This window comes from Plectropomus leopardus, chromosome 14, assembly GCF_008729295.1.
Source record: "Plectropomus leopardus isolate mb chromosome 14, YSFRI_Pleo_2.0, whole genome shotgun sequence".
NCBI lineage: Eukaryota > Metazoa > Chordata > Actinopteri > Perciformes > Serranidae > Plectropomus > Plectropomus leopardus.
The window spans coordinates 32658178-32802356 of NC_056476.1; the positions used below are offsets into that span (position 1 = coordinate 32658178).

Here is a 144179-nt window from a genome sequence, read left to right on the forward strand (position 1 = left end):
AAAGAAAATTATAGGGTAACAGAAACTATTTCTTAACATCTACAGCATGACAAAAGTGTTAGCTGGTATGACAAAACTCTCAATCAATCAATTTAAACCTTAATCAGGCAGTTGTGTGGATGACCACAAGATATCTGCCATATTGAACTTCAACTTCAAGGTAAATGTACGCATAAAATCCAAATTATATATTTTTTTTCAGCATTATCCCAAATGACACAGGATTTTATCTTCCAGTGTACCAGTGAGTGAAAACGGTAAACACACCAAGAGAAACTTTTTTACCTGTCACCATTGTCTGGTTATCTTTCAGGGTCTTCCTGATTGTGTAACATCCTGACAGATAACATACATTTGGCCATTGGCCAACTGACAGTTTTGGAACAAAATGCTCCTGCGAATAACAATTAAGTGCATGTCATTTTTTTGTAAAATTTAAATATATCATTGGAAACACTCATACAATAGTATTTGTGGCAGAGATTTGGGGTTTTATTTGATTTTTAAAACTTTGTATAGCTTTTTTGCAATACCATAAGGCGCTGACATAAGGTTGCTCTGTGTCACAGCACAGCTGATGGAGGATGCTAGAGGATGAAAAATATATCCAATAACACAAGAGCAAGGTAAAGTCCAAAACTCAAAATTGATGAAAAAAGACGCAGGTATCATCATTTCCAAAATTCATAAAATAAATATTCTGCTTCTTGATGCCGTTAAGCCTTTCATGTTTCACTGTGGTCCCAATTACTTAGCCTGTATTTCCCATGATGCCTCGATCTGGACTGAGTGGTTTTTAGTTTGCAGATATGTTTGCTGTTTTCTGGTCATACACACAAATGTCACTTTTTTTCAGTGTTTGTACATATTTGTGCAGAACACGGTAGTTTATGCTGATTAATGTCGTCTTTGTGTTAGTTTATAGTTTACACCATTAGTGAGGTGGCTGTTAGTTTTAGCTGGGTCAGCTGGATTTACAAACACACTGTTTTAGTTATTAATATAGTGGTAATGATATTATACATGCTGCTGCCCCCTACTTGTATTATTTGTGGTAATAATTTACCACATTTTGTGTCCGAGAGCTCTGATTCAGAAATGGCAGAGTAATCTTCTTAGTGTTGAGGCAGGTATGCCGATGTTATGCTATGCTATGTAATGCATATTTGAGCATGTTCTAAAAGTCTTGTGGACCAATCAGATTGCTTGGTTGGAACTACTTGTTGTAATGTAAAACTAAACAAGCTCACTACAATAACATAACGTCAATACTTAAGCATCTCAACAGAGAGTAGTCCATGGAGTGACCCAAAGCAAGGTTACATGAATGTTAGCCTCCCTCCAGGTTGCCTGCAACTGGAGCTCCCCGCTCATCAGCTGGCAAAAGTCCACCATTGAAAAACTCAAGGACCCCAACCTGCAATGGGCAGGCAGCTCCTTGCGACACGGAGGGAAGCCAAACATGGTTAATCTGCATAAACTGCCCACAAAGTGATGACACAAAGCTGTTTAAAAATTGGCAAAATTTCCCTTTTAGGAACATCAATCAATATGGTGACTGCTTAGAACTTTGCAAACTGACTGCAGCATTTTATACTCTGTTTTTATTTTCTTGAGCAAGACTTAATATTAGCCTATTTAGGGACATCACCACAGAAGATAAAATGATGCAGTCAATTTATGAAAGCCTAAAAAGCCTCATTTAAGAGCACACATATACACATACAGTTCTCAGTGATGCACCAAAGAAAAATCAGGTGGTGTAAAAAAGAGTAGTAGCCTATAATTAGGCTCTTGAAACTGAAGGAATTATTATTAGGGCCTGAGCACCAAATGGTGCGCGGACCCTCATGAACTGAAGGAATTATTATTATTATTATTATTATTATTCTCTCAAATGAATTGCCTTTTTGAGGGCTTTAACATATTCAAAGAGTCATGAAACTTTGCAGATATATCAGGTCTGGTGAAAAATTTGATATTTTAATGGTCTTGTGCGTGGGTGAAGGAAATTTATCAGTTGCGCCTCCTACTGATTTTCAACGAAGCAGCCCACGCAGCATGTTTGACCATGGGGCTGTGAAACATTGGAGGCCTGTGCAACACCCCAGTACCTACAAAAAACTCTCTTGGGGCCATACTGTAAAACCAACAGGAAGTCAGCCATTTTGATTTGAAGTTGTAATGTTGGTGTATTTTTGGCCATTTTCAGGGATCGTAATCTTGAGAACTTGTCCTAGAGCTTTCATCAGATTGACTGTTAAATGACTGTCAAATGTTATGACTACCTTCATAAGACCTTTGACAGCAACGGTTATTCAAATCATAAGTTTTCATCACACCATGTGATCTGTATCTAATTTGCATGTTCTGCCATGAACCAGGAAGTAAACAGGAAGTGGTATGTAACTTTGCTGTAAAGGGTCCAATATGACCCAAACTTCACATGTTTGATTGGAGTCCCGCCCTGAACACATCTATATGACAATTTTAAGCAATAATGAGAGTTCCACCTAATGGCACAAGAAAGGCAAAGTTTTACAGTAAAATGTCCAGCTCCTAGCAGGTTGACTCGATTGATCTCAAAATGGTCTCAAAAAATCTTTAAGACATCGATGCTTGAAAATGAATATTGAGAGTTTTCATTAAAAGGCGTTACTGAAGTTGGGTGGACAATTTCGATGTTTCGACATGACATAAAAAACTGTTGTAACTTCGCCCCACATGGTCAGATCTGTTTGACTCGATTCTGTAAGTTTTTTTAAGAAATCTTTAAGATGTTGATGATGCTTAAAAATGAATATTGTGAGTTTTCGTCGAAAGGCATGACCAAAATGGCTGTGTAGTGCCCCCTAGAAATTTTCAACGAAGCAGCCCCCGCTGACCATTTCAACTATGGCTACAAAACTTGGGTGACATGTGTAACATACCAAGACCTTTAAAAAAAGCCTCTTGGAGCCATGCCCTTAACCCAACAGGAAGCCGATCATTTTTTATTTTATTGAAATTTTTGGGAAAATTTTTGCCAATTCTAGTTGAGCCCTCCTGATTTTTTAATTCACTGATATTATCAGCAGATATGATTCTTTTACAGACCTCATGGAGCATTTTGGCAACAGCATTTTTTTTCCACTATTGCTGATAAAACTTTGTTCAATGGCCATATAATGCAGAAAATGATGGCTGGTGGTTTAGAAATTGTGTCTACAGTTTGTCCAGCAGAGTGCGCTCTTACTCCATTTTTAAACTACTCTCAGCACTCACGCATCTTGTGACAGAGAGCGTTGCAGAAAAGTGGACGGTGGTGCAGTCAGTCAGTGTTCTCACGGTAAGCAACATTAAAATACATACTGTGAAGTTAATAAACAATGGCCTCATTATTCTGCAAACGTACAAGACGATCTAAGGTCCCAGGGTGACAGGAGGAGAGGACTTTTAACGTGCCGACTTTATCCCTAATTAGCGATTTTTCTGACCCTCTCATCGGCGTTGTATTTAAAAAGCAATAAGAGACACATTTAGACTTATTTAGATCATCAGGGGACAAAGAGGAAATATATTGTCATTTACTTACTCCATTGTTAAACTACTCTCATCACAGAGTGCACAGCAGAGCGAAGGGGAGCAGCATGTTTTCACGGTAAGCCACATTAAAATACCAGTGGTAACTGCGGTGACATTCCACAAGGGTTAGTAATACCTTTCAAATTTTAATCATCATGATAACTGCGTGATCGCAGTGCTTTGAAATAATGGTAAAAACTGACGGCGGGGTCCCAAATAAACACCCGCCAAGCACCAAATGTGATCTTATCTCTGAAGGTTATTCGCCACACTGGCAGATATATATTTATGCCAAAATAGTCATGTATTAAATTCTGCTGAGAATCTCCGATGCGTTTTTACGGGCACATGGCATTGCTGCTCTGTGCCGCCGCTCCTGTGCCTGTCTCTGTGTCACCTGCGCGGTGTGCCAAGCCGTCTCGAGCACTACTCGGGTCTGCGGCTCTGTTTACAGCACGAGACATCAGCTGATCACTAAACTATCGCCAGCAGCCTGTCTGCTGGCAGCTAACGTTGCGTGCATACTGATGGAGGTTATGAGATATTAAGACAGAGACCCCGTAATATGAACCATCACAGCAAACTCTTTTTGGCTCTCACATTGACAGCGTCAGTGCAGTAGCTGCACTTCTTCCCTAGACAAATACACAGTATCACAGCTTTCCAGATGGAATTCATTTATTACACAGATGTTGTGGTAATGAGATGTTCATAATATTTAATACTTTTACTTCAGATTTTGCTCTGACCTCTTCTTTCAGTTTGCATATTATCTCAGTTATATTTACTGATGACTCAAAAAGTTAATTGTGGACACTGACTGTCAGCTGTAGCAGGCAGGAAATTTCAATATTCCATAATAACACAGGGAGCTGCTGTCATTTGACTTTGCATGGTCCAATCTGTCTCAAACTTCACATCCTGCTTAAGTGTCACAGCCTGACGACATCTACATGCCAATATTTGGTTATAGCTCCATCATTCTACAACAAAAAAACAGGCATCTCCAGCCTCAACACGACATGGAGAAAACACTAATTCACTGCTGCGTGGAGTGTTCCCCATTCTCTGATAGACACGGTAGCATTAGTCAGCATCCTGCCAGAAACCTCGACGTGCACGGAGGTGCGAGGGCCCGTTCATCGCTACTTGCAGCTTTAATTATTGTTTGCAATTTAAGCAATAAAAATGTTGATCTTTCTATAAAGAAAACCAATTAGCTATTGAAGAGACCTACCTTATTTCTCTTTTGTATATTTACTATTGTTCTTTAATAAAGTAGAATTATTTCATAACCAATTACTTACTTTATTGATGGATTAATCAATAGAATACTTGATTACCTGAACAGTCGATTGTTGCAATCCCACAAGGATTTTGGAACTGTCAAACCTCAAACATCCTGTATTTATCAGGCTCAATAATCTTCATTTACACAAATGAAGCACCACACAATTTCACAGTGTTTCAGTGAATCATTAGTGTAATAGGCCAATAGACTTTATGGGAAAAAAGGAGAAGGTGGCTTAATTGTAGTTTATTGACAGTCTGAAACCCATGACATCAAAGAAAGCATCCTGACGGGGGCAACTTTAATCTTTCAACCACCTTACATACCCTTGTAGGACAAGATGACAGCTGAAATTGCATTCTTAATCTCAATGTGTGTGATTTTATCAAAATTATGCATATACACCACCAATACTGTTCATCATGAGGCCTCACGGAAAGTTTAAAGATAAATAATAATAATAGTAATAACACAAATGCAAAAGTTTGTGGTTCCTCAAGTATGTGACCATGTCTGTCAACATATTGCTGAATTTGCAAATCGTCTTTCAATATCCCTGAGTGATAAAGATAAAACATCAAAGCTAACATGAAGATAAAGCAACTATTTCTCATGCCTTCAGTGCCAATAGTGAGCACTATTACAGTTGACAGTTGCTAAATAGAGGCCATCAGACGTGGAGTAAAGGATTAGAAAAGAGGTGTCAGAATCAATGTAGTTCTGGGGCCACTATTTGATGCATTCTACTGGACAGACAGACAGATCGATCGATAGATCGATAGATAGATCAATAGATAGTAAAAGTGCTTGATGTGAGATATGGGTGTAGTGTGAGATATCCTGCTCTCAAATATTTCAGTTATTGTCAGCAATATTTTTTATAGCACCTCAAGTTTAAGATTTGAAGTCATTTTAAGGTAAGGTAGTTTTAGTTTGGAATATTTCTATATTTATTCACAATTTTTTTGTGTCCCTGAGTAGACAGAGATGTCCTCAAATGACATGTATCAATCAAGGTCAGGAAATATCCATTTCATTTTTATTTCCAGCATGTCAAAAAGTAAAGAAAGCATTTCCCTTATAATTTATTGGCATTTAGTGGCAGTTGTCAAGATAGCAGATGGCTGCACTGGCTCTCGATAGCATCGGACATTCTGTGGCAAATAAGCCTTTTGGACTGATGAGTTCTGGTGTTAACGTTCAGGGTAGCAAGATTAAACTAGTATACTATCATCAATCAGTACTAAAATTATGTACATTCAGCAGTTTAGAATCCGCTGACACAACCACTCTGAAAGTCTACGTAGCCTCAGACTGCTGCGCCTGCCAAACCCCACAGGCCACGAAGCAACGGAGTCTCCTACCAGCACTGGGCGCCCTAAGAGGAAACGATGCGACTGGAAGCACAAGCGTGGTACTCAAGGAGGTCTAAGAGCCAAGCTAAAAGTTAACCAATGCAGAATGCCGCTTCCATCCATTTTGCTCACCAAGGTTCACTCCTTGGAAAATAAACTGGACTACTTGATGCTGGAAGTAACGACCAAACGGGAGATGAGACACTGCTGGGCCTTAATTCTGACTGAGACATGTCTTAATCTATCTATTCCTGAGAGCGCAGCTCCTGTCCGACTGGAATGGAGCTGCGCTCTCAGTGGTAAGTCCCAGGGTGGTGGTTTATGCATTTACACTAATAACCACTAGTTTAATAATGCTTAAGTTATCTCAAGTCATTGCTCTGTGGACAGAGTTTCTGACAACAAAATGTAGACCTTTATATCTGCCCTGGGAATTTACTACTATCACCATCACCACAGTGTACACCCCCCACCCACAAGAAGGTCCTGGATGTTCTTTTTAGTTCCGTTAGTGACTTGCAAACTACACATCAGCAGGGAGTTTTCATTGTTGTAGGAGATCTTAATCAGGCCAACATGAAAACAGTTCTCCCTCATTTCCATCAGTAAGTGGACTTGCAACTAGGGGTGCAAACACACTGGACCTGGTCTATTCAAACCTAAAAATGGCATTTAAGGCAGTCCCCTGCCCCCACCTTGTCTCCTCAGACCATCTCTGTTATGCCAATTCCTGCATATAGGCCCCTGCTCAGAGAAAAACCCACTGCAAGCAGGTGAGGGTCTGGCCTGAGAGAGCTATGTCAGCATTACAGGACTATTTTGAGTGCACTTCCTGGGACATATTCAAGGTAGCTGCAACTGACAATGGACAGATCAATGTGGAGGAGTATGCTGTAGCTTTGTTTACATACATCCAGAAGTATGTGGAGGATGTCTGCGTCACAAAGAACACCACACACCACACAGGCCAACCAGAAACACTGGCTTACAGATGAGGTGCATGCAATGCTCAAGGTATGATGATAAACAGATGTTTAATTTCCAGTTTCTGCTCAAGGAGTAAAGTGCTAAATCGCACAGTAGTTAAATAGTCAACATGATTTATTATTACATAAATACATATCTGTCCCTGCTTTGCTTAAGTAAGCTAGCAGGAAGTGCATGGTTCCTTACCCTGTGCACCTGGTAAATAAACCAATGGATCTGGGGCCCTAGCCATCAGCCAATATATATACATTGTAAATAAAAGTATCTTTTTTGTGTTTGGGAAATGTTCAGATGTGCCATCTCTGGTTGATTTTTTGTTTTTGTTGTTGCAGTATTTTGATTTTACACAGAATCTGAGTATTACTCTGAGTTACTGTTATTTGCTTACTAAAGAACTGAGAGATAAGTTTTGCTTAATTTTAACTGAACATGTGAAGGGAAACTGTGTTGTATAACAATTTGTTGAAATTGCCTGTTCTTGAAATTAATGCAGATATTTTTTAAGCATTTGCAATATCTTCAGGAGTATCATTATCAAAAAAAATACTCTTAGTATAATTTAGTATAATTGTTCTGACCATGGATAATGCTGCACAGAATTTGCCACATATCATTAACAACAGTAACGTTAGCTGTATGGTGGACTCATCAAATGTTTATGGTAAGTTAGCAAGATAACATGAACGAATAACTAGCTATTTCATATAATGGTATGACATAACGTGACTAAAGGTAACATAAATTAAACTTTTATACATTTCCTCATCTGTAAGCATGACTTCTGCCTCAGTCACATCAGACCTTCATCGCTACTTTATGACATCATCAAAGTCTTGCTTTGATTGAGAAACGGCAGAAATTATATTCTGTGCATGTAAAACTTGTTCAGAAATACTGAGAGAGTTGAGATTGTATTTTGTCTATTTATGCTGTTTACATTGTCAACTAAAACACTTACTAAATGTTTGAAACCATCCGTCCAAAAAGTTTGACGAGCAACAATCAACATTTCATTGTCTATTTATTGTTTTATTTATTGAAATTTTTGCATTACAATTGTTTTGAATCTAATTCAGATTTTGTGTAAAGTTCAGCATTTTGTGGAAAAAAAATTAATAGTTAAAACCACAATTAACCGTCTGGTTTCTTAAATTTTCACTTAGGAGCAAAAATCAGCCTTAAAACTTTAAAGAAATCTGGATCCACAGTTTCCTCAGTGATCGACCCCAGGCTGTCAGGGTGGGAACCACCAAATTCCTCACCATCACTGTTAACACTGGTGCCCCCAAGGATGTGTTCTGAGTCCCTTTCTGTACACACTTTACACCAATGACTGTCTTAGCCCCTCTTTCACTACAAAATATTTAAAATACTCTGACAACACAGCCATACTCGCCCTCCTCACAGATAGGGACTCACAAACTACCAACAATCCGTTGCTCACTTCACACAGTGTTGCACAAACAACTATCTCCTCCTCAATATCTCCAAGAAGAAGGAGCTCATATTCAACATCTGCAATACACTCTCCGCCCCTCACTGCCCCACTTTCATTACCAGCCAACCAGTAAAGATGGTTGAGAGTTTAAGGTATCTCTGCCTCATCCTGGACAATAAATTGGGCTTTGATCACCACACCACAGGCATCCATAAATGCTGCCAACAAAGCCTATCTGCCATCTGCAAAATCAGGTCTCTCTAAGTCAGACCCCACCTACTGCTCCTACTGTCCATCCTCCTGTACTGTATCCCCTGTTATTTCACAATGCTCACCCTTAGCAATAGAAACAAGCTACTGAAAATCACCAACATTTCCGGCCGGACACTGAAACAAATGGCAGAAACCCATTGGTAGATAGGCAAGGAGTTTAACAACCCAAGATTTATCTTTTACTTATCTATTTTCTTATCTACTGGAGGTGTTCCGGGCACGTTCTACTGGTAGGAGGACCTGGGGCAGACCCAGAACACACTGGAGGGATTACCCTCGTCTGGCCTGGGAACGCCTTGGGGTCCCCCAGAACAAGCTGGAAAGCGTTGCTGGAGAGAGGGACGTCTGGAATGTTCTGCTCCACATGTTGCCCCCGCGACCTGGCCCCGGGTAAGCGGAAGAAAATTCTTTCTATCTTGTTTCACTTTATTTTATGAATCATTATGTGTTTTTCGATTTCAAGCTTCAGGTTTTTTTCTTCATGTCGGTCTTTTTTCAGTGACAGTTTTTTTTCACTATTTTTTTCAGTCTTGTGGTTTTGAGATTCAACTTACTGTCAATGTTATGGTATGGAGGAGGGATTTCAGGGGGAGGACACTGCATTATTTGCATATAATCAGCATAGCACTCAATGTTAGCAGTTACTATTGAATTAGCTGCTAGCTAGCTAGCTGCTACCCCGCGGTTCATCTATCTCTCCTGGTCCAAGAGACAGACCTGCTGCAGTAACCTGAACCCAGTGCTGTGTGTCACAGCGGGCTGATGGGGCTGCTGTCTGCTGTACCCCCTGCTAAGGTGTCTCACCAGCAGGTGGGAGGTGGAAGGACCACTGAGTGTAGTGCGGTCCTTCTCTGTGAAACTTGAGCTACAGTAGCTTGGAAATAGCGGACAACTATTATGAACATTTTCCATATCAAAAAGAAACCTGAACCAAAATGTATAATTCTTAGTATAACACCAACTGAACTCCTAATTTTTCCCCATGAGTTACAAGAGAAAGTATGCGCTACAAACTCTTAACAGCTTTTTCTGAGCGTCTCATCCTGATTTTGCATGAAAAGAATACTCTGATTAATAAATCTATAAATATTGCTCTGTTTGTGAAGACAGTGTTGTTAAGGTTTTAGTTATAATACACTGTGGATTTTTTGATGCGTTCGGTGACACAGCCCCCCCGCTGGTCGCCAGAACATCCCCCTCTCTATGTCCCAGGACCTCCCTCTTTACAAATTAAGCACTGTCGCTGCTCCAGCTTCTGCTGTCCGTATCCAGCAAAACTAGACTTGTGCATATTTAACGCAGAGCAGAGCACCAAGCCACATCTGGGACGCTGCTGAGATGTACCGAGGTGCCCCCAGGGTAATCACTAGCATTGTCTTGAACATCCGTGATCTGCTTTGGAGGCCATGCGGTGACCGGAACATGCCATTGACGGACCTGGTGGACTTCAGGGGTTAGACTAGAGCCCTGTGGGGCAATAGATGTACTCCATCCGCTTTTTTTTTTGGCTTTGATCTGAAATTGTACAGTTTGGGATAAATGTTCATTCTGGGTTATGATATACCAAAGTCATGTTTAATACTGCACTTTGGCAATATGATGAAAGATTGTCTTAAAAGAAGACGTATCTCCTGAAAATGTTGTTGGTAGCTTGTAAATCGACCATTACAAAGATATGGTACAAGGCAGAACCACCAGCACAAGATGGATGGCTGAACATTGTAAATGAAATATATGATATTGAACAGTTTAGATAAGAGTTCCAGAGGAGCAATGTCCAGAGAAATGGGAGAAATTGACAATGTTTACATTGTTACCGAAATTAAAAGGCTGTGAGACAGTGTAATAGAAGGAACAAGAAAGAGCAAGATGGGGGTTTTTTTGTTGTTGATGTTGTTGATGTGGTTTCATTTTCCCTTTTATATGTATATGTTTTTTTTTAAGTGTTTGAAACAACATATAGACATTCTGCGCTATTTGATAAACAGGGAGAATGGAATAAGAATAAACAGTCACAGGCAGCTGTTAGAACTGCTGTTTGTGCACTCCATGCACCCGTATGGAAAAAGGTAAACCTACCTTGGACTTGAGGGCCCAGTACTCCTCTGTGCCGTATTCCACATGTCTGAAAGCAGTCAGATAGTCAAAGCTGATGACCGCAGTCTGCAGACAAACAAAGTAGTGACATGTAAAGAGCTGGGGATTCAGCAGGTACACTTTGCTTTGAAAACCACTATACAAAATCACATATAACTTTGGAGCATCACTAAAGAATAATACTGACATTATTAGCTATAAAGTGGAGCAACATATATGAATGGGTATGACTGAAAGACTGAAATGGCTTAGCAACAGGATGGGGGATTAGCTAAACTAAACACTAATAAAAAGCAGACCAACTCACAGCAGGGAAGATGTATAGTCACCAGGGCGTTCAAATGATAATTTTTTTGAATTGTGATTAATTGCAGAATTTCAATAGTTGATCACCATAAATTAAATTAATAAATAAAGTGTTCATGTCTGTAAAGGGGAGACTCATGGGTACCCAGAATCCATTTTTATTCAGATATCTTGAGGTCAAGGAACCCCTATGAAATGGCCATGCCAATTTTCCATTCCCAAACTTTAGCCTAACTTTGGAGTATCATTCAGCCCTCTTGAGAAGCATTCCTCAGGTCCTCTAGTTTCACATGATACCACTAAAATCACTCTAGCTTTAAAACTCAGCCTGATACAGCCTCTTAAAGACAGGTATGTCTGCCAGCGATTAACGCCATTTTAAAAAAAACGCATTAGGTACTGAGCTTAACCCATTTACATCCTTATACTTTATTTAGTATGTTAAGTAAAAGCCCTATAGATATCTTTCTGTTAGAGATAGAAATATGAAATTTTCTGTGTTAAGTGTCAAGACATGTGGCTACACATGTCAAAATCAAAATTTTCAAAATCTGAAATTTGTCATGCCTTTATTGATAGACAAATGTGAAAGATGAAAAAAATCACAAAAATAATTTTAGCAACAAATTATTGTTCTGAGTCCAATGGTACCAAAAATGTGATATAGGTCCTTATAGTTTTTGAGATACAGCCATCTCTGGAACATACTATTTTTAGTAGTTAGTCACATTTTATCACTTTTCTGATAAACCCTGGTGGAAATAAAGGTTCACATGATAGCATGTTCAAAAGAAATCATGCACTTAATAACCAGATAGACTGAAGTAAGAATAAATTATGTTTTTAGGGAGAAATTATAAGAAATATGGTTCTATGACCATGGATTCCTATGGATTTCTATGGGGTATACTACCCCGTTAGAATACATGGGAACTACTGACCTTTGTTTTAAAACACATCCAAAACAATAGGTTAGGAGTATCAGATCTTAATACTTTTTCACATTGTCCAGACTCTTATAATGCAGATTTAAAAAGAAAAATGATAATTCATTAATGATAATTCAGTGTGACATTGTGCACGGTATAGAGGCATTTTATATTGTATTTCTATAACAACTAAAACAAGTCATGATGGACACTGGATTCTGTGTGTTATATCTAGAAGAAACATTACTAATTCTTGGAAACATGTATGGCTATTGCAACCAAACACAAAAAACTCCTTATAGATATTAAAGATAACATAATACATCTTAAAGAAAGATATGCTACTATAAATATATTACTTGGTGGTGATTGGAACATGGTTCTGGATGAATGGATTGACAGATCCCCTTCCAACTTCACAGAACCACATCCTAATGCCATGCTAGTCAACTTTTGTAGTGTTTTAAGTCCCCATGACCCCTGGAGAGAAAAGCATCCAAATCATAAACAGTACTCCTGGTTCAAGTCTGATGCCTCAGTTAAATGCAGAATAGACTTCTGGTTAGTGACAGATACAATACTTAATCAAGTATCTAACTATGAGATATCCCCTGTACCACTTACTGATCATTGTAGCATTTTTCTACAAATATCACCTACGATACATTCTGCCAGAAAAAAGGGATAGTGGATATTTAACGCCAGTCTTCTGAAGCATGATGAGTTTTGTAATATTATCGAAAACCTTATTAATTAAATCCTGCAGGATAACTCCATAATTTCATACACCCAAAAATGGAAGTTTTTCAAATACAAAATCCATCTGGATTCCATCTCTTTTGGTAAACACATTAAACAACTTGGAATGAGAAGACATAGCAAAAGAAATTACCATCAGCCCAATATTAACAGAGGATGAAAAAATTAAACTTAGCTCCCTGCAACCCAGACTTGATACAATTTATGAAAGGAAAGCCAGAGGTGCATATTAGGTGCAGATCCAAGTGGATTGAGGAGGGAGAGAAAAATTCAGCTTATTTTTGCAGACTAGATAAAAACGTCAGGAAAGAAATTCAATAGGATCTCTTAAGATTAATGGTATCGAATGCACTGACCCAACACTAATTGCTAAAGAAGTGCATTTTATCAAAATCTGTACAGCTCATAATTCCTTTGTTGACCACATCAAAGAATTTATTCCTCAGATTAACAGTGATTTCAAAAAAGAATGTGATGCAGACTTCACTATATAGGAACTAGATAGAGCTGTCACTTGTCTAAAACTAGATAAATCTCTTGGCCCAGATGGGCTGACAGCCAACTTTTATAAGCACTTTTGGGATTTGCTCAGAAATCTTCTCTTTCAAGTCTTAAGAGAGGCTACAACTAATGTATCACCACCAAATAGCATGAAACAAGGTATGATTACACTGATACCAAAACAAGGGAAAGATGATAAGCTTTTAGGTAACTATCGTCCAATTTCACTTTAACAATGACTATAAATTATATACTAACCAATTAAAAAGAGGACTTAATCAATTAGTCAGTGAAACACAAACAGGATTTGTAAGCAATAGGTCCACACATAACAATATAAGACTAGTACAAGACCTTCTACATTACAGCTATCTAATATAAAATACAGGATTTATTTTATTCCATTACTTTTATAAGGCTTTCAATTAGGGCTGGGTATTGTCAAGAACTTCACAATTCAATTCAATTTCGATCGATTTGATATTGATCCCATTGCTTCAGTATCGATTCAGTAATGTATGTCGATGTCAGAAATACCCAGATAATTTATTAAAATACCTTCTGTGAATTGTTAAATAAAATGTGCATTATTTGTATTGGTTTAGAGCAAATTGACTAAAGCATGTTTTACTATGACATTATTCTTTATTTAACAAAGAATAAAATAGCTGAAGTACAGTAAAGTTCACAGTTTTGCCTGAGCTGAACCTGCAGCACTAAAGTAACAAACAACTGTGCTGTAATTAAATGGAAAAAAAATTAAGTGTACACTTAAAATACAAATCTCTAAACAGAGGCAGGAGGCACGCACTGTGCTTATTTTCTGGAAAAAAAAGTGCAACTATAGTTAGGCATATAAAGTGCCTTAGTTTTGGTCAACACAGTAACTCACATAGGACTGCTGGACATAATAACGGACCAGTGAGACCTTTAACATATCACCAACACAAATACAGACCTTGTATTGTTATCACTCATGAGGCACTGAACATTAAATGAACATCTGAACTGAGCCCTCCATTTGTAGTTGGATACTAGACATGCACATGTAGATTTTGTGTATGAAAAGCACCTGGTCTGCGTGTTCTGGCTTTAGTGTACTTCTCTGAGCAGTGTCAATATCACCAGCTGTTGAGAAGACCCTTTCTCAGCAGGAACACTAGTTCCTGGGATACAGAGGTACTGTTGAGCTGGGCGAGACAACAGGGGGTATTCTCCCTCATGCTCTTTCCACCAGCTGAGTGGATTGGTGGAGAGTAGCACTGGTTTTACCTCTTTGTACCTTGTCACCTCATCTAATGCCTTGTCATTTGTGTTTCTGGGCACTGCAACTTGAGTATATGTTTTGCCAAGAAGATCAGTCTCTTGGTTTCTTTGATGGAGGGACAGGATCATCCTCTTGTTCTTCCTGCTGCTCCTCAACCAAAATATTCTGTGTGTGTACACTCAGTCAGTATCTTTATTCTCTATGTATTTGGACTTGCATAATTTCCATCAGTTCTGGATACCGCGGTGAGTAGACGAGTGGAGGTCATTGCGTACAGCAGACTTCATCTCCCTCACCATCATAGAGTCATTGGAGGCAGTTTGCATCTCCTGCATGAGTCTTGCTTGAAGGGGCGATATGACAGATAGAGTTGGGGTGGCTTCCTGAGACATTAGGGTAGCTGTGTTCATTGGCCTCAGAGCCTGCACAACATCTTCTGCTGCTGTGGTGTCTGTCTCTGTGAGAGTGCACAGTTCCTTCTCAGTTTTCCATACTTCGGGTGCGAGTAGCGCAGCTGAAACAGCTGGCTGCCGCTCCAGGAATCGTTCCACCATGTCCAGTGCACTGTTCCAAGGTGTCACTTCATCAGTCAATAGTCTGTGCTGTGGGAGGTCCAGTAGCTTTTGTTTCTTCTTCAGCACAGAATCGATATTGAATTGGGAAAAAAATAATTGCAATGCATTGATGAATGGATTTGTTTACCCAGCCCTACTTTCAATATGCTTGAACACCAATTTTTGTTTACAGTCTTGAAAATGTATGGATCTGGACCTTACTTGTATAATATAATAGAGTCTTTTTACAATGGCACAACCAGTTCAGTAGCACTCCCCGAGGGTACCCCTCCTCATTTCACCATCATTAGAGGGGTCAAACAAGGTTGTAACATTTCCCCATTCTTATTCATTCTGGCAGCAGAAATGTTAACAGTGCTAATCAAAAATTCAAACAGAGAAATTGAACATGTGTGGAAAACAGGTAGTAATAAGCCAACTAGCTGATGACACCACAATCTTTATGAAAAATTTAGAACAAATCCCTAAAGTGTGTGAGTTAGTTGATAAGTTCTCTAAAGCATCAGGCTTGAAACTCAGTGAAATACCTTGGAATCCATGTAACTAAATAAAATGGAATCTTTAGAAGGATGCATTTATCCTGCATACTCAATAGCCATACCTAATAAGTTCATAAAAATAATAAATCAATTAAACTTTAATTTCATCTGGAAAAACAAAGTCCACTACATCAAAAATTCAGAACTTGTAAATTATAAAGATGGTGGTTACAAGCAATTGATTTTGAATGCTTAAATTATGTATTAAAATTGAAATGGTTAAAAACCTTCTTGATGAACACAAACTCCATGTGGTACTGTCTCCCCAGAGGTTTGTTTAAAAAGATAGGAGGTATAGAGTTTATTCAAAAAATGTGATTGTTAGATTGAAAAACTACCAGTCAAACTGTCCTCATTTCACAAGCTGGTACTGTTGTGCTGGAAACGCATGTACTGTATACACACAACTTTACTCCTCACCAAACTCCTATTTGGAATAACAGATACATGTTATGTAATGGAAAATCTCTGTTCTTACAGCACTGGATGGATAGAAATATCTGGTCAATAACCCATCTAATGGATGACCAGGGAGTCTGGTTATCTTATGAACACTTTTGCTTGAAATATAATTAACATGCACACAAAATCAGTTTGATAAAGTTCTCAAACCAATTCCCAATCCAGTGAGATTGTTAGCACAAAACATAGATAAACACACATGTTTTAAATGTACCCACACTTCAATTTAATGGTCATGACTTCTGGACTGAAGGAAAAACAGTCACTTGAATCATATACTGGTCCCAACAGGTCCAAATAGAAATTCCATCATGCAGTTGTTTTCAGTTACAAACATTAAAAAATGGAGAACAGGCTATATTAAATATCCCGTAAGCCCCGAAACAAAAGACATTCATTTAAAAATTATGAACAATATTTACCCATCCATTGAACTGTTAAGGAAATGATTTAATATCAACCATAACAACTGCAGCTTTTGTGAAATTGAAATCGAAACAACAGATTGATCTGTTTTTCCACTGTATGTGCTCTATGACTTTTTGGGAGGATTTCAAGGACTGGTTATCAACATAAATCTCTCAACAGGACGCTCTCACAAGAAATAACATTGTATTTGCTTTAAACATAAAGGACAGTAAAAGTGACTTGATAATGAACAATCTGACACTACTGGCAAACTCTTTCATTCAAACATGTAAATGGAGGAAAATGAAACCCCTCTTCACCGTCTCCAGAAGAAATGTTGTGGACAACCACCTCAGTGCCTTAAACATAATGAAAGGAAAAAATGCAAAGTCTCTTCTCAGAGCATACTATGAACAGAAAATATATGATGATCTCTAGTGGACTGTTGTTATCCTTTTTATTGCATTTTTTTGGGCCCGAGCACCCAACGGGTGCAAGGACCCTATTGAAATCCAAAGAATTATTAGGGCTGAAGCAACGAACGGTGCAAGGACCCTCTTGAAATCCTCTGAATTATTATTATAACTATTAGGGCCTGAGCACCGAACGGTGTGAGGACTCTCTTGAAATCCTCTATTCATCCTCTATTTATCCTATTGTAATTGCTTCGTTTATTATTTTCGTCGAATGAATCGCTTTTTTGAGGGCTTTATCATACTCGAAAACTCATGAAACTTGGCATGCTTATGGGGACTGGTGACAATTTTTGTATTTTATAGGTCTCGTGTATAGGTGTCAAAAAATGAGGTCAGTAGTGCCCCCTAAATGTCAGGTATGAAAATTTGGAGGTACAAAAAACATTCTAAGACAAACAAAAAATCCTCTTAGAGCCATACTCGTAACCCAACAGGAATTCTGCCATTTTGATTTGAAATGTCATTTTTTGCAATTTCATAGTGTTTGTCCTACAGAATTCAATGGATTGACTTCAAAATTTGGAAATCCCACCTTCAGATGTGAGCCTAAATGCGACCAGTTTTCATTTTTGTGAAACGGTGTGGAAGTTATGGGGCCAAGAAGTAACATGTTTCGCCACAAAACAGGAAGTAGTTTTTAAATATTTGCACATGATCTAAAATGCCCCAAACTTCACATGCTTGATGACAGTCCTGCCCTGAACACATCTATGACAATTGTCATCGATACTGAGAGCGGCACCTATTGACACAGGACAGACAAAGTTCTACACTAAGAGGTCCAGCCCCTAGCAGGTTGACTTGATTGATCTCAAAATTGTGTCAAAAAATCATTAAGATGTTGGAGATGATGGAAAATGAATATTGTCCGTTTAAAGTTTGTGATGTTGTATTGCAAGTCGTTTTTGATTTCATCAAACGCTGTTGCCGTTCTTTGCTATTAGACAGGAAGTTGTGTTTGAGGGGCTAAGGATGCATAAAAGCTCACGAAACTTGGCAGACACATCAATAGTCCTATGATGTTTTATTTGATATGATTTTTTTTGCTGTGATCTCCCAAAATGTGCTCTGGAGTGCCACCTAGAAAACTTCTACGAAGCAGTCGTGCAGGCTGTTTGACCTAGAGCTACAAAACTTGGGAAACGTGTAAAAGCCCAAGACCTACAAAAAAGCCTCTTGTAGCCATGCCCTATTACCAACAGAAAGTCCACCAAATTTAATTTTATTTAAATTTTTAGGTAAATTTTTGCAATTTCTGCTAAAGCCCAACTGATTTTTCAATATACCTATATCACCTGGTATAAGCCTTATAGAGATAAAATGGAGCAAATCAGCCTTGGTTCATATTTTTTCTCATATGCTTCACATGCTTGATGAGAGTCCCGCCCTGAACACATCTATATGACAATTTTCATTCATACTGAGAGCGCCACCTATTGACACAAGAAAGACAAGGTTTTACACTAAGAGGTGCAGCTCCTAGCAGGTTGACTTGATTGATCTCAAATTTATGTCAAAAAATCATTAAAATGTTAGTGATGATGGAAAATGGATATTGTCCGTTTTTGTTGACCCGTGTTCCTGTGACGCCATGGCGAATTTTGATGTTGTGACATGACATCAAAAACTGTCATAACTTGACCCCAGATGGTCAGATTACAAACAAAATTTCACACATTTGATGACAGTCCAGGCCTGAAGACATCTGCAGCACAATTTTGAATCACAGTCATAGCGCCACCTAGTGGTAACAGGAAGTTAGTTTTTTTTTTACACTTTAATGTGTCTCCTGTAGCAGATACACCCAAACAACCTCAAATGCTCTCATAATACTGCAAAGACTTTCATGATGCACAGAAAAAATACTTTTGAGTTTTCATCAAACACTGTCACCATGGTAATGCACTATTCACCATAAAACAGAGAGCACTTTTTTTAGGGACAAGGTATGCACAAAAACGCACCAAATGTGGCTAAATCCATCAGAAATCCTAAATTGTGATATCTGATATGATTTTTTTTGCTTTGATGTGCCAAAATATGCTCTTTAGCGCCACCTACAAAATTAAAGTAGGCAGCCCCCCAAACCGTTTAACCTAGAGCTGTGAAAGTTTTGAGGCATGTGTAACACCCCAAAACCTACAAAAAAACCTCTTGGTGCCATGTCCTAAACCCAACAGGAAGCCCACAATTTTTTTTGTTATTTTAATTTTCAGGCAAATTTATAGCAAGTTTGTCCAGCAGGGCGCCCCTACTCCATTGTTTACATTCTCTACATGCAGAGGGCAGGAGAATATACCGGATGCTGATGCTGTCAGTCAAGGATTGTTTTCACGGTAAGCCACATTGAAATCCATACTGTTAAGTTGTTAAACAATGGCTCCATCATTTATGCACGGACAAGACGATCTATGGTGCCAGGGTGATTCAGTGATTATTCGGACCCTCTCGGCGGCATTATGTTTAAAACGCACCAAGACACACATTTAGCAACGTATTTATATAAGCAGGGAATAAGGAGGAAATATACTATCGTTTATTCCCGTGCCTGCTTCGCTCACTGACCGCGGAGCTGCTCTGTAAGAGGCAGATCATAACAGAGCCATTGTGCTTACTAAGGGACTGTTCTGTATTTATGGCGCAACTGACATTTTAGGTAAGGTCTGTAGTTACCCTATAAATAAAACAGAATACTCCTCCACCCTTCTCTGCTCCCACTGAGAGGGTTAGTAACACATACCAATTTTTTTCTCATGATAAATGTGCGTGATCACTGTGTGTTGAAATCACCGTGAAAACTGACAGCGGGGTCTAAGAAAAACACCCGCTGCGCACCAAATGTGATAAAATCTCTGGACGTTATTCACCACACTGGCGAGTAAATATTTGTGCCAATATCACCAGGGAATAAGGAGGAAATACACTCGTTTATGTCCGTGCGTGCCGCGCTCACTAAACGCGGAACATCTCTGCATGAAGTAGATCATAACAAAGCCATTCGGCTTATTAAAGGACTGTTCTGTAGCTGTCGCTCTACGGACATTTTGGGTAACGTTCCAGTCTGTAGTTACACTATAAATCAAACAGAATCCCCCTCCACCCTTATCTGTCCCCACTGAGAGGGTTAGTAACCCATACCGATTTTATTTTTTATGATAAGTGTGCGTGATCACCCTGCGTTGAAACCACGGTAAAAACTGATGGCGGGGTCTGAAGAAAAAAAGGCACACCCGGCGCGTATCAAATGTGATAAAATCTCTGGAAGTTATTCACCACACTGGCGAATATTTTTTTGTGCCACAATAGTCACGCATTAAACTCTGCTGAGAGTCGACAGTGCGTTTTTAGGGGCGCGTGGCATCCTTGCTCTGTACCGGTGTCCTGCTCTCTCTCTGTCACCTGCGCTTGTGCGGCGAAGCCGTCTCGAGCGCTAATCGCTCTGCGCCTCTGTTTCCAGCACGAGACATTAGCTGATCTGTAAACTATCACCATCAGCTGTCTACTGGGAGCTAACGCTGCGTGCATACTGATAAAAGTTATGAGATATTAACACAGGCGCCGTAGTTTCAGCTAACACTGCAAACTCTGCCTGCCTCTCACATTGACAGTCAGTGCAGGAGCTGCACTTCTTCCGTTCCTATTTTACACAATAAAAGCCCTGGACGGATACACAGTGTCACAGCAAAAAAAAGCTATTTATTATTATATAGATGGCTGGTCGATTTTTTTTCTACCAGCCAAATTGGATGGTTAATCAAAAAGTAAATTGTGGACTCTGTCAGCTGTAGCGGGCAGCAATTTATAATATTCCAAAATAACACAGGAAGCTTATGTCATTTGACTTTGCATGGTCCAATCAGTCTCAAAGTTCACATGCTGCATAAGTGTCACAGCCTGAAGACATCTACAAGTCAATACTTTGTTATAGCTCCACCTACATACAACAGGAAAAAGGCATCTCCAGTCTCAGCCCTACAGTGACAAAACACTAATTCACTGCTGCCTGCAGTGTTGCCCTTTCTCAGAGAAACGTGGTCACGTCAGTCAGCATCCAGCGAATAGCCCTGATGCGAGGTGCGAGGGCCCGTTCATCGCTACTTGCAGCTTTAATTATTATTATTATTATTATTATTATCATTATTATCATTATTTCGTCAAATGAATCGCTTTTTTCAGGGCTTTATCATATTCCAAAACTCATGAAACTTGGCATGATTATGCGGACTGGTGAAAATTTTTGTATTTTGGAGGTGTCGTTTATAGGTGTCAAAAAATGAGCTCAGTAGTGCCCCTAAATGCCTGCCCCAGCAAACCATTTCATGTAAAGGTTTGAAAATTTGGAGGTACACAGAACATGTCAGGACGGACAAAAAATCCTCTTGGCTTGGAGGTTTGGGGGGCCTCTGGCAACAGGAAGTATACCTTGTAACACATTTATCCTTTGATTTACATGGAATTAACATGCTTTAGTCTACAAATGATGTAGACCAGAATGACTTAGATTTTGTGTTCTCCAGCGCCACCTAGTGGTCATAGGATAATACTACAATGTGAAATATCTCACTCAATTGTCCAAACTCTCTGCATGCATTTTCTGACTTTCACTAAAAATTAAAGTTCGGGACAGTCTGAGTCACAACAGTAACCCCGACTTGCATATGGGTGCAAGGGCCTTTCATTGCTGCTTGCAGCTTTAATGTACTTTAAATCTCATGTCATTCCCCTTATTTATTTTATTTGTTTGTTTTTTTATTTTTTACTTTGACTTCGAATTTTATGATTTATTGCATTTGTGTGCCTTGTTAAAAAGTTGTTCACTTTTTGTTTCTATGCCATAACATTTGTAAATGAAATATTTTCAATTAAAAAAAAAAAACTGTATAGAGAAAAGGGGGTGTGGCAGTATGCTAACTACAGACAGCGGGCACGAGCCTGCCAGTTTAGAATAATTCTGATTCAGCAACATACGCACAGAGATAAGAATAAAATCAGCTGGTACGCACGTGTCATGAATCCGACGGTAATTTTGTGGGCGTACTTATTTTATGCGCAGAGTAAGAATGTTTCTACGCACATTTTTAGTGAATGAGGCCCACTGAGTATAAATTGTCAGGTAATTTTAATAAGGCACCAGCATTTCAGTTCTCTCGCTCTCTGCCTCTCTAACACACACAGACACACACACACCCAAAGTAGTGCTTTCGCATAGCTTCAGGTCATGACTATTTAGTCACATTTTGCCACCATGGAGCACTTCTATGATTTGCAGACACTATTAATATATGAACTGAGGAGCTGTTATATATCATGTATCGTGACATAGCCTAAAAATATCACCATAATATTTTAAAGCCATATTGCCCAGCCCTAAGACAAGGTCATTAGAAACATTTAAAACATTAAGTCAGTTCATGTCACTGTCTGTGATTTAAAACTCATCAGTCTGTTGAGTAGAGAGGAAGAGAGATGGCAGTTCGGATGAAGAACTTCTTGAATACATTTTTAGTTCTGCAGCGCCTCCCGGGGCTAAGGAGCTCAAATTGGCTGAAGTAAGGATGGGACCTGTCTGCCAAGATATGCCTCGCTTTTGGCCTTTTGTGGGTTGCCAGCTATTTTACTTGCCATCGACACAATCCTAGAAAGTTTACTCTTACGTGTACAGTTCAGGTGAGCATACCAAGGAGGAGGGTAAAAAGTTAAAAAGCTCTCAAACATAGTTTTATACAGTAATTCTAAAATCTGCTGACTAACACCCAAGCCACTTAGTTTCCTGAGAAAACAAACTCTGTATTTCCAGAGAAGCTCACCTGGGAGTCAGGAACTGTACTGAGATATTAGTCACAATTTCAACATGTGAAACTGGCTCAGTTTTCAGATCTTGTTTTGTGCAGATAATCAGGTTTGTTTTTTGTTTTTGTTTTTATTTCTGTCCCTGCCGGGATCCTCTAGGAATGATAACTTTTCTTCCCAGTGATTTGATTGGTCAGCAGTCAGGCTGCTGAATGGTTTTTATGCTCTGAAATTAACCTTTTCTGGAGCAGGTGAGTTTTGCAGCACAGATTTCCACGATGATCCATCCCAGTTAAAGCTGAAAATCTAAATTAAGGCCAGAGAAAGCTGGTTTAACCCACTAAGCTTGCTAATGCATGAAACTGACAAAATGTCAGCTATGAGAGCATCAAGACAAAAACATAAAACATCTTGACTTTGGAGGTGCATCAAATCCACAACCTCCAAATAAAGAGTGTTGGGGCAGAGGTGTGCAGTAACTCACTGTGGCAGCTGCTCGGCCAAAGCGGAAGACACTTAGGTCATTGAGGTCCAGCTGTCTGCTGTAGAGGTAAAACCCAGATGAGGCAAACACTGCTGTGGCCAGAGAGGAGACTTTAAGAAGGTGACCAGCCATCAGAGGCACTATGGGAGGAAGAATGAACATGAGGAATGAGTCCTCATAAACTGCCAGTTCACACAGTGCAGAGATAATATGAAAACCTAATGTGCAGAAAACATGTAAAAGCAAGTGAGAAAAGATAAAAATGTTTGACAAATTAGTTTCAGAACACAGTCATGGGTTCAGCCTTTGGTTATCACCATTCATAGAGACATAGCACTGCACCTGTGATTTTACACATCATACATAAATCAGCATTCCACAGCTCGGACAGATATATGCCCTATAAGAGGAGCAAGATTTTTGTCTGGTGAAAGCATCATAACTACAGTACTCACCAGACTGTCACACAGACTCCTGGAGCTCAGATCACAGATTCTTAATAAGTAAAGTTTTAAATGCAGGACTTGTTGGGGAATATTTTCACATTGAGGTGTTAGTACTTTCAATGAAGTAAAAGACCAAAATACTCCTTTCACCACTTGTGCTTCTACAAAGATGGGAGATTTGCAAGATATAAAGTGAAAGAAGAATGGTGAAAGTCGAAGCCGCAGTGGCAATAGGCTCATTGGAGGTGAACTTCACCGAACCTGCAAAGCAGACGAGATCAGACGGTTGCAGCAGGAGGCGCTGACAAAAAGCTGCAATCAAGTCAGTTTTCTGACCTTTCCAGCCTTCAGTCTGTACAGGAAGTCAAAAAAACACTCACATCCTGTTAGATTTTATTCTGATTCATTAAAATCTTATCACATCAGATATATCACTTTGTCCACAGTCTCCAGTTGTTTTAATTATGACACAGTAACAAGCTTTTAAAATATTATGCAGGCAATCTGTGATTTCTGTTCATGGTTCAACCTGCATTTACATGAATTCTCGTGTAAATCAGCATCATGTCAGTTTGCTGCTGGATATAAATCAGCTGAGTGCATCTGTCACTACGTAGCCTATCCCAAAAACAACAGCCACAGAAGAGCTTTCAGTGCAGATCAGTCAGACTGCCTACAGTCAGGGCTTCACATCTGTACAGATGCTTTTTCAAGAATCTTCACATACAGTACCGCTCAAGCTATTTCCCACAAGTCTTTGTTGTTTAAGAGTCCTACATGAAATAATTGAAGCAGTCCAATATTAATATACAAAAGACTCTGTATAGTTTATGATGAATGTATTTAGTCTCTTAACAGAATAAACCTTCAAATCAGACAAATAAATTCCAAATCTATGAAATCATGTGAAAAGCTACACTGTTGAGTCAAAATCTAAACCAATCAGCTTTTGCATGATGTCAGAGCGAGTTGTAATAAGGTCTGACACAAACCTAACCTAAAAGCATGCGTGTTGATTGCCATTGATCAATTCTGTGCAGGACTGGCTCAGCTTGAATAAGCCTAATGACATTCCAAAACCGGATCCTTCCCAATCCCACTCCATCTCAGAGTATCCCTCTGTTTGTAGTCAACCATAACAGCTGAATGAAACTCCTCCATCAGGATGTAGGGTCTAAACACAGCAGCAAGCTTTGGGACAAACTTCCCACTCTGCGGCAGAAGAAGAAGCTGTCATATTTCCTAACCATGGAGAAAAATAAAGGTTACTACTATTTAATAGTCTCCATGTGGATTTGTATCACTTTTATTTGATCTGTGCTGCTGTTTACCATAATTTTGGTAGCCTATATTATCCTTTTGCCATTAAAAGTAATAAATTCAATAAATAAATAATACATAAAAGGGAACGAAACTTATTCCTGAGATTTACTGATGACATTTTTTTCTCTCTTTTGTAAACATCTTTTTTTCACTCAGATGTGTATAAGTTGCTTGTTTTTTGCAACATTCCCTGTAAATATACAACACTTTTCAAGGAAGTAATCACGGCTCCAATTTTATAGAGAGTAGAGAAGGTTATATTCTATCCTAAATGCAGTGTAGCATTTAAGATGTTAACGTCTGTATAACAATATTAAATGTCTCTTAGTCTGAGCAGCTTACAGTCGCACAGAACTATATTTATACCAAGCATCTTTCTGACAAACACAATAAGGCTTTGCACGTGGTGAATAAGTCGGCATTGATTCAGGGTTGCTTATGAAGGGTTTAATTACTCACTTTCACTCCCTGCTAGTTGGTTTGAGATGGCACTTAATCTGATGGACCATCCACATGAACGTGGAAACAGAGTGTAAGTGGGTAGGTGGTTTGGGAAAGGCCCAAAGTCTGTAGCTGAAACAAACATACTGATTGCTACACTTCTTTAGATCCTCCCTCCCTATCTTCCTAACGCCATGCTTTCTGGGATAAATCCTGATGAAATCAGGTCCGTTTGAGCTGAGCCAGTCCTGTGCAGAATCATGGATTTATTATGAGACCTGGGGGTCCCAATTCATTCGTCTTTTACACTTTCCAAATGTTATCAGACTGAATGGATTAAACTTGACAGTGAAAAAGTCATTCGCAAGGTTGTGACACTCAATAAAATTTAATCCCTGATTTACAGACGTCGCTTTCCCAGCATAAGGCAATGGGAAGAAGTCTTTCTGCATCACGTGAAGGACCCCCAGAAATTGCAGTACCTCTATTTGGTCACTATGTAAAATTTCCATCATGCCTGGGGCACTTCCTGGAGGCCTGGCAAAATCGATCACCAGCGATCTACACACAGTGTATGCCGGTTAGGTCTGATTTGGAAGTTTTTTTTTTCTGTTAACAGAGTAGCCTACATGTTGTAATTGATGGTGAAGTTTTGCAGTCATAGAGACTAAAGACTTTCATCAAAGTATACGTAGTCTATTGCATATTATTTGTTTTGGTCTCATCTGTCTCTCATTGTGCTGTATTCTATACTGTGATGTATTGAAACTTAACTAATTAATTAATTGACTAATTTATTTCAAGTGTGTGTACATGTGTTTGTGAGGCACTTTGTAAATGCATGTTTTAAAAGTTCAGCCCTGCGATAGTCTGGCGACCTGTCCAGGGTGTACCCCACCTCTCACCCAATGACAGTTGGGATAGGCTCAGGACCCCCCGCGAGCCTTACGAGGACAAGCAGTTATGGACAATGAATGAATAAATGAATGTTTTTAAAAGTACTATATAAATAACGCTTTACTTACTTATTTACTGTTGTAGGACTGTTAAAACTGAAAGCTGTTGTGTGTTTGACTGTTGATTTTGACTGCTGATGTTTTTTAAATAGGTTACATAGTTTTTTTAGGGTCACAGGTTCTCTCAGCTGATATATATCCAGCAGTAAACTGATATGATGCTGAATTACATGAGAATTCATGTTACATGAAGGTTAAGCCATGGACAGAAATCCCAGATTGGACATACGGTATTTTAATAGGTTACTCATAATTACAATAGTTGAGACTGTGAACACACAACGTGAGTTTCCATTACAGATTTGCGCAACGAATTTGCAAAACGAATGCAATATTTTTGAAATTCCAATAAAAACAATTGCAAGATGACTGCGTTTCCACTGAGTGATGTTATGTGACTTCTCCTGCGATAACAATCCAAGAAGCACTGGATGTCCAAAACACTGGTAGGTTTATTACTATTGCAAGAGTTAAGAAGATCTCGGTCTGTTCCTCTGTCTATACATACCAAGCCACGTTTTGTAAAACATCATGTGACTTTGTTTTACTTTTTCCTTCTTCTTTGGGTTCAACAGTGGTTTGCATCCATTAAGTCGCATTACCGCCACCCAGTGCTGCAAATCATATGAGCTATAAAAGCAGAAAAAAAAAGTGTTTCCATTGCAGATTTGTGACACAAGGCTTTTTTGGAATCGCCTGAACTACAACCTCATGCAAGCGGAAACACTTTTTTGCAATAAATGGGAGTTTTTCAAAACTGACTTGTTTCCATTAGGCATATTTTGTATTCACAATTTCAATTTGCGCAATGTGAGGATTAATGGAAACCTGCCTACTGACATAAGGATCTGATCGCTTCTGTGACTTTCTGTACAGACTGAAGGCTACTGGAAAAGTCAGGCTACATCCAAATTTCCACCCTCCGGACTTGCGGACTGAGCCCTCTGTGGCAAAAGAAAGAAGAGTATTACTTATATTGGAAGACCTTCTTTTGTTTTTTCTCAGCCATGTTTTAGCCTTCACTTGGCATGTATATCACACAGCTGTTAAACAGGCTACCATCAATTAAAACTAAGATAATACAATGCAGTTTTATTGCCTCTATAGCTTATCTTTCTACATATTTCTGTATCACGATGTGGCTGTACATGATTGAAGAAAACTTTGATAAAATTAATTAGACTGCTTTGTAGAGTACAATATTTTTATGGCCAGTAATTCAAGAAACTACAACATGGGGTCCGAATTGCAAGGAATTGTGGGTAATTATATCACGGAAGTCTGTTGAAGTCTGCAGCTCAAGCAGACTCTGTTGGAGTCTACAGAATATCCGCTTGAGCGCCCTTGTGGACTTTATTAATTGTGAGTTTGAACAGCCCTCGAACTCGCGGACTTCCGCGAACGCGCCTGCAAAGTCGAGTCTGCAAGTGTGGTGAATTCCGGACATTTGGACGCAGCCTCAGAAAACTGTCCGACTTGATCGCAGCTTTTTGTCACCGCCTCCCACTGCGGCCACCTGCTATCGTTCAGCTCCAATGAGCCAAATGTTAGTGTTTGTTTCTTATGTTGTATGTAGTAGCCTTAGCAGTACTGACCCTGACAAGTCTGAGAAACAAGTTTTTACACTGCGACCCTGACAATCTGTAGAAATTGGTGGAATTTCCTTTTAAACAAGGTAGTCTATTGCATTCATAAATATGACAATTAACGTGATCAAGTGAGCATTCATCTCAAACACCTGACGTTAATGACAGGAGCCAGGAGACGGACAGGCTTTGGTAGTGTCACTTAAGCTTCCTTTCTGAAGGTGTCTCACGTTGGCTCATTTGTAAAAGAGTATGTAAGTGCACGGTCACTTCATATGAGGGCTCTTACCTAACCACCACAGCCTAGCTGGCTGCGTCTCACAACACGTTTGTAGTAGTATTTGACAAAGCTACCAAAGACTGTTACAGAACAGCCAAATGGAACCGTCAACTATCAAAAAGAAGACTGTGTGGGCTGCAAATCACTAACGTTACCTCACCACGCGCGTTCTGTTAAACGCCTATCCTTGCATTTTGACCTCTTCGCTAGTTTTCGACGTGAGCGCGAAGAATTCTGGTTAACGTAGTACTACAAAAGATGATGGTTGATACATTACGAGTCGTTACTGAACTCAGACAGAGAAAGTGATTACCTGCCTTTCTGTTGCCGATCAGTACGATCCGGGTGTATCCGTCAGAGTAACAAGACAGAATGCCTTTGCTGCTGCTGTTTATAAAAATCCACACTTCGGTCGACCACGGTGACGTGTTTCACACGCGTCACACTCGGTAGTCAGCTGGTCCAAGCTTTTCTCTCTCTCTCTCTCTCTCTCTCTCTCTCTCTCTCTCTCTCTCTTTAAGCAAAGTAAGAGTACATATTGTCGGAGAGAAGTGAGAAAATGACAACAGGTATAACGAAACAGATGCCAGGGGATGAGAGATATGCAGTTACAAAGCCAAAAAGGGAATATCAATTTAAATAAAAATGCCAAAGGATGTACACATAATTACTGTTTTAGTTGCCTTTCCCTTCTGGGAGGAGAGAATTGATGTAATTTAGCCTTTGTTTAGTTTCATGTTCAAATAATGAAAAAGGGGCCTAGTAAACTACTACTACTACTACTACTACTAAACATTTTAATAATATAATATTCGTGTGATTTACCTTTATGACAATCAAACAAAATATTTTCTATATGTATATTGAAATCAGGGTCAATATTATCAATAGCATACCTGCTCAAGTCCTCCCATTGCATTCTGGTATGATCACAGTACTAAAATAAGTGAAAGAGAGTCTCCAGGTAAACTTCACAGAATGAACAATGTTTATTTATTTTTATTTTTTAAATTTAATAATATTACAATTCTTTTTTTTCTGCATGGTTGTTCCAATAATTGACAACATAAGTCGTGCAAACAATTTCATTCTGAAATAAGCAGTGTATACCTTTGTTATTGTTTTTGATAGACAGAAAACATATTTTACCCACAGGGATGTCCACTGGAGCATCCGCACAGAAAGTCACAGAAGCACCCACATCCTATGAGAACCCCTGAAAACACGCCCACTACAGGAACTGAGCAGCAGCAGCCTTTTCCCCCCTCAAACTTTATTTAAAACGTTTAACACTCATACATTCGATAATTTCATTATTTATCTTGTATTAAAAAAAAATACTTCACAGGCCTAACTAGAAAAATATTTAATTTCACTATCAAATTCACATCTAAAAGTTTAGATAAAATAGCAAAGAATAAATGTAACAAAAATTAAACCTCTAGGGTCTAAAAGATGAAATAAAACTGAAATGTTTGAAAAAGAGTTTCATTTCATTTCGTTAGTTTTACATTTTCAGTAGTTGTGAAGTATGTGTTAAAATCAGTGTTTTAAATAATATAAAAGGAGGGTAGCCTTTACAGCCTAATCATTTTATATCTGTAATTTTTTTTTAAATCGTAGTTTTAGTGGGAATTTTAAAAATGAGCAATATATCTATCTTTGTTGGTGTGACTTTTTTGTCATAATATTTTGAAAAGTATTTGTAAATCAAACCAATAAACAAATGTTAAAACAAATAACAGCTAATAACATCTTAACAACACATCTTAATTTGGGTAATACCTGTGTACAATCTTTATAAACATATGAGGTTACAGAAAGATATAGTTGTTTTCCATGAAAGTATAACCATCTTTATTTACATTCAGAAGTAGTAATCTGCTAAATGACTTTGAATAAAAGCCTCAGTGCACTTTCTATTAGATTAAGAGATCCCATTCATTGTTAATAATTTTACACTTCAAAATATTTATGTCCTCCATGTAAACCAGTTGTAAGTCAGATGAGTTTTTCTAGATAAACACATTAAAAAAGGACACTATGGATTTTGTCAGCCAGTTTTGGATGTTGGAGCTTGAATTAAAAAGCTTTTTTTAAATTTATTTTAATTCTTCTAACTTCAAGGCTCTTCTGAGTTTGTCCTTATTGCTCAAGCTTTGGTTGTTGTTATTCACGGAGATTCTTCACCATGTAGTGCTTCAATAGTTGCCTCTCGTCAGTCACCTGTGGCATCAATAAACAGTCCATTATTGTGACAGTATGGGGGCAGTTGTAATGGTCTGTAAGAGAATAACATATTATTTACATTTTAGTGAAATTTGATAGGCCTATTCAAAATTCATAATTCCTCAAAAAAGTGGTGATGGTTAAGGTATCAATGTTTAAATGTACACATCACTTAGATCAACTCCTAAATCACATGACACTGTCAGTAATTCAAAAGAAATTTCAACTATTTATACTTAAACTTTCTATATTACTTAAAATTAATAGTATTCAGTTTATTATCTGTATGTTACTTGTTATGTTAATGTTAGATAAAGCACATCATATGTGGAATTGGTAAGGTGGTTGCTCGAAATGGCATAGGACTACCACTACACAAGCCTAAGTTTGGGATTAAAATACGCAAAAAAGAACACCATTTCCACTGTGCAAACACCAAAGTCCTGAAAATGTTCAAAAAGCTAAATACATTGCTAAATAGTCATATACCCTGCGTTCCATGCTACCATATTATTCAGTATGCCAGAAAAAGATTTAGTTTGTCCCAATACAAAGTATGTGAAATGCTGTATGTCAAAAATACCAGGATGTCCTACTACACCCAGCCGCATTTTGCAGTATGCAAGCCAGCATGCTTTTCTGGCTATTCTGACCCCCAATCCTCTGCGCAGTGATATGTTACATACGTCACAGTGTGTCGCATGAATATAAACAAAGTTGAGAGAGCACAAACATTTGACAGCACACTGACAAATGACAGTTGGTTTGTCGGAATGACAGACACAGAAATGACAGATGAACGTGCATTCAAGTGTCAGTACTAATCATTTTTTGCAACTTGTGTGTACAATTAATATCTTAATATACTCTTGCTGCACAAAGCTAAATAGACAAATGAGTGAAAAAAGTCAACCAATATTTGAACAAATGTTACCTTAGAATGGCTTAGTATGTCCCAATTGTATGCATACTGCATTAAACAGTATGTACTTTGTAAGGGCAGCTGCAGTACGTACTAAAAGTAAAAAGAAAAGTATGCAATTCAGAATGCAGCAATAATGTTCGGCATTCTTAACACAGTATTTCCGGGGACGTGTTTCCAGCAAACCCCCAGGAAGTGCGCCACCCTCTGAAGCAAAGTTTACATAGTGGCCAAAAGTGGAACTACAGCATCACGTGATGCACACTGGCCCAGAAAGACTTTTCCCTGTTTGTTAACATTGGGAAAGAGACCTCCTTAAATCACTGGATAAAATTTTTTGAGACATGTTGACTTTTCAGAATGCATTTTTTTATAGCCATTATTAAAAACATTAAGTCCTAAAGATGTAAAATGCGCTATTTTCCGAGTCAAGATTTGGAATTCAGTCTTTCTCCAGACATAAAATGAACACGCATCAGACCCGCGGGACACATGAATGCTGTAATTCATCATTTTTTAATCACAATTCATAATTTTAACAATTTTACAACACATCCATACACTGCTGGCTGTAAAGCTGTAATATGGACGTCTACCGTGTCTGTATCAGAGACCGTATATACAGTCTACGGTCTGTATTCAAACTACCGGTTACAAGCACCACCTTTTAGTGAAGCTTTATAGCAGAGTTTCAGGAGCAGGACCACACCTCTACCGCACCTCAACCGCGCCTCTTCCGGCTTAAATATGTTCCTAACCCGATCTCCCCCTTTCGTTCTCGTTATTCTGCACGAGCGCGTACCGACACACCACATAGCGTTTCGCTCTCAGTCGGCTGCGGTTCGCTCACTCACCCCTATTATGGATTCTGTCTCTCTGTCCCCATCGGATGACAATCTTCGGTCGAAGCCGTGACGATGGCCCTCGCCGTCTCCATCTGGCCATGCAGGCGTCCTCAGGGTCCGACGCCGACAACTTCTCTGTCGCATCCGTGCCGGAGACGACGACTTCGGCAGTGCAACCGGCCGCCGGCCCCTCGGTTGCCTCCATGGTCCATGTTCCACCCGGCTCCTCTCTGCTCACCATCCAGATGTATGGCTCGGCCGATGGTTCCTCTGCATCTCCTGGTCCGCCACCCTCATCGGAAAGAAGAGGACGCGGTCACCCCCGTGCAGCCCTGCGCCGCTGCGGTTCTCCTACTCCATCGCAGCAGAGGATGGTGACGGCCTCCCGCCATTGTCTCGACTCTGCCGGCTCGGCGGCCCGATGTCAAGCGACGAGCGCTGGAGCACCGTGTGGAGCGCGGCGTCACCACGCTCCAGCGAGGTCTCCCGATTGCCGGCCGCCTTTGCAGACCGGGGAATACCGTTTCGCAGAACTGACAACAAGCTTTTTGATATCCTGACATCTGAGTGCTGCTCTGTCAACATCGGCGCTCTTCCGGGTGACGTCATCGCGGCAGCTCCCGTCGTGCGCCATGATGTCAGCACCTCGGTTAAAGGGCCGGTTCGTCTTCAACCACTTCCGGCAGCCCGTGCCAAATAGGAAGCGGGGACATGCTGCCTCGGGCAAGTCAAGTCAAGTCTAGTCAAGTAAATTTATTCGTTGAGCCCATTATCACAAAACATGGTTCACCTCAGTGGGCTGTACAGTTTACGACATCCCTCTGCCCTTAGACCCTCCCATCACCCGAAAACAAACAAAAAAAAAAAAAAGAAAAAGTCGCTTTACCTCGGTCCCACCGGCCGCGGAGGTCAGGTTTGCCTGGGGCGTCTGATGTGTCGTGGCGCCCTCCCACTCCCACCAGCTCACCTGACCTGGGATTCTCGACGCTGTGTTGCCTTGACTGTTCTCCCTCCTCAATTTGAGCAGCCCGCTCATGTTGGACCGCCTGGCACTGGGATGTCAGCGCCATTTCCTGCTCTTCCTGGCCATCCACAGCAGCTCTGTCCCCTTGGGGCACCTGGCACCGGGCTGCCGGTGCCCTCTACTGCTCAACCTCAGCAATTGCAGCATTTGTTTCTTGATGGAATTTCTGGCACCGGGGTATCGGTGCCCTCGGCCACGTATGCTCGACAATCGCACCACTTCGCTCTTGCTGGGGCACCCTGCACCGGGATGCAGTTGTCCCCAGTTGTACACCCACAGCTTCCTGGTCTGTTGGGTTGTCGGCGCCCCCAGCCGTGCAATCCCAGCCACTGCACCAGTTCGCTCTTGCTGGGGCATCTGGCACCGGGTTGTCAGTGCCCCTCACCGTGCCTCCGCACGACCTGCAGCAGCCGGCCTTGGTTGAGACTCCCGCCTACGCCTCCCAACCCGTCTGGGCCGGGGTTGTTGGCACCGGGCTGCCACTGAATTTTCCCTCTCATCCTGTGCACCATGTCGTTTCGTCCACGGTTCTGGTCTCCTTTCCAATCGTTTTCCGTTGTGGCGGCCTTTGCCTACTTTCACCCTGGCCACAGCCGATCCTCCCTTCCGCCCTCCTGGCGCTTTCATCTCTTGTCCATCTCCGGTTCCCTCCGATCTTCGTACCCATATTCTTGACTGCACCGGGCCGCCAGTGCCTTCTACTGCTTAACATCGATGCCTGCAGCGGATTGCTTTGCTGGGGAGTCCGGCATTGGGATGCCATTGCCCCCGGCTGTACACGCTTGGCAGCCACACCACTTCGCTCTCGCTGGGGCATCTGGCACCGGGTTGCCTCTGCCCCCAGTCGTACATCCACAGTGACTTCGACAGTTCGCTCTTGTTGGAGCTCCTGGCACCGAGAGGCCGTACCCCTGGCCGTCCAACCTCGCCTACTGCACCTTTTCTCTCTTCTTGAGGCATCTGGCACCAGGCTGCCGGTGCAGCGGTTCGCTTTTGCTGGGGAGTCTGGCATTGGGATACCATTGCCCCCAGCTGTGCATGCTCGGCAACCAAACCACTTCGCTCTCGCTGGGGCATCTGGCACCAGGGTGCCGCTGCCCCCAGTTGACGTTCACAGTGACTTCGACAGTTCGCGAAGCGGTTCGCTTTTGCTGGGGAGTCTGGCATTGGGATACTATTGCCCCCGGCTGTGCACGCTCGGCAACCAAACCACTTCGCTCTCGCTGGGGAGTCTGGCATTGGGATACTATTGCCCCCGGCCGTGCACGCTCGGCAACCAAACCACTTTGCTCTCGCTGGGGCATCTGGCACCGGGGTGCCGCTGCCCCCAGTCGTACGTTCACAGTGACTTCGACAGTTCACTCTCGTTGGAGCTTCTGGCACCGAGATGCTGTGCCCCCGGCCGTATGACCTCTCCTACTGCACCGTTTCACTCTTCTTAAGGCATCTGGCACCGGGCTGCCGGTGCCCTCTACTGCTTAACATCGATGCCTGCAGCGGTTCGCTTTTGCTGGCGAGTCTGGCATTGGGATGCCATTGCCCCCGGCCGTGCACGCTCGGCAACCAAACCACTTCGCTCTCGCCGGGGCATCTGGCACCGGGGTGCTGCTGCCCCCGGTTGTACATTCACAGTGACTTTGACAGTTCGCTCTCGTTGGAGCCTCTGGCACCAAGATGCCGTGCCCCCGGCCATACGACCTCGCCTACTGCGCCGTTTCACTCTTCTTGAGGCATCTGGCACCGGGCTGCCGGTGCCCTCTACTGCTTAACATCGACGCCTGCAGCGGTTCGCTTTTGCTGGGGAGTCTGGCATTGGGATGCCATTGCCCCCGGCCGTGCACGCCCGGCAACCGTACCACTTAACTCTCGCTGGGGCATCTGGCACCGGGGTGCTGCTGCCCCCAGTTCTACGTCCAGTGACTTTGACAGTTCGCTCTCCTTGGGGCATCTGGCACCGAGATGTCGGGGGCCCCCAGACGTACGACATCGGCTACTGCAACAGTTCACTCTCCTTGGGGCTTTTGGCACCGGGCTGCCAGTGCCCTCTACTACTTACCCTCGAAGCCTGCATCCGCATTGTTCCCCGGGGGGGGCTTCCTTTCTCATCCGTTGCCTGTCGCTTCTTCCGTCCCTTCGCTCATGGCCTCCGTCTCTCTCGTTGCGCCCAGCCGCGCCGAGCTCTGGTTCTGGCTCCGTCTGCTCGGCGATTGGAACGATTCTCCTTCTTTATGACGATCACATCATCCTCACATCATCCATCATCCTCAGGACGTCAACTTTTTCGATGACGCGGCTCTGTCTGCCGGTTTTGGGGTTTTTTTCCGATGAAAGTTGGTTCATAGGCAAATGGCCCCAAGAGTTGGAAGGAGACTGCCAGGTCACTTTATCTGCTCTCTTTGAGATCTACCCCATCATCGTCGCCACCACGTTATGGGGCCGTGAATGGAGTCGCCTATCTGTTCTCATCTACTCAGACAATCTTGCAGTAGTTTGACATCATAAATAAAGAAGTTCAGAAGCTTGGCTCCTCATGTAGACGCACACCCGACTCCGGTTCCTCCATATTCGACCTTGTCTTTCAACATCTAAACCCAGCTTTCATGCCCCTGATCTGGAATCTCAGAACACCATCATCAATAGCCCGTCCCCTACAACTCTCTCTCCATATCGGTTGGCTTGGAATTGTTTCCACAACTTTCACGACATGCATAACATCACTTTTCCTTCATTTGATCTCATCACCTTAACCTGCTTCATCACCCACGCCCATTCTGTCTTGGGAAATTAAAACCCAGACAATCAAAGTCTACCTCAGCGGCGTTTCGTTCATCTCTAAACTCCTAACCGGTAGTCATGGCCAGCTCATGGTCATCCCCAGATCACCTCACTGCTCAGAGGCCTCTCACGCTAAGAACCAGTCCAAAATCCTCGTAGACTCCCATTAACCACGGATCTGCTGTCACGCTGTATCCACACCATCCGCTCCAGATATAGCATACCTCACGTCAACCAAACTCAAGAGGCAATGTTCATTCTCACCTTCTTCCGTTTCCTCAGGTGCTCAGAATTCACTGCTTCGACCCTTCGATATGATCCACGTCGGCACGCCTGCCTCTCGGACCTTTTTTCTCTAACGACACCATAGTTATTTTTAAAAAGAACCAAAACCAACTAATCTAGCCAACCCACTCCCGTCTTCTACTTTAACATTCAATCAGTTCTAAACGCCTTCCTTATTCTCTCCAATTACTTACATTTCCGGACGTCACAAAGCAAATCCCAAGATGCCCCTCTGTTTGCATCTGAATCCGGCCAGGTGGTTACCGGCTTCTGGTTCCACCAACACTTCCGTCAGGTCCCGTCATTGTCAGGCATCTCTCCCATGAATTACTCCAGACATTCTTTCAGAATCGGAGCTGCCACCTCGGCTTCCCGCAGCGGTATACCGGAACACTTTATTCAGATCATGGGCAGATGGTCCTCCCAAGCTTATTACCGTTACGTCCATTCTGACGTAAGAGATCTCAAATCGGCTTTTTCCTCTCTCATATAATGCACGCTTTTGGGGATCTGTCGTGCCCGGGAGCCACGGCGGATTCCCACCGAAGTTTCCCCACACCACACTCAACCATCCATTCCAATAATCCAACATCAATGTTTATACCAAATCTACATTCACGTCAATAAATTGTTAAAATTAATTCCGATTGAGGTGTGGTCCTTGCTAGTGAAGTGAAGCTTTATAGCAGAGTTTCAGGAGCAGGACCACACCTCTACCGCACCTCAACCGCGCCTCTTCCGGCTTAAATATCCTCCTAACCCGATCTCCCCCTTTCGTTCTCATTACTCTGCACCCCTCCCTCCCTCCCTCAATCTCTTTCCTTTTCCTCCTTCTGTCCGTAGGGTCCTAGGGGATCTGTCGTGCCCGGGAGCCACGGCGGATTCCCACTGAAGCTTCCCCACACCGCACTCAACCATCCATTCCAATAATCCAACATCAATGTTTATACCAAATCTACATTCACGTCAATAAATTGTTAAAATTAATTCCGATTGAGGTGTGGTCCTTGCTAGTGAATTACCTTTTTATGGGCACAACACGTTCCGATTCTGTTAATTTGATTTCTCCGGTCGAGATTACGATATGATTCCCTGATGAGTTGTATGTATATGTGTGTGTATGAGTGTGTGTAGAGAGAGAGAGATAAATATACCATTATCTGATAATCACGTAAATATTAAAACCGACAGCGCTGTCATTATACCGCCGATTAGCTGCTGTTGCTAATAAGCTAAGCTACTATGAGAGGAATGCTCGTGCACCAGCGCTGTTCGCTTCGAGCACTCGGGTCATCTGTGTGAGCGAGCCAGTGAGTCGGAGTCAATGCTCGGGTACAATCGGCCGCATTCAGCTGTTGTTAATCACTTCCACGCATGCTCTATGGGCCAGTAGATCCGGGTATTTTACACTTTTCTAAACCTGGAAAAAGAGTTTTCTCTGCTTCATGCATGGATGTTTTTTTTTGTTTGTTTTTTTTTTTATTCAACATGAACAGTGATATAGTCAATGTATACAACAGTACAAGGAATTGAGAAAACAGTCACAGCTCCAGTTCACATAAAATTACATATAGGAGGAAAAAAAAAAAAGATGAAATAAATAAATCAATGAAAAATTAAAATAAAAAATATAAAATGAAGGAGATAACATTGACAAACACAAAGGGTTTAGGATACATTAACTGATGTAATCACAGTGTACAATTTGCTTGCATGAGGATTATTTATTTGTTTAAGACACCGCTGAAATAAGGAAATTTCATTTTTAAGAGCAGGCCATGAAGGGGGGGATTTAGCGTAACGACACGTGAATATAGTACTTTGTAAAAATGATCAAATTATTCACCAAAAATTCTTTTTTTTTATCCTCCAGGAAAACACCAACTTGAATATCTTGAAAAGACCAGAAATCCATGTTAACAGAACTGGACGACAAAGAGTTATGGAGAGATTTCCACATATTTTGAACAATCTCACATTCAAAGAACAGGTGCTCTGTCGTTTCTACATTCGTTTTGCAAATATAACAATTATCTACAGCTAATTTAAATCTTTTGTTAATGAATTCATTCGAGGGATAAATGTTGTTTTTGGTCTTAAAATGTATTTCTTTGCATTTGGGAGGAATTGGAAATTTAAGGTATTTAGTGCGAATAGCTGATAATTTAGATTTATTATAAACTTTAAGAGTGAGTGTGCTTTTTGCTATACTTGGAAAGAAGGTGTTTACTAAGTACTGCCATAAAAATTTATTGTTACATTTTTCATTAACAAGGTCCATATCCTCTATTTTAATTTTGTGTAGATTAGGAGTTGGTGTGTTTAATATGTTGTTCTTTATTGAAAGAAAAAGTACTTTTGGGATATTTTGTGTGACTTTCTTGTAGATCTCCAATGAGCAATTAGTGTTATATTTAGTATTAAAATCATCCAATAAAAGTATTTCTCCATTCTCATCCATTAAATGTGTAATAGACCAAATTTGTTTTGCCATCCAGTCTTCCATGAACATAGATCTCCTCCTGCTCAGTATTGCTCTATTGTTCCACAGTGGGACATTATGGGGGCTGAAGTTGTGTTTGAATATCATTTTCCAATATAACAGAACCTGCTGGTGAAATTTAGAAAGTTTGATGGGTAGTTTGAATATTTCAGAATCACATACTAACAGAAAACCAATACCTCCGATTTTATTGAAAATAAGACGAGGTAAGGAGAACCATATTTCATCCCCATTTCTTAAAAAGGAACGGAGCCAATTAATTTTTAATATTCCATCCATAATCTCAAAATCAATTTCTTTTAAGCCACCATCCTCATAGTTCTTCACCAAGTCTCCATTTTTAATATAGTGATGTTTATTCTTCCAAATGAAATTAAAGTTTATTCTATTGATTTCTTTTATAATTCTTGGTGGGATTGCTAGAGAGTAAACTGGATAGATTAACCTGGATAATGATTCAATTTTGATTAACATTGTTCTACCAAACAACGTTAAGTCTCTCTGTAACCAATTATTTAAAGTTTTTTTTACATTTATCAATAGTATTATGGATATTCTCTTTTTCACTAGTGTCAGAGCATTTGGTTACCAAAATTCCTAAATATTTTATTTTTAACAGGTATATCATACAGTGATGAGTCAGAACAGTTATGTATATTCATGAGTTCACATTTGTCCAAATTCAGAAGCAGACCTGAGGCTTTGGAAAACAGTTTAATTGTTTCTAAGGCCAATGGAATTTGTTCTTTATTTTTAAGGAAGATTGTTGTGTCATCAGCAAGGTGACTTATAATTAATTTGTGGTTGTTTATGTCTAATCCTTTAATGTTTGAATTTACAACAGATATAGCCAGTAATTCTGTGGCGACAATAAACAAAAGAGGTGAAATGCTGCATCCTTGCGTAATGCCTCTTTCTACCCTGAATCTGGGACATGTGCCTTCGGAAAGGGAAACACAGCTGTTGATATCAGTATATAACATAGCAATCATGTCAAGAAATGTGTCACCAAACCCAATGTTTAAATGTATTAATGATAAAAGCATGTTCAATTGAGTCAAATGCTTTGTGGAAGTCCAGAAACAACATGAAACCATCATCTTCAATTAAGTAATTATAGTCAATAAGATCCAGAACCAGGCAGATATTATTATGAACTGATCTTCTTTTAAGAAATCCTGATTGTGATGAACTAATTATCTTAGAGATGCCAATTTTTAATCTTGTTGCCATCACTGATGGCGCATGCGTCAGCGTTTTGCGTGTTTTGAGCGTACGGCCAGTTACTCTGTCATGAACTAACGTTTTTATCTACTTTTAAAGCGACTTCTTATACTTCTTACTTTTAGACTGTGGTTGTTTTACCTTCATCTTTTAACGAGGTCGAAGATTTTAACCATCGCACGTTTGGGTCTTTAGTTTATCCGGCCTACCGGACTCTATGGACTAGCTTAGCAGGTTTGTTTTTAGCCTGGTGGCTAGGCTAATCGCTCGCTCCTGTGTAAACTTTTAAGCTTTTAAACTCACACAACTTCTGCGGACAAACTAACTGCCCTGGTGGCACAAACGCAGACGAACACAGACGACAAACTAAACAGAAGTGACCTGGAAAAATCCGGTTTTGTCCCTCTGTTTATCGCGACCTTCTTAGCTAACCTAAGCTATGCTACATGGCTACCGCCATGTCCCCTGAAGACCATCATCTCCAACTAAGGAAAGCGAAAAAAAAGATCGCTGACCTGTTGAATGATGTCCGCCGGCTCTCCGAGGAACTGAGGAGTAAGGAAGCCCAGCTGGACCAGTGTATGACCATCGCCCACGAGCAATGTCTCCGGATCGCCTCGTATTCAGCGGCCCTCCAGGACACGGTGCCCTGGGATCCCACCGGTCCGCGGCCATCCTTCTGCTCCACCCCCCGCCTCCAGCGCTCATGGGCTGAGGTGGTTACCCGTGGCCGATCTAGGACCTTGGCTGGAACCACCTCGCCTCCACTCCTACTCTCCAACCGCTTTGAGGCTCTGTCGCAGTATGCTGGTGCTCCAGGCGATGGTCAGGGTCTGAGCTCCCCTCCAGAGGCTGCTGCACCGTCCCCGCCTCGGACCGACGCGGTGACCGCAGCTCACCACCCAGGAGACACTCCTCCCACCGGTCCCACAGGTCCCTCCTTATCGGCGGGCACCAAGGCAGCGGCGCCCCGCTGCCGCACCGGTCTGTCATCTCCGCTGCAGCCTCCGGGTGGGCCCCACCGCTGCGCCGCTGGAGTCCGGGACCGACAGCTGCCATCCCGGGCCACGTCTTCGGCCACGCGTCTGAGGCTGCTGAAGAACGCTGTCCGAAGACATCCCGCGACCACCCATAGCAGCCGGGTTCCGGATACCCTCAACGGGGCAGTGGCTGCCCCCGGCTCCCGCGACCGACACCACCCGGGTCCTAACGGGTCTGATTTGACCAGTGTTCGTGCTGCCGCACAACAACAGCGCTCCTCCGCTGGGGCTCACCTGGGGAATTCCTCCGTGAGGCACGGAGCCACACGGCCCCGCTCTCCACCATCCATGGCCCAGTCACAAGTACGCACTCGGGAGAGGCGCACCTGCCCCTCTGTGCTGGTGGTTGGGACCTCCATGGTCAGGCACGTGGCAGTGCATGGCGGCCGGACCTTCTGCCACCCTGGCGCACGGGTCAAGGACGTTGCATCCTCCGCTCTGCAGCTGAGTGCTCAGCATAGCTCAGCCTCTACGCTGGTCCTGGAGGCCGGCATCAACGACCTAAAATACCAGCAGTCGGAGCTTCTTAAACGGGACTTCGCCACCCTAATTGACCACCTGCTGGACACGGGGAAGCAGTTAATTATCTCAGGCCCGCTCCCCCCCCCCCGTTACGGTGACGTCACCACCTCCCGCCTTCGTCAGCTGCACGTGTGGTTGAAGGGATACTGCCTGGGAAAAGGTATCCCATTTGTTGACAACTTTGCAGCTTTTTTAAACAGGCCCCACCTTTTCAAACACGACGGCCTCCACCCAAACAAGAATGGTTCACATCTTTTATCTGTGAACATTGACTTGACTATCCGTTCATGCTCCACACCCTCCTCCTGACTCACTAATGACACACGCACTTACAGACCCCCTGCCTCCCAATTACCTTCACCTCCACCGTCACCCTCCACTATACAGGCGCAGGATAATATTCAGACAATCAAAACCAGAATTACAAACAACAGACAGGTAAGACCAGGGTCTGTTCATAGAAATAACTGTATTTTAAAAATCCCCCGAGTTGGAGGTGACAAGCACACGTCCAGTGCAGACACTAAAATAGCTGTCCTGAACGTGCGCTCCCTTTTAAACAAATCATTTATTATAAATGACATTATTGTAGACAACGACTTAGACATCATTCTACTGACAGAGACATGGCTTGGCACTGATGCACCTGTCGTTCTCACTGAGGCTTCCCCACCAAATTTTAACTTTTTATTTTCAACTCGAGAGGGCAAAAAAGGAGGCGGAACTGCTTCAATTACAAAGATTACCATGTGCTCAAATGAAGTATTTTTTAACAACTTCGTATCATTTGAGTATCATGCCTTTGTTTTTAGCAACCCCCCCATTCTTTGCTTAACCGTCTACAGACCACCCAGGTACTCATCATCTTTTATCAGAGTTTTCCGAACTTTTATCAATTATCTATAGTAAATACAATAGAATTTTAATAACTGGTGATTTTAACTTGCACATGGACAACTCCTCAGACACAGTGTCCAGAGAATTTTTAAACCTTTTACACTGCCTAGATTTTAGACAGCATGTCACACAGCCAACTCACAGCAGGGGGCGCACCCTGGACCTGGTCATAACTTATGGCCTGTCCATTGGTGTGCCATCTGTTGTGGATCTGGCTGTGTCTGACCACTTTTGTGTGTTTTTTACAGTCACCAGTTTTAATCAACGGGAGGCCCCGGTGAGATCAGTGAGGAAACGCTACCTAACTTCTGAAGTGGCTGCAAAGTTTATCCGGATTTTACAGAGCACTCCAGCAGATATTTTACCAGCACCATGTGATTTCATTGTTGACAGTTTTAACAATAAATTAAAGACAACACTGGACTCAGTGGCCCCACTTCAATTGAAGACTGTTAAAACAAAACCTACACCGCCCTGGAGAAATATGAACATCAAAAAGCTGAAGAGAAACTGCAGGAGTGCTGAGAGGAGATGGCGAAAGTCAAAGTTAACAGTTCACTACGAAATATTCCGTGAACACCTCAAAACCTACAATAACACTGTCAAACAGGCAAGAATTTCTCACTTTCAAAAATTAATCAACGACCATAAAACCAACCCAAAATTCCTCTTCTCCACAATCGACCTTTTAACAAACGCAAATTTTAATAGACCCTCCAAGATACCAAGTGACGCCCTTTGTGAGGATTTTGCAGACCACTTCAGAAGTAAAATCAATGACATCAGATCGAGTCTTTTACCGCATCAGATTTTAAGTGTTTACTCACCCGAATCATTGATTTTACCGGAGGAAACACTGGAGAGTTTTGCCCTGGTAGATGCGAGGACACTTGGTCGAGTTTTCTCCCAAGTAAAGCCCACAACCTGCCTCTTAGACCCAATTCCCACTCCATTTTTTAAAACGTTTCATGCATTCTTTGAGGAACAATTGTTATACATGGTGAATTGCTCTCTTCAGACGGGTGTCTTCCCCACCTCCTTTAAAACGGCGGTGGTGAAACCCCTTCTGAAGAAGAGCAATTTAGATCCCAACATTTTTAATAATTATCGGCCTGTATCGAACTTACCATTCTTAAGTAAAATCTTGGAAAAACTTGTGTTTAACCAAGTAAATGACTTTTTAACCACAAATAACATTTTAGAGAGGTGTCAGTCTGGTTTTAGGATGAATCACAGTACCGAGACGGCCCTTGTAAAGATTTTAAATGACATCAGGCTCAACTTAGATAACCATAAACTCACTGTCTTGGTACTACTGGATCTAACCGCCGCCTTCGATACAGTAGACCATCACATTTTATTAAATAGACTGAGGAACCTGGTCGGCCTCTCTGGTACTGTTCTGAACTGGTTTGACTCCTACCTCACAGACCGACACTTCTTTGTAAGTATGGATACATGTTCCTCAGGAATCCATGACATAAAGTGTGGGGTTCCCCAAGGGTCAATTTTAGGCCCAACTCTTTTTAATCTGTACATGCTTCCCCTTGGGGAAGTCATCAGGAGTCACGGCATCAGCTTTCATAGTTATGCTGACGATACTCAACTGTACATCGCTGTGTCTCCTGATGACACAGGGCCTATTGATGCCCTTTTTAACTGCATTTCAGACATAAATTCATGGATGGCAGCAAATTTCCTACAGCTCAACCAGGACAAAACAGAGGTTTTAGTCATCGGTCCTGAAGGCCAGAAAGAGAGACTTTTACCAAAGTTACAGGCTTTTAGAACATCACAATCTGTAACAAATCTGGGTGTGATTTTTGACTCTGAGCTTACTTTTATCCCACACATCAAAAACACAACAAAAATTGGTTTTTATCATCTAAAGAACATAGCCAGAGTCCGCCCGTTTCTCTCTCAGGCCAGCACGGAGGTACTGATGCATGCTTTTATCTCTTGTCGTCTAGATTATTGTAATGCCCTGCTCTCTGGTCTTCCCAAAAAGAGCATTTCCAATTTACAACTATTGCAGAACTCGGCCGCACGAGTGCTGACGAGGACCAGAGGGCGGGAGCATATTACACCGGTTTTAAAATCGCCTCATTGGCTCCCGGTGCGTTTCAGGATTGATTTTAAGGTTCTTTTACTTGTTTTTAAGTGTCTCAAAGGTCTTGGGCCTTCTTACCTAACTGAGCTGCTTTTACCTTATCAACCCTCGCGGACCCTGAGGTCCTCCGGCACTGGCCTTTTAACCATACCACAAGTTAGCTCTAAAAGAAATGGGGAGGCGGCTTTCAGTTACTATGGCCCCCGTCTGTGGAACAGCCTCCCGGAGAACCTCAGGATCACAGACAGTGTTGAGGTTTTTAAAAAGAGGCTCAAGACCCATCTTTTCAATCAGGCTTTTAACTAACTAACTATTTATTTATTTATTCTACTTTTTTATTTTATCTTATCCCACTGTTTTAGTCTCCCATTTATTTATTTATCTAATTATTAGCGGTTATAACCTTTAAACTATTTTACTGTGCACTTGTATTCTTTGTCTTATTTTACTGTTTCAGTCCCTTACGTTCTTAGCTTTTATGTTCTTTACCTTATTTTATTGTGTTAGTTTTTAGCTCCAGTGTTTCCTCATCGGGGCCTCCCGGACTGGGAGTGGTCTCTGGTCCACCACTGGGGGTGCTGTACCGTGGACTGTTTCGGCCCGGGTGGCTAGAGGGCTCGGCATCTTGGTGCGGGCACTCCTGTCCGCCCGGGTTGGGATGGTCTCTGTGGCGGCGCCCCAGCGGTGCTGGACCGTGACCTCTCTCAGTGAGGTTGGCCCCCAAAGGTAGCTTCTCCCTCGCCTCAGGTCTCAGTGCCTAGCCATGTCTCTTTAGTAACAATTGGTGTGTGTTGGTGTATGTGTGTGTGTGTGTGGGTGGTAAGGGTGGATGTTCGGGTGCCTTTGCGAATATGTGTGGGACTATCTACATGATTGTGTGTGTGTTGTTGCGTACGTTTATGTGGGGGTGGGAGGGTCAGGCTGTCTGTATTTTTCTTGATTTTCATTGATGTTTTTCATTTCTGTTATTGTTTTTAATCTCTGTGAGGCACTTTGTGTTACTCTTTGTATGAAAAGTGCCATACAAATAAAGATTTGATTGATTGATTTGATTGAGGACTTTTGTAAAGATCTTGTAGTCTGTGTTTAAAAGAGTTATAGGTCTAAGGTTGCTGAGAATTTTCTTATCTTTTCCAGGTTTTGGTGTCAATTTTATTACACCTTGTTTCATTGTTTCCGTTAGTTCTTTTTGATTAATACATTCGATTAAAGCTTGGAACAACAGGAGTTTTATATCTTCCCAAAAATGTTTGTAGAAATTTGCTGTTAAACCATCAGGCCCTGGTGAGCGATCAGATGCCATGTTTTTAACTGCACAATCAAATTCTGCAATTATTAACTCTTCGTCACAAGCATCTTTAAAATCATCATCAATTATCGGAATCAAGTTACTGATTTTGTCAAAGAAGGCTGTGACATTTTGTTCTGAATATGAAGATTTATATAGGTTACTGTAGAAGTCAAAGACTTCTTTTTTTTTATACGCTTGGGATCTGTGCATTCTTCACCATTAATTGAGAGACTACATATTGAGTTAAATTCTAGTCTACGTTTTTCCAAGTTGCCAATCCACCTGGCTCTGGACCTCACATATGCACCCTTGGCTTTATTCAAATACATCACATCCAGTCTAGATTGCAGGTTATTAATTCTTTCTCTTTCTTCCTCAGACCAATTCAACTTCCTATAAAGATCCATGAGTTCTTCAACTACATTTGTTTCTTCTGCTCTTCTTTCCTTTACCATCTTTTTACCAAATGCTATTGCGTATTTTCAAACACTAAATTTGAGAAATTCCCATTTTAATATCAGTGTACTTATTGTGTTGTCCTTTTTAATATCCAAAATTAATTATTTTATAGAGTTACAGTATTCCACATTCTTTAATAATTGAGAGTTAAATTTCCAATAATCTTTAAAATTAGTGTTTTTATCCCCTTTTTTAGTTTTAAATTAATGGTACAATGATCACTCAAGGGAGAATTAGAGATTGTTGTTTCCGCAACGTGTTCTGAGATTGATCTTGATAACCAATAATCAATACGTGATCTGATTTGGCCATTAGGTTTGTACCAAGTAAATTGTTTAACATCTTTGTTCAAAGATCTCCAGATATCAAGTAATTTGTCGTTGTTAATAAAATTTTCCATTAGTGGGTTTCTGTATTCCCTTGAGAGTCTTGAAGGCCATCGATCCATCCACTCATCAGGAGTTAAGTTGAAATCACCACCTATCACCATATAATCGGTGGGAAATTTTACCTGTAGTTCTTTTATAACCAAAGAAATTTGATGTAACATGCTCCTATTTTTTTGATCATTGTTATAACCATAAACATTGATCAAAATAATAACAATGTTATCCATATCCAAAGCACAAGCAACCCAGTGTCCATCTTTATCTGCCTTATTACATAAAATCTTACCAGGACATCTATTGAAACAGATGGCAACTCCAGCCGAACGATTTGTCCCATGACTGAAAAGAACTTTGTCCCCCCATTGCTGTGACCAAAACTTAACATCAGATTCATCAGAATGGGTTTCTTGAAGAAAGGTGCAATGTGCTTGTTGTCCCTTGCAAAACAGAAAAACAGCTTTGCGCTTAACTGAGTCTTTAAGTCCCCTTGTGTTAAAAGAAAGAAAAGAAAGGTCAGTTTTTAACTGGAACATAGAACACATAGAATACAGTTAAATCAGTCAGAACTTCCACTAAGTGAAGAGAAGTGGAAAATAAGAAAAGCCCACAAAGACAACTTTAGGCCATGTCCCTTCAATATCAAAATATTATCGATCGATGTAACCAGCCCCTCCCCTGTAGTAAGCACGTTTACCAGCTGCCCGTGCTTGTTGTATCTTCGGCCACAGTGCCATCCGAGCCTCCCTGTCAGCCTTGCAGAGATCTTCACTAAAGCCGATCCCAAGATCTTTGCAGGTGGAGGATTCCTCCACCTGCAAAGATCTTGGGTCATCTTCCAGATCGCATCCCGGTGTATTCTCTGTGTAAACTGGACGATGACCTGCCTGGTCTCATCCTCACGTCTGCCGGGCCGATGAGCGGAGTCCACAATGTAGTTAATGTTGGGAGCCCAGGTGGGGGAAATCTTTATCAGCAGGTCAGCCACCACTTCTCGTGTGTTTTCTCCTTCTTTCTCCTTTATCCCTCGAATTCTCAGATTCCACCGGCGCTCGTATCGTTCCATCTCCAAGACCCTGTCCATTAACTCAGCGTTGTCTTTTTTAATCGCTAACACCTCCCGCTCTGTGTCTTGTAACTGGGATTTACAGTCCTTTATTTCCTCCGCGTTAAACTCAACAGCTTTAGCCATGCTGGCTAGCATAACTGAATTCTGTTGTATTTGGGCACTGAGACTATCCACTTTGTCAGTGAGTTGTTTTATTGCTTCCAGGACGACTTTCATACCTTCATCAGTGGACGAATCTTTCATTTTGGCGGGCGGTCGGTTTTTTGTTGGAGAGAATGGGTCTTTTCTTTTTAGGCTCTCGGTCACTATTTCCATCTTAGCCGCGTAGTTATGATGAGTAGCAGCCGTATTCCCACAGGCTGGAATGGTAGGTTTCATGACTCAATTCTTGGCAATATTGAATGACGAGACAAAATAAAAATGTTCAAGAGTCAGGAAAAGGTAGTTAGACGGTGAAGTTATTAAAATTTGGGACAAACAGACAGCTCTCAAAAGTTATGCTGCATCCGGTCTGCCATCTTGCCGGACTCCGCCCCGTATATACAGTCTAGGGTCTGTATTCAAACTACCGGTTATCAGTGAGCAGCGAAGCACTAGAGACAGTTACTGAAAGGTACTGAACGTAGTATTTTTAAAAGTTGAGCTGTGTGATAAAACATGGGGCAATATTACAAGCAGCACCTTTTATTACCTTTTTATGAGCAGAACACATTCCGATTCTGTTAATTTGATTTCTCCGGTCGAGATTACAATATGATTCCCTGATGAGTTGTATGTATATGTGTGTTTGTAGAGAGAGAGAGATATATAAATATACCATTATCTGATAATCACGTAAATATTAAAACCGACAGCACTGTCGTTATACCGCCAATTTGCTGCTGTTGCTAATAAGCTAAGTTACTACGAGAGGAATGCTTGTGCACCGGTGCTGTTCGCTCCGAGCACTCGGGTCATCTGTGTGAGCGAGCCAGTCAATGTTCGGGTTTTCTCTGCTTCATGCGCCACTGAGCAGCTCTCATAGAAATGAATGAGGCCCTGCCCCCACGGCTGTATCCAGACTTCCTTATAATACATCCATGGTGTCCATGTGCTCGAAACCCTCCCCTCATTCACTCACTCACTATTGACGATGTAGTGTGTATCAAATAATGCACTAGATAGGGAATAACGAACAAGATTTCGGAACACTCCATTAAAATGTTTTTCCCCTGGAAATACATGGCTGCATTGCATTGTGATATACGGGAGTCAGCTGTAGGGTACATCATATGTACATTCAAATTTGCTGTGCATTGTGGTTATTTTATAGTGCACTATATAGTGGATGAAATTACCCACTGAGAAGTCGAACACCACTACAAAATGGCAAGCACACTATATAGTGGACTATATCTATGAAGCTATAAATGTTTTTTCCTAACTAACGCACATCTTTACAGAAACATGGTTGACTCCTGGCATCTTGGATCAGGCTGCAGTACTTGATGAACGGACCTTGTTGGGAGCCATGAGGACACAAGACTCTGATGCAAATTCAAAAAATGCACCGCAGGAATTGAATGATTCCACCAGCAGCAACATGCCCGAGCAACCAGATGGTGGTGATTTTAATCAACTCATTCTTTAATTTCAAATATGTGGCAGGATCAAGGACCTAAGTAATTTAGTTTTGTTTTTTTTTTAACTTTGTTTTAAAAAATGGCAAATAAATCTGTCTTCTACCTTCTTTTACCTTATAATAGATGAGTACAGTTGCTTAGCGGCTGTGGAGATGGTCCATCAGTTAGTGGCAGTAGCAGCTAGAATTCAGCCAGGACAGACCTTATTCCCCCAGGTTAATCCCAGCACTACAGCCCTCGCTGCAGCGAGTCTGTTTCCTCTCCGCAGGTGCGGGCCACTCTCCTAACGGCAAAAGTTTCTCACATAAGCCAGAAGTGAAGCACAGTTGAATCGCAGTGTATAAACTTGTTTCCCAATTTAAAATTTCTCTTTTCAAATCAAAAATATGTTGGTTGGTCACCATGTTCACGGAACATCAATAGCCTGCATCGAGCTCTTATTTTGGTACATCTTCCGCCAAGCAGAAGTGTGAATTTGCATATTAGCTAAATATTTAGAATCATGACATTAAGATTTAACATTTAGATTTAACATTTAAGATTTGGATTTAACATTTAACATTTAGATTTAACATAGCCTATAGCCTAACAGTTAGATATAACATATAGGCCTAACATTTAGATTCAAGATTTAGATGTAGCTAACAACCATAATTTAGATATTACATTTAGATTGAATATTTAATATTTAACATGTAGATTTAACATATAACATTTAAATTTAATATTTAATATTTAGATTTAACATATGATGCTGTGGTTAGCACTGATGCCTCACAGCAAGAGGATCCCCGGTTCAAACTCGGATTGGAGACTTTGGGCAGGGGAAGGGGCTTCTGTGTGGAGTTTGCATGTTCTCCCAGTGTCTGCGTAGGTTCTCTCCGGGTTTTCCGGCTTCCTCCCACAGTCCAAAGACATGCATGTCAGGTTAGTTGGTTGACTCTTAAGTGCCCCTAGGTGTGAATGTGAGTTGGCCTCTCACCAAATGACAGCTGGGATAGGCTCCAAATGTTGCTCTAAATGTGCTTAAAAAGTGACTTTGAAAAAAAACCTGCCTCTTTTAATCATGTTTATGAGCTTAATGTGGAGAAATGTTGCTGTTTCTTTTAGAGTGCACAACTTTACAATCAGCGCCCCATAGATATGTGTAAAATATAACAGTAACATAGGAGATATAATGTGATGTGATATTATCTTAACCAAAGTAAATACAAAAGCCATCACATTTTACTCCAGCATCTATTCTGTTTCTAAGCATTTTCATTACCATAAAATAAAATCAGCTGGTTTCGCAAATCAGTGGTCCTAGCCTCCCAGTTACAACACAGTTAAAACACATAAGGACAAGTTCAGACAGGTGCTCTCAAAGTAGCAGTTATGTTTGAATTGCCAGGCAAGTTCAGGCTGCATGTCAGATTAGATGTTTCATGCTTGCAACTTCATTCTACTCAATGTTTAGAGTGAGTTCATGATAGGAACAGAAGGTGGCGTCCCGCTGCAGGGAAGGCGAGTAATAATTCAAGGAGATGATGATGTAAGACAGCTAACTGAACAGTGACTGCTCCACTGCAGTGTGTCCTTAAAGTTATGAAGAAGACCTCATTTTTCTTCAAGTGTAACACACGCTCCATGTTTAAGGTGGTGTAGGCCTACATGTTAAGAAGAAATAAACTTCATAATCCTCAGAATTCTTGCTGCCTGCTTTATTTCCAGCCTTTACCTGTACTTTTACTTTCAATACTTACTTAATTTTAATTTGATAAATTTCATTTGATTCTCAAGTACAGTAAATATCAGATACTTAAAGATTTTAACTCAAGTAGACTAATATGCTAATAGGTAATGGAATGTTATGCAATGTTATTTAGACAGGAACAGTGCATAATAAAACATTAATCTTATATTAATCAAGAAGAGATGCACTGTACCAGGTTTTAGCAAAATTGTTATTTTTCACCCGTTGTCCCTGGGCAAGGTTGAACAAAAAAAATAATAAAAGAACTGGATATAAATTGAGTACATAAAAATGTTTATCCCCATATCCTATCCACCTAACCAGGTGGCTTGAACTTGTAGCAGAGTCATTATCTGGTAAAACAGCTGTACTTTCACTCAAGTGTGGCTCTCAGGTACTTCTTCCACCACTGTTAAAATCAGATTAAATTTGACATGGGCATAGTCAAAGTCAAACTGAAAAGGAAGAAGAAAAAAACATATGAACTATTAAGGTTTTTTTTGTTTGTTTGTTCTGTTTTCATGAAAGTGAAAGGTGATTATATGATGATTTTTTAAATCTGTGACCTACCACCTACACATTTTAAAGAGCTTATTCCCCAAACAAAAGACACAAAATAGGCTGGAAAGATCAACTATGTCCTCATGTGTGCTGGCACAGCATGAATAACATTAAAATAAGAAAAGTTTATTTGCAGGAGATACAACTATTTGGAAGCAAATTAGAATGCATAGGAGCCCCATTACATCATATTTTACTGGTCTATTTTTATATTTCGAAATGAATCATCGCCTGAAATGTGTGTTTTCCTTAGAATAGAGTGACAGTGTCAAAGTAAATCCAGCAGGAGGCAGTAATGCAACTTAAAGGATGGCAGCTGCCGTACCCCAAAGAAGAAGACGGAAGAAAGAAGAAGAAGAAGAGGAGGAAGGAAGTGGGGAAAAAAAGAGACGTTTCAAGGCGAAGCATGTCTGTCCCGTCCAGGAAACTTTTCGAGGTCTTTGTCTCCAAAATACCATGGACTATAGCTGGCAGTAAGTGTATTAAATGATACATCACCTTTGATATTTAGTGGCAGCGAGATACAAGACTATGGCCTCTCACTTTATATTTCACGTCGTTCTCGGTGGTTTGTAGCAATGCCACTTATGTTAGGTAACCTTAATAGCACTGCATGTGAGGAGCAAGGGTATGTCTCGGGTTTGGGGACAACCAGGATTCTACAAACAAACGAAGCATGTTTAACAAATACCCTGCGATGAACTAACATACATAATGTACTTAACAAATGAAACTCATGATTAACAAACGAGTGCATTTTGTTTTGTAATATAAAACGTGCCCAATGAACAAATACACAACACGTCTAATACATCATGCTTCCGAAATAAACAAAACGTGTCCTACAAGTACAAAAATAGATTCAATAGAAGTCAAAAAAATACCTTGACTTTGGCAAAACTTTTCCACGTGGATGATTCTGGGTTTTTCTCAAAAATATGCCGAGTAATTCTACCTCCGTAACAGCAGGTGGCGCTGAGAGTCAATTTAAAGGCTGCTGTTTTTCTGGTTAAAAAGCACTGTTTCTATTCTCTCAACTGATGGCAATGAGTTGTTTTATATCCTTTGGTATAAACCAAAGGTTGGTTTGGTTGGTTTTTGATTTACATGCAGTAGAAAAAAAAAAGTTCAGTATAGGCTATAATCACTGCTCGATGCTCGGTAGAGGTGTGTGTGGCTGACGTTGACTGATGGGGTGAAAAATAATTAATTATCATGAAGAATTGGAAAATCTCATGTCTATCAAGTGTGGATGAACCTATGCTTGACAGATGTCAGATGTTCTAATTCCTCATTATGAATTATTTTTCACATCAGTAATTCAGTCCATGTCAGCCGAACACACACTCTGATGAGTGTTCAGCAGTAATTATAGCCCAAAATGTGAACTTCTAACTAAGCAGAGACAAACATTTTTTTGCTGCATGTAGATCAAACCTATGGATATAATAATAACAACTTATTGCAATAGGTTAAGAAATGGAAACATTACCCAGTTATTTCTAGGCCCCCATGATGCCTTGCGTGAATAATGTGCGTGACTTCTGGTGCTGAGTTGGAAGTTGGTGTTTTCCAACAATCACGGTACTGAAGGGTGTGCCAGTCATCTTTCCCAGAGCTACTGTAAAATAAAACATGTAACACACAGTCTGTACACTTCAGATGGTTTAACAATGTCATACCTCCACTGTCTCTGACTGCCGTCTCAAAGCATCAGCTGTTAACCTTTTAACCAAGAGCATTGGCTTGCCTTGCTATGCTAACATAATGGTGCCCATGCCAGCTAATGGTAAAAATCTTTCTGCTTCTGAACAATGATTTATGATTTTGTCAGGATACCTTTGGGGTCTTAAAAAGACTTGAATTTATTATTCTCAGAGTTTATTCTCAGGCCTTAAAAAGTGTTACATTTGTTAACAAAGACTTCAATTTTATTTGAAAATTCTCCTTTTTCACAGTTATGTTGCTAAGTACATGTCCTGTTGTGCTTTGGATGTTATCATCATACTGTCCATGATAGTCAGTGTTTACTCTGGTGCTCTGCACCGTTGTGACACCTGTCTGCCAGCTGTCATCCCCGGCTCTCTGCTCTGTGGGTTGAGGTGGCAGTCATTGGCAGCTCAGCATGGATTTCCCAACAACTGAAGACAAAAACCTTGTATTTGAAGATTCCTACTTTGTACCTGTATTCATGTATATGTAGGATATTACTGCAGATATTACTGATGGTGCTCTACTGTCCAGGGAATGCGCCAAACATTTCCCCATGTAATGCAACAATTCAACAATTTCAATAATATGATTGTGCCACTGATCAAGAGCTCATTCATTCATCTCAATGATGTTTTACTGTCCAGCAGATGCACCGTGTGTTGTGAAACATTAAGCAGCTGTAGCAGCTATTTTCTTGCCATAAAAATCCTATGTATTGCGCAAGACAACAAGACCCATTTTGTTCATAGTCTCAGTAAGTGAAAGGAAAACATAAAAGCTCTGCTCAGAAAGAAAGACAATTTATCTCTTGAAATGTTGAACTATTAAATGTATTCAGTAACTCAATTATTTCTCCAGATATGACATTTTTATGTTTGGTACATAGACTGTAAATTAAAGCACATATATTCTAGAGCAGAGCTACAAAAAATAATATCTTGTATCTACTGACACCTACTAAAACACACTCATTTAACAGCAAGAGTGAATTGCTGCTCTTTCTGATCCTAATCTGCTTTATGCTATGTCTTTTAGATTTAATTGAGGCAGCTTTAGCTCAAATAGAAGCGTTTGTGCTCATGTGAAGTGTTGGGACTCCTAATTCAACAAATTAATATCTTTTTAATGGTATTAGAGTACAGACACATGCCTCACGTAGCTTCATAAATCACACATGAATATGAAAATTAATAACATTTTTTTTTTTTTAGAATTCAGTGATTTGGAAGATAAGTATTTCTAGGGCAAAAAAAGTGACATCAATTTCACAACATATCCTTTACACTTTTTCTAATGTGGCCTTGAAGATGGCATTAAATTTAATTCTAGATGGTATTAAAAAGGTCTTAAAGTCTTAAAGAAGGAAGGTAGAACGTAGCTTTATTAGTCATTCTTAAAACAAAGTTTAAAAAACGAAATTACTTTTGTCCTTGATTCTGGATCTTTGGAGTTGAAGGATGAGTAGTTCAAAATCAGCAGCTAGTATGAAGATTCCATCTCGTTGTTTGGGCATCTTGCTGCTGATGGCATCATTCGCTCAACTTTGAGAACCGTGTGGGTACCCTTTTTTCACGTTACCAACAACCAGACTAAGCAAAATGTTTAGCTACAGCAACAGTAACCTTAAACAAATGCTAACCTATTTGGTGAACATTTTAAATAATTCTGTATTGATTCTAGCTCCATGTATAATGAACGAATGTAATGTTTTCACAGCTTATGCTCCATTTGTTTGCCTTAATGTGAGTTTACATATTTTTAGTATCTGTGAATTATTAAGTCTTAGTTTCATTGAATGAAACATAATGCCAAATTTTGCAGCAGAGTTCAGTGATATCAGTAATATAACACAGTTTAAAAAAGAACTTTAGATATTCATATGATGTGAGAGATGTCTGGTAAATCGTTAGCCTAATAATGTTAGCCTACATTCTCAGCCTACATGACTAAAATCATAATTTAAGGTCTGCTGTGAGTTTATTTTACAACTGGATGTTTTCTAAAATAGGCAGAGAATTTAGTCAGACATAATTTATTTGTCGTTACGGGACAAACTGGCATCAACATTTACAGTACAGAGTCTATATACACAGACTGGATATAGTCTATGGTGATAACCTATTCTATCTGTAGATAAACTGTACTGTTGGTTAGAACATGATAAATTAACTTTACTTAAATATCTGTTGAAGACAAAGCTGTATTTGCTGAATTTGAGGCGAATTACTTTATTAAAGAACCACTGTTGGCAGCTAGCCACTGAGATTAGCATCAGTACAAAGTAATTTGTGAGAAAATCCCAGAATCATTCACATGGAAAAATTGTGCCAAAAGTCACATGATAATTTTTGTCTTTGTAAAATCTATTTTTTGAAGCATGATGTTGCAGAAATATGTTGTGTATTTGTTCTTTGGGTACGTTTTGTACTGCAAAATGAAATGCATCAATCACAAGTTTCATTTGCAAACTACACTGTGTTTGTTTTATAAATCGTAGGGCATTGTAAAACATGCTAAGTTTTGGCAGGATATTAGCTTCATATTGCGGTGTTCAGGTGGAACCTGAGAACATGAAGTTGTGAACTTTGAAATCTCCAAAGTTTCACTCCTTTGATGTTGTGAATATCACACCAGAGCAGCCTTCATATGGTTACCTCTCATTAAGATGGTAAACACGACCCGATTTGAATACATTAGCATTTTAATTAGCGTGGAGCTTTGTGGTTTTTTGCTAAGTATCTGAGACTGGGCCACAGGCTAATGGGCTCTGTCTTACAACATCTCTGCAGCCGCCGGACTGCTCTCGGTTTGTCTCCCTTTATTGAGGATACAAACTTAAAACTAGGGCTTGATTGAAATAATCATTTAATCACATTCAAATAGACTTTTAGTTGTGTGATCCAATATTGATTCATAAAATCAGAGATCAGTCTTATAATATGCATTTTCCATTGGCCTTGTCTCCACAGAGGTCAGGAGAATAACTGATGTATATGTTCTTGATTGTGTCTAAAATTTCACTCAGTATTGTGATGTCAGGAATATGATTTATTTGAGCATTTTAGATGTGTTTCCAATGAGATACTGAGTTTATATAGCAGCATTGTTGTCTTAAATGTTACTGTTGCTGCCCTAGAAACAACATTTAAATTTTCAATTTTAATCCTGTGCTGTATTTATTTTTATTCTTCATTCACAATTAACTGGGGGTAAATAAAAATTCCTTGGGGCTTAAGTCCCTAATGCCCAACTCTGCTCAACTTTTCAAATCTATATGCATCCTTACACAAACATACATAGCAACATACACTTAGCTGCCAGTTTAGTAGGTAATTACGCTGAAAGCTAATACAGTCTAACCCAGCAGTCCTGCAAGTTGGAGAGAAACTCAACGTTTGTGCTTTTTGTGCTTAACATGAAATGTTCCTGTTTGTTTTTCAGAGGAGATGAGGGAGTACTTTGGACAGTTTGGGCCAGTAAAGAAGTGTCTTCTTCCATTTGTAAGTTGTCACAGCATTTGACTGACCTACTGAAACACCCTACTATTCATATACCATTTATTGGTTATGTTCATATATTTTTTTTGTTCATATCACAGTTACTCTCTCTCTTACTATACTCCCTTATGCTCTACATTAATTCACTTGTATGTATCTATTAGGGGTGTAACAATTTGTATTTGTATTCAATTACTCGGTTTAGGGCTTTTGGTTCGGTACTCATTACAAATCGAACAATGCACTGAACCATCCTATTATGTTTATTATAATGTTGTCAGTGCCACTGCTCTCAGTAAGGCAGCCTGAAGGCAGCACACATAGTGCAACAGGCAACATGCTGTCTACCCCTCCCATCCCCAAACCAAAACTTTCTGCTTCAGTGAGACATACTGAGAGGCACGCTAAGCTAAGCTAGCTCTTTGCAGTGTGTGGTAAGTAATGTTATTACCAGACCAGAAGTAGAAGATCCTCCTGCAGGTCTGGCTTTTGGTGGCAGAATGATGGCTATGGGACATGGACAAAAAAAAAGGCATCTCCACAGCATTTAGGCTTTTATCCCTAACTGAATTTGACAAGGTGAAATAAAACAGTGGTGGTAAGTACATTTATAGTCTGTACTAGTAGTACAAACATGCTCATGTATTCCATTATAATATACATTCACAAACCCATCTCAGACTGTAATACTTGCGCAGCACAAAAATGACAAATGTCCAAATGTATCAAGAGTTACCGTCCAAGTTATGATGTTAAATATGCATGTTGCTACTGTTTGTTGTAATGTGGCTTTTTGTTTACCGTTATTTAGTGTGCACAATGACAATAAAGAGTAATCTAATCTAAATGTCTTTAAAATGACCTTCTACAACCAACAGCCACTAATAATACTATTAATGAAGAATACTTTTGGTTACTGGTGACGCTTTTCCTATTCATTCCTATTCATATCAGGTGTTTTACATTTTTGAGTCTTTTTTAAATCCAGGCAGCCAGTCAACATATATAGACTTAAAACTTACTGAGCGATCCATGTCAGTGATCAACAAGTTTGGTTTTATTCTTGCCCAACCTGCTTGACTTGCTTGTATTTTTGTGCTTGACTATTTGACTGTGTGTTGCACCAGGACAAAGAAACAGGCTTTCACAGAGGCTTCTGCTGGGTTGGATTCAGCACAGAGGAGGGACTGAACAATGCACTTCAAAAAGACCCACACATGCTGGAGGGAGCAAAGGTAAATCGTGGGGTCTTGTGGATATTGGACTTTTGCTTAACACAATGCCATATAAGGTCAGATTGCTGTAGTTTCATTAAACATAATACAATAAAAAAATGGGCCTGACCAAAGGGCTGTACTGCTAAGTGAGATTAGTGGAAATGGCAAGGTATGTTGAGCCAGTCAGTTTTCAGTGTTACAAAAGTGGCTCTCTTAAAACCTTTCTAGATTTTTTTTTTAGCATCAGATGTTGCGGACCTAAACCTGGTCAGAACCAATTTTTTTTCCAGAGCTTTAAATTGAAGTCTGCTAAAAAGACAAGTCTTAAATCAGCAAGCATATTAACCCTCATTCCTATTACAAAAAAAAACACGCTAACACCTGCCAATGTCTGGCTTTTTAATGCAATGGAAAAGTGTCCAAAAGGCAATCACACCTGGCTCAAATGACTCTACAGTTGTCACAGGCATTTATTGCCTTTGGCTACAATCGGCATTGATGGAAACACAACACCCGGGCTTACAGGCTTATATTAGCTCCTTAACTCGCAAGATGCAATGACATGTCACTTCTAATTACTGTTTGTCTACTAAGCAGCGCCATATCATCGATCAAAATTAGTCTGAATCAAGTTCATAAGAGAGAATGAATCAGTAAGAGATAAAGATACGTAACCGTCATAAAGTTTGCACAGACCTTTGTCCATGCTTCTGCTGTTTACCTGTTCCCTGGTCTCTCCATGATGTCAAATGGACATACCAGAATAATGCATGCGCGCACACACACACACGCACGCACGCACGCACACACACACACACACACACACACACACACACACACACACACACACACACAGACAGACACACACAGACACACACAGAGGCAGAAAGGCATACTCATCTGTTGCAGTGCAGTGAACACACCTGTGCACTCCTGGCAACTGGAAAGCAGTCTATCGCCTATTAGCAGGTTTACCTGTGACCTTACTGAAAATGCACAAAAATAGTTGGGCGATTTTTTTGTTTTTACCTAATGTGCCTGAATACAGACTGTACACCAGGTGTGTGCACATTTGGATATTAAAGTGCAGCTTGGGCCGCGCATTCCTGTTCAAACCAAAGTAACTGAACCCAAGAGAATAATTTTACCATTTTCAACAACTGACAAAAAAGAAGGCCTAACAAAAATAAAAAACACACCTGGCTGATCACACAGCTAATAAATAAGTTCATCAGAACAGACTGAGAGCAGCGCAGTGACAAACCTCTCATCCAGCTGCTTACTGTTGCTTCCATTGTCAACAGGGTCTGATTTAGTGATTTCGAGGCCTGGTGCCCCAGCCTACCATTTACCCATTCTCTGACATTGACATTTCCCCAGGCTGTAAGACTCCTCAACTCTTCTGTGAAGCCAAAAGATGTAGCAGGACTTAGTGACTTATTTTAATTTCATTTTTTTCTTAAGCTACATTTAAGATAAAATGACAAATAAATCTACTGTCAACCTTCTAACTAGGAATGGTAGTGGGCAGTTGGCAGCTGTAAATAAGTAAGCTGTAGTGTAAGTTTACATACCCTGGCAGAATTTGTGATTTTTTTGGCCATTTTTCAGAGATTATGAATGATAATACAAAAACCTTTTTTTCACTCATGGTTAGTGGTTGCCACTTATTATCAAACTATTGTGTTTGCTCTTTTTAAATCATAATGACAACAGAAACTACCCAAACCCAACTACCCCAATCAAAAGTTTACATACCCTAGTTCTTAATACCGTATATTGCCCCCTTTAACATCAATGACAGCTTGAAGCCTTTTATGGTAGTTGTGGATGAGGCACTTTGTTTTCAAAAAGCCTCCACTTCCTGTAAATTCTTGGGCTGTCTTGCATGAACTGCACGTTTGAGATCTCCCCAAAGTGACTCAATGATATTGAGGTCAGGAGACTGAGATGGCCACTCTAGAACCGTAACTTTTTTCTGCTGTAGCCAATGACAGGTCAACTTGGCCTTGTGTTTTTTATCATAGGCCTTGTTGACTTCTCTCCAAATGTAACGTTTATGGTTGTGGCCACAAAGTTCCATTTTAGTCTCATCACTCACTTCACTTTGTTCCAGAAGTTTTGCAGCTTGTCTTTGTGCTGTTTGGTGTATTGTAAGCGGGCTTCTTTGTGGCATTGTTGTAGTAATGGCTTTCTTCTGGCGACTCAACCATGCAGCCCACTTTTCTTCAGGTGCCTCCTTATTGTTCATCTTGAAACAGCCACACCACTTTTTTTCAGAGAGTTCTGCTAATGTCAGCTAAAGTTATTTCTGGGTTTTTCTTTGCATCCCAAACAATTTTCCTTGCAGTTGGGGCTGAAATTTTTGTTGGTCTACCTGACCGTGGCTTGGTTTCAACAGAATCTCTCATTTTCCACTTCTTAATTAGAGTTTGAAATCTGCTGATTGGAATTCTCAATGCCTTGGATATCTTTTTCTATACCTTTCCTGGTTTATAAAGTTCAACTACCTTCTCCAACAGATCTTTTGATAATTCTTTTGCTTTCCCCATGGCTCGGAATCCAACAACGTCAGTGCAGCATTGGATGAAACATGCAGGGGTCTGTCAGGAGCCCAGAAACTCACTGGTGAGGATGGTTACCTTTAGTAGCCATTCAAACCTGTGTGTGTCAACTTGTGTGTATGTTGTCAGGCCAAAACCTCCAGGGTATGTAAACTTATGAGCATAACTGTATAAGGGTCTACCGGCAAGCTAACATGAGCTAGCGTACTGTTTGCTATTAGCCTGCAAGGTAACCGTATGGTTCAATTGAAGATTGCTAGCTTTAAAATTCATTTATCACATAATCATGTATTTTTGAACCAAGCAATCCTTAGCTTAATCATACAGTTAGCTTGTAGGTTTATAGCAAACATTCCAGTGATTAACGTAGCTTGTGAATAGCCTGTTTGGGATGGGGACAGTGGTTAGCTAGCTAGCTACAACATATGGCATACAGTACTCAATGGGGCTCTAGGGCTGCAACAGATTCGAATCACATTTATTCCTTTTTGAAGCTAACAATCTTGCAAATATTGACACTGCAAGATCCCACATCTTTTCAAAATCTGATTCTGTGGTGAAAAACTCTGACACACTGTCAAACTTCAGTCTTTTAAATGTATTTTCAAAGTATTCTAGTGTATAGTAGGCATTGATCACTTATGATGCAGCATATATTGTTTTAAATGCATGAAAATGATTACACTTTAACACCAACAATAAAACATTATGATGAATGATAAATTATTACAAATGCATCAATATGTATTTCACTTTACTTAACACATATAATGATAACTTATAATACAGCATGGGCTGTAGTCAAGTCAAGAGCCTCCATAAAACCCTTGCCACTTATAAATCATTATAAGTCACATCTATTATGGTGTATACCTGTTGATATAGTGTATCAGTTACTATTATGTGTGCGTATGAGTGTATTCATAAAGCATTATGAATGCATTGTAATTCACTATGAATGCCTTCATAGTGAATTATAGATGCAGTCTTCATAGAAAGTGTTACCTGAGGGTAATTTATTACTGATTAACCTTTACCTGTGGAATGTTTAGCATCAATAGTTTGTATTAAGTTTGGGATTATTTCAATAATTGGGTTTATTTTTCTGTATAGCATTATTATTGGGAGTGAAACAGATTACACTAGACCGAAGACTTGTTTAGCAAACAGGCCCACAGTATAGTTTATGTTATAAACATTGCATTACTTTACATGTATACACACACACACACACACACACACACACACACACACACACACACACATATATATACACATATACAATGTGTATCTAGTAAGTTGCAGCAGAGGAATTAACCAGAGGAAGATCTGAATTTTTCATGACATCATTCAGCCTAGAATTAATGTGCCTATTGTTTTGAATATTATATATTAAAAGCCTTGCTGTAAAACATCTACTGCAATGAGTACCGTACACTAGAATGTCATTAAATGGTCCCCTGCTGCCACCCCTGGGAATGTTTCAGTAATAGCAGGCATACCAGCAAACAAAGCTTCTATTGCTTTATTGGTATAACAGCGATACTATAGCATTACATCACATATTTGAACATATATAAAGTAATCATAAAGCAACACCCAAGTGCATATGGGCCCTCTTGTAGCTGGTGTTCTGGGTGGGGTGAGGTTCAAAAGGCTCTGTACTGGGTCCAACAAAACACCAAATGGCAAAGGAGGTCAGTGCTTGATTAGTGTGTTCTGTTTATGGTTTTTAGTGATTGGGTAATTACAGTTCAAATTCAGTGGATGTGAAAACCAGAGGGCAGAGATCATTCGCATTTTAAGACAACAGCACTTTTTGTGCCGTTCTTGTTGATGTGCCGCTGTTTGTGCAATTCCTCTCTGTTTACGTTGTATGCGTTGTAAAAAAACGCCGTTCTAACATGGCAAAATATGTCCACTTTGGCTTGCCATGGTTGGTTGGGAGTCTGACGGACGCTGATCGGATGGCACAGTCATGTCGTCTTTGCGAAACTGTGAAAGAAGTCCACACATGTTCAGTGGTATTGCAGTTCTTCTGTGTTTATGGCTGGCTTCAACCAACTTTAAAGGTTTAATGTTACCCATGTGTAGATGCTGCACCAGTTATGTCAATAAAAGCTGTCTGGCTTTAGCTTCATATCATCAGTGCTATTTATCGTCTATAATTTTTATTATCAGAAAAAAATCCCATTATTGGCTGATTATTTTATCACCCCGAAATATATTGTGCATGTCTGGTTTTATGTTTACATCAGTTTTTGCTCACTAGAAAACAATGACATGAATTTTTCCATTGTATTAAAAACAGTTAAGAAGAAGAAGTACTTTTTAAAGCCATCTTAGGGAAATTCTGTTTTTTCACTTTGTTGACATTTGCTCTGGAGAGATGCCAGAGTGATATGGCTGCCACATTGTGGGCTTTTTTTGTGCAAGTTTGGTGCCTTGCTCAAGGGCACCTCTGCAGCTACCAGTCTACACTAGGGATGTAACAATTCACTCAAGTCGTGATTTGATACAATTCAGTATACTTGATACAATTTTCTCAAAATTTATTAAAATACAAAATGAGATTACAGATAAATGATGACTGAAAAATATTCTATTAATTATTTCAAACAAAAATTCTACAACACTGCGTTTTCTCTTCTTTTCTATATCAAATTAAATAATCCTCTTGTATTTCTGAGGTAGGGTATAAATGCAAAACACAAACTATGCAATGAATACATTTTTGGACATTTACAATGTCCCCTGCTATCTTCTTAACTGCCTTGCAATCCATCGGTACATCCCTAGTACACAGTCCATAATAATAAAACATCAGGTCGTCATTGACACTGCTTATGAACATGTATTTATCCACTGATTGATTTTCTTAGTTTGATTTAATTTCAGTGGATAAAATTGTTGGGTTTGTTACAGTGACAATCACTGAAATTCAGCCAATGTTAACATAACAGCAGATTGAAGTTTTTGTAGGATAATAAGTATGCTTTTAGAAATCATAATAAACATGATACATTTTTAATGTGACATTTGGCAGAACCTGAAAATATTGATTGTATATTGATTACTGTATGTGTTACACTCTTATTGGTACCCTCTTATTGTTTTCAGCTCCAGGTTCAGAGGAACAGACGTCCATTTGCTGGGCAGAAGTCAAACAAAGACAGTGAATATGACTGAACCTCTGGGATATTGCTTTGAGGATCAGAATGATAAAGATGTGCAGCATTTTTTTTCTCTAGCCCAGTTTCATCAAGACTCTGCTCTTGCTGTCTTACCTGCTTGACATTTTAAATTTTTGCCATTCTGTTAGGTTCATGAAGAAAATTTCGACAATATCTATTTGAAAGTCTGACCTTAGTGTATTCCACCTTCAGTGTCTTTAGGCGTGACCATTATTGCCATTATCTTAATGTGTTGTCCAGTTGTAATGGCTTTATTTATTGTCAGTGATAGTGTTGTACTTCTGCAGCTTTCCTGTCACACACCACACTATTCAGGCTAACTAATTTGCTAATTTAAAAGTTTATGGAACATAATGTGCTATGGCAATAAAAACAGTGTTTAAAGGCATTGTCCTATGTGGTCAGATAAACATTTGAGCTTGAAATGTAGTATTTTGTGTAATTGTTTTACTTCTTCTGTTTGAGTAAAGGATCTTAGTACTTCTTTCATGGACTATAGCTTGCATTAAAGGTTAAACGTCTTGGGCATCATGGGGCAATAAACTGCTGTGGTGGAGGAAATATTCAAGGGTCTCATAAACAGTATGAACACACACAGTGAGGCCTAAAAGAAGTATACACCACTGCCCACGCAAAAGTTGTGATCTATAAACGCTAACTTGATGGAAGAATGTGCACATCTGCAGGGATACTGACCTATGCGTACAAACATTTTGGAGACAGGTGTAATTGGCAGTGCAAATGATGGGTTGATGAATGATTGTAGAAATAAAATCAATATACCCATATAGATGTCCCCCCCATGCTGCAGGCACTTATGGTCAGCTGTAGAGCACACTGTTGAAATTAAATACCATTAAGTAATTGCAAAAAAAAACCATCATTAATGTTTCAATATTATCCAGTACTGTAAATATATATCACAAAGAATTTTCCTATAATTTTTGTGTGTAAAATCATCTCACATTGATCATCTGCACATGTAGACTGTGTAAGTTAGCAGTCTGAGAATAAAGCCAGTGACAGCTCTCATACAATGATTATGCTCTGCTATTAAGGTGCTAATGATAGTGCAAGCCAAGATCACTATAATAAAATTCTAATAAATTGTGTAAAACAATCATAGTTTCATTTTCAATACGACAGATTGATTGAATAATTTTAGCAAGGTGTAGAGCAATTTGTCTGATTGCTGTAAGTATTTAAATAAAGTTTAAATTTAAAAAAGAAAATTTTACAAGTGTTCCAGAGCACTCATACCAAGTTAAGAGAAAAAATATCTCGCTTTCACAATCCACAAACTGATGCCCAACACAAGGACAAATAAGTTTTATATTTGAGGAACGTTTGAAAAGGATGTTAATATTATTGAATAATTTAGATAGGGTTTTAAGAGGAATTATAATGACTGGATTATTTACTTGGTCTATTGATCCCAATTACTGTAACTTCAGTTACTGTACATCCCTCTGCTGACTAGAGCTAGAATGTAACTAAGTACATTTAATCAAGTACTATAGTTAAGTACAAATCTGAGGTTACATTTTATATTACTTGATTATCTTAACCTCATGGCACTTTCCACAGTGTGTCCTTCTCTTAAAAGAAATCCAAGATATGAAAACAGATGTAACCACTGTGAAGAAGGTGACAACTGACCACGAGAGGAGCTTCTCTGAGCTGGAGGACAAGGTGAACGATGGTGAGCGTTTCAAAAGACGATGGAACCTGAGGCTCTACAGACTACCAGAACAAGACAGAGAAGACGTCAAAGAGCGTGCAACAAACATCTGTCAGGCAATCGCTCCAGAGGCTAGACACCCTCTCCACTTCAACATCAATATCAGCCAAAGGGTTGGAAATAGGACCAGCGACAAGGCACGAACAGTTATGACACGCTTCACATCCAGATCAACTAAAGAGTTAGTATGGAGGAGTGCAAAGAATTCAGACTTTCTTACATCTAGACCCCTCAGATTTGGAGAAAATCTGACAACAAAGGACAAAGAGACTCAAAACAGGTTGTGGCCCCACATAGAGGCCGCATGCGTGACTCCTACTGGAGGTGAACATTTAACATTGAGCTGCTGCTCATGGACAGCACAATATGACCAAGCATAACTTTGACTATTGTAACCTTGTTAGTAAGTGTTGAATTTTTTTTTCCTTTTCCATTTTCTGTTAGAGTATCACTAGTGTATCACTGTGTTCGATAAATATCAGAGATTCATCGGACATTTATTGAAAAGGAAAGCCTTTTTTTGTTTTGTTCTGTAAAAAAAAAATTAAGGCTGACTTTTATTTTGTACAGAAGACACATGCATCAGTGTCTGATCATACATTCTGGAAGAATTAATAGGGAGATGATATTTGGATGTCTTCTGGCAGCAATAAATCTGCAGGTGTAGCCATTTCGCAAGGTAAATTTAAAACTAAAATATTTAAGAATAAAGTACATGTGTTTGGTAGATGGGTAATTTAGTGTTAAAATGGTAACCCTTTTAATTTTAGGTAATATTTATGGAACAAATAAAAGTATAAACAAAGCTTCATTTCAACAATGGAACTCCATGTAAGATCCACTAGACTGGACACCAAATTGCTATCACTTATTTATACCTCAACACAATTATTGATGACTGTCACTCTGGTTTAATGGGTGAAAGACACAGTAATAATATCTGCCTTATTTTAGATCTGATTGACTACCATGAGTTTATTGGCTAGAAAAGTTATATTCTATCTGTGGATTATAATAATTTTGGATTTGCTCAAATGAGCCTTACTAGTGACGGGGGCATGCCGGCCAAAACAGAGACTGAGGGGCAGCTGTGGCTCAGAGGTAGAGCGGGGCGTCCTCTTATCGGAAGGTCAGTGGTTCAACTGTCTTTGGGAAAAATGTATTTGTCCTTACTTTGAGTTTTTAGTTCAGCTTATGTCCATTCACTAACATTGAGGGGCAGGCCTTAGGACCTCTACTGCCGTCAGACACCAAACTGACTTAGACTGATTAATTTAACACTCGGGAGACTCACACATTTCAGCAGCTCAAGAGTCAGAGGCAATAGAGAAGAAGCAACTGAGTGCTAAATTAGTGTTAAAATATGATTAAAATGCCAAAAATAAAATATATTGTGAAACACTATAGTACTTTTATATGTGGATATGACATATATGGTTATGCTGACATATTTTAGACTTACCATGGTAAAGGAGCATGGTATATAAAAGTACACACACACACACACACACACACACACACACACAGTGTAGGTAACGGTTACATTAATCTAATAAACAAACGTTTTTTACAGGTGAAAAGAAATGACTCAGGAATACATGATTATCCATGACAGTGATCAAGATCAACATTGAATTTAATTGATTCAAATCTATAAAAACAGACAAAAAACAAAAACAAAAAATCCGGCATATTTGCACAGTCCAGATGCTAATACAGACAGGCAGCATCTGAGCGCTGGTCAGAAGCCCCTGAACAAGATGGTGACGTTGACGCATCTGACAACCCTGGATGGTTAGTCCACTTATATATGTCTATGGGACACTCACGCTACATTCAGGAGTTGGACCACACTACAACATTCACTGTATAGATAGACACATCGGCTTCTTGTGTCACATTGAATACCCACAGTTATCAATTCATATCAAATTAAGCTGACTGCAGTAAAATGCTGTCGTATATTTTTCAAAGGGAAAGTATAAATGGGCAGTGTATGTGTTTGAGAGAGATTGTTCAGTTATTGTTTAATTGCTAAAATGTTTTTTTTAATGAACTGATGTGGCTAGGCTATATGGATGGAGAATATGTCCCATTTTAACTGAATAAATCAATTGCGCATGTAAATAAGATAACGTTATTTTTAAATTTATTGAATCTTAATACGTTGCTACACTGGCACAAATAACTACGTTACGTTCTTCGCAAAATAAAAATGTAAAATCAATATCTACACCTGAGGAATAACGGTTTTCATGTTACATTGCTGACTAATTAAGTAAAGACTAAACAAATAAAACAATGCTTCCACCATAAGTGTGTATATGATTTTATTTTGATTTTTTCCATGCATTTATTTTGTACATTTTATGTTATTTCCTGTTCTGACACTGGAGGTGACTTGAGAGCGGAGCCGCCTCCCCCGAGGTGCAGGCCGCTCTCCTCATGGCAAGAGTTTCTCACATAAGCCAGGAGTGAGGCAGAATTGAACCGTGGAATGAAAACCCGTTTCCTGATTTTAATTTTCTCATTTCAAAACTATAATCTGTTGGTCGGTCACCATATACACAGAACATCAATACATCAAGCTCTTATTTTGGTACTTCTGCCAAGTGGCAGTGTGAAATTTGCATTTAGCTAAATATTTAGAATCATGACATAAAGATTTAAGATTTAGATTTAAGATTTAGGTTAAACAATAACATTTAGATTTAAGATTTAGATTTAACATATAGCCTAAATGGTAGATGTTAAATCTAAATGTTAAATATTAAATCTAAATGTTAAATGTTGAATATAAATGGTAAATATTAAATCTAAATGTTAAATATTAAATCTAGGGATGGAAATTCTTAAATCTAAATTTTATATGTTACATCTAAATCTTAAATCTAAATGTTACCCTAGATATAACATATAACATTTAGATATAACAGTAAACATTTACATTTAATTTTAAACATTTTTTATTTTACAGTGACATTATCTTGAACTTATTTTTTCATGAAAGAATAAATTTGACAAAGTTTGCAAATATTGCTCTAAATGTGATTTACAAGTGACAAATGAAAAATGAAAGTGAAAAAATGCACACCTCTTTATAATCATGTTTTAGAGCTAAATGTGGAGAAATGTTGCTGTTTCTTTTCGAGTCCACAACTTTACAAGTGGCACCCTAGGCTATATATACACATTTTATCTCTCATTATATCTTCAAGTTGTATCTCATGCTCTGTTTTGTTCTGAGCGATCAGGAAAGTATGCAGAATGACTGATGCAGACAAAAAGACAGCTTGGTTCAATTAAGGAGAGACCAGGAACATGTTTTGGCTGAAAAGAGACATCTAGATTGAGAGGCAATGGGTTGAAGGACATTGCTATACCAAGAGTTGCTTTTGTGGACGAGACTAGAACAGCAGAGTAAGAGTAAAATACCTTTACTCCACTACATTTTCATGTAGTGAAGTAAAGGTATTTTACTCTGCTACATTTTATTTATTTATTTTTTTTATTTAGTAGATGTATACATTTTATTAAAGAAATGTAGGCCTAGTAGAATGAAAGTAAAAGCTGAAATATAAATACTCTGGTAAAGTACACATACTCCCAAAAATATGTTAGTATTGCAACAAAGTATGAATACCATTCATTAATCATTAATCATTAATTAAACCATTGGATTTTAATACATCTTTTTTTCAGAAAGTCATCTCAAATTAATCATTTTTTATGTTTTCCTCATTTTAGATATGAAAATAATAATTTAAAAAATCTTTAAGAGGCTATTTGAAATTTTCAATGGATTCTTGTCCAGGATGACCCTGATTATGACCAGAAACAGCTTTCCTGTGAATTACTGTTCAGTTTGTGAGAAATCTGAAGTGAAAGTCAATTCCAATGACATTATAAGATATTCATAATTTACTCAAACAAGATATTCATTTTAAAAGTTCCTTCTTGTTCAGGAAAACCCTGATTATGACCATGTCACATTCCATGTGGCTTTAACGCAGTTTCTGAGAAAAGTTTAAATTCCTAATTTCCTTATATTAAATGTAAAATTTTAAAAATCTGTAATAGGTTATATATAATTTTCAGTTGTTTTATGTAAAATGTCATGGGATACTGGGTACCTAAAAGTTTATGAGAAATTTTAAGGGGAAATCAGCTCAAATGACTAACATTAGGGTCTATGTTGTCCCATAGCTGAACTGTCATCTAAAAAACATCAAGGTTTTTTTTTTTAAAGGAAAATTGCTTGCTTTTGTACCCTGAACCTTTGTTCTGTTTCACCTTCAATAGCAATCTGTCCCACAAAGGTTTGATCTAAATTCCAATGCGTTCCTTTTTACAAGATCCTTCACTGTTAATGTGCACAATCTTATGCATTCATACATTATGGTATTTTTAAATAATCTTTCAATAATCTTTGAAAGCACATCATCCTCTAGGATGATGTGTTTAGTGTGATTTAAGTAGAATATTCCATGATCTTAATGATACAGAGATGTTTTCAGTAAAGAATATGAATGTTTAATACTGAATTTTGGGGGTGAATATACCTTTACTTTTCGCAAAAACTACACAGTGAAATAACACGAATTTTCACATGGTCATGTCAGGTCATCCTGAACAGGAGTATGACTATTTTAGTTCATCATAGTAAATGAAAAAATGTAGTGACACTTGCTCACTAGATAGGAGGCCAAAAAGAACAGGTCTTTTGCAGTGATACAAAGGTGATATATTGTACTGCTGGAACTCAGAGAAAGTTAGATAAATTAGATGTAGACCTTATTATTGATGCAGCCAGGAGATTTCTGGATGCGGAAGGTGTTTTGGTAGAAGATGTACAGCAGTTTTTGAGAGATACTTTTAGGCTCTCTTAATCAACCGGGAAATAGAATAGATATAATAGCGAGGTAACGGTATAAGAAGCAGTCATTAAAATTCTTTCTATTTTTATTTATCATTAACAAGTGAGACCTCAATCCAGTAGGTGGCGGTAATGCAATTTTATGGACGCCAACCGCCATTAAAACTAAAGAAGTAGAGGAAGAGTTGAAAGGTCAGTTACATCATGGTCAAGATGGCAGTAATGCTGGAGAATGGAGAAGATGCATTTAGAAAAATATTCAAGTTTTACAAGAGAAGAAACCCTCCGCCAGATTTCAGCGATGTCCTTGATTTTTCCAGAGGTGTACCGGGTGACAAGGTGAGGGAAATGTCAAACTAATCCTTTTACAAAAACCGCACAAAGACGGATACTACATCAGATACGAAGATGGTCTCGTCAGCGGTTGTAGACGTCGCAGTGGATACATACTCTGTAGAAGTAAAAGCTAGACAAGCTGGTTGCAGACGAGATGGCTTTGTACGTCCGTCTGAATCCATAAGCGACATTGTTCAGCAAAGTGAACGTTCTGAGCCTTTGCTTGAAAGGTCTCATTAACATCTAGCGCTTTAGAACTATCAGTAACGATAGTGTATAGTTTGTTTAGTAATGCAGCAGTATAACAGCCGCCATGACAGTGGCTTAGTGTATATCTATATACTTATTTTCTTCTCACATCCCATCTTTAGCCCTGCAGACAAGATAAGGAAAATAGGGAAGGGTGCACTCTCAGAGGACATAGTAATGGCAGCAGCAAAGTTAATTGAATGCCAAATAAATAGCAGTGACATAAAAGGAACAGGGAACGCTGTAGCTACTGGCTAGACTTACCATCTACATCAGCCACTTCAGATAAGCCAATAATTCATTGTTTGTCTGTGCGGCTGATAGATAGTTCCACATATACTGGACCCTGCTGCCGTGAGTGATGTGGAGGCTGCAAGGGTTGGATTACAGCCTGTCAGAGACTGGAGAGCTTTCGGCCTTCGGGGCTACCCAGGTAAAAGCAGAAATAAACTCAAATACTAAGAATTAAACACTCAACTTGTTCAACTCTTAGCCCAAAACTGGATGCAGCGTTTTTTGAGAGAAAACTGACATGGAGAAAAACACATATGTAACAAAATTAAAACACAACGTTTAATGTGATTTTGTTTCATTAGAATTCTCCAGAGCAGCTACAGTTCTCCCAATCTTAAATTTTTCAAATGTGTGCAACTGTAGTGTCTAGCTTTGTGTATAGATGAAGAGGCTCAGACTTGGGTATTGTGGGAGGCAGTCTCTGTTTTTTCCATAGACTGTAGATAAAGATGAACAACATGGCAGCTCCTTCAAAGTGTACCTTTTCAATCTTGATGACCCCCTGGTGTCTGTCTGCAGTATAAGTCATAAAGCCTGCCCGTTAATGTTAGTGAATGGGACATAGGCCAAACTATAAACTCAACAGACACGCCAGATAATTTTTTCCCCAAAGATGGTTTCTGTCACTGAAAAGAGTTCTCATCCCAAATGTTTGTTCAAATGTTTGTTTTTATGATTAGTTCGGTCAATGAGTTATTCAGTTCTACAATAAGGGGATTTCTGGCCTTGATTGACAGCTGTGAAAGCCAATCCATGTGCTCGCATTCAGTGGAGCTGATCACCATTGGACAGAGGGTGTTTTGGCAGGAACTTCCCCACTGCAGATTTGCCATTGCAAAGACTCTGGCTCTCAATGACATCACCATCAAAAGATGGCAATGCCTGTATCCTGGATATTTTAACCTCTCTTAAGCAGAGCGGGGTTAAGTGGGGATGTGTTGTCCATCTTATGTACTCTGCGGTTTATTCTGGTAAACTACAAAACCCTCTATCAATTGTCAAATGTATGCCTTGAGCCCCTACACAAATTAAATAACACAGGAATACGTTAATATGTTAAGTTAAATCAAGCAAATAAACTTATAAATGTTAGTGAATGTAGTTCAACAGAAAGAGTGTGTACAAAACTTGTAAGAATGCACTGCTGTCCCTGTGTTTATGTTAAATAAACGTTTTTATTCATTTCTTTTGTCTTTTGTTACAAAAGACATGTTAAATAAATGTTTTTATTTAAATGACATCAAGAACCTGACATTTAAAATATTGTTAACAATGTTGTTATTAACATTCTCAACCATGAAAATGAAATAAATAAAAATAACAATAATGAAAATAAAAATGAAGCTGAAAAAAATAACTAACCAACCAAAAAAAAAAAAAAAAAAACACCCAAAAAACCCCAAACCCTCAAAGTAAAAGTCACAGCCTTTCCTTCAATGGGTAAACACAGGGAAACCACCTCCAGTGGTTTTAACAGAGTAGACTATTCATTACCATTTCTAAAATAACATTCTGAATCTTAAATGATATTTTGAAATAAACTCACGTTGGTTTTGTCTTAAAAATATTATTTTATTGTTTTATGAAGAACATTATGCATGCATTTTAAACACTGATGAATAATGATCTAACATTCAAGAGGTTAGAGTGTCAGTCCATTCAATAACGCTTCAGAAGAACAGCCATCAAAAACAGAGGAGGCAGGGAGAAGAAAAGAGGAGTCTTTTAAATGAATTGGCTACTAACATAAATGTTTTAATTCTATAACAATAAAAACATGATTAATTGGCCTACGTAAACTAATTTAAGACAGGTGTAAGTGGATTAAAAAAGATTACGAATCTTACCTCAAACAGTTCATCCACATTGTCTAGCAAGATCGTTGATTGTCTGTTGCTTATAACCAAGGCTGTCGTGTGTTTAAAGCAGGGTGGATTTCCTCCATGATCCTCCTTCAGCTCCAGAATGTATGCCTCATTCAACTTTGTGATGGTTCGGTCTGACAGAACTGCACTAATGGCTCATCTCTGCTCTGTCAGGTGTCAGGACATGGCATTAATTATCTTCCGTGTCTTGCAGCTCCGAATAAGGGCATGTCTCGGGAGGTTTATCTGATCTTGTGCAGTCACTACAGTGCTGTGATAAAAATGAGTTACAAGCTTACTGCTAGCTCCCACAACATAATCAAAGGTCATTGCAGCTTTAAAGCCATCATTTACAGCAAGCTGCAACGTATGGGCAAAGCAGCCCACTTTCATCCAGTCGCAATTTTTGTTGGCATCTCAGTGTTTCTCATCCACTCGCTGATAATGGAATGCAGCACCTTTCAGCTTTTAGGCTGTATTTCTTTCCTCAACACACTGTTTTCAGTACATGAAACTACATGAACTGCATCACCCACTCATCGTGTGGTTAGGGGCATGTCCCTGTCATGTAAGACAGACCAAGCCCAAGGAAGTGCGCCACACTCTGATGCTAAATTTACATAGTAGCCAAAAGTGGAATAACAGCGTCACGTGATGCACACTGGCCCAGAGAGACTTTTACCAATTTGCTTAACATTGGGAAAGAGTCGTCCTTAAATCACTGGATATTTTTTTTTGAGACATATTGACTTTTCAGAACGCATTTTTAGATAATCATTATTTAAAACATTAAGTCCTAAAGACGTAAAATGCGTCACTTTCCGAATATAGAGGTATTTCTCCAGACATAAAATGAACGCGCATCGGACCCGCGGGACTCCACCGCGTACACGCACATGTTACTCTTGGACTCCCTGACACAACACAGGCTTCATGCCGGCCATAGTAACGGATATTTTTGAATTATAATTCATCATTTTTACCATTTTACAACAATCCATACGCTGTTGGCTGTAAAGCCTGTAATAAGGACATCTTACCAGGTCTGTAACATAGACCATATGCACAGTCTACGGTCTGTATTCAAACAACGATTATCAGTAAGCAGTGCGGAGCGGACAGTTATTAAACGGTATTGAACGTCGAATTTACTTAAAGTTGAGCTGTGTACTAATACATGGGGCAGTGTTACAAGGCACCACCTTTTATTACATTTTTGTTGGCTCAACACTTTTTGATTCTGTTAATGTAATTTCTCTAGTCGTGATTACGATATGATATGATATTCCCTGATAAGTTGTATGTATATTTGTGTATGTGTTTGCATAGAGAGATAAATATACCATTATCTGATTATCATGTAAATATTAATACAGACAGCACTGCTGTCGTTATACTGTTGATTAGCGGCTGTTGCTAATAAGCTAAGCTACTACGAGAGGAATGCTCGTGAACAAGCACTGTTCGCTTTGAGCAATCTGTTCATTTGTGTGAGCGAGCCAGTGAGTCGGAGTCAGTGCTCGGGTACACTCGGCCGCACTTGGCCACGTTCGGCTGTCATTAATCACTGCTACTCATGCTTTATGGGCCAGTAGATCTAGGTATTTTACACTTTTCTAAACCTGGAAAAAGAGCTTTCTGTCCTTCATGCAGGCCCCCAGGAAGTGTACCACCCTCTGAAGCAAAATTTACATAAGCTTTGTCCCTATTCAGGGTCTGCATCCTTCAGGGGCTGCATTTGAAGGCCAATTACGTCACTGCGCTGCGCGAAGGCTATCCCATTTGGTCCCAATTCGAAAGCTCCTTCTTATGCAGCCCACAAATGCGGCCTTCTTTTCCCTCTTTTTGGAGGACACATCGCTACTATCCTTTGCGGTCTTCCATTTCCCAAGATTCCTTGCTCGCTCGTGATCTTCAAAAATAATTGTCATAATGGCAGCACAGAGCGGAAATCGGAGTTTTGATTTAACTTAATGTGGGTTTTTACTTGTTTCTCTGCCTCTTTTTTGAGATGTTGACTTTTCAGAACGCATTTTTCTATAGCCATTATTAAAAACATTAAGTCCTAAAGATGTAAAATGCGCAATTTTCCCAATCAAGATTTGGAATTCGGTATTTCTCCAGACATAAAATGAACGCGCATAGGACCTGCGGGACTCTGCCGCGTGAACACGTAACTCTTGGAGTCCCTGACACAGCACAGGCTTTGTGCCGGCCGTAGTAATGGATATTTTTGAATCATAATTAATAATTTTTACCATTTTACAACACATCCATACGCTGTTGTCTGTAAAGCTGCAATATGGGCGTCTTACTGTGTCTGTATCAGAGACCGTATATACAGTCTACAGTCAGTATTCAAACTACCGGTTATCAATGAGCAGCTTGGCGCACTAGTAACAGTTACTAAAAGGCACTGAATGTAGTATTTACTGAAAGTTGAGCTTTGTATTAATACATGGGGAAATATTACAAGGCACAACCTTTTATTATATTTTTGTGAGTACAACACTTTTTGATTATATTAATTTAATTTCTCTGGTCGTGATTACGATATGATTCCCTGATAAGTTGTAGGTATATTTGTGTGTGTGTGTGTGTGTGTGTGTATAGAGAGAGATAAATAGATATACCATTATCTGATTATCATGTAAATTTTAAAACCGACAGCACCGCTGTCATTATACCGCCAATTAGCTGTTGTTGCTAATAAGCTAAGCTACTATGAGAGGAATGCTCGTGAATGAGCACTGTTCGCTTCGAGCACTCGACTCAGGTAACTTGTGTGAGCGAGCCAGTGAGTCGGAGTCAATGCTCGGGTACACTCGGCCGCGTTTGGTTGTCGTTAATCACTTATACGCATGCTGTATGGGCCAGTAGATCCGGGTATTTTACACTTTTCTAAACCCAGAAAAAGAGTTTTCTCTGCTTCATGCGCAACTGAGCAGCTCTCATAGGAATGAATGAGGCCCTGCCCCCACGGCTATATCCAGATTTATAATAGATCCATGGTGTTGACTGATGTCCAGCAATCAGTAGTCATGGCAACACATGAGACCCTCCCAAGCTTTTTCTTAATGTCTTGACTGCAGTCACCATGTCTATTCTCAGTCGCCGTTTTTCTATTGGGCATCGTTCAACGCACACTATCAGCTGATTGAAGCCCTCATCTTCTACAACAGAGATTGGCTGCACATGTTTGGCAACCATTTATTATCATTATTATTATTATTATTATTATTATTATTATTATTATAAAAATCTTTATTAATAAGTGTAAGTTTACATATATTTCACAAACATTCATATTTGTTTACACTGTGCTGGTCCCTATATATCGCTCTACATGAATGACTCATCATAACGTAAAAGAAAAGGAGACTTCATCACTTACACTTTTTTTCATTTTTTAACCCCCTCTCCCTCCCTTACTCCCTTAGAATAACAGGACAGTAGTAATCAAAAATAATCTAAAGCATAAAACAAATATCAATTAAAAGGAAAGAATTAGAATTTTAAAATAATAACAATAATAATAATAATTAAAGCTGCAAGTAGCAATGATTGGGCCCTCGCACCTCCGCACACATCGGGGTTACTCGCTAGACGCCGACTGATGCGTCCGTGTGTCTCTGAAAAAGTGCAACACTGCACACAGCAGTGGATTAGTACTTCCTCCATGTAGTGCTAAGGCTGGAGATGACCTAAGTCACTTTAGCAGGTGTGTGTGTGTTGCGTGTGTGTGCATTGTGATCTGCCACTTACAATGCTGTTGTGGGCTAACTCACAGCAACAAACATGGGAAAAAATGACAGTATATTTCTCCTATTTCCTGATAATCTAAATAAGTCCCTAAATGTGCCTTTCGTTGCTGCTTAAATACAATGCTGCAAAGAGGGTCTGGAAAATTGCTAAATACAATAAAGTCAGCTGGTTGGTAGGGTGTCCTTGAGTGCTGAGAGTAGTAAAACAATGGAGTAGTAGCACACTCTGACTCTGTCTCTCTCTGACTCTGTCTCTCTCTGCCAGAGGTGTGAAACAAAGAGGCAGACAGCCTGTGTGATTGAAGGAGGCTGAAGTTGCTCTAATCTGCTGCTTTCACAGAGCAGAGAGAAGGGTCAACAATGGAGTAAGAGCTCTATCTGCTGGACAACTATAGAATGCAACTATTTCGAAAACACTCCTGCATTATATGGTCTGTGAACAGATTGAGTTTTCCTATCAGGGCATATGGGAAATCTGGAGGACAAGTTGGTTTTCAAACGGAGGCTGGAATTACAAAAAATTTGAAAATTAGAATTAAAACAGTGGACATTCTGTTGGGTTTAGGGCATGGCTCCAAGAGGCTTTTTTGTCGGTCTTAGTCTTGTACACATAGTTCCCAAGTTTCATTGCTCTAGGTTTAATGGTCTGCATGGGCTGTTTCGTTGAAATTTTTGTAGGGTGTGCTGGAGAGTCATTTTTGTACATCAATCAATCAATCAAGTCAACCTGCTAGGAGCTGGACCTCTTAGTGTAAAACTTTGTCTTTTCTGTGTCAATAGGTGGCACTCTCAGTATCGATGAAAAGTGTTATATAGATGTGTTCAGGGCGGGACTCTTATCAAGCATGTGAAGTTTGGGGCAGATTGGACCATGTACAACGTAGTTAAAAACTACTCTCTGTTTGTTGGCGAAACACGTAACTTCTTGGCCCCATAACTTCCACACCGTTGATCCACAACCAAAACTGCTCGCAAACTAAGGTCGCCCACATCTGAAGGTGGGATTGCCAAATTTTGAAGTCAATTCATTGAAATCTTTAGGACTTTTGTTTCAAATTCCAACACCATGAAATCACAAAAAATTACATTTCAATTCAAAATGGCTGACTTCCTGTTGGGTTTAGAGTATGGCTCCAAAGGCTTTTTTTGTCCGTCCTGACATGTACGGACATGTACCTCCAAATTTTCATACTTCTACATGAAATGGTTTGCTGGGGCTGACATTTAGGGGGTGCTACTGAGATCATTTTTGACACTATACACGACACCTAGAAAATACAAAACCCACCCTTGGTGCTCGGGCCCTAATAAAAAACGGACCAATTACAATAGGGTCCTCGCACTGTTCGGTGCTTGGGCCCTAATAAAAAGCGGAGTAATTAAAATTCCTACTTCTTTTAAGACTTTTGAATGGGAGCATCTGTAACTAAAGGCATTTTCCCCTTGAGGATCAATAAAGTATCTCTGATTCTGATTGTGATTCTGAATAGGGGCCTTGCACCCTTGGTGCTCGGGCTCTAATAAAATGCAGAGCAATTACAATAGGGTCCTCGCACCCTTGGTGCTTTGGCCCTAATAATAAAAAACAGACCAATTACAATAGGGTCCTTGCACCATTCGGTGCTCGGGGCCCTAATAAAAAAATGGACAAATTACAATAGGATCCTCGCACCGTTCGGTGCTTGGGCCCTAATAAACAAAAAATGAAACAAAACAAAAAATGCCTAGTCTGATGGCAAAGTCCTTAATGAGTTAAAATATGGTAGGAAAGGTTGCCACTTGTCAAAGACCCTCTCTGAATTTCCTTTTAGATCCTCCCTGATCTTCTCTCGTTTTAGATAAAACATCACATCTTGAAGCCACTGAGAGATAGAGGGAACCCGGTTAGATTTCCAGTGGAGTAGAAGTATACGTTGTGCTAATAAGGATGTGAAGGCTAAAATGCTCAACTGGTTAGAAGTGAATAATCCACACTCCAGAGGGGTTCCAAAGATTGCTATAAAGGGACAGTTTTTAATATTTATTTTAAATATTTTGGACATCGAATCAAAATAACTAAAAAATAAAATTTGTTTGCTTTGAACATAGATAAATCTTAGCCAAATAGATATGGCTAAGATTGCATGTTGATGTAAAGCACCTAGCACATTTATTCTCCACCACTGGAAATATTTCAGACAGCCTAGCCTTGGATAAATGAACCCTATTCAGAACTTTGTACTGTATAATGGTTATAATTGTATTAGATATATATAAAAGAAGGTCATCAGCAGATAATAATAATTGTAATTCGTTATCTCCCCTAATCACTCCCTGATGTAAGGGGGAAGACCTCAGGGCAACTGACAAAGGTTCTATCACTAAAGCGAATAACAGGGGTGACAAAGGACACCCCTGTCTGATTCCTCGTGTTTGTTTAAAATAGTCAGAACAAATGTCATTAGTACGAATACTGGCCTGAGGATATGATTAGAGAAGGCGAATCCAGGATAGGAATGTTTCTCCAAACCCAAATTTTTTGAGCACAGCAAAAAGGTAGGGCCACTCTACTCATTCAAACGCCTTCTCTGCGTCCAATGAAATACCTCTGGGGTTACCTTAGATTTTTTGGAATATATTACATTTAGGAGTATTCTAACATTATAGAGAAACTGTTGTCCTCTAATAAAACCTGTTTGTTCTTCTGGTATTAGTTTCGAAGATATTTTTCAAGCCATTTAGCAAGCACTTTTGCCAAAATCTTGGCATCAGTCTTTATTAATGACACAGGTCTGTAAGATGAGCAAAGTGTAAGGTCCTTATCGCATTTAAGAAGTTCTGTTATGGATGCTTGAGTTAGTGTTTGTGGTAGATTACCTAGATCCAGAAATTAGTTATATACTGAAATAAGAAGTGGTGTCAATTTATTTTGAAATATTTAAAAAAATTCTATTGGGAAGCCATCTGGTCCTGGGGCTTTATTATTTTGCATTGACTTTATTGCTGATAGTATTTCTTCTAATTTAATGGGGAATCCAGCTCCTCTGTAGTGCTGGGATGTAAGGAGGGAGTTTTCAGATTTTCAAGATGAGTAAAAGGCCTTGAATATATCATTAATTTCTATAGGATCATTGACCAGTGAACCTGAGGGGCTTTTAATTTTTGGGATGATGCGAGATGCTGCTTGTCGCCTCAACTGATGAGCTAGGAGCCTGTTTGCTTTATCTCCAAGTTCATAATACACAGTGCGAGACTGCAGCAAGAGCCGTTCTGCTTCACTGGTAAGTAATTAGATCAAGTTCTGTTTGTAGCTCCAATCTGCGTTTAAGTAGATCAGGAGATGGGTTTAAAACGTATTGCTGATCTATTTTAAGATTTTCAATTTTAGTTTTACGCATTTTATTAGAATTAGCAGGGTACGAAATAATTTGCCCCCTTAGATATGCCTTAAGTGTTTCTAAGTTTAACGAAAATGTTGTACAACTTGGCTGGTTGATCACTATAAAATCGTCTATTGAAGTTGAAATAAATTGAATACATTTATTGTCAGTTAACAATATGGAATTAAGCCTCCAGGGTGATAAGTACCTCGAACAAATCATAAATTGAATATCCATAGTTAGGGGTGCATGATCAGACATAACTATTGTATGATATTTAGTGGTTACTTTAGAAACATATGTGCTGTCTATAATAAAATAATCTATACAAGACAATGACTGGTGTACATGTGAGGAAAAGGAAAACTCTTTTCCTTGTGGGTTGTAAAATCTCCAGGCGTCAACATATCCATTTTTAGCCATGAAATCTGAGACTACTTTAGACATGGAGGATTGAACAAATGTATAAGGATTTGATCGGTCTAAGATTGGATCCATCACACAATTTAAATCTCATATGGATATCCATAAAGTCACCAGCACCACCAGAGTTTGTATTAATGGACCGACAACAATCAAATACCTCTCGTTCCTATCTGATTCAACTATTCTAGAGGAAACGAAAAATGAGTTTCTTGTATAAATGCAATGTCTGTATTGAGATTTTAAGTGAGCAAATATTTTTGACCTTTTGACAGGATTCCCCAAACCCTTCACGTTCCAACTAATAAATCTTATTCAAGAATTATTGTTTGAGTGTCTATAGTTAGATGTATTAGCCATTATGGATGATGACTGAAAATTTCTGAAAGATTACAAACCTCGCACCAAAGCACAAATAGGTGTTGGAAGGAGAAAAAAAATAAAAGAAAAAAAATAAATTACATGCGCCCTTCATTAACCTTACAGAACTTTTTCAAGAACTCAACCCTTCCCCATAGTACACATTCTCATCCCCAAACAATGAAAACAGTGCATAAGCTCCAATATGAGTCATTTCTTACAAATAATGCTCTCTGCGATGTAGCTTTATCCCAAAACAGAGTACGTATCCCCTGCAGAATATTGTAGTATAACCACTATTAAGGCACTTAACATTTATTATTTTAACCTTACTAAAATGCTACTTTTATTGTTGACAAGGCATCTTTGCTAACTGGATATAGAAGTGAATAAAGAAGAATTTAGTTGGAAAAATCTGAAATTATCTATTAAAGGAGAAATAAAAACAAAAAAAACTATCTGAGTACTAAGCTGTCTATGCTTAATTTAGTGAAATTGTACAAGGGAGGTATAATATATATGTCAAAAATCAACTTTGTGTGCAGGTTAACTTATATTAACTGGTTATATTCAGTACAAGTGAATTGAACTGGACTTATGCTTGGCTAGTCCCACCCCAAAAGAAAAAAAAAAACAACATATAAATAAATGAATAAGAATAAAAATAATTATAATAATTGTAATACTTATCATCATCATCATAATAATGATAAGAGGAATAATAATTTCCCTTCATAGTTTCGTCATGCATATACAGTCATGGAAAAAATTATTAGACCACCCTTGTTTTCTTCAATTTCTTGTTCATTCTAATATCTGGTACCACTAAACGTATAATACAATGAACACAACAAAAAATGCAGCTGGTCACATAATACTTTATGTCCTATTTGACATTCTTAAGCTTAATTGATTCCCAGGGTATATAAGAGGCCATTTCATGTCACAAGCAGCACTGCACATGCAAAGGCCTAGAGTGGTTTCCTGCTTACATTCAAGCCGTAGCACAACTCAGAAGTTGTCAGCTCTCACATAATGCCTAAAACAAAAGAATTATGTGAAGCCACAAAGGCAGCCATCTTGGCACTGCTGGAAATTGGCAAATTGGAGAGACAGGTAGCGAAAAAACTGAAGATCTCCAAGACAGCCGTTCATTACAACAAAAAAAAACAAGCTGAACATGGCACTACCAAATTGCTACCTGGCCGTGGCAGGAAACGTCTTTCTACCCCACGAGATGACCGTGCACTCATCCGTTCCTGTGTCAGGAATCGTCGTCAGACCTCCAGGGACCTTAAAAATGAGTGGGCACTGTCGAGAAATGTGACTTGTTCCGCAAGGACAGTTCGAAACCGACTTGTTGAAGCTGGTTTGAAGTCACACAGAGCACGCAAGAAGCCCTTCATCAATGAAAGGCAGAGGAAGGCCCGGTTACTCTTTGCTCGAGACCACAAGGATTGGACTGTTGATGATTGGGCTAAGGTTCTCTTCAGTGATGAATCCAATTTTGAATTGATGCCCACTCCAGCCAACTTACTGGTTAGGAGGAAGCCTGGAGAAGCTTACAACCCAGACTGTCTTGCCCCTACAGTAAAACATGGGGGTGGATCAGTCATGATCTGGGGTTGTTTCAGTCTGAGTGGAACAGGGCAAATGCAATTGTGTGAAGGCCGAATGAACCAGGTCATGTACAGGACTACCCTTGAAAACAGTCTTCTTCCATCAGCTGGAAAACTCTTTCCTGCCTCGAATGACTGTATTTTCCAACAATGCCCCTTGCCACACGGCAAGGTCAGTTAAAGCCTGGATGGAGAACCACAACATTCGCACCATGCCTTGGCCTGCTCAATCACCAGATCTTAATCCAATTGAAAACCTGTGGAAAATCATCAAACTCAAAATGGAGAACCACAAGCCCAAAAACAAAGAAAATTTGTTTGAATTTGTCCAACAGGAATGGGCTGCTGTGACAGCAGAACAATGTCAGAAGCTGGTGGAGAGCATGCCAAGACGCATGGCTGCAGTCATCAAAAACAATGGTTATGCAGAAAAGAAAACATGGAATGCTTAAAAGTAGTGTTTTTGGCGGTGCAATGCCATAGCTATTGATGTAAGAATTTAAGTAATTTTGGTTATTATCAAGAAAACCATGGAAAATGAATAGTTCTTAGTTCTTAAATTAAACTCTCATGAGCTATTTTTGTTGTTATCATTATAATTGTCCAAACAAATGTACCTTTAGTTGAGCCAGGCATTAAAATTAACAAGAAATTGAAGAAAACAAGGGTGGTCTAATAATTTTTTCCATGACTGTATATAAAGTTAAATGGAAATAGAAGGGAAACGCGTCACACAAGAAACATAAAATGAAATAAAATAAATGTCTACAAAATGGTCAAGAGGTCCATATTTCAGTCGGCACAAGCCAAAATGAAGTGTCCCATATGTAGTGGACTGCCTTGGCGTGGCCTTTACATTTTCCCTCTGAGAAACTCCAGAGCTCAACTTTTCCTGTACAAAGGGGGGACACGTCAAGAGAAACTGTTTTATGAACCCAGAAGAGTGAACAGAGGGTTCAAACTTTACTTTGTTGAGACTCCCCAGTTAACATCTGCAAACAGGTTCTGCTTTTGAGCCACTAAATGTGTCAGCCTTTGACGCTTTCCTGCTCAAGATGCCATGAGAGATAACAGTTTCACGGGGTCTCTTCCAGTTCACACCAGGGTGTTAAGACATTCAAATGAACTCTTGAGGTCATTCGGACCTACAGGAACAATCGTTTGTCACTTGTCTTTGACACTAAGACTGAAGTTTGGTGTAGAGGGCTGGAGACACTTTCCTACCAAGAATTTGAGAAGGGCCCAGATTAAATGATGATCCTCATTCTGAAATTTAGTTCTCTGTCTACCTCCCTCTCTCTCTCTCTCTCTCTCTCACTCACACTCTCTCTCTCACAATCTCTCTCTCTCTCTCTCTCTCTCTCTCTCTGTCTTTGTTGTCTCAGTCCACACATACACCAACAAACAAACACATGTTCTCCCCTCTCATGTCCTCTTCCCCCCTGCTGAGATGACAGAGGCAGGACATGTTGTAAACTCATTCTACATTCTTTTGTTAAGACCAGCATTTAACATGACCACTTGGACAAACTTTTGAATTAAGGTAAACCTAGTTCCCTAATCTTTCTCCTAGTAGGTCAAAGTTCATCTCTGCGTTTTAATGAGTAAGTAGAACCAACTCCCATGTCTTTATTATTTAGTTTGAGGAAGGTAGGTAAAATCATATTCTATTCCTTTTGTGTGATGGAGCCATACTGCCATCTAGTGGCCGTAGTTATGTGTAATTTCGTAATCAACTTTATAGTTCTATCGTGTTTTTCATTTATTGTAATATGTTAAATGGTAATCCCATATCTAAGTAATTACTAAGTTCTTTACGGTCCATTGGATAACGTTATGTGTGATTACTTAATAAGATCAAACCAAGGATCTTCAAAGCTGTGTTACATTCATAGTTGCCTTTAGGTCTCCTAGCATGTGTTTGTAATTACTGCAGTAGGACCATAGTGGTGATGAGATATGTGAATTTATATGTAACAGGTCAAATTAAGTAATTCATCACAAAGTAGCTACGAGGAATAAATGTCTCCTAAATCACGTTAGGTCCTCCAAAACTAAACGCCAGATGTGCGGTCGCTTGGCGCAAAGGTTCGCTACCCTGCCTCCCATTCGCACCCCAAAATTCATAGATTAAAACTTAGTGAGCTTCAGCTCAGGGCTTCTTTCTACTTTCCCTTTCACAGCGGCGCTTCTTGTGTATCCTCGCTCGCACCTTTTTCTTTTCTTCAGTTTTACAAGAGGAGCTGCAACAGCTCAACAGAGCTTTGCTGAACTTTAACTTTTGAAGCCATTTTCTTTTTAAATCTCTTTGACACTTTTCTTTATACCAGTTTTTGGTCAATAAAGACACTCTCGCATTTCTTTTTAAGTAAACTCAAATTAATAATTTAAAGTGACTTTGTTGAGAAGGACACTCCGCGATCCGCCGTCAACTCTGCCATGGATCTAGAAGCAACACCTGCTGCTCAGACTATCAGCATCCGTTGCCTGCCCTTAAAGACTTTGTTTAAACACTTTTACTGGTTTGCTGAGGTGGACACCGAGACCAGTTAAAGACCGCTGCACACTGACTCCACCTGCCCTGCCGCTGCCGCCTTTCAGCGGGTCACCTCGCCTGGAAGACGCGCCGCAGCTCTCCACTGGAGTGAAGCGACGATCTGGACCTCCCCGGAGAAGTCTAATCAAGTCGGCAGAGTAGGCAGAATAACATCTTCTCGTGATCAGAGTTGATGTCGTATAGCTAAGCTGTAATGCCAAATTTCTAAATTCTAATTTACCATTCAGTGCTCATCCACGCTTTAGACGGTCATGTATTTCTACCCACTATCATCCATAATTAATCATTTACATCACCTGAACAACCTGGAAGGCATCGCTCCATGTCTCATCCAGCCGCTCGCGCTTAGCTCTCATTATCGGTACCAGGGGCAGATGTAGTGATTTAGGGGCATGGGGCCACTTTCACCAGCCTGGCTGAACTCCTCTCCAGCTTAGTCGTATAGCATCCACAATTTGGCTCTCATTGCCCAACCTGTCTTTTAACAGCTGCTTCATGTTAACAGAAATATTTTACCCGTCTTCTATTGGCAATCCAGCTACAAATATGAATACATCAGGTGTAAATCTTACTTATGCATACCTGCAAACTTGGAGATCAAGGAGAACAAGGAGAAAAGGAAAGGGTCGTGATCTTTGCAATAAAATGTGACATCTCAAGTCTTGGACAATCAGCTTCAAGATGTCACTTTACGTATAACTCAGAGGCTAGCATCAGTTTTGGGTTCACATGGCTAATATTCAACCATCTGTCTGCTGATCAAACTTGTTCACAACTGTTTGTTTCAGAAAGGCCACGGCAACAAAACCTTAGTTGTGATGATCAAATCAGTAGTTTCTCTTGTTAGTGCCAGCTAGCACGAGCAACATGGCTAATGCTTGCTACGTTAGCAGCCATAAACGAACACCTGTGACTCGTTTAAGCATTATACAACAGTTAGTTCCGACCAAGCAATTTGATTGGTCGAGAGGCATTCCATGAGTGCTGATGTAGGAGTACAACATCACTGGGACTGTTAACTTTTAACTCTGCATGTATCACTCCGCTTTACTGCTGTTCAAAATCCATTAATCAGTGTAAGAGTGAAAGTGGGATATGTTTTAAAAGTGGGATGCTTATAGTATGGTGTAAGCATAGGTTCAAACAGCTTAGTTGGCGCTGTTCATGTAGCTGTCAGTTGGTCAGGTTGAGGAAGAAGAAAGGAAAGGATGGGAGTTTTGAAGTGTGGCTTGAGCTGACTGAATATCGATTTCACCATATTACATCCAATACATTGGAGTTACTAAAAGTTATGAGGAAGCCCAGGAGGGAGCAGTTGTGATGGACGGGTTTTGGTAAGCCACTATTCACTGGAAGTAAACCAGCTGTCAAAGATGTTAGAAGGATGTACAGTGAGACAAGGACACACTCGTCTGACACTAACTGCAGCCTGAGAGACACCGACACACACACACACACATGCTGTCTGACAATGGACTTTAGGTGACGGAGATCATGGCAGCAAGTGGACACACACTGAATCACACAGGCCACGTTAACAGTTATGTTAACAGACTTTTATTTCACTGAAAACACAGAGATAAATGTTCATGATAGTAAGCAGCTGCTCTGTGCATAACATGAAGACTGAGCTAGCAAAGATTACCAAGCAGCGTGCAGGAAAATGTTTATGCGTTGCTAGGCAACCGCTGTCCCAACCAGTGGTTGCAGCACTATTTGTGTTGGCGGAGCCAAAAAGGTCAGTAATTCCATAAACAAATCATAATCTGTTGTTGCTTGTTGCCATTAACAAATAAAAAGATGCTTGTAGAACTGTTGTATAAAAGCAATATCACACTTGAGGTTGTGTGTTGTGCTGTATATCATCACTGCTGTGATTATCTTTGGCACTGTGCCTACGACCGAATCACAGTCTTGATGATATACGAGCCCAACATCACTCCCTCTTGCGTGATATTGTCTGTTTGATAATCTAATGTTTGTTTCTTTTGTTCGTTCTGGCTGGTCCTGGATTCCTTATATCCACTGGTTCATTTTAATATTCATTTTAATAAAGGGTTCTGTTGGCTTGGGTTATGGTTAGGGTTGTTAGCGGTTAGCGGCGGCTACTGAAACAGTCTGGCTTATGTCCAAAGCAAGAATCCATGAGAATCACAATTTGAAACCAAAACCCCAACATCAGTGATATAATAAGGACAACATAAAACTGGAGTAACTTAAGGTGAGACTTCTTTATGATCACAGAGAGCTTTATTTAAGCTCTGACAGCTCATTATGTAGCTTGGTTACTCAACAGTAGCTCATACTTTTAATTCCTCTACGGGTTATCAGTTAAGATTTTGACTTCCCTCGATTTTTATGACAAGATAATCGAGATAAAATGATTATGTGCAGCATAATGAGTCTAACAATGTTGCTCCCTTTTTGTCTGTTATTTTGTAAATCAAGCATACCCTTTCCTTGTGCTCCAGACTCCCCCTAAAGTCCAAACACAAGTTTGAGCCCAGGTTGGAAGAGAGAGCGAGAGAGAGAGATGCTACAACTCCTCAAGACTGGAGACATGTTTCCATGGGATGCTCACCAGCTGCTGATTAAAGTGACAGAAATTACCTCAGAACTTAGCAAGCTAAGTTAGCTTCCCACTGGAAACTGACTAGGCTCCCTCAAGGTGGACTGTTAAGGTGGACCTGCTTTTCTCATTTTAGTGACACTCCCAACTGCTTCTAAACAGATAATGGAGGATGTCTGTCTGCTGAGTCTCTCCTGAGTTAGTGAAACAATCATTGATCCCAACTCAAAATGTATTTTGCTGTTATTGATACAGTAACTGTTATGTATTGTTAAATTATATTAGTTGGGTTGGGTTTTATAATTATGTGAATGTGAAAAAACTACAGTAATGCGCAAGATGTGCTACACAGTCCTGGCTACACCACAAAGCTTTCATTGTTTGTCAGTTAACTTGTATTTAAAGCTAAAGGACATCCAGTGTTAAAAATAAACACCACCAATTAATGTTCAATAACTGCATGATGTTCTAAAGGCCAGTGAGTAATCATGTTAAATAATCGGGATTTTGATATTAATCAAAATAATCGCGATTACTATTTTTGCCATAATTGAGCAGCCCTACTTTCTGCTAATGCTGACACAAGCTTCAAATCCACAGCAAAAAAAATCCACTTTTCAGCCTGAGATGAGCCAGGTCCTTTAGAATAAAAGCACCATGGGTTCTGCCTTAATTTATTTAATTATAACAATACTTAATTCAACTTTACTATCACAGTACGCTATATAACTTTGTACTTTACTTTGTTTGACGTAATAACAGTATATATTAAACTTGATTATAGCAGTAGTTATGTAACTTAATTTTATGCTTATTTTGTTGAATGCCTACAGCACCCACTGGCTGCTTAATAGGTGTGGGGAGCCAGTGATCAGTGACTGTATAAAGCAGAAATGTCAATAAGATGCAAAAACTGCTAAAAATATATTTTTGAAAATATTAGACTAATGGGACAGACACACATACACAACTGAACTCATGATCCCCTCCAGACTTATGCCTGGCAGTGATAACACTGGGTTTAACCTCAATCATGATACTTCGCTTTCTGTTTCTGTAGCCTAACCCAGTTCTTTCTGTTGTGTGTTCAGGGTTCATCTTCATCTCCAACCCATTCCTGTTGGGTTCTCAACCATTCTGGGTCAGACAGTGTCTAAAATGCTACCCTCAGAAGCCCAACATCTGCAACTTGGACATGCACATGTCTCCCTCTGACACCCAAGACATCTGGGGCAAGAGTGTTCATGGCCTCTGGTGAGACAATTTTGAATGGATTTGTCTGAGCTAGAGTTGGGTCGATATCTGGTTTTGGCAGTGTATGAGATTGAACCCTTTTGATATTGGGCAAACCTCCCGAACCAGCATTTGTCATTATGACACATTCTGTCAAACTGAAAAGTAATCAGCAATCTCTGGTGAAGACGTCACAGCCCGAAATCACACTCGCATTGCCTTAGAAATAAGCATTATAACATGATTAACATAACACAATGTTTATAGCTGGACTGACTCATCCACTAGTGTCTGACAGGTCGTGAGCTGAACACAGCAACGTAAAGGTGATCACATTTCAGGAGAGATGGTAGTGTTTGATGATAATGTGCATCAAGTAGAAGATGAGGAACACTTCAGAGCAGTAACAATTGAAAAAAGTTTCATAGTGTTGAGGACCTCAAACTAATATTGATGAATACAGCTGACTAAGTGAAAAGTAAAAGCCAACTCACTAATGGTGTAAACTATAAACTAACACAAAAATGACCCTAACCAGCTAAAAACCACCATGTCCTGAGCAGACATATTATAAACACTGATAAAAAGGAACAATGCATTATGAAACATGAAACAGCAGAATTAACTGCAAACTAAAAACTATTCAGTCATGATTTTGTCATGATGGGAATCTGGGTGTTGCTACATTACTTATACAGGCTAAGTGAGTGTGACCACAGTGAAAACATTGTTTTTGAAAGGCTGAACACCATCAAACGTGGACTGGAGCAGAACATTCTGTTAGATAACGTGACTTTTGGAAAAGGTGGTACATTTATCTTTTTTTTTTTAAATTGATTTTGAGTTTTTGACTTTACCTTTACCTTGAGTTATTGCAATTTTTTGGCATCCCCTAGCATCCTCCATGAGCTGTTCGCTGACACATTCGCTGGCTATTTTCCTAAAAATATAATTTTTAGTTTGCAGATGTAGTAGCGAAGTCTGTAGTATATGGATTTGTTTTGTCAGCATATATCTTAGTTGTAACAAGACTGAGCAAGCTAAGCATTTTTGCATTTGTATCTGGAGTATTTATTTAATTTAGGATACCCCAAAATCTATAGAAAGCATAAGGTCATGTAAGCTGACAAGAAAACATGTCTGCAGGTCATTACTACGGTTTGACCTACTTGCTGGACAAGTACACCCACTTTCATAAGATACAGGATTCTACTGACGTGACTGGTTGTTTTCCAGTTATTCCACTTATCAGACTCTGCGAATTTCCATTGAAACGGAGATAACAGTCACAGAAATATTTTTATTTTGAAGCTGTTTTCCCCTCAACATCAACACATTTTGGTTACACATTTCATTTTCTTTGTGATGTTTTATAAATGCAGTTATATGAGAAGATGTGCTTTAATGTCATTTGCAACACTGATGCTTATGTTCTGACAGCATCACTGTCATACCACAAATGACATTAAAGTATACCCTCTCATATAATATTGCTTAAATGTCCTCAGATCCTCAACAGTGACGACATGCCAGTCTACATCAGTGGGTGTAATGTTCTTAAGTAGGTCTACACATTTGTCAGTGTTGTAGGTAGGGGCAAAATGAGAGGAGTGATTGAAATCACTCTTTTGACTCGCCTTAGGTTTGTTGCAATAACGTTCCTGTTGTCCTCTTTATAGTGTCCCAATGTCATTTTTAATTTTTTTTTTTTTTACTTTATTGTTTATTGTGTTTTGGTTTGTCTATACAACCATGGGTTACATTCATACTTTCTTTCCACATTTAGACACAGATAGCAAAAAATACGGAACAAAACAAAGATCAAAAGGAAAAGTAGAACAGTCATGGTTACAGGGTGTATTTATGTGTCCGGTCACTTGAAGTTCATTTATCTAATAGTCCAAAGGTGTTTCCCACTGTTTTCTTAGCATATAACATATCAGAGAGCTGGACTTTAACTTAAAAGTTTAAACCACACTATCAGAGGCTGTTGCAGCTTTGGGGTTTGATTTATCCAAGAGGAGGTCTAATCATTGTTCATATCAGCTCAAGTATCAGATTATGAGAATGTGAATTGGATGTTGAAGAAAGCAGCTTTTTTATTAAGTCTTCATTGTCATGGTTAGGGGTGCACACATTTACTAATACCACAAGGGCTTGCCATATAGTGCTTTTTTGTAATAACCTAGTGCCCATTATTATCACAAATAGTTTCCACATGATTAATAAGAACAGTTCTTGATTAATATTGCTGTTCCTCTTGTCTTCATATTAAACTTAGAGTGAAAATTTGAATATATTCAAGGTTGACTTAGTTGTTGATGGTCAAAACTACAATAATTAGTCTTTTGTAGAAAGATAAGGCTGTTTTTTAGATCTTTTAGGTGGGAAAATATGCCTACTCTCTTAACAGGCCCATTTATCTCCCCCACGTTTCCGGAGATCCATTAACTGTACATCCCATAATGGGACAACATGGTAATAATCCCTTATACGTTGAAAGGCCTTCCACACTAGATTGGTGTTTTTCAACCGCCAGCAGATGTTAGGGGCACATCATCAGTTGTAGGGATGTAGGGACAGGCCTACCGCAGGCTTATCAGATCTGGGTGTGTGTCCTTATCATAATGGGGCCCAGCTGGGGTCTTATCCATAGCCACTGGCTGCCCTGACATAGACGCAGCCTTCCTCTTCCTAGTTGGACATGGCCCACGATCTCACCATGTTGGAGCCCTAATTTTGCCTGTTGTACAACTTTATTTGGTGTCCATTTTCATCCTTTTGTTTAAGGTGGTGCAACAGCCTGTACAGTTGGATCTCGAGACTCTGAGAAGGTTAACTTCAGTTTTGCCTTAGAGCATTTAAACTCCTCTACAAGAATTGAGAGAGGCCGCTCAAGAATGCTGAAACCATACAGGCTGATGTTACTCAGACATCTTGGGACTCCCAGCCACTCACGCAGCTGTGATAGGAATCTCAGCTACTGTCAGTGGCCACATTAGTCAAGATAACGGGCCAAACTGGAGGGACCAGAGTTTTAGTTTGCCTGGGATATTGATATTTATAAAACTTACCAGATGCAGCAGCTGGCGCAGTCCCCTCCTTCCTTGTTAGTAAATGCATTAATTACACCTCGATAGTTAGCAAATTTGAGGTTTTGAAAACAATATATACAACCCTTATGTACATGATTTAGAATATCATTGAGTGACATCTGACTAATCACAAAGTGCAGTTTGGGGATGCCTGTTTATAATTGTGCACTGACCCCTGGAGGGTCAACGAAGCAACATCCAGAGTCACTAAGATTACAGTCGATGCTATAGACACAGTCCATTTCTATCTGCAAGTTTTATCAACAAAACTACTAACATACTAAATCTACATTTATAATATATATATATACATATGTGTGTGTGTGTGTGTGTGTGTGTGTGTGTGTGTTAAATAATCAGACAGCCATGTAGATTTTAGCTTCACAACATATAAACACAAATTTATATTGGAAAATTATCCAGGGGTCTTGAGCTTTTAACTGAGTTATCACTTAACTGGTTTTCCAGCTGCTGTTCCCTGCATATCCTGAAACCAGGATATGTGACACATTTCTTTTCTTCTACCTTTCAATAACAACACATTATTATCATCACCACCAGTCCTTATGTTTGGTGCATTGAATGGTAGATCACTGTTTATGTTGTTACTGTAGCACTCAATGTATGAAACAACATAGAAAAAAGGAAAAAGAAATTATATGGGAATCTCTTTACATAAGTGTTTATTTTAAAAACTTGTGAAAACCTTACATTATCCAATATATTTTTCATATTTCTCTTAAATTAGTGTCTGATAATACTTGTAACAAAATAGTGATATTACAATTCAGCCAAAGAAATACTGAAAACAGCAGATTGTCCCACACACCTGCTGTGTCATGGTAGGTTTTGCACTGAGAGACGGAGAGCAGTATATCAGAGCCACGTGAGAGAGGTGAATTAAAATAAATAAATAAACTGACTGGAGCTATAATTAAAATAGTCTGCTGGTTGCTGCTGTTAGTTGCTTGTGGATATTAGCTTGTCTGTTGTTAACACTAGTTTGAAATGTCCTTTCACTAGCTCGACTTCATCTATTCTGTCATTTTTTAGAAAAAAAGAGCCAGGTTCAAGTATGAGTGTAAGATCAAATGGTGTGACTTCATTTCCCACAGCAACGAAATATTCTGTTAGAATGATGTTGTAAGTTGGATCAGTAATATATCAATGTATATCTCTTATTAGAAAACACATTGTTGGCTGTTATTTGCCCTTTGGTTGACAGTACAAAGAGAGAGAGGAGCAGAGAGAGGGCTTTATTTATTAGTATTCTTATTGGTATTTTTTCATTATCATGTAATATTTCATCTGGTTAAATACAGTATATGTGTGTATGGCTGTCAGTGCAAAGAGGGATAGATGAAAGACAGAATTCATCAGTTCACTGGTGAAACTCTGACATTCAGGTCCTAGCCCTGACTGAGACATGGATCGGCCCAGAAAACTCAGCTACACCAGCTGCACTCTCCGAGTCCGCTACGCTAAGCCACACCCCTCGCTCCACTGGACGAGGAGGCGGTGCTGGCGTGCTCATTCCTGACAACTGGTCTTTTTCCACACTGCGCCTGTTGAGCAGCAACACAACATTTGAATATCATGCTCTAAATGTCACTGCTCCCATCAAAGCATATATTCTGGTTGTGTACCGCCCACCAGGGGGTAATCTGGATGGCTTTGTCTCTGAAATGGACATGTTACTCTCTGACATCCCTGATGATGGCACACCACTGATTGTCATGGGAGACATGAACATTCACATTGACAGTACTCTGGCAAACAACTTTCTGGCACTCCTCTCCTCCTTTGCACTTGTACTAGCTCCTTCTCCTCCCACCCACAAAGCTGGTAAAGTCCTTGACTTGGTGCTGACTCATAACTGCTCCATAGCAGATGTGACAGTTACCCCTCTACACCTGTCAGACCATTTCTTGGTAAAATTTGCAGCTGCCTTTCCGCAATTACAGACACCCACTCAGACAGTTTCCCTCCGCAGAAACCATAAGTCCTTCACAGCAGCACAGCTGTCTGATGAGGTGAGCTCTGCCATGCCTGACCACTCACACTTATCCTCACTTTCTGTTAATGAGGCTACAGAAACACTCTGTTCCTCTCTGGCATCCTCTCTGGACAAACTCTGCCCCCTGGTGTCCAAACCAGCCAAGAAAAAACAACCAAGTCCATGGCTCTGAAGTTCTGAGAGAACAAAGAACTGGACTCAGGGCAGCAGAAAGAAAGTGGCGTAAATCCCAAGAACCCACTGATTTGTCCTCATACAAACATAAACTTGCTTCCTGTACCTCTTCCTTGCAGTCCGCTAAGAAAGCCTTCTATCAGAACAAGATCTGTGCTGCTACTGATTCCAGAAAACTGTTTATGGTGTTTAACTCCTTGCTTTCTCCTCCAGCTGCTCAGCCTTCCACTACACTGACTCCAGACATGTTTGCCTCCTTTTTCACTGAAAAGGTGGCTGCAATCAGCAACCAGTTCTCTGAGCCTGACCAGCCCAGTCAGCTCAAACCCACTACTGCCGCTTCACTCTGCTCTTTTGCTCCTCTGACCGAGGATGAGGTCTCCAGACTTCTTCTGAGCTCAAAACCTACAACATGTCCTCTCAATCCAATATCCACCCGCATCCTGCAGACCATCCTGCCCACTATCAAACCTGCAGTCACACACATTGTCAATTCCTCCCTAAAAACTGGCACTTTTCCTGCTACTTTTAAGCAAGCCCGTCTCACCCCACTGCTCAAAAAGCCTAATCTCAACCCCGCCCAGGTTGAAAACTACAGGCCAGTCTCACTTCTACCATTTCTGTCGAAAATACTGGAACGCGCAGTATTTAACCAGGTCTCTGAACACTTGCGGAACAACAACCTACTTGACTCCTTTCAGTCTGGCTTCAGGTGTGACCATTCCACTGAGACTGCACTCCTGTCAGTCACTGAGTCAGTGAGACTCGAGCTCGAGCTGCTGGTCAATCCTCTGTCCTACTGCTGCTGGACCTCTCTGCTGCCTTTGACACGGTGAACCATAAAATCCTCCTCTCCACACTCTCTGAGCTCGGCATCTCAGGTTCTGTCCTATTGTGGTTCAAGTCCTACCTCACAGGCAGATCCTTCAGAGTGTCATGGCGAGGAGAGGTGTCTAGGTCACATGGCCTATCGACAGGGGTTCCTCAGGGGTCGGTGCTTGGTCCCCTACTCTTCTCTCTGTACACCACCTCACTCGGTGCAGTGATCCGCTCCCATGGTTTCTCCTACCACTGCTATGCTGATGACACTCAGCTCTTCCTCTCCTTTCCACCTGATGACAGAACGGTCTCAGCTCGGATATCAGCGTGTCTGGCTGATATCTCCACATGGATGAAGGAATGCCACCTTCAGCTAAATCTGTCTAAGACCGAACTCATGGTCTTTCCAGCTTGTCCATCTGTTCAGCCTCGGATCAGTGTCCAACTAGACTCGAGCCTACTTGTGCCCACAAACTCAGCCAGAAACCTGGGTGTCATGATTGATGACCAGCTGACCTTTAAGGTTCATGTGGCCTCAGTTTCTCGGTCTTGTCGTTATGCCCTTGTAGTGGTTATTAATAACTATGTTAAAATTTGGACTTTGCACTCGTTAAAGTAAAAGGGGCACCATTCTCCATTCAGGAGAAAATTAAATCTTAAATTGTTAAGACATGTCATTACTTTAATCAATCTCATAATCTGTACCGTTTATCCTGTATACATTGATCTTGTTTCTCTCATGAAATAATATCCACAGACAACGACTTGGCGATAAATGAGGATAATTTATTTAGACTAATAAAATGAAGAGTAAATAGATGAAATAGTATGACATATAAAAGGACAGTGAACACATAAAAGGGAACCTACATGATGTATGTTCAGGTGATGTAAATAATTAGTTATGGACGATAGTAGAGGAAATACGTGACCGTCTAAAGCGTGGATGCGCACTGAACGGTGACGTAGAATTTAGAAATTTGGCATTAAAGCTTCTCTATACGACATCAACTCTGATCACGAGAAAATGTTATTCTGCCTACTTTTGCCGACTTGATTAGACTTCTCCGGGGAGGTCCAGGTCCTCGCGTCACTCCAGGGGAGAGCTGCGGCGCGTCTTCCAGACGAGGTGACCCGCTGAAAGGCGGCGGCGGCCGGGCAGGTGGAGTCGGTGTGCGGCGGTCTTTAACTGGCCTCGGTGTTCGCCTCAGCGAACCGGTAATAGTCTTTAAACGAAGTCATTAAGGGCAGGCAACGGATGCTGATAGTTTGGGCAGCAGGTGTTGCTTCTAGATCCGTGGCAGAGTTGATGGCGAATCGCGGAGTGTCCTTCTCAATTAAAACTCGCAGAAATAATCAAAAGTAGTCCCACTGGTCTGAGGGAGTCACTTTAAATTATTAATTTGATTTTACTTTAAAACGAATTACCAAAAGTGTTTTACTGACCAAAAACTGGTATAAAGAAAAGCGTCAAAGAGATTTAAAAGAAAATGGCTTCAAAAGTTAAAGTTCAGCAAAGCTCTGGTGAGCTGTTGCGGCTCTGCTTATAAAATTGAAGAAAAGAAAAGTTGCGAGCGCGGATGCACGAGACGCACCACGGTAAAAAGGAGCGAAGAAAAACTTCAGAAGAGAGAAGAGGAGAAGCCTTGAGAAGAGTGAAAACTTAGAGAGAGCTAACTTAGAGAGAGTCACTCAGTTTTTATCTTTCGATTTGGGGGTGCGGATGGAAGGCGGAGTTAGCGAACTTTTGCACCGAGCAATCGTACATCTGGAATAAGTTTCTAAAAGACCTAATGTAATTTAGGAGACATTTATGTCTCTGAACTTTATGACGAATTACGCGATCAAACCCGTGGTGTATAAACTCACGTATCTCCTCACCACTATAGTCTCATCACAGTAACTTCAAATGCATGTTAGGAGACCTAAAGGTAATTTATAACGTAACACATGATTCTGAAGATCCTTTGCTCAATTTTATGAAATGACCACACATAACATAACATTGTACCATGGATCCTAAGAAACTTGGTGATTACTTAGATATAGGATTACTTTTAACATTATACAATGAATTCAAAATACGATGTAACTACAAAGTTGGTTACGAGCTTACTAATAACTAAGACCACTAGATGGCAGTATAGCTCCATTATAACAAAAGGGAATAAAACGTACTTTACCTAACTCATTCAAATTACATGAGATGAAAAGAATGGGAGGTGCTCCTATCTGTTTATTGAAGCATGGAGACAACCTAACCCCCAGTCACAAAGATTAGGGAAGAAAGGGAAATTTTAACTTACAACCTTGGTCCAAGTCATTCTGTCAGATGTTAATCACAACACAGGGTTATATAATGGCTTTACCCAATGTTCGACCTTTGTTATCTCAGCAGGGGAGGCAATACAATGGTTGCTTGGTATTGCCTGGGTGACCCCAGGAGGTCATTCAGACGCCTTACATCCTGTGATATGCTGATGGGGCCTTCGGAGTGCTTTACCTTCCACCGTATGTCAGGATGGAGGGTGTCAGATACTGACACTTTCCTGTGGCTTAAAAGGCAGAGCATGTTTGCAAACATCTACATGGAGTATCAGTTAAGTTGAATAACAACCCTCTGTTGGATGTTTTGGGTTGTAAAACAGTGTCTCTTGACGTGTCCCCCACTTGCCCAGGGGACATTGAGCTCTGGAGTTCCTCAGAGGGAAAAATGTAATGACCACGCCAAGGCAGTCCACTACACCCTCTACAACATCAGGAAGATCAGACCCTTCCTGACCCAACAGGCCACACAGCTTCTGGTTGAGGCTCTTGTGATCTCACGCATTGACTACTGCAACTCTCTTCTGGCAGGCCTCCCTGCATGCTCATTCAAACCTCTTCAGATGATCCAGAATGCAGCAGCATGTCTGGTCTTCAACCAGCCCAAAAGAACACATGTCACCCCACTGCTAATTTCTCTTCACTGGCTTCCAGTGGCAGCCAGAATCAAATTCAAAGCACTTCTCTTGGCTTACACAACAATCACAAGAACTGCTCCAGCCTACCTGGAATCCCTGATCCAGGTCTACTCTCCTTCTCGCCCACTACGCTCTGCATGCGAAAGACGCCTGGTGCTTCCAGCCCAGCACGGCTCTAAATCTCTAGCCAGACTCTTCTCTTCTGTTGTTCCCAAATGGTGGAACAAACTTCCAAACTCTGTGCGTTCTGCTGAGTCCCTTTCTACTTTTAAGAGACAATTGAAAACTCAATTGTTCCGAGAACACCTAGGCACTTAACCTGACTCTTCTCCTCTTTGCCCTTTGGGGTAGAGTAAGTCAGATGGTCCAAAACCCAGCACTTAATGATTATCTAGCACTGATAAAGTTGTGTGATGTTGTATGTTGATTGTCATCGTAAGTAGTGATACTGAGATTGCTGAATCTCAGATGCTGAGATCGCTACTGGTTATTACTTTGGTTTCCAAAAAAAAAGGGGTGCGGGGGGGTGCGGCACTTCTTCTGCCACTAGACGGCAATACCTGTGACCAATCACACCTGAAGCACTTTTTGCACTTACTAAGGGTTTTTTCCTTAAGTCTAAATTCTTGCTTGTGTTGTACGTCACTTTGGATAAAAGCGTCTGCTAAATGAAATTGTAGAATTGTAGAAAGAGGGGAAGGAGAGGAGACAATACAAGATCAGGAAGAAGCAAGTCAGAAAACAGACAGTTCAACTAAAACACAAGAAACTTATGCTCCAGAAAGGATGAGCACTCAATGAGGATCCAGGGGTCACTGATCAACAATTATGACCTAAATATGAATGCCAGAGAGCAGTAATAGATAAGAAAGAAAGAGGAAGTAGAGCTAGGGCGGTAGGTCTGAACGGACTACAAACCACCCCCGCCGGATCGGGCTGAAAGCTCTGCCACCTCTCCCTCCTCCCGTCACACGGACTGGGATTTCAACTGAGCATAAGAAACTTGTGCTCCAGGAATATACACACTGAAGAGACTAGGGTCACCAATCAGCTATTATGGCTTAAATATAAAGAGAGCAGTATATAACACAGAATAGGGGCAAGCAAAACTATAACTGTTAAGATGAGGAAGAAAAACATTCAATTCACTATAGAATTTTACATTTACGTCATGGAAGTTATGTGTTCTCCCACATTAAATGCTTTCCAGAAGCACACGTATGCTTAACAGTGGATTTTACTCGAAACAGGACATCTTCATTACATTTTCCTACTTAGTTGTATATGTTTCACTTTTTGCTTAATTTCACTATACAAGGAGGACTAGAACAGGGGGAACCTCTGGGAGATGAGAGAGAGCAGCAGACCAGAGAAAGACAAGAAAAGGGAAAGAGAGAGCAGCATACAGGCCACCAAGCCAAAGCAGCAGGTTTTCAAAAATGTTTTTTTTGATTTAGGCGAAAAGACTACTGGTCCTAAACAGGTAAAACTGTCTCAGTGCCCACTCACTCATTTTGGCAAACAAAAAAGAGCCTTTAATGAAAACTGGTTCAAAAGCTTTAAATGGTAGGTATAATCTTCTCAAAACAATGCTGCTTTCTGCTTTGCTTGTCGGGTATATGGCAGAAATCTCAAATATGATGCATTAGTAAATGATGGAGTCAGTAACTGGCAAAAGGCACTGTGCAAGTTTTAAAAACATGAAACCACTCAGTCACACAAGGACAGTGTAGTTTGTTGGAACAGCTACAAAGTAAGTCTGTCACAAGGCAATGTTGTAGAGCAGATTGAGGCAGCAAGTGCCACTGAAATATGTGAAAGAAGGGAGTACCTGGAAAGTATTCTGGCAGTGACCTGCTCCTTGGGGAAGCAAGGAATAGCATTTAGAGGTCATGATGAAACAGAGGAGAGCAACAATAAAGGGAATTTCTAAAAGTTTAATCCTTTCCTGCAGAGGTATACAGCCCCATCAAACACCACATGCCTCTTGTGTAGCACTCAGAACGAGATAATTGAATGTTGTTCACAAGAGGTAACTGCAACTATTGTTAGTGAGATGAAGGAATCAAAGATGTATTCCATTATGGCTGATGAGGCCAGAGATGGAAAGACAGAACAGTTGGCACTCTGTGTGAGTATTTGTCTGTGGAAGGTGCCGCTAAAGAGAGGCTCCTTGCCCTTACAGGAATGCCACAGCTTGATGCTACAGCAATAACCAATGCAATTGAGAATCAATTGCAAGAGAAGGGAATTGATCAGTTAAAATGTGTGGCACAGACGTATGATGGGGCAGCTGTCATGAAAGGGGCAGTTGGGGGTGTGCAAGCCCATTTTCAGAAGCAGCATCCTGAGGCGATATATGTGCATCGCTATGCACATGAGTTGGATCTAGTCTTATGTCACACATGCAGGCCTGTTTCTGAAGCCACAGAGCTCTTCAGCATGCTGGAAAGTCTCCATTCTTTCTTTAGTGTTTCGCTTGTGAACCATCATAAGTTTGTTGACACTCAAAAAAAGTTAGGATTGGAGCGAAGTGAACTTGTGCAGCTGTCAAACACACACTGGGCATGCCAGCTTTGTTCAGTGACTGCAGTGCTTGACAATTTTCCTGCCATCATTGAGTGGCTCTCCACTATCAACACACCTATGGCACTGGGATTAAAGGCAAAACTCAGTAAATTCTCTTCAGTGTATTTGCTGATTGTTTTCCAGAATCTCCTGTCTGTAACAGTAGGTTTACACAGATACCTACAGAACGAGAACATTGATATTGCCCAAGCAGTGACATACAAAGATGCAGTGATTGACACCCTGAAGAAGAAAGGCAGTGATGCCACTGCTGCAGAACTTCTTGCAAGATCAAAGGCTATCTGTGAGGCAAACCAGATAGCAGTCTTTGAGCTGTCTTCTTGACAGAGGCGGAAGACAAAAAGAATGGATGGATTTGTTGTTGAGTCAACTTGTGGGGCAGGTAGTGAAGTCTGTGGTTCTTCTGAGTCAGAAGAACTCAAAAGGAAATTGTTGTTACCTTGTCTGGATAGAATGATCTCTGAACTTGAGAAGCATTTTTCTGGTGTGAATCAGGATTTGCTTAACTCGTTTATGCCCAGATTTTTTTTTTTGGAGTTGTAAGGCATATAATTTTATCAGTTGAGTCCCTTTAAATCATGTTATGTATTTATTTTTTCAATTTTGTACTTTGTTTTGAAGAAAATAGCATTTTTATGACTCTGTTCCTCGAATCGCCCCTGTTGCACATTGTATCCAGTGACAGATTTATGGAGAAGTGAAGTGAAGCTTGAATCTCAGCCATGATAGCGGCCCAGTTTTTCTCCAGTCCAGATTATAGCACAGACATGAAAAGCATGTCCTCATCTGAATTCACCGCCATTGGTATACTGTCACAAGTGTTAGCTAGCCTGATAAGCGGAGGGGTGGCCTTCCCTTTTTGCAATGTTGCTGTTTGCTTGCCCAACATTGATTAATTAAAGTGTTCACTTAAAATAACTAAATGCAGTTTAACAAGTTTGCAGTTCTGTTACATCTAGCGTTATATATAGAAACTGCACACTGGAATAGCTGTCCCAGGCCTTGGGTCAAGGGGTGGCCTAGATGGGCCTGGGTGAACGTGCTAATTTCAGCTCCTTAACCGGCGAGATGCAATGATGTGCTGTCACTAATTACCCTTTGTCTCCTCCTAAGCTGCGCTAAAACATTGTTCCAAATTAGTCTGCACCAAGTTTGAAACAGGGACTTAATAAGTAACAGATACATAAAGAGAAGTATCCACTGAAATGTGTTCAAAGACCTCTGATCCTGCTGCTGTCTACTGTTTACCTGTTCTCCTGCCTGTCCACAACATTGCACAGACACCAAAAAGACAACACACACACACAGCAGCTGACAGACAGGCAGACTCGCTCTCCAGCATTGAGTTCAGTGGCAGTGGGAGTGAAGCCAATCGCTCATTTAGCCTGTTTAGCCTTGTGTAAAAAAACTTGCATGCACACACTAATTTTGGTGGGAAAGGGGTATGGATTTGGATTAAAAAGTGTGTGGGAGAAGAGAGCTCTACTGCTACGCACAAATGAAAAAGAGTTACACTCGGTGCAGAGTGGCACATGGTGTAGCGCAGATGTCATTGCTTGTATTGGACTGACAAAGTTTTCATTTTCATGCCCAGCACTCACGTTGTGTAAGTAGCAAATGTACCTGTGCACTCCTGATTCTGTAGATAGACCAACAAAAAGCTGGTCGACAGTCTTGCCAGTCTTTTTCTGCTATAAAAAGGGCGCTTAATTCAATAATAAGATGCACAAACACAGGAGGGTTCACAACGTGTGCACACTCAGTTTTAATGATTAGAGAGTCTGCTTTCGGTCTTTTAAAATGTTTACAAGTGCACAGTAATGTCACTATTATAGTTATCATGGCACATAAATGCAGCCAAACTTAATATCATAGTTATAAACTTGATGGGACAGAAAAACTCCAGAGAAAACTAAATAAAACCTCTGACATCTGTTTTTTCTCTGGAGACAGAAAGCTCTGAGGGAGAAACCAAGTTTTACAGGAGGAAAGATGCATCACGCCAAACAATTTACTGCAAGAATCTGAACTGTGTGTGCGACCATTTGGACATTAATAGGAACACAGTACAGTTATTATAATGAAATCCGGATTGATCCTGTCGGGAGATTTAAATAATTTATTAACTTAATCTGACATTTTTCATGCATAACACTGGCTGTCTTAATGTAAAGATGTCTTTGTTTCTGCTGCTAAGCATCTGTGGCCGAGGGGTTAATGAGCCTGTCAATGAAGCAGGCAGCTTTAAGATTGAGATCCGTTTGGTTATGTGTTTTCATCTTGCTCCAAAATACAATAATATCTATCATGCGCTGATATCTTTATTATGGAGCCTAAATAAGAAATTGCTTCAAAATCTGCCACTTTAAAGCCATTATTGTAAATAACAGTAAAAACTTTCATTTTTCAACCAGTTGTCTTGGAAAATTCCTTTCAGTCCTTTTAAGCTTCTTACTACATTCATAGTTACAGAGCACTGCTGGTCCTGGTTCCTAAAAGCCTGCCTCTGTAAGTGTGGTGTATTTGATCCCATTCACAGTTTTCCTCCCTCTGGAAAGAGAGTACCAAAGACTCTACTAGACAGGCTGCGCTGGGTCACTCTGGGATATCATTACAACTGGGATACCAAGGTAAGCACCACATCCTTCTTTGTTAGAGGATCCCGTAGGAGGGATATAATAGATTTAAAGTTGTAAATGTAGAAATGAATACCAGTATTCTAATTGTCAACATACAAATTATCAGTATATTTCCCTTTCCTTATATTACATTAATCTTAAGTTTTTCACTTCTTGAACTATTTTATTCAATTTTTTTGGCTGGACCGCAGCATGCAAGGCCAATCTATGGACCAAATGACTGGTAAAGTTAATAACTGCATATTATATTGTTACTGTTTTAATGTTCAAATTTGCAGTCATGTATCAAGTTATATTTGAATTGAGCTTGTGCTCAATTCTCAGGACACTAGATCATTTTAATTGATTTCTATTGACTGACACATAATGTCTCAAAATGATTCACATGGATCAAAGATGGTTCACAGGTTTTGCTGTAAAGTTCAGGTGCTTTTTCAGAGTTTTCAAATTTAAGGTTTTGGATAACATGCTGCCTTTCAAATAGAGGAAAATGGAGTGTTTTAATAATTGTTTCACAATGTGAGGGTGATGTTTAACTGAAATTGAGGATTTTTGTAAGTTCTTTTTGCTAGTAGCGTGATAGATTTATGTATAGGCCCATAGCCCAGCAGTTCCACTATAATGGGGATTTTACTTGTTCCCTTTTGTTTGGGGAAGGGATAGGAAAGAGGCTAAGGAATTATATATTTTCTTTTAGTTTTATATGTTGTCCTCAGAATGTTTGCTGGTTTATGGTGTCCTGCATTTTTGTGGCACAGAGCTGTCATGAGTGGTCCTTAAACAGGGAATAGCATTATTAACATAACTTCTTGGAACGTAAGAGGCTTAAACAACACAGCCAAAAGAGCAAAAGTATTTTCTCATCTGCAAGACCTACATGCAGATATTCTTTTTCTACAAGAGACACATATTAAACACACAGAGGCCCTGAGGTTGAGATGCAGTTGGATAGGACAAACCTTTCAGTCACCTTTTTAAACAAAAGCGTAAAGTGTGGCCATATTAATCAGAAAGAATATTCCTTTCCAACATATGTCCACCAAAACTGATTAAAATGGCCGCTTTCTTATACTCACTGGCACTATTTTGACTCTTCATGTCACCTTGTTAAACATATGCAGTATGTACTGAATTTGGATAACCCAGTTTTTTTCTGTGGTGTTTTCAGCATAATTCTAGATTAATCGACAACCAATTTGACTGTTGGTGGTGATTTCAACTGTATTCTAGACACATTTATGGATAGGCCTTCCCCACACCTAATTAGCCCTCTAGATTCTACAGTTGTTCTGAATAATCTGGTGAAGTCGTTGAACCATGTTAATATTTGGAGAATTCAGCACCCCACAGTTAAAGTTATTTTTCTTTTCACAAGTTCACAGGACCTATAAGAGGATTGATTATTATCTGCCAGATTCTTTACTAACACCTGTAATCTCCTCATCAAAATTTCATAATATTTTAGTCTCAGATGACAGTCCCGTTACTATAGGCATCAATGCTGGACAGCCAATTACAATTGGCGGTTTAATCCAAATCTGCTCAGTGATGAAATATTCTTTTAAAAATGCTTTAGTTGCTGTTAAGGATTTTGTAGCTTTCCATGACACAGGGGCTGTTTCAGATTCGACTTTGTGGGAGGCCCTTTATGTTGTGATAAGAGGATTTGTATCATATGAAGCTGCACAAAAAAGGCAAAGTAGAGACAGATTAGCAGAAATAGATAAGCAGCTTGCTTTGCTTGAAAATCTTTTCAGGGAGCACCATTTCCGTCTACACCTAAGGATATCATAAAACTTGTATCTTTGGATATGGAGAGTACACTTTGGCTGTCACTTTCTCAATCCCACACCGGCTCAACCGAAGAGAAATACCGACAAATGACAAATCAGCGAGGCTCTGATAATAGCCATCTGCCTACTTCTGTCGGGGGATATCCATCAGTGTCTCGGCCCAACTAGAGCAGCAGATGAAGCAAGCCCAGCTGATAATTCCACCTGCAACTCCACCTCTACTCTACTAGTATGTAGTCCTCACAGTAGCTACTCCTGCTCCATAGTCACACAGCAAACTTACCCTCTTTCCAGGGGGCATGCGCAGTTCAACTTGCTGCAGGGAAACCCGTCCCTGCTACTGCTGTTTTCACCAGCGGGGGCCAACATGGGACTCAATGCTGCCCTCTCACAGCATGCTAGCCCTGGTCATCCTTTAGTGCTCCCCTCGACCACAAAGAAGGTCCAGGCAGTCATCGGGGACGGCCAAACAACTGACTCAGTTGTTCTAACTGGCGGTTGTCGGCCCTACAGGTGATTTGTTATGAATTTTCAGAGTTTTGAACTGTAATTGGTCACTGAAGTGCCACCATCATGACTGTTTGCCGTGAATTCCTATTGAGGAAGTTTAGCATAGAACTAGACTTATGTGCCAACTTTGGTTTATTTCAGTGCATGGAATGTTAGATTTTCTTTGAAGGAGACGAAGAAGGAGGAGGAGAAGGAGAATATTGGCAAATGCTAAGTGTTACGCCGTGTCCACTTCCACATGTGTAGCTTTTGATAATTTTTGTTTAGTTTGGACCAATAATGATCTACAGAAAATGTGGTACAAATTGAACCTACAGTTTAGGAGGTGTCAAAAATGTGTTTTTCATGAAAATCAAAATGGCCATGTGGTGCCCCCTTTTGACCAATTTCCCAATAATTAGGGTCCAAGCACCAAACAGTGCGAGGACCCTATTGAAATTCTTGAAATTATTAGGGCCCGAGCACCAGACCGTGCAAGGATCCTCTTGGAATGCAAGGAATTATTGGGGCCCGAGCACAGAAAGGTGCGAGGACCCTCTTGAAATGCAAGGAATTATTAGGGCCCTCGCACCGAACAGTGCGAGGACCCTCTTGGAATGCAAGGAATTATTATAATTATTAGGGCCCAAGCACCAAACGGTGCGAGGAATGCAAGGAATTAATATTATTATAAAGGCCCGAGCAACGAACGGTGCAAGGACCCTCTTGGAATGCAAGGAATTCTTATTAGGGCCTGAGCACTGAACGGTGCGAGGACCCTCCTGAAACTGAAGGAATTCTTCACCTTTCACCTTTCACCTTCTTCTCTGCTTATCCGGGGTCGGGTCACAGGGGCAGCTGCTTAAGCAGGGAAGCCCAGACTTCCCTCTCCCCAACCACTTTGTCCACCTCTTCCTGGGGGATCCCGAGAAGTTCCCAGGCCAGCCCATTTCGACCGCTTGTACCTGCCATCTTGTTCAGTCGGAAGCAGTAATCCAGTGAGAGCTGAAGGTCATGGCCTGATGAAGCAAACAGGACCACATCATCTGCAAAAAGCAGTGACTCAATCCTGAGGTCACCAAACCGGACCCTCTCAACACCCTGGCTGTGCCTAGAAATTCTGTCCATAAAAGTTATGAACAGAATCAGTGACAAAGGGCAGCCCTGGCGGAATCCAACCCTCACTGGAAACGAGTCCGACTTAATGCCGGAAATGCGGAACAATCTCTGGCACCGGTCATACAGGGAACGGATGGCCCGTATAAGGGGGTCCAGTACCCCGTACTCCCGGAGAACCCCCCACAGGACTCCCCGAGGGACACGGTTGAATGCCTTCTCCAAGTCCACAAAGCACATGTGGACTGGTTGGGCAAACTCCCATGCACCCTCAAGGACCCTGCCAAGGGTCCAGAGCTGGTCCACAGTTCCATGACCAGGACAAAAACTCCATTGCTCCTCCTGAATCCGAGGTTTGACTATCCGGTAGACCGTCCTCTCAAGTACTCCTGAATATACCTTACCAGGGAGGCTGAGGAGTGTGATCCCCTATATTTGGAACACACCCTCCGGTCCCTCTTCTTAAAAAGAGGGACCACCACCCCAGTCTGCCAGTCCAGAGGCACTGCCCCCGATGTCCATGCAGTGTTGCAGAATCGTTTCAACCATGACAGCCTCACAACATACAGGGCCTTAAGGAACTCCAGGCAGATCCACTCCTGGGGCCCTGCCACCGAGGAGCTTTTTGACCACCTCTGCAACCTCAGCCCCAGAGACGGGAGAGCTCACCACCGAGTCCCCAGGCCCTGCTTCCTCACCCTAAGACGTGTCATTGGGATTGAGGAGGTCTTCAAAGTATTCCTTCCAGCAACCCAAAACGTCCCAAGTCGAGGTCAGCAGCGCACTATCCCCACCATACACAGTGTTGACAGAGCACTGCTTCCCCCTCCTGAGACGCCAGATAGTGGTCCAGAACCTCTTTGAAGCCATCCAGAAGTCCTTCTCCATGGACTCACCAAACTCCTCCCACGCCTGGGTTTTGGCCTTGACGACCACTGTTGCTCCACTCCACTTGGCCTGCCAGTACCTGTCTGCTGCATCTGGATTTAGACAGGCCAAGAAGTCCCAATAGGACTCTTTCTTCAGCTTGACGGCATCCCTCACTGCTGGTGTCCATCAGTGAGTTCAGGTGTTGCTGCCATGACAGGAACCGACCACCTTACGGCCACTGCACCAATCGGCCGACGCAACAATGGATGCACACATGAACATGGCCTACTCGGACTCGATCATGGCGAGCACAGAAGTCCAATAACAAAACACCACTCAGGTTTGGGGGAGATTGGGGGGGGCATTCCTCCCGATCACACCCCTCCAGGTCTCACTGTCGCTGAGAACATGAGCATTGAAGACCCCCAGCAGAGCGAGGGAATCCCCAGAAGGGGCATTCTTCAGCACCCCCTCTAAGGCTGCTGTTTGGACCATAGGCACAAACAACAGTCAGGATCAATCCCCCCCACCCGAAGGCGGAGAGAGGCTACCCTCTCGTCCACTGGGGTAAACTCCAACATACAGACACTGAGCCAGAGGGCAATAAGAATTGCCACCCCTGCCCGGCGCCTCTCACCAGTGGCAACTCCAGAGTGGAAGAGAGTCCAACGCCTCTTGAGAAGACTGGTTTCGGAGCCCATCCTATGTGTCGAGGTGAGGCTGACTATATGCAGTCAGAACTTCTCAACCTCGCGCACCAGCTCAGGTGTCAGAGGTGACATTCCACGTCCCTAGAGCTAGCTTCTGCAGCCGAGGACTGGACCGCCAAGGTCCCCGCCTTTCGGCTGTTGCCCAACTCACATCACACCCGACCCCTTTGGCCCCTCTTATGGTTGGTGAATTCACGGGAAGGAGGTCCCATGTTGCCTCTTCGGGCTTTACCCATGGGTAGAGCCGCGCTTGCACTTGCCATTGAGCCCCACCCCCTGGCCTGGCTCCACGGGGCGGGCTCCGGTGACCTTCGTCCAGGTGAAGGAAACTTTTAACCATTTATGTTTTTCTTCATGAAGGGTACGGTGAGCTACACTTTGTCTGGTCCCTCCCTTACGACCTGTTTGCCATGGGTGACCAACAACAACAACTGAGCTCCTAGGATCATTGGGACACGCAAACCCCTCCATCACGATAAGGTGATAGCTCAGGGAGGGGAAGTTATTATTATTATTATCATTATTATTATTATTATTATTATTAATTATTATTATTATTATTATTATTAGGGCCCGAGCACCAAACGGTGAGAGGACCCTATTGAAATCCAAGGAATTATTATTATTATTCGGGCCCGAGCAACGAACGGGTGTGACCCTATTGAAATCCAAGGAATTCTTATTAGAGCCCGAGCACCCAACAGGCGATTATTATTATTTATTTATTTATTTTTTTTTTCTCGCAAATGAATTGCCATTTTGAGGGCTTTAACATATTCAAAAAGTCATGAGACTTTTGCAGACTTATCAGTCTCGTAAATATTTTGATATTTTAATGGTCTCGTGTGGGTGGTGGAAAATGTATCAGTTGCGCCCCCAACTGATTTTTCAACAAAGCAGCCCCTGCAGCACGTTTTACCTAGAGCTGTGAAACTTTGGAGGCCTGTGCAACACCCCAATATCTACAAAAAAGTCTCTTGGGGCCATACCGTAAAACAACCACAGGAAGTCAGCCATTTTGATTTGAAGTTGTAATTTTTGGTGTATTTTGTGGCCATTTTCAGGGGTCGTAATCTTGAGAACTTGTCCCAGAGCTTTCATCAGATTGACTTCAAATGTTATGGCTACCTTCATAAGACCTTTGACAGCAAAAGTTATTCAAATCATGAGTTTTTTCATCACACCGTGTGATCTGTATGAGGCATCTAATTTGCATGTTCTGCCATCCATGAACCAGGAAGTAAACAGGAAAGTGGTATGTAACTCTGCTGTAAATCGCGTCCAATATGACCCAACAAGCTTCACGTTTTTGATAAAATTTTCACAGATATGAATAAGTAGTCCAGGCCTGAAGGAAACAATTGCATTGCAATTTTGAATCTTACTCAATGGCACCACCTATGGTAGCAGAAGTTACTTTTTTTTTACTCTTGATTTTTCCCCAGTAGCAGGTTAACTTAATTGAGATCACCCAAATATCCAATTACAATAATTTCTCGTATCAAGACCTACTCATTCGCATGTCTACAGACTAAACATCGTCCTTCAGGACAACCCATATATAACACATTCATTCAAATGCTTCTGACAGTGAATTTGTAATTGATTGGTTTCTGCTTTCTTAAATGTGTCTTTTATGTGGTGTATAAAATCATTATTAGGGCCGCAGCACCGAAGGGTGTGAGGACCCTCTTGAAACTAAAGGAATTATTAGGGCCCGAGCACCAAACGGTGAGAGGACCCTATTGAAATCCAAGGAATTATTATTATTATTAGGGCCCGAGCAACGAACGGGTGTGACCCTATTGAAATCCAAGGAATTCTTATTAGAGCCCGAGCACCCAACAGGCGATTATTATTATTTATTTATTTATTTTTTTTCTCTCAAATGAATTGCCATTTTGAGGGCTTTAACATATTCAAAAAGTCATGAGACTTTGCAGACTTATCAGGTCTCGTAAATATTTTGATATTTTAATGGTCTCGTGTGGGTGGGAGGAAATGTATCAGTTGCGCCCCCAACTGATTTTCAACAAAGCAGCCCCTGCAGCACGTTTTACCTAGAGCTGTGAAACTTTGGAGGCCTGTGCAACACCCCAATATCTACAAAAAAGTCTCTTGGGGCCATACCGTAAAACCAACAGGAAGTCAGCCATTTTGATTTGAAGTTGTAATTTTGGTGTATTTGTGGCCATTTTCAGGGGTCGTAATCTTGAGAACTTGTCCCAGAGCTTTCATCAGATTGACTTCAAATGTTATGGCTACCTTCATAAGACCTTTGACAGCAAAAGTTATTCAAATCATGAGTTTTCATCACACCGTGTGATCTGTATGAGGCATCTAATTTGCATGTTCTGCCATGAACCAGGAAGTAAACAGGAAGTGGTATGTAACTCTGCTGTAAATGGTCCAATATGACCCAAGCTTCACGTTTGATAAAATTTCACAGATATGATAAGAGTCCAGGCCTGAAGACAATTGCATTGCAATTTTGAATCTTACTCATGGCACCACCTATTGGTAGCAGGAAGTTACTTTTTTTACTCTTTGATTTTTCCCCAGTAGCAGGTTAACTTAATTGACCTCATATCCAATTAGAATACTGTTAAGACCTTCATTATGTACAGAAATAACACTTTTATAACATCAAATGCTGTTGCCAAAGTTCCGCATTATAGGCCATAAAACTGGAAGCACTTTTTGAGAGGCAAGGCATGCTTCAAAACTCACCAAAATTAGCACACACATCAGAAGTCCTTAAATGTGATATTTCATTTGATTTTTTGTCACTGATGTGCCAAAATGGCTCTGTAGCGCCCCCTACAGATTTCAACGAAGCAGCCCCTGCATTACATTTCACCTAGAGCTACAAAACTTGGGAGGCATGTTGCATTTTCAGGGATCACAATTTTAGGATCTTCTCCTACAGATTTCATCCAATTGACTAAACATCTAAACATCCTCTCAGAAGGCCCTGGACATCAAAAGTTAATACATTTGTGAGTTTTCGTCACACTGCGTGACTGATACTGGGCCAAACATTTCCATGTCTCGCCATTAACCAGGAAGTAGTTTCTCACTCTGAGGGACATGGTCCAATCTGCACCAAACTTCACATGTTTTATGACTGTCTTGCCCTGAACACATCTACATGACAACCATTACCATTACCTTTTGCGCCCCCTACTGGCAACATGAAATGTCATGAAAATTGCATGCTTTCTTCTTTGATGGACTGCTCCTACAGATTGTATACAATTGACTTCAAATCTGGTGACAAAACCTTTAAGACTCTTAATGATGCTTCCCCCTGAAGTATAGGTTTTTCATGAACGCTGTTGCCATGGAGACCCAGTTGTGGCCGCCATAAAGGAAGTTGTTGTAACTTCACTTTACATCGACCAATTGGCCCCAGATTTCACAGTTGTGGTCAGGCTGCAGCCCTTAACACATCAACATGTCCTTTAATATGATACTCACTGAGCCACCTCCTGTCGACAGAAAGGACGCCTTGTACCACAACTATCTTTTGATTTTCATGAAGTTTAGTAATATTGTGTTGGACAAATGATGTAGACTAAGATGCCACAGATTTTGTGTGTCCAAAGAAAGTGTTTCACCATGTAAAATATTTCCCTCAAGGGTCCAAAGTCTGTACATACTTTTTCCAAGTTTCACTCAAATGGACAATTGCATCACTCAGAATCCCTACAGTAGCCTTGACTTATGTAGGGGTGCAAGGGCCCGTTCATCGCTGCTTGCAGCTTTAATTTATTAACGTGTTCTTTTTTTTTTTTTTTTTTTTACTTTTTTTTTTTTTTTTTTACATTTTTTGTGCCCGCTTTTTGATTTTAATGAAACGTTCGAGGTATGTTGTTGAAGAGATGTCAAAGATGTGTTTTTCAAAAAACATCAAAATGACAGAAAATTTGATATCCTGAATGCAGAACTATCTTCATCCAAGTTTTACATTAATGTGGATTGGTCCTAAAATATAGTCCCTGGGACAGATGTAAAGCTCAGCTTATCTCTGCGTTAGAGTGATACATTTCTCAATCTGATATTTATGTAAGAAAGGAGAGATATCTGGCGGCTCTGATTGGTTGTTCCTTGTCACATGACATGCAGTATGCACTGCTGCGTTCCAAAAGAATAATCTTTTTTATTTCAAGGCAGAATCATTGGGCCCTGAAAAATATGTGCTTGGGAAGGCATGCAGGTCACAGCGCCGTTGTCATGGTTCATGAGGGCATCTTCATTAAAAATAATGGAAATGAGTGCGAGTGTGTAATGAGCTCCTTAATGGTTCTTGTGTGTTTTTCATGGAGCACATTGGGCTAAACTTGTGTGTCAAATTTCAAGTCAAACTAAGTAAGTAAGTAAGTAAATTTTATTTATATAGCACCTTTCATAGATAGAAATCACAAAGTGCTTTACAGTAAAAACACAGTGCTTCACAAACAGAATAAACAGTGATTTACAAAGGATAAAATACAACACAGTTCTTCGAAATAAGGCAAAAGAAAATACAATATAAACACCAAGTTAATAAAAGAGGTTAATTAAAAGCTTGTCTGTATAAAAGTGTCTTTAGCTGCATTTTAAAGGAGTCAATGGAGTTGGTGCAGCGTAGAGCCAGTGGCAGAGAGTTCCATAGTCTCGGTGCTACTGCCTGAAAAACCCGATCACCACGAGTTTTAAAATGAGTGCGTGGGACGAACAGCAAATTCTGGCCTGCTGACCTCAGAGCACGAGATGAAGAATGTGGTTGCAACTAATGGTATGAAGGGAGTGATCTTTCAAAAATTTAATTTTTAGATCTTAATTATAGTGCCTTCAACTGGCAAACTGGCATCACGTTTTTCAAACAGCATTTTGCGGTAAAAAATAAAAAAAATAAATAAAAATGCCATGTGTCTACAATGTACCATTTCACGGTAATTTAAGAAAACGTTACGGAAGAAAAAAAGAAGTCAAAGCAAATACAGCAGTTGTTTCAGCTGTTTGGGCTTAAACCCCTAGTTACAAATTGATCAGAGAAAGATCAGTGTTTTTATATTGTTTCCCCTTTGTCCTGAGAAAACAAAAAAATTACACCATAAAAAAATGCCTTGATTACATTACCTTTAAATGTGCATTAATTCAGATATACACATTTATGGTACAACTTTTAGTATACCCTTTTACATGAAAAACTTCTTTACTGTTAATAATATATCATAACTCTCCATTGTATTTATTGAAGTTTCTTGCCAAAGAATACATTTCACAAAATTACATTTAACACATAAGGAGAGCATTATATTTCACATTCACCCAGTACTCATTTTTCCTTTATAGAGCTTCAAGGAATTCACAGTGTAAGTCAATGCAACCTATGTGTGTGGTTAGTTATAGCCGCTGGTTGCATAAAGCTGACGTTACCTAGCTCTTCTCCTGTCAATTTCCACACAGGTTTGTTGTTTTGTTTTTTTTTCTTTCATTTTTCTTTCTTTTTACATAAACTCCTCCTCTGATGTCCACTTAACTCCACTATAACGTGGATGTTACCCATGTAGGATCACATTGTTCGTTAGCTGCCTATGCCAAGCACTGCTACAGAGTACAACACAAGTTCAACACACTACCTGTGCCAGATTTCAATGATTTTTTTTTTCTTTTTCTTTGTCTATTTATGCTTTTTGATATGATATTTTTATTTTAAAAGATATGGCCAAAAATCTAATTGTTTTTGCAAGTAAATCTGGTTGTCTGTGGACAAGTTATTGAAATATACTGACAGAAAACTGCGTAATTTAACATTTAACAGCCACAGCAACATAGCAACATTGCTTTTCTTGTGCAAATATCCAATTGTTTTCTTTGTTTTCTTTTTCTTTCACAGACTTACTCTGCCAATCATTACAGTCCTTTCCCAACTGACCTCCACTTGCTGGCCTTCCAAATAACAGCTGCCTGTGGTTTTCCAGGGTTCAATGCACAAGCTGGAATCCTCAACTACTATAAAACTGATTCATCTCTGGGAATCCATGTGGATGAGTCAGAACTCGATCACAGCCGTCCGCTGCTTTCATTCAGGTGAGAGGAAAGAACAGTCTTTAACACTGTCAAAAGAGGGAATTCTTCTACACATCTAGGGATTTAGATGCCCACGCAGTTATTTTGTTTATTTGTTGTTGTTTTTTTTTTTATTGCACCAGCAATTCAGGATGTTGTAATAAGGGAAAGAAAAAGTCTTCAATGCCTGGTTAACTACAGAAAAACATGTCAACTCCCTCACTTGTCTTTTTTTGACAGTTTTGGGCAGTCAGCCATCTTCCTCCTGGGAGGCATCCGCAAACAGGACCCTGTCACAGCTATGTATATGCACAGTGGGGATGTGATGGTGATGTCAGGACAAAGCCGTCTCCTTTACCATGCTGTCCCATGCATCATCCCAGCACCCAAGGGACCTGCAGCTTTAGAGGTGGAGGGCTGCAGCCTAGCCTCATCCCTACCAGACAGCACTGTGGTGGAGCCTGTGTCTGTGGAGGACTGGGCAGTGTGCTCCAGGTACATCCAGAGCTCCAGACTGAATGTGACTGTCAGACAGGTGCTAGGGCCTGGGCAGACCTTCCCAGAAACACCTTTTTCTCACCAAAGGACTGATGCTGGCCAGACAGTGGGGTACCATGACTGACCAAAAGATGGAGAAATGAGGAAGAGGAAGAGTAGTAGCGCTGTGATTTTGTTGATACTGTAGAGACATGGCATAGACCCCATGCTGGTCATTTGCTTCTGATCCCAGAGTCTTTCTTTGCAGTGATATTGTGTCACTTTTAACCTGACCAAAAATCAGAGGCCACATCAGTTTTGCTCTTAATGCTTAGTTTGGGTCCAAACATCATTTGTCCATACAAACTGTCTGCTAACTTGGAACAGGAGGGTCCACCCACCATTTATGGGACTTTATACACAACTTTTGACAATGTTGACTGAGGAGTCAAGTGATCCAACTGAGTCTGTTTCACTGCTTAAAACCAGACTAAATGAAAATGGACCCACAAAATGCAAGAAATTAGGTTTGCTGCCTTATAGTGCTGCCAAAGTATCACCAGAAAGATACAAAGCATTTTGTTTACAAAAAAATGTGTCACCAAATGTTATATGTATGTGAATGTTATTGGACATACTGGACTATATGTGAAAATGGGTACATTTGCACTCAAATTAAAGCTGACAGTCTAAATTCAGAATGTGCAGCTCTTATTTTTTTATATAAACATTTTTAGTAGTTTTTCACATATTAAGAAGACAAATAAAACACATAACACACAACAATGTGAAAATAGCCATAGACCATCCATCCAGATATTAACAGAAATAAATGAGTAAATAAAAGAAAAACAGTGGAAAGAAAGAAAATTTAAATAAAATAATACTAATAATAGTTATAAGCTTACAATAAATATATGCTTGAACGAGACAATTCTCAGGTCTCTCAATTACTGGCCTTGTCATTTTTAGCATGCCTCAGTCCAGGTGAGAATTTCCAGCAACATTGTTTCATAAGGATAATTGCCAGGATAACAAAAGGAATCCTTTTGATATTAAATCGACAGTCTCTACAGGGAGATAGTTCATGAGTGGCTTCCAAACTTTTAGAAACAACTGATTGTTGCCTTTAAGCACTGAGCCAATCCTCTCATGTGGTAGCTCATAAAAATGTTCTTTGTACAATAGCGTAATAGTGGGTGTGGTATCTTTGGTCCATTTAAGCAGGACGCACTTTCTTGCCAGAAGCAATAATTTATCCAATAGTCTAAATTTAAGAGAGGGAAGTGACACATCCTTAGAGGGTATACTTAACAGAAAAAGCCCATCATTTTTTTTAATCCTAATCTTGAAAATGGAGCCAAGTTCCTTAGCAATGCAAGTCCAAAAATGCGAAATGTATTTCAAATGCCGGAAGAGATGTATACAAGTCCTCTTTTCTCTGAACAAAGGGATGAAAAATTATGATTCATTTTTCGTTCAGAATAGAGGGTGTAATATACAGTATAATCTATGGAGGATTTTATATTGAGTTTCCCTTAGCCTGTTGCAGGAAAAGACTGAGTAGACACAGTTAATGGCTTCCTGCCAATCATCCTTGATGTACATGTTGTTGAAATCCCTCTCCCATTTATGTTGGATGTCATACAAGCTGGTTGGACAGATAGAAGTCAGAAAAGAGTAGAAAGAAGACATAAAATTAGCAGGGTTTTGCTGTTTCAAAAGATTCTAGGGCAGTAAGTTTGCAATCACATGGAGAGAGTGTGTTCATTAATGAAATGTAAAATTTGTAGGTACCCAAAAAAAGGCTCTTTAGGTAGACTAAAATGTTCTTGAAATTGTGAGAACGACAAAAGGGTTCCTTCCTTAAACAGATCACCAATGACCTTGATGCCCTTGGTTTTCCACACACCATAAATTGAGGTGTCAACACTACCTGGGATAAATTCACCAGCGTTGTAGATCTCTCCTGATAGCAGCTATAATTAGGGACATGTTTAGCTTCCAGGGTTTAGTCAAGTTAGGGGACACTTTAACCCCTAAATAGTAAATCCAAGTAAAGACCACTTGAAAGAAAAATTCTCATCAATATCCTGTTTAGCACCTTCAGCATGGCTGGAATAGACGATTTAGGGGACGACAGGAATAGTAGAATATTGTCGGCATAAAGAGCAATTTTGTGCACTGTGCCCCCAACTGAGGACCCTTTAATGCCTTTATGAAGCCTTATGGCTACCACAAAAGGCTCCAGTGCAATGGCGAACAATAATGGACTAAGGGGGAAGCCCTTTCTGGTACCCCTGGCCAGTGGAAAGGGTTCGGAACAGAGACCATTTGTGATGACACTGACAACCAGTGAATGATAAATTGTTTGTATCCACTTGAGGAAATCACCACCTAAACCAAATTTCTTCAAAACATCAAACAGAAAGCACCATTCTACTCAATCAAAAGCTTTTTCTGCGTCTAGTGACACCACAAGAGGTTTACCACCTTTCTGAGTGGTTCACATTCAAAAGCTGTCTAATATTGGAGGTTGAGAGGCGGTTCCATATTAAAACCAGCCTGATCTGGTTTAATTAAAGTTGGTAGCAGAACCTGGTAGCAAAAGTTTATCCAAAATGGCACTCCTAGCTTTATTGGAGGGGCAGGACTCGGAAGAATACAAATTTGGGTAAAAATTCCTCATAATTCTATTATTGTCACGGGACGTATACTGGTTATTGCCCTTGTTATCCTTAAATGAGGAAATATTGTTTGCCTCCATTCTACCCCTGGCCAGGCAAGCAAGGAGGGGACCTGGCTTATTGCCATGTTCGTATAGTGTCTGTCTAGCAATAAGGGCCCGAGCACCAAACGATGTGAGGACCCTCTTGAAACTGAAGGAATTATTATTATTATTAGGGCCCGAGCACCAAACGGTACGAGGACCCACTTGAAACTGGAGGAATAATTATTATTATTATTATTATTTTTCTCTCAAATGAATTGCCTTTTTGAGGGCTTTAACATATTCAAAAAGTCATGAAACTTTGCAGACTTATCAGGTCTGGTGAAAATTTTGATATTTTAATGGTCTCATGCATGGGTGGGAGGAAATGTATCAGTTGCGCCCCCCAACTGTTTTTCAACAAAGCAGCCCCTGCAGCACGTTTTACCCAGAGCTGGAAACTTTGGAGGCCTGTGCAACACCCCAGTACCTACAAAAAAGTCTCTTGGGGCCATGCCGTAAAACCAACAAGAAGTCAGCTATTTTGATTTGAAGTTGTAATTTTGGTGTATTTTTGGCCATTTTCAGGGGTCATAATCTTGAGAACTTGTCCTATACCTTTCTTCAGATTGACTTCAAATGTTATGGCTACCTTCATAAGACCTTTGACAGCAAAAGTTATTCAAATCATGAGTTTTCATCACACCGTGTGATCTGTATGAGGCATCTAATTTGCATGTTCTGCCATGAACCAGGAAGTAAACAGGAAGTGGTATGTAACTGCTGTAAATCGTCCAATATGACCCAAACTTCACATGTGTGATAGGAGTCCCGCCCTAAACACATCTATATGACAATTTTAAGCGATAATGAGAGCACCATCATTGGCACAAGAAAGACGAAGATTTACAGTAAGATGTCCAGCTCCTAGCAGGTTGACTTGATTGATCTCAAAATGGTCTCAAAAAATATTTAAGACGTTGATGCTTGAAAATGAACATTGAGAGTTTTCGTTGATAGGCGTTACCGAAATCGGGTGGACAATTTCGATGTTTTGACATGACATCAACTCTGTTGTAACTTTGCCCCAGATGGCCAGATGTTTAGAAAATTTCACAGATTTGATATGAGTCCAGGCCTGAAGACATCTCTTATAGCGCCAACTATTGGTTGCAGGAAGTTACTTTTTTTACTCTTTGATTTTTCCCCTGTAGCAGGTTAACTTAATTGACCTCATATCCAATTAGAATACTGTAAAGACCTTCATCATGCACAGAAATTACACTTTTGCGTTTTCATCAAATGCTATTGCCAAAGTTACGCATTATTCGCCATGCAACTGGAAGCACTTTTTGAGAGAGTCATGCACCAAAACTCACCAAACTTAGCACACACATCAGAAGTCCTGTGATCTACTGTGATATTTCATTTGATTTTTTTTTTTACACTGATGTGCCAAAATGCCAAAATATGTTAAATTAAACTATGTTAAATAACATTGAAACAATTATTTATCTACATTCAAAACTTTCTTTTTTGTATTCGCTCACCTGGAGAATTAAAATCTCCTGTTGGAGGTCACAGCTCCCGCTGCAGCGCACTCCCCCTCCTCTTTTATTCTTGTCATTTTTAGAGGAAAAAAGAGTAGAGGAAATATTGCAAAGCACAATTGCAAGTTGGCTTGCTTTAACCATCATGTCCGAAACTTAAACTGTGTTGAAAAAACTAAGAATTACAATAATTGTCGTGAGATTGTTTTATGGAAGACCATCCATATAGAACAAAACTTGAATCAAATCAAATCTGTAATTTTCATTCCCAATATTCATCCAGCTGTACACATCTTTCCAAAACTGGCTTGCGAGAGAAAAATAAAACCTCAGTCATTACGGCTCTGTCAAACAAAATGCACATGGATCTATTTCAAAACAGAATCTTTTTCTTGGGATTTCTGCAGCTGGATAAATATTATTTATGATTTTGAACTAGATTCCGGTCATCTTAGAAACAATTGGCCATTTCAGATCATTTCAGTAGTCGTATTGATATTGTGTCATTGCTAGCTAACCTGACTTTTGCTGGTGTTTTGAAATCAGAAAATCAGTTGCATTTTGAGTAGTTCAAATCAATCTATTTTTAGTTCTTTAGTGTATATTGTACTTCCATGTAATCTTATTGTAAATATTGACCTTTTGTAGTTCTTTTTACAATAACTGCTATTGTACTATGTATTGTACTATGTTATTGTATGTAACCTTGATATTTTCTTATTTTTACTGAGTATTTTGTATCATATGTGATAATGGAAATGGGATGGCATTACCAATTATAAATTTGTCTTTTAGAAAAATTACTGCCGTCTGTAAATTGACTCATTCGGTATTCATAGTTAAATATGGTGATTCCTTTAATTTGAGGATGATTCACTAAAAGGTAGGCTAACATTTGCGTATATGGTATAAACAATTTAGGTGAAATTGGGCAAACTTGTCTGATCCCCCGTAAAATCTCTAATCTTGGTGCTGTGCCAGGATTAAGAGAGATGCAGCTATAAATGTCATTATAAAACATTTTCATAACCTTGCAAAATCCAAAATCGAGTTTTTTTAATGTCGTAAACATAAAATTGTGTTCTACAGTGTTGAATGTTTTTTTTTTAAAAATCTATAGATAAGACTGACTAAATGCTTGATAGTCGATCATGTCCAAAATCAGTCTGACATTATTTTGAAAATATACTCCTTTGATCAGGCTGATTGATATTCTTCTTTAAGTTTCCAAGTACAGGTTTAAGACGGATATCAAGTGCCAAGACAAGTAGCTTGTAGTCACTGCATATTAATGATAATAATAAGAATAACAATAATGTGAGATCTCCAGTTCTGTAACAGCATCAAGCCCTTTTTGGATTTGGGATGAACATCCTTTCTCAATATATTTTGAAAATCCATTATATAATAACTTTCTGGTGTCATCCCAAAAATATGTGAAGACTTCAGGTATTAATCCACCAATTCCTGGTGATTTGCCATTTTTCATTTGCTTTAAAGCCACGTTGATTTCTGTTAGAGTTAATTTATCTTCAAGTTGAAGTTATTTTTAGTCATCTAGTTTTATTTTGTTATTTTGGATGTTCTCAAATATTAAGTCCCAATCTGCTTTATTATATTTTGATTTGTAAAGGTTGCGATAAAGGAGCCAAATCTCATCCTGAATCAATCCCTGGTCATGTATTATGATATCATTAGTCATAAGCTTTTATTTTTCTTTTCTTTTTCTTTCTTTCCTGTTCGATCCATCTTGCTCTTGAACGGATATAGGCTCTGTAACCCAGTGGGGAAATTTATGTTTGAATAATACTTTTTTCTTTTATTTATCTTGATTTATTTTATGTACACGTTTCATACTTCATGTTCATTTTATTGTGCTTCATTCTGGTTAAAAGTGCATTTATGTTAAGAAAATAGAAAAAAGTGAAGCCTGTTTCTTTAATGTGCTGCAATGTGCTTTGATGTTCTTTGACATATTCCATGTTCACGCATTTCATCCTTTTTTCATGCAAATTGTTGATGATTTATGCAAGGTTGTGCATTTTTATTTTGTTTTTTATTTTTAGTCTATTGTAGCGTCATTAATAACTACGTTAGAAATTGGATTTTGCACTCGTTAAAGTAAAAGGGGCACCACTCTCTATTTAGGAGAGAATTAAATTTTAAATTATGACAGTTTCAAAACATGTCATCACTTTAATCAATCTCACAATCTGTACCGTTTATCCTGTATACATTGATCTTGTTTCTCTCATGAAATAATATCCACAGACAATGACGTGACAATAAATGAAAATAATTTATTTAGGCTAATAAAATGATGAGTAAATAGAGGAAGTAGTATGACATATAAGGGACAGTGGACAAATGAAAGGGAAACTAAGTGATGTATGTTCAGGTGATGTAAATGATTAATTATGGATAATAGTGGGTAGAAATATGTGACTGTCTAAAGCGTGGACGCGCACCGAACGGTTAATTAGAATTTAGAAATTTAGCATTAAAGCTTTGATATACGACATCAACTGTGATCACTAGAAAATGTTATTCTGCCTACTTTTGCCGACTTGATTAGACTTCTCCGGGGAGGTCCAGGTCATCGCTTCACTCCAGGGGAGAACTGTGGTGTATCTTCCAGACGAGGTGACCCGCTGAAAGGCAGCGGCGGCCGGGCAGGTGAAGTCAGTTTGCAGCGGTCTTTAACTGGCCTCGGTGTTCGCCTCAGGGAATTGGTAAAAGTCTTTAAAACAAGTCCTTAAGGGCAGGCAATGGATGCCGATAGTTTGTGCAGCAGGTGTTGCTTCTAGATCCGTGGCAGAGTTGATGGTGAATCGCGGAGTGTCCTTCTCAATTAAAACTCGCAGAAATAATCAAAAGTAGTCCCATTGGTCTGACGGAGTCACTTTAAATTATTAATTTGAGTTTACTTAAAACGAATTACAAAAGTGTCTTTACTGACCAAAAACTGGTACAAAGAAAAGCGTCAGAGATTTAAAAAGAAAATGGCTTCAAAAGTTAAAGTTCAGCAAAGCTCTGGTGAGCTGTTGCGCCTCTACTTGTAAAACTGAAGAAAAGAAAAAGTAACCATAAAGTTGGTTACAAGATTACTGATAATTAAGGTCACTAGATGGCAATAGGGCTCCATCACAAAAAGGGAATAAAACATGCTTTTACCTAACTCATTCAAATTAAATGATAAAAGAATGGGAGTTGGTCCTACTTCTTCATCAAAGCACATAGACAAACTCTTACCTACAAAGAGAAGGATTAGAGGATTAAGTTAAACTTTAACTCGCAACCTTGGTCCAAGCAATCCACTACACTATTGTAAAACAACGAGGCCTGAAATAGACCTGTTAATGTCCCTACGCACAACAATGTGCAGACTGAAACCCATTCAAATCACCATTTTTGATCTCGCTAGGTAAAAAGGTATAAAACATGGTCATGGAGCCCGAGCCTGAGCCCATGGAGCAAGACTCTGTATCCTTGGATTCAGATACCGACACAGCAGATGAGGATGAGTAGTATCTTCCGGGGACTGGCTCATCCACCACCAGCTCCACCGACTCATCTGACAGTGGGTAAGGGGAGACACTGCCGGACCTGTCACGGAGGTCCAAAAACGGAGAGATCCACTGGGCACCCACAAATTTCACGACACTCCAGTTTAATCCTCCAGGCACAGAACTAACCCCAGGACCCACCCGCTATGCCGCGGCCAGAGTTGGTGAGCTAATGGACAGTTTTGATTTTTTTTTCACCACAGGGATCACGAAACTTGTCACTGATTATACCAACCTGCATCGGAGAAGGGCAGTCCCTGAGTGAAAGGACCTGGATGCCACTACCATGCGGGCTTACTTTGAACTTCCTTCTGTTGGCCGGGACTAGCTGTGCCGCAGCAAAGCAACCTGCAGCCTGTGGGATGACCAGATGGGCAGGCATATATTTCCGGTGACCATGTCTGTCAAAACGTTTGTGCTGATCAGCAGAATCCTGTGTTTTGAGGACCGGCTGTCCAGACCGTGGCACAGGGGAGTGGATAAACTGGCAGTGGTCCAGGAAATCTGGGATCTGTGGACTGCCCAGCTCCCTCTAATGTTCAATCCAGCTGTGGGCATTTGTGTGGACGAGCAACTCGTACCATACCAGGGATGCAGCGAATTCCGGCAATATGTGCCCATGAAGTCAGCCAGGTATGGCCTAAAAATGTGGGTCACCTGTAACGTGCAAAAATCATATGCATGGAGGGTTTCTGTTTACACTGGCTGATCAGCTGGTGAGGCACTTGAACAAAACCAAGGACGTAGGGTCGCGTTGGACAAGACCGAGGGACTGAGAGCCTCAGTCCCTCCTTAAGAGGGCCACCTTAATCCAAACAACTAACAGCACTCTTCATTCTTTTCTGACAGGGAACAAGCCCAAGAAAGAAGGCCAAGGCCAGGGACATACACAAGTCCCTGGCAAAGGTCATTGGGGGGAAGAGCCAGGGCTTCAAAATGAGGTCATGGTGTGCGGAGCGGCGTCTAAGTTAAATGCTCAACATGGCATCTTTGTCACCTGTCTTCACAGACAGCTACATGGAGGAATATGTGGCCTTTATCTTCTGCCGGGAGGGGTCACAAAAAAATGAAAGAGAACGCCATCTCCAAGGCCAGTAGGGCAAAAGCCTTTGCTAAGTACATGATGCTGGGATGGGAGACCAAGGCATACTGGACGTGGGAGTTCCTTGACAACCCAAAACACCTGGGAGCGTAAATTGTAAACAACTAACTGAGTACCCGAGCACTCACGACGCCGGGCTGACAGTGACTAAATCTAAACTGCTCTTTCCGCAGATACCCAGCAGTGCTGAGGAGAAAGAAAATTAAGAAAATGTACAGAGAGGTGAGTCCTTCATCGCCAGAATTTGGTGAAGCAGGCCAAATTGACCAGGCTGGTGACCAATGACTCCTTGGCTGCCAGCCAGAGGCTGGCAAAGGCCAAGATCCTTCCCTCCTGGGTCAGTCCATACTCCCTGCCAATTTATTTTATTTTTTACATCACGCACACACACACAAACACATACACGCTGTATTGTACACATGTTTTTTTTTTAATGTAAATCAGAACATCTCTCATTATCTCTATCTCTCTCATTTCAAATGACATCCACAAGGCATCCCCGAAGCACCCAAAGATGAGGTACTGATTTTTTGGGTACTGGGCAATTGGGCAGGAGACATCAGCCTAATCACCCTCTAAGCAGCCTGGGCCCTCCACCTTCTCTGCCCCCGTAGTCTCCCAAGGCAGAAGGCCTAAACGGAGGCCTGCCTTCTCCTTGCCACTCAAGACGTCCAACGACAACATGGACTGGCAGTTGTCGTCGAAGCGTGAGGAAACAGTCAACATACAGTACTGTGCAAAAGTCTTAGGCTTCCATAGATTTTTTGTTTTAGAAAAGTTGTAATGAAGACAAAATATATACATGTATTGCTTAGTCTCTTTATGAAGATACAAAGAATACAGAGAACATGTACGATGTTTTAAAACAGCAAAAAAGTAAAAAAAAAAACAACAAAAAAACATAGAATCATACAACCATATAAAAAGGTAGCTGAAACAATCAGTATTGAGCTTTGGACATGTTGAATGCTATCTGGTGTAAATACACCAGAAGATTAAAATTGTAAGTCTCACATCTGCCTAAGAGAGTTCAAGACCTGTTAAGTGGAAATGGAGGTCATAGTAAATATTTGCAACTTAACCCTGATGAGGTTATAATTATGTATGGTCATTATAGCTCTTAAAATAAAGTTCATAATGGCCTAAGACTTTAACTTACAGGACTTTTGCACAGTACTGTAAGTTAAAACGCTGTTGTTATCATAACGCCCCTGTCCAGATTCTGTGAGCTCAGTGTGTACTTGATCTTCTTTCCTGCACAGACACAGAAAAAGAGGAAGCCCTCTGTGACCCAGAGTCTTGCGTTTAAGGTGAAACAGAATGTAGCAGTTAAAATATATTTCTTGCCATTTTGCTTTAGGTTTTACGTTATTTGCATTGATTACGTCATTTGTGTTGGGCACAGCCAGGGGTGTGGTTATTTTTCTTAGTGTGTGTGGTGGCGGGAGTTTAAACAAAAAGAGAGAAAGAAGGAAAGAAAGACACAGAGGGAGAGAGCGCCTCATATTTTTTGTTGACCGTACTTACGTTTGTTTATCCACGTTCGGTTGTTATCTATTTCAGTTTACCATCATTACTATTTTTCCATTTTTTGCTTGGACTGCTTGTTTGCCCTTTTGACTTTTTGTTACAATAAACCTTCAAAACACATTGGAACTGTGGAGTCTTTGGATGGAACGGGTCACAAAGGGCTCTCGTCTCTCAGCAGCTGAATGGTTTTAAAGACAGCAGCAACATTTAGTCAACAAAAAATAGACCAACGTTGATCAAAAGACTTTGGATCGCGGAGACGCGGATTGTGTTGGATTTTTGGACCTCGGACCTTTGGATCGGACTTTTGGAATTGGAATTTCGTTGGAAAGGATTAAGCGCACCGCCATGGAAAAAAGAGATCACAGTGGAGCGCTGCGCAAAACCGAAACGGAGTGAAAGGAGAGTGACAGCGGCGGCGCATCACAGCCATCAGAAGCGGTATGTTGAGATTCCTTGTGTGTATTGAATGAAATTGGAACACAATGTGGACTTGGACTTGACGCCGCTTGTCCAGAGGGGATTGTTGTTTGGCCTGTGTGATTGTGCGCGCTGGATGTGCCGGGCCATCGGCGAAGTTTGGAACCCGTTTGGATTGTTTGACACTGTGCTGCTCGTTGGAGCAAAAGAGTGCACGGATTATAAATTAGAGCTGAGGGAGACTCACGTGTTTATCTTTTGCTGTGTACCCTCGATAAACTGTGCATGCCGAAAATATAAATAAAAATGAGTGAAACAAAGGATGTGGATGGAGATGGAATGGAGAAGAGGGCAGTGAAGCTGACAGCCAGAGCGCTGGCTTATAAAATTGAAACCTTTCGACATGAGTGTAATGTCGCGGTGAAGAAACTTAAAGGACTCACACGTGAAATTAAAGAGCTCATGAAAAGTGATGAAAATGTAAAGGATGTGCAATGGAACTTGGATAGATTGATTCAACTGTTTGAAAGCGCAAAGGCTGTGTATGAATCTGCTTTTGTATTGCTTCCCAAGGAGGATCAAGAAACTCAAGCTGACTGGTTTGCACGTGTAACTAAATACAACACAGACTTTGTGGAGGATGTGAAACAATGGCTTTTTGAGAATGAAAGACGCCATTTGCAAACCACGCCAAGCCATGTTTTACCAACTGTTGCAGATTCAGACACTCCTCCAGTCTTACCTGAGACAGCACCTGTTGAATCAAAGGAGGAAATTACTCCACAGGACAATCCCCCCCCTCACTTAAACCCAAAAGCAACATCTGATGTGCAGGAACTAATTCAACCTGGTGACAGTGTGTCTAATGTTGCAAGCAGCAAGAAAAGCAAACACAGTGCTTCCAAGGCAAGCTCCAAAGTATCAAGTACTTCATCTGCACGCATTAAAGCTGAGGCCGATGTTGCCGCACTTGTTGTTCGTCAGAAAATGCTAAAAGATAAACATGCTCTGGAGGAACAGGAGCAGCTGATAAAGAGAAAGAAGGAGCAGCTGCAGCTGGAAGCGGATATTGCTGCTATGACGGTCAAGATGCACGTACTTGGAGCATCAAGAGGATCCAGTACACAAAGTCATCCTACAAAAAAGTCGGATGGTATGATGTCATATTTTGAAAGGCACCAAGAAAAGAAAGCACTTCATGTTGACGCAAAACCTCTTGTGCCAAGTGTACAAAACATGCAGCCACATGGACAAAGTCTCCCAGATCAAAACAGTACCAATCCACAAACCATTATAGCACCTGTAACTGCACACAGAGCTGCAACTCACACACAACCTTCTAGTACAGACCCCAGAACACCCAACACAAGCAACAGGAATGCAGACGAGCATGCACGTGTGACAACACCAGCCATTTTACCTACCTCAAACAATGGTGACCAGAACAACATATACAGTGTCATGGAGAAACAAAATGAAATAACTGCACTGTTAATTCAACAACAATGCCTTTCTTCTATGCCAAAGAGAGAAATTCAAGTTTTTGATGGTGACCCCCTTCAGTACCAAACATTCATTAAATCCTTTGAACACAGTATTGAAAACAAGAATGAAAACTATAGAGACTGTTTATATTACTTAGAGCAATACACAAGAGGACAGCCAAGGGAAATGGTGAGGAGCTGCCTACACATGGACTCGGAAAGAGGTTACAGGAAGGCTAAATCTTTACTGCGGGAGCATTTTGGCAACGAGCACAAAATCGCTAGAGCTTACATGGACAAGGCTCTTGCATGGCCATCTATAAAACCTGATGACACAAAATCCCTGCAAGCATACACCCTTTTTCTTCAAGGATGTTGCAACGCCATGGAAGATGTTGACTACATGAAGGAGCTGGACATGCCTTCAAATATGTTCAACATCATAAAGAAATTGCCCTATCGGCTGAGGGATCAATGGAGAACTGTGGCTTGTGATTTCCAGGTAAAACACAAACAAAGAGCTACCTTCAAAGATGTAGTGGATTTCCTGGAAAGACAAGTAAGGATTTTGACAGACCCAGTGTTCGGAGATATCAAAGACACTCCAGCAGTGAGCAAACATGTAAGGAGGTTCAAGTCACAACCTCAACCTAGGATAAAAGGAAGTACCTTTGCCACCACTGTGACACTTAAAGAACCAAATGGAAAAGGCATGAAGGGAAGAGAAAGTTCGCTGGACTTGAAAAGCTGTTTGTTTTGTGATGGTGGACATGTTTTGGATGTGTGTACAAAATTGGAAAGGAGGACACATGATGAGAAAATCGCTTATATGAGGAAAAATGGAATATGTTTTGGCTGTTTGTGTAAAGGGCACCTCAGTAAAGACTGCAGAAAGCGACTCACCTGTGACATATGTGGTTTAAAGCACCCAACGATGTTGCATATTCACCAAAAGGAAAAAGAGATGGACACACAGCAAACAGAAATAAAGGACACAGCTAAAAGGACTTCTGTAGCTTCAGTCCAAACCGGTGATCTCACTGGGGCCGGTGAACACAACTGCAAACTTTCAATCGTGCCTGTGCAAGTGAAAGCCAAGAAGGGGAGTACAATAGTACACACGTACGCATTTCTTGACCCAGGGAGCACGGCATCGTTCTGTACAGTGGGCCTGATGACCAAGCTTAAGCTCCAGGGAAGAAGGTCAAGTATTCTTTTGAGAACGATGGGTCAAAGAAAGATCGTTGAAACCAACATTGTTTCAGGTCTTGAAGTTGCTGGTCTGGATAGCAGCGTTTTTTGTGATCTTCCAGGTATATACACCCAGAAGACTATGCCTGTGCATCAAGGAAACATTCCACATCAGAAAGATATTGAACAGTGGTCTCATTTGGATAATGTTTATCTGCCTGAAATTGAATCTGAGATCGAACTGCTGATTGGCTTGAATGTGCCAAAGGCTCTGGAGCCGCTTGATGTTATACGGAGTGTTGGAGACGGACCTTACGCTGTAAAAACCATGCTTGGATGGACAGTTAATGGACCGCTTGGAAAAAGGGACGAGGATGCTCAGGAAAAGTCAACAGTCAATGTGAACAGGATCTCTGTTGTGAAACTTGACGAGCTGTGGGAGCAACAGTTCAGGAACGACTTCCCTGAGTGTGTGAGAGAAGATAAAGAACCGTCAAAAGAAGACAAGATGTTTTTGGATTTGGTCTCACAATCTACCACACTAGTTGACGGCCATTATTGCATTCACTTACCTGTAAAAGAAAAGGAAATATGTATGCCTGACAACAGAAGCATCGCTGAACAACGCACACTTAACCTAAAGAAAAGATTTAAAAGAGACTCATCTTTCCACTCTGACTACACCAGCTTCATGTCTGACATGTTAGCCAAAGGCTACGCTGAACAGGTACCGGATTGTGTTCTGGGACGCAGTGACGGCAGAAAATGGTATCTGCCACATCATGGGGTCCTACATCCACAAAAGAAGAAACTGAGAGTGGTGTTTGACTGTGGAGCAACGTTTCAGGGAGTTTCACTGAACTCTCAGCTCTTACAGGGACCTGACCTGACCAGTACACTACTAGGAGTCTTGACTAGATTCCGCAAAGAACCTGTTGTCATCGCTGCAGATATTGAAGCCATGTTTCATCAAGTCAAGGTGCCAAGTGAAGACCGGGACTTGTTGCGCTTCCTCTGGTGGCCCGACGGAGACTACAGTCAGAACATGGTGGAATACAGGATGACAGTGCATCTGTTTGGAGCGACTTCGTCACCCAGTTGTGCAAACTTTGCACTGAGGAGATGCGCTGAGGACAACATGGAAGAGTTCAGCCCTCAAGCTGTGAACACCATTATGAATAATTTTTATGTGGATGACTGCCTTGCGGCAGTGGCTTCAGAAGAGGATGCAATAGCTCTCTATCATGAACTGCGAGCTATTTGTTCCAAAGGAGGTTTCCTGCTCAACAAGTGGATAAGTAACAGTCGTTGTGTGTTGGTATCCATACCTGAAACAGAAAAGGCAGAAGAGATGAAGAATCTGGATATGGCTTATGACAACTTACCTGTGGAGAGAGTGCTTGGTGTACAATGGTGTGTACAGTCTGACGTCTTCAAGTTTAAAATCATCATCAAAGACAGACCACTCACCAGAAGAGGAATTCTTTCCACAGTGAGCTCAATATATGACCCCCTTGGAATATTGTCACCTGTCGTCTTGACTGCCAAGAAAATCCTGCAAGATCTGTGCAGAAAAAAGGTTGGTTGGGATGACGCTTTAACCGATTCCACTGTGCAGGAATGGATGCGATGGATACAGGAGCTTCATAAGTTAGAAAACTTCAATGTTGATAGATGTTTGAAACCCACAGACTTTGGAACTGTTGCATCTGCTCAGTTACATCACTTTTCAGATGCATGCGAAGATGGTTATGGAACTGTCAGCTATCTGTTGCTACATAACACTCATGGCCAAGCACACTGTGGTTTTGTGATGGGAAAAGCAAGAGTGGCTCCATTAAAGCCAGCCACTATCCCTCGAATGGAGTTGACCGCAGCTACAATGGCAAGCAGGATGGACACAGTATGGAGAAAAGAGCTACAAATGGAATTAGCAGATTCCATATTCTGGACTGATAGCACCTCTGTGCTTAAATACATCAACAACAAAACCACCAGATTCCGTACTTTTGTGGCCAACAGAGTCACTGAAATTCACAAAGTCTCACGTGCACAACAGTGGAGATTTGTTAACACAGCTACCAACCCAGCAGACATGGCATCTCGAGGTTTGAGAGTTGAAACCTTTCTTCAGAAAGAAATATGGCTGTCTGGACCTGAATTTCTTCTTCAGTCTCAGGAAAAGTGGCCTCAAAACCCAGATGGTTTGGAAAAAATCTCATCAAAAGACTCTGAAGTCAAAAGCATAACTGTAAATGCTACACAGGTAACAACTGAAAACATGGATCCAGTGACACACTTCATCCATCATTTCTCTGCCTGGACGCACCTGAAAAGAGCAGTAGCATGGATGCTCAGATTTAGGAAACTGCTTTTGTATCTCAGCAGAAAAAGAAAACAAGCAACTCATGTTGGTATTCACTCAGACAACGTGCATCACAGAAACCTACGACAAAACAACACAAGAAATCTTCAGACTATGAAAAACCCTCATCTCACTGTGGAGGAGCTGGCTGCTGCTGAATTGGAGATAATCTGCTTCTGTCAGAAGAGGAGGTTTGCAGATGAAATCGCAAATCTAAGGAAAGGAATGAACGTCAAGCGGACCAGCCACATTCATAAACTCAATCCTATATTGGACAAAGACGTGTTACGTGTTGGAGGCCGCTTAAGCAGAGCAGCAATGTCAGAAGAGGTGAAACATCCAATGATATTGGCTAAAGATTTCCACATTTCTGATCTGATTCTGCGACACATTCATGAAAAGGTGGGTCATGGTGGTCGCAACCATATGTTATCTATCCTGCGTCAAAAATACTGGATTCCTGGTGCTACTGTGTTGATCAGAAAGATACTGTCAAGATGTGTTACCTGTCGGCGGGTAAACGCTACCCCTGGTCAACAGCAGATGGCAGACTTGCCATTGGACAGAGTCACTCCAGATGAACCCCCATTCACCTACGTTGGAGTGGACTACTTTGGACCCTTCGGAGTGAAACAAGGAAGGAAAGTTGTGAAGCGCTATGGTGTTATTTTCACATGTTTGGCTATAAGAGCAGTTCACATTGAAGTGGCATCGTCACTTGACACAGACTCTTTCATCAATGCCCTTCGGCGCTTTATTGCCAGACGTGGTCAGCTTAAAGAACTTCGATCTGATAATGGCACCAATTTTGTAGGAGCTCAGCGGGAGTTGAAAGAAGCAATTGAAAGCTGGAATCAGAGTCAGATTCACAACGCTCTGCTTAACAAGGGAATCAGCTGGATTTTCAACCCCCCTGCTAGTTCACATCATGGCGGCGTTTGGGAAAGACTGATTAAATCAGTGCGAAAGGTTCTGAACTCAACTTTAAATGTACAAAATCTTGATGAAGAGGGCCTTCACACAGTTTTATGTGAAGCTGAGGCAATCCTCAACAGCCGTCCAGTCACCAAGGCTTCGACAGACCCAAACGACCTTGAAGCACTCACCCCAAACCACCTTCTTCTCCTCAAAACCATGCCTTCATTACCACCAGGACAGTTTAAACAGGACGACTTATATGCTCGACGCAGATGGAGACAAATCCAGTACATGTCAGACCTGTTCTGGAAAAGATGGATTAAAGAATATCTTCCACAACTTCAAGAAAGACAGAAATGGTTTAAAATCAAACGCAACTTCACAACAGGAGACAATGTAATCATCATGGACGATTCAGCACCTCGAAACACCTGGCTGACTGGAAAAATCACAGAGACTATCCTGGATAAAAGAGGTCTCGTTCGTCATGTTCGAATCAAGACCAAGACTGGATTTCTGAACAGACCAATCAACAAAATCTGCCTTCTATTGGAGTCAGAAGAACTTTGAAACCCAGACTGACTTCGTCTTTTGTTTTGAACTTTGACCTTTGCCCCTTGCGCACTACAGTACATACACACATACACTATGAACTATGGACTGATCCAGAGTGACAATAAGGATCACTCTTTCTCATGCATGTCTAGCATTCTTATGAAGAAAGAAGATTTTCCTAATGAACTTTATGTTGAAATGTACTGGTATGTGTGGTTATCATTTATTGTGTAATTATTATTGTTTGACTTATAATAATTAGGGGCCGGTATTGTAGCAGTTAAAATATATTTCTTGCCATTTTGCTTTAGGTTTTACGTTATTTGCATTGATTACGTCATTTGTGTTGGGCACAGCCAGGGGTGTGGTTATTTTTCTTAGTGTGTGTGGTGGCGGGAGTTTAAACAAAAAGAGAGAAAGAAGGAAAGAAAGACACAGAGGGAGAGAGCGCCTCATATTTTTTGTTGACCGTACTTACGTTTGTTTATCCACGTTCGGTTGTTATCTATTTCAGTTTACCATCATTACTATTTTTCCATTTTTTGCTTGGACTGCTTGTTTGCCCTTTTGACTTTTTGTTACAATAAACCTTCAAAACACATTGGAACTGTGGAGTCTTTGGATGGAACGGGTCACAAAGGGCTCTCGTCTCTCAGCAGCTGAATGGTTTTAAAGACAGCAGCAACACAGAAGCTGTCCCCCTCAAAATGGTCTCCTCGGAAAATCGGGCTTCACCTCTTAGTACTTCTGGTTTAGGGTTAATGATTTTAAAATAGTACATGTATTTGTGTGTAATGATATAAAAAATAATAAAAAAAAACTACACATGAGCACTGCCTTGTTGTGGCGTGGGGGCTCACGGCCTCTGCGTTCTTCTCACCTCTGGACAGAGGGGAGAAAGATCGCAGAGGCTAACCGAAGTGCCCCAAAACCACAACTTACTTTTTTCAGATTGGTGACGAGACCTCGAAGTAGTAATTGCAAAAGCTTAGTGCTGTTTATTTGTTTTAATTATAGGTCTGCGTTATACAAGGTTAAATACAAGGTTCAATTTTTTAATATTGAAAAATGAAGAAAATCCAAAATTAAGAAGTAAATTTGAGGTAATTGGGGAGACTTTTTATAATGGGAAACATACTCCAACATGAGGGGTAAATTTGGGGGACTTTTATAATGAAAACATAATCCAAAATGAAGAGGTAAATTTGGGGGGACTTTTTACAATGAAAAAAGTAAGTAGTAGTCCTTGCATTTCATAATATCTGAAGGACAGTGACTGCTGGGACATGAGATGATGGAATAGTTGAGATTTTTTAAATAATTTGGACTACTTAGTCCCCAAAACTTTGTGAATGCCACATCAGTAGAAACGTCATAATGTTCATGCCATTCAAGGGCTTTGCGTAAAAGCTGAAACATTCAAGGAACAATTTGCTTTTCCCGTTTTAAACATGGGCTATTAAGTGTATAGATTAAAATATGCTCCGCCGTCATCCCATTTTGGTGTAGAAAGTCATCCAGTTGCTTAATCAGATTTTCTTCACTGTGTATTGCTGTTTTGTTGGTCGGTCCACTTTGGTCCAGATTGGTGTGCGGAGCACCAGGCCTTTTCATCTTGTTTTTAAAATCTGGATAAACTGGCGGAAAAATGTCTTTGCTGTTGTCTCTCATGAGGACATTGGCAAATGCAGACTGTTTGTCTTTTTCGGGTTCTTCTGTACCTAAATCTTTTCTAAGCGGTTGCCATACTGTATCAAAGTGCACGGCATCCTTGCCATTTCCCTTTTCTTTAGCTGGAACCAGTCCCACGAAGCAATAATACATTTCCGTCTTGTCGGGACAGTTTTTCGCTTGTTTCCAACTCATTTCTAACAACTGAGTCCTTCTCATGACATCTGTGCAATCCAGATTTGATGTGAAATTGGCACAGCAGATTGTGATTTTTGATGTCCAACTTCTTGGAGGCCTTGATTTTCTCCGGTATTCGTTTCTTGTCCCCTTATTTGGTAGTCTCTCTCCAGTTTTGATTCATTTGTTGTATAAGTGTTTGGTTAACTGTCATGGTTAATATATTGAATCTTGACATTCATTGTAGGGCTGAAACAATTACGGTGTATTTCTGCAGCATGTAAGTTTGTTGGTCTCCTGAGTTGAGACGACAGTAACTTCGTTGAGTAGTACTGGTCCTTTCTGTTTGTCAAGTCTTGTATCTTTGGCTTGTATCGCAAACTCTCTTGTTGCAAAGCGGCAGCACTATCCACAGCACTACCAGGACAAGCAGCAGCCAACAGTGTCAGACCATAAGAATCTTCCACTTTTGTTCCGTCGCAATGATTAAAGTTGTCAGTAAAATCTCTTAATGTTGTCATCTCCGTGATGTTAAGTCACTCCTGGGTGCCACCAAGAGCTGGAAGAGGGTGGACCACATGACTTCCTCTGTACCTTTGAGGAGTGGATGACCATACTGTATGAAAGTGCACTTTAAATAATGAAACACAGACAAATTCTCTGTACAATCAAACATTTAATTTACAATATAGTTTTGTATACAAGCTTTGTCAAAGGCTCGTGTGTTTAACTGGCCTCAAGAGTTGATACAATTCTTCTCCGAATTCAGGGTGGGAGGCCGCTCATTTCCATTCACTTGCCGTAGCGAGGATCCCTGTACCCCAGGCCTCCTTGCCTGACGTCTCCCCTAGTCTGAGAATGCACTGCCAGCTGTCGCCTGACACAGCCAGCATTGGTTTATCATTACTTGGAGACAACAAGTTGTACCCAGTCATAAATTAATGTTTCACAGCCAGTGTGAGAGGCACCTTTTAAAAGCAACTAGTGTGTTTGATTACCCTTTTAAAGAAACTGTGCTTTGCCTCAAACCTAAGTATCTAAAGTCTCACAAGCCGCCCAAAAAGCATGATTAGTTTTGGGTAATGTCCGATGTAGTGGTGTTTGGGCAGCAGTCTTTTGTCAGGAAATGCCTTTTGATACTTTTGTCAATAGTCTAGATTTTTGCTCTCAAGGCATGCAATAGACTTGTCATTGTGGAATGGGGCAACTGCAGGCTCAGCAAAGTGTTTTAGGTCCAACAAGACTTGCCTTGCTGGATCATGCTCAGGAATCTTTGGCCCAAATAGAAATGGGAGCCATCTTAACAAGCTCTAATTTTCATGGGCATGATTGGTTTCCTGCTTGAGAGATTTTGTGGCAATGTATGAGGCAGATTGATCTGGTCACTTGTACGTGAAATGTAGAATGGAATTGTTAATATCATCCAAGGTGAGGCCCTCCTTTGGTATTAGTAATGTGAGACAGTCTGTTATTTCATCAGGTACAATGCAATTGAAAAAGTGCTCCAGTAAAAGGACACGCTCATTCAACTTCAAAACAGCTACTGCCTCTATGTACACTAGGGCTACTCTGGCATAAGATTCATTATTTTGTTCTGAGGCTGAAAGTTCCTGATCTACCCTCATTTGATACAATGTCTGAGGCTGTGCAAAAACAACGAAAAATAAGGGGCCTGGTGTGGGCCAGGTCAAGGGCCATGCCTCCCTGCCTCCGGTGCTATGCTGGAGTACCAGGGGCAGACCTGAGATCATGTAATAGTGGCAATTACCAAGGAGGAAAACAAACAAACCGGTACAAACATATGGACTTTTTTTTTTTTTTACCAAGACTGCTATCTTTACAGTGCACCACATGAATCCCACAACAAATTAATAATTAAATAGTCCTAAAATGTATCTAGGTAAAAGTTGGCTAACAAAAAGTGAAAGTCCAGAGAAAAGGGGCGAGGAGCTAAAGTCCACCACTTAAAATGCAGGAGGCTAAAAATGAATAAAAGTCCCAAAACAAGGGATGGGGAGAGCCAAAAGCCCACCAGAATGTGTTGTTCTGCTGCCCTTGGCTGTGCTGGCCATTTCTCCTTGTGGAGTCTAGCCTGCCACGGCTCCGCTCAGCTCAGGGCAAGCTGACTCTCTTGCAGGGCAGACCACCTGCCGAAGACAGAAAAAAAACATACCACCAATACAGTTTAGGCTACACACAGAACTATTGAACAGCTGTACACATGTACCAGAGTGTTACTACTTCCTCTAAAGAGTATTCACACCGCCGGGCAAAGCTCCTCACTCATGTACTTTGTGTCGTGACACTCTGGGGTTCCTCTACTGATGGCTAGAGTTCAGGTCTGTCTCTATCCTGTTGGTGGCTGACGCTCACTATGGTCTCCAATCCCATTTGTTCTTCTAATGCCTCCGGGGCACTGTCTCTCCTCATGCTCCTCCTGTGTCCTCGTGTCTCGCCCACATCTCTCTTTATGTCATGCTCCTCATGCTCTCTATGCTCCTTTTCTCGTGCCCACTGTCCTTGTGGCTCCCCATCCTCCTTTCCTTATGTCCGACGTGTTCCATCTGTGTACTTGTATCCGTCTCTCTCCGCAGCTGCCAATGGGGCACGGTGGCCATGTCCTGGCTTTCTCATTGGTGGAGAAAACTGTCAATAACTAAAAACAAAAGCATATAAATGTCATATAAATACATATTTTATAATGTACTATTTTTATTGCACTTGCACAAACGTGTTAAAAGTGTAGCTTTCATTTTAGAAAAACAAAGAAAACTGGCATAACACAAAAATATGAATGCATAAAAGTCCATATTACTACTAATCATTGACATATCCTAGACTTTAATAATTAACAACTACAACAAAAAAATAAATATTTGGAATATGGAATATGGAAATCTCCTAACCACTTTTTATTGTTTTGTTTCTTTTAAAAAAAACCCAACAAAAACAAACAAAAAAAAAATGGCATAGTTAAAATAAACTGGTATTGAAGGGGTTAAAATCCTGAAAATGAGAAATGTGGCCGAAGCCACCCGAGAAGAAGCAGGAAAAGACAAGCATTCCCTCCCTCGCTTCTGTCGTTGCGGAAGTTCTGTTTTCTGTTTGCAAACATTAAACAGACAAAGTAACGAAGTTTGTTGTTGTTACTCGGACATGGCGACCTTCAGTTCACTTTATGAATGCACTCAGACATCAGCATCACATTAATCAAACTGGACAAATGGTCTAATTTGTTCATAATGCATCGGATGGGTTTAGTTGAGCTGAGTCAGCTTTTTGAATACTTTTTGTTCGGGAATTTAATATTTATAATTTATATTTTGGTAGAATATCAGATTTAGGACTCAAGACTTCATGAAAATTAAGAGAGATGATGTATGCTGTAAAGTCCTCTGAGGCAAATTGGAATTAGTGATTATGGGCTTTATAAATCAAACTGACTTGATCTAACTTTTGATCAACATGTCGTTATGGTGTTTATGCTTGTTATGCTGTAATTGATCATAATTTTTACTTTCTTCGACGCATCAGCTGAGGAACTGATCTATCAGATCCAGCCAGTGCTAGCCACCTCCTCTTATCCTCCCTCAGACACACACACACACACACACACACACACACACACACACACACACACACACACACAGAGCAGAATAGCATTCATTTAGGCTTTTGTCTCCACTCCCTATATTAACTTTAATTACTACCCATAAGTGTGTTAAATACCTGTGTTTAAAGTTTAATTTAAAATATAAATAGACCTACCAATCACAACAAAGTGGCACCATAGAAATGTAATATATGGCGTACCTTAACTTCTAGTTTCAGTCTGGCAATTAACTACAATGTTATTGGTATAGCAATGCCATCAAGTAAGTGCTTACTCAAGAGAAATCTGTTGCTAACTTAACAGGAATGTACATACCCCTGTGTACAGCTGAAGCTAGATGCTCCTGCTGTACCTCTACCTGTATCCCTACCAAGCTGGCTCTCATTCTCTGACACACTGCTGGCCTGTTCTGCTGTTTTTGATTTTTTCTTCTGGACAAAATCCTCAATGTTCTGATGTCTTTTCATGCTCTAATATTTGCATGGCGCACGTCATTTTATATCTTTCACAATACATTTAATTATGTAGGGCTCCAGACTAACTTTTCCACATTTAGCACAACTGATAACAGATCTTCATACACTTGAACTCACACACTTAAAAAAAAACCTTGCAGTATGGAGCCTGTTTAGCCAATGGCACAGTATGTGTACCAAAAGTCTACTCACATCTTTCAGGTCAATCCAGGAGCGAGATAAAATTTGTACAAAACCGCAACAAGCGGTAAAAAGCAGCAAAGAAGCTACAATTAGCAGATGACATGTGTGTGACCTTTCAGGTAACTTTGCGTCAAACAGCAGCAAAAAAGCTAACTGTGTGTGTGTGTGTGTGTGTGTGTGTGTGTGTGTGTGTGTGTGACCTATTAGGTAACTTTGCATCAAACAGTTCAAACAAAACCCTGCTCCTGACTGGGCACGTAGCCAATCATTGTTTAGGATAATGGGGTGGCCAATCAGATTTTAGGGATAGCACATGCTACCCGAGGCCACCCACTGGACTCGCCCCTGTGAATTAATCAATAAAGCAAACAACTTTTAAAATGCTGGAATGCAAACATGGGCATCCAGTATGTGGTTAATGTGCATGTGTGTATCATGGATATTATTTTTTACATTTCTAAAGCAGAGAGGGAAATGGGATTATTGTTAGGGATTGCACATAGAGCATCTAAACAGGGAAATGTCGATGCCAAGGATGTGCTGAAAAAATTAGGGAGTGGTTACTTGCGTAACAGAGATGTTTGAACTCAAGAAGCTGTGTATAGATGTACAAATATGCCTTTACAGAAATGTTCACAAAAGGTTCAGTTTGTGCCAACATTTCATTCAGTTAGTCTGAATTAAAATTTCTTCCCACTGTTCCAGTGAATACACAGTGGTGAAATAAAGAGTCCTAAAACAATTAAGTCAGTTATTTAAAAGGGTTTTCATTTTACTTCTTGAAATAAGATCTATGGTTAACACAGACAAAGATGTTTACACATTTACTTCTGTGACATGAAACACAGCATTAAACTCTCCACAAGTGAACTAAAAAATGTTTATGGCCAACCACAAACATAAACTATTCTAACTCTAAATTTACAACTTATCAACTGATCTGTTTATAGAAAACCTGCACAGTAATTGTGCATTAAGACACTTTGTGGTGATGATGTGTAAGTCATGTGACCGTGATGTAGTTTGTTTATAGCTAAACTTTAGCTTTTTATTGCTAACAACTGAGGGTTACCCTGCTGAACAAAACATGTCCGTATCACAAACTTCATCACAAAGTCTATTTTCACTGAGAAACCAAAATCCAATTGGAAAAAAAGCTTATTGATGAGGGAACCAGTAATAAGCTAACTTTGCAGCTATCCTACAAAAAAAGCACCCCTTCACCACTCTGTTAAGTACAGTGTAAAGATTTTGAAAAGTTATATACCTGTGTTGGTATCCCAGCCATCCAGTCTTGGACCTAATACCAAAGACAAGAGAAATTATTTAAATGTTATTGTCTGTAACAGTTTCAACAAAATAATTACAATCACAGGACGCATTTGATAAAAGCTGTTGGTAAGTTATACAATACAATTATACACTGATATTATTCTGCTGCATTTATGTCTTCATATATCAGTGAGGACAAGATAAATTTATTAAATACATTTTAACAGAGGTATTCTTACATAGTTAATATATATATATATATATATATATATATATATATAATATATATATATTTATATATATATATATAATAATGATGATGATCAGTGTAGGTGTACACTTTGTCCTTCAACTGCTGCTGCAAATCAGGCTGGCTCTTCTTGGACTTGGGACCTCTATGGTAGAGGGGGAGATGCTGCCTGTGGCTCTGCTGTGAGGGGAACTGGACTGGGCGCTGTGATGAAGTCCATGGACAGGCTGGCTCCCTTTGGACTTGGACCTCTTATACATCTCTTGTAGTTTGAAATAATTATATAATGCATACCTGTTCTGCTCTGCTCAGAACTTCTGGGATGAGAATATCTTCACAGATTTTCAAATGAAAGGCCGGATCCTGATGAGGAAGCTTATTTAACCATGGATCAAGTGCAGTGAACTTGTGAAGAAGTTGTCAAGATCCAGGTCAGAATATCTGGTTTGCAGATTTTCTCTACTGGCTCACTTTGATTTCCCTGAAAGTGGGAGTGTCATCATCATTTTGTTTCACGGATTCGAGGATCATTGTTTAGAGTGGTAAGATCACGTAAACTGGTGGTCTTGTTTTAGTGCTCAGTATTGTAGTGATCGTCTTCGGAGGCTTCATAATCTCAATCACACTCTGTAATGCTCACCTCGGTGTTCAGTCAGACTGACAATATATTTGTTTTGTGGGCCCTTTCTGTTTGTGCTAAGTAACTAGTAGAATTCTGTTCACGGTCTCGCTCAACCATCTTGTAGCTGGAGTTCCAGTGCATGGGCACATAAATTGATGTATGCAGTCAGAGATGTCAGAGGGCTTTTTATTTTGCAGACCTACACTCCATATTACCACGGTTGGTTTGGTCATGTTAACGTAAAGCCTATATGAAGTGATTTCAGAGACACAAACTAAGCTTAATCCTGGACAGATGATGAAACAGTTAGGTGTAGACCTAATTTGATTGTGAAATTACATGAAAATGTTTTGTTTGGCCAATTATGCTGTCTCTTTTTCTTTTTACAGGGTGTCATGGTAAGTAGGCTGTCTTTCAATGAGGCCTAGTACACGTCTGTATACACTGCTAAAAGACCACCAGACCACCTCTGAATGTGGTCTGACTTCTGAGCGATCAGATCTTAAATGCGTCTTGAGTGGGTTCACACCTGCACTTTAGGTTGTCCACTTTTGACTGGATCACTTAGGACGCATGTTAAAACCATGTCTGAAAAATCCATGTCCCACAAAATTATTGTTTCTGTACCTTGGTTTGCTCGTAGGGTGTACTAAACACAAAGCCTTCTAAGTGGTTTCCTCAAAAGCCCTCATACCAGGTGCCTGTCTACCTTGACACTAAGGAACAACAGGACACTCTTTTTTGCCCATCTGAAGTCAGTACTGCATAGAACACCAACACATCTAAGCTCCACAGATGAAGTGTAGTTTATCTGTGGTGTTCTATTTCCAGAGGTAAACCTGACCACGTAATGTATTTATGCATGCTCCTGGATTTTTAAAGCCTTAATAACCAGCATGCTTATTGGTGCTACTTGTGTACAGACCAATGTAGAGTGGCTTACTGTTCTCTATTGGTGTAATGGTGTATTTATTAAAATGTTAAAAATGAAAATTAGTCATTTTCTATTGGTAGGCCATCATACATGGCCTGGCTGGGCTACAGAGTCTGTCCTTGCAGGAGGCTGAACAGGTGTATCTCTCTGTTCCAGTTTATGATCAGAGGTAATGACAGAGAATGTATTTTTTTAAAAAATACATAAAATTAATAAAATATTTTTGTTAACGCAGCAATGGTTATGTTGTTTGTTTCTCTGATTCAGTGAAGTGAAAGAATTTAACTGAGGTATACAAAAACAATTGAAGACAGAAGGACAACCATTCAAGAGGTGAGCAGTGCTTTTACCTACTTCACAATCTGAAGTTTGAATATTGAAGGGTCAGGAAAAGTAAAAAAAAAAACTTTCTATTTGGTTTTCTCTCTCTCTTCTCTGTCTCTCTCTCTCTCTCACTTTCAGAGTCATTAAGGTCTGATGGACTGGAGATGGAATCACTACACTTACTGAATAACTTGTGTTTTATTGGTTATTTTAATGTTTATTCCTTGGTGTTAATTGTTTTTATCATTGTTTGCTTGTTGTTGTTGTTGTTGTTGTTGTTTTTTTGTTTACAATATGTATGGCCTGCCCTCAGAGTCATCCTTGTGTCTTGCGTTTTTCTTTTTTTTCCTTTAAAATATGTGGTTGAGATCTAGTCAGTTTGATTTATATCAAACCAAACCATAACAGAAGTCTCTGTTTGTCTCTCAGGGCACTTTTAACATGGAGGTCTCAACTGAACATTCATTTTTCTACCCTGACTATAATAAGCTGATTCTGCTAATTATACAATGCAAGACTTGGTGACCGAGGTGGATTGCAAGGCAAAGTAGTATTTGGATGGAATAAGTCTTTAAAACCATAAATACATGGAAGAAAGTAGTATTTGTGTGAACTCAACCTTTAAAACTATAGATAATGAATTAAAGTATTTGGTTGGAATCAACCTTTAAACTATGACATAAATAACAGAAACAGACCCAATCACAATCAGAAGCAGTTGAAAGTTCTGGAACTCTGGATGTATGGTAATGTCATCTGTCTTTGATGTAAGTGTGATGTCACAGTGAAAACATTCCGCCACAATCTCAGGTTCTAGCTTACCTATATATTACAAGATATTGCACACTTCTCACAAAGCCCCGCAACAAATGTTCAATTGTTATTTGAAGTGTATTTTTTTATATTATTGTGAGAGGTGAAGAAATGTTCAGTTTCAAAGCTGATATGGGTCTTGAACAAACATTCAGAGTGTAATACATTTCCTTGTTGGACTTCATGTTATAGTTCAAACCCACTGAACTCATTTGAGGCTGTAGTGACCGAAAAGTTCAACTAACAAAAGGGGTGTGTTTCCAATCCAGCTTTAAGTGTGTTGATGTAAATATGTGGAGGCCAATTAGTTAAGTTTCTAGACTCAATGCTTGTTGATGACTACCTTCAAGATTGGGAATACTTTTCACATTTTTCATCTACCTTTTAATTTTCTCTACACCCACATTACAGAAGCTCTAACTCTTGTTCTGGACACATGCATGCAACACCATTGTTCTTAACTATCCAGCACCTCTGCATCAACATTAGGGCTGCACCTAATGATTATTATCGATTAATCTATCGATTATTTTATTATTAAATTGATCTAATTATTATTTGTTTATTACTCAATAAATAGAACAACAAATTTACTGAAAATGACATTTTGAAACTTGCCATACAATGCAGGACATTATTCCCCAACAAAAAAAGCCCAGTCTTAACTAGTAATCTGTGTTTTACAGTCTGATGTAAAGTCTCTCCAAAATAAAATTAATGCATGAGCTTGTTCCACTCAAGTAAAAGGAATGTAGTACAATCTACATTTAGCAATCCAACAGCAAAATAAATAAAACAATGTAAAATCTAAGTCACTTAACAAAACAGATACTCTTTGTTACAGTCATAAACCTCAAATCTAGTATTCCAACAAAACATCTTACAGTAAAATTAGAGCAATTTAAATACCACTATTACAGAAATAATTATAACTACTATATTCTTTCTGCATCAAAATAGACCAGCCTTAACTATCGAAGTGCATTTTGTAAAATCCAAGATGGCCACCGGCTCTGTCCTTTGGTTGTCTGCTTGTCAGTGTGCTCTGATTCCCCATCAGTTTTAGTGTGTTTTATTTGTTTTAAGGAAAACAGCTGACTGGGGAAGGCTCACTCCCAAATAC

At 40.2% G+C, this 144179-nt stretch overlaps 3 protein-coding genes across 6 annotated transcripts in view; 2 read left to right on the forward strand and 1 right to left on the reverse strand.

Annotated features, from left to right (window-relative positions):
* The window catches only part of adck1 (aarF domain containing kinase 1), a 164916-nt gene extending 135922 nt beyond the window's left edge, over window positions 1–28994 (reverse strand). For 3 of the 4 annotated variants that reach the window (XM_042501498.1, XM_042501497.1, XM_042501499.1), the window contains exons 1-3: window positions 28911–28994; window positions 23502–23641; window positions 10988–11071 (exon numbers count right to left, since the gene is read on the reverse strand). In XM_042501498.1, coding sequence (XP_042357432.1) covers window positions 10988–11071; window positions 23502–23633 — 216 coding nt within the window. In that variant the 5' untranslated portion in view covers window positions 23634–23641; window positions 28911–28994. Of the gene's footprint in view, window positions 1–10987; window positions 11072–23501; window positions 23642–28906 lie in introns of all 4 variants that reach the window. The other variant, XM_042501500.1, reaches the window with a different exon arrangement.
* A 23454-nt stretch (window positions 28995–52448) lies between these two features.
* Window positions 52449–64764, forward strand: LOC121953959 (SRA stem-loop interacting RNA binding protein). Its single transcript, XM_042501247.1, has 4 exons — window positions 52449–52565; window positions 57247–57305; window positions 58430–58537; window positions 64204–64764. Exons 1-4 carry the CDS (start codon window positions 52499–52501, stop codon window positions 64270–64272), a joined length of 303 nt encoding a protein of 100 aa, XP_042357181.1. The 5' UTR covers window positions 52449–52498; the 3' UTR covers window positions 64273–64764.
* Window positions 64765–71096: 6332 nt separating this feature from the next.
* On the forward strand, window positions 71097–116026 carry alkbh1 (alkB homolog 1, histone H2A dioxygenase). The gene is made up of 6 exons (XM_042500378.1): window positions 71097–71233; window positions 71804–71912; window positions 89381–89543; window positions 103719–103809; window positions 114681–114874; window positions 115094–116026. The coding sequence occupies exons 1-6, from the start codon at window positions 71099–71101 to the stop codon at window positions 115473–115475; spliced, it is 1074 nt and encodes a 357-aa protein (XP_042356312.1). The 5' UTR covers window positions 71097–71098; the 3' UTR covers window positions 115476–116026.
* The last annotated feature ends 28153 nt before the right edge of the window (window positions 116027–144179 follow it).

Excerpts from the sequence above, each read along its gene's own strand:
- LOC121953959 (XM_042501247.1), top strand. The coding sequence starts at position 52,499 with ATGTCTGTCCCGTCCAGGAAACTTTTCGAGGTCTTTGTCTCCAAAATA. Across the intron at positions 52,566-57,246 it reads ACCATGGACTATAGCTGGCA|AGGAGATGAGGGAGTACTTT; the intron begins GTAAGTGTATTA and ends TTTGTTTTTCAG. Across the intron at positions 58,538-64,203 it reads ACATGCTGGAGGGAGCAAAG|CTCCAGGTTCAGAGGAACAG; the intron begins GTAAATCGTGGG and ends TATTGTTTTCAG.
- alkbh1 (XM_042500378.1), top strand. The coding sequence starts at position 71,099 with ATGGTCAAGATGGCAGTAATGCTGGAGAATGGAGAAGATGCATTTAGA. Across the intron at positions 89,544-103,718 it reads AAGAGTGTTCATGGCCTCTG|TTTTCCTCCCTCTGGAAAGA; the intron begins GTGAGACAATTT and ends TCCCATTCACAG. Across the intron at positions 103,810-114,680 it reads ATTACAACTGGGATACCAAG|ACTTACTCTGCCAATCATTA; the intron begins GTAAGCACCACA and ends TTTCTTTCACAG.